The 143,302-nt window shown below is 46.5% G+C and overlaps 3 protein-coding genes and 1 pseudogene across 6 annotated transcripts in view; 2 read left to right on the top strand and 2 right to left on the bottom strand.

The window, feature by feature from the left end:
• TMOD2 (tropomodulin 2) overlaps positions 1–23,357 on the top strand; it is a gene marked incomplete at both ends in the record, with an annotated part of 36,746 nt that extends 13,389 nt beyond the window's left edge. For 2 of the 3 annotated variants that reach the window (XM_080707862.1, XM_080707861.1), the window contains 5 exons: positions 2,185–2,315; positions 4,690–4,797; positions 18,354–18,497; positions 22,603–22,747; positions 23,323–23,357. In XM_080707862.1, coding sequence (XP_080563988.1) covers positions 2,185–2,315; positions 4,690–4,797; positions 18,354–18,497; positions 22,603–22,747; positions 23,323–23,357 — 563 coding nt within the window. The remainder of the gene's footprint in view (positions 1–2,184; positions 2,316–4,689; positions 4,798–18,353; positions 18,498–22,602; positions 22,748–23,322) is intronic. The other variant, XM_080707863.1, reaches the window with a different exon arrangement.
• Positions 23,358–71,756: 48,399 nt separating this feature from the next.
• On the top strand, positions 71,757–107,384 carry TMOD3 (tropomodulin 3; the record flags this gene model as incomplete). The annotated part of the gene is made up of 9 exons (XM_080707695.1): positions 71,757–71,882; positions 76,654–76,810; positions 94,613–94,735; positions 95,314–95,403; positions 97,747–97,877; positions 100,370–100,477; positions 101,397–101,540; positions 104,078–104,222; positions 107,350–107,384. 9 exons carry the CDS (start codon positions 71,757–71,759, stop codon positions 107,382–107,384), a joined length of 1,059 nt encoding a protein of 352 aa, XP_080563821.1.
• An 11,585-nt stretch (positions 107,385–118,969) lies between these two features.
• Positions 118,970–128,365, bottom strand: LOC308270853 (RNA polymerase-associated protein LEO1-like; the record flags this gene model as incomplete). The annotated part of the gene is made up of 6 exons (XM_080707010.1): positions 118,970–118,976; positions 121,308–121,442; positions 122,971–123,065; positions 124,430–124,514; positions 127,028–127,173; positions 128,285–128,365. 6 exons carry the CDS (start codon positions 128,363–128,365, stop codon positions 118,970–118,972), a joined length of 549 nt encoding a protein of 182 aa, XP_080563136.1.
• A 3,497-nt stretch (positions 128,366–131,862) lies between these two features.
• Positions 131,863–132,751, bottom strand: LOC308271124 (large ribosomal subunit protein uL18-like; annotated as a pseudogene). The gene has a single exon. The product of its transcript is annotated as a large ribosomal subunit protein uL18-like (transcript).
• Between the last annotated feature and the right edge of the window lie 10,551 nt (positions 132,752–143,302).

The following is a 143,302-nucleotide window of genomic DNA, read 5'->3' as shown; positions in this document are numbered from 1 at the left end:
TCCTGTCCAAAGGAACTTACCTGCCCACCAGGTAATCACAGTTTAGTGTAATCTAGTGACTGCAAACTCGCTGCAGATCATAGCTTCTCTTAGATTAAATACCTTTCTTTCTTTCTTTCTTTCTTTCTTGGGATGGAACTCAGGGCCATTTGACCTCCGAGCTAGACCCCTGCCCTATTTTGTATTCTTTATTTTGAAACAGGGTCTCACTGAGTTGCAAAGGGCCTCACTAAGTAGTAGCTGCGGTTGTTTGTGAACCCGGATCCTCCTGTCTCAGCCTCCCAAATGCTGGGATTACAAGTGTGCGCCACCATGCCCGGCTCTCTTTTTCTTTCTGATGGAGACTTAGGAGATGGTTTCCAGTTTCAGTTTCAGTGGCATATTTATTTATTTAATTTATTTATTTATTTATTTATTTATTTATTTATTTATTTATTTATTGGTGGTACTGGGGTTCCTGGAAGCCCTTCTACCTCCGGGCTACACTTCCAGACCTGTTTTTACATTTTTATTTGGAAACGGTCTCCTAAGCCAGCGCGCACGGTTGGTTTCTAACCTGCGCGATCCTCCTGTCTCTGCCTCCCAAGCGCGGGGATTACAAGCGTGCGCCACCACGCCCGGCTTCAGTGGCATGTTTATTTACTATCATTTATAGTGGGTAATGGAGCCAGACAATGAACAACACCCCTTTTGTGTGTTTTTTTTTCTTTCTGGTTTCTTATGCATAAAAATAGAAAATACTCATCCTTTTGAGCTTCAGTATCAAAGGTAAACATTCTAACAACATGTTTGCTCTTAATAATCTGATGGGTAAACTTCTGGGCTTATATACATATGGATCATTAACTTTTTTATTGGTGCATTATAGTTACACATCTTACTGGGGTACAAGATGGCGGCAGCACACGTGCAACATCACTCGTTCAGCCCTTCCCCAGCTCCCGCCCCATTCCCTCCCCTCCCCCTTCTCATTGTAGCTTAGTGATTGGCTTTGACGTGTTTGTGAAGGTACATCATCACATCATTTCCCTCTTCCCCCTCCCAGCCCTCTTTATTTAGTCGCCTTATTTGCTCATCTATGGTTTCTCTTTCTTCATCTAGAGTTCTTCCCATGATCCTTTTCTCCCTAGCTTCCGCATACTAGGGAGAGCATCCAGTTTTTCACTTTTTATGACCGACTAATCTCAGCACAGTGTTTTCCAGTTCCATCCACTTCCCTGTAAATGACACAGTTTTCTGTTGCGTATATATTTGATGGCTTTGTAATCCGTTCGTCTGTTGATGGACATCTTGGCTGGTTCTGTAGTTTGGCAATGGTGAACTGTGCATCTACGAGCATAGATACGCATGCATGAGTTTGGTAATCTGGTTTCCATTCCTCTGTAGAGATACCCAGGAGTAGTTTTGCTGTGTCCATACGGTAGGTTAATTCCTATTCTTCTGAAGACCCTCCACACTGTTTTCCAAAGTGGTTGCACAAATTTAAAATCTCATCAACAGTGTATTAGAGTTCCCGCTTCTCCACACCCTCACTAGCATTTATTATTATTTGTGTTTTAATGATTGCCATTCTAATTGGAGTTAGGTGGAATCTCAGGATAGCTTTGATTTGCATCTCTCTGATTGCTAATGATGTTGAACATTTTTCATACATTTATCGGCCAATTAAATTTCTTTTGTGAGGTGTCTGATTAGTTCATTGCCCATTTGTTGATTGGGTTGTTTGTTTTCTTAGCAGTGAGTTTCTTGAGTTCTCTGTATATTCTAGACATTAGTCTTCTATCAGAGGAGTAGAGGCTCATTATGGTGTCTATTTTGCATCTTAGATCTAATGGTCAGGAAATTATTATGTGAAAGAGGTCCAGATGGAATAGCAGTAACTGGCCATGGATCTTTTGGGGACTGGAGTTTGCTATAGGCCTTTCTGACCTTTGGGCTCTACAAAGTGTAGTCTATTGAGACCTCTCACTGAGGTTAAGAAGCACCAACCTTCCAAACTGTGACTCAGAGCTATCCCACTCCTGCTCTTGCTTGACTAGAATAAGCATTCTGTCATTGATATTAGGATATCACTGGAGTCGAGTGGATGAGAGAATCGTCATTTTGGGGGCGGGTAATCCTCTCTGCCTTGGTTGAGGAGCCCTTGCATTTCCTCTCTTAAATGAAAACTTACTTGTGTTTTAGATGTGGTCAAAGGTGAAAAGGTCAAGCCAGTATTTGAGGAACCTCCCAACCCCACAAATGTGGAAGTGAGCCTGCAGCAGATGAAAACCAACGACCCCAGCCTGCAAGAAGTCAACCTCAACAACATCAAGGTCTCTCTCCATGACTGCCATCAGCTGCTCAGTTAATCATGTCAGAGAATACTGCGGGCCACGGCTGGCCGCCTTCGTACCCATGTGCAGCCCTATGTAGCCACTGATTTTGAGGCCAGACATCCTATTCAAAACAGGATTTTTAATGTAAAGGATTTAAAAGAGGAGCAATTTGTAGAATTCTTTGAAGGGAATCAGGGGACTTGAGTGAAGCCTGATGTATTGGTTAAATCTGATGCTGTATTGAACACATTACAACTCAGAGGCTTTGAACAACACACATGAATGATTCCACACAGTTTGGAGTTTCAGGAATGTGAGAAAGGTAGTTGGCTCAGGGTCTGAAAAGAAGCTCTAGTGAAAATGTTATCCAGGGTCCCAGCCTGAAGGCCTCTGGAGCATGACTTCCAAAATGGCACCCTCACACGGCTGCCGGCGAGCAGCCTCAATTCCTCACCCCATGGCCCTCTCCCAAGGGAGGGCTGCCCGAGTGTCCTCGCACCGTGGCAGCCGGCTTGCCCCCAAAGGAGGTGATCCAGGAGTCCAAAAAGGAGCAAACAGGAAGCCATGAGACCTCTGTTACCTGGTCTCTGGAGTCACAGACTGCCACTTCCACGTTATTCTATGTAACAATAAGTCATGCCGCCTTCAAAGGGAGGGGAGTAGCAGACGTGGTGGTACAAACCTGCAGTCCTGATACTTGGGAGGCTGAAACAGAAGGCTCGCAGGTTTGAGGCCAGTCTCAGCATCTTAGTGAGTCTCTCAGTAATTCAGCATAACCCTGTTTCAAAATAAGAAATAAGAAGGGCCAGGCAAGGTGTTGAGCATCCTTAATCCTCGTACGTAGGAGGCCGAGACAGGAGGACCACAGGTTCAAAGCCAGCCTCAGCTAGCAAGTCTTTCAGTAACTTAGACCTTGTTTCCAAATAAAACATAAAATAGGGCTGGGGGTGTATTTGGAGGAGGAATGTTCAATCCCCAGCACTACAGACAAATCAATAAATACAAAGGACTGGAGGTGTAGCTTGGAGGTAGAATGCCCCTGGGTGCAGCTTCCAGGACTAAAAAGAAAGGGGACTGGGAAGGAAAGGGGTGTGTGTGTGTGTGTGTGTAAATAGTGCCTGAGATATTGGTCCAGTTCCTGGTATTTTAGTAATTACGCCGTATGTTATTTGCTAACATTTGCCGTCTTTTAATCCTCAGTGAGTTAAATCGCTTCTACTACACAGTCAGCTGTTGTGCAGCCAGGACGTGCTCACCACTAGCTGCACCTCACCTTACCTCCCTCCCCAGTCTTCAGTACTGAGCTAAGTGCTTTACGAGGGAGAAAACAAAGATTCAGTCATGACTCTGAAGACCTTGTATTAGGAGAAAAACATTCAACAAATAATCACAGCACAATGCAGGGAGCCTCTAAATGTTTTGGAATTGTAGGGAGAGAAATTTTTTAATGGTTCCTAGGAAAGCCAACTAAGGATGAGATATTTTACCCGGGCCTTAAAAGATGAGTAGGAATTAATTAGATAAAAGAACAAGAGGAGTTTTTAGGCAAAGAGAAAAATATATTTAAGGATGTAGAGGGGAGAGAGACAATGGTATAATTTAAAAAAATACAAGAAAGTCAGTCTTGACAAGGCTACAGAGAGTGAAAAAGAAAAAGACCCAAGTATAGTTCATGAATACTTTCTTGATTATGGAAAACAGGAGGCCGGGATATTCCACTGAGTTAGATGCCCTTGTTGGACACTAAGTGATGCTGTTGGTTCAGGATAGCTAAGTTGCTGGAGAATGGGTGACCGACTTCTTTTCAAGCGGATATCTTATATCTAGCCATGTAAACGTATATGGTATTTAAAAGCTGCAGAGTCAGGCACGGTGACACATACCCATGATTCCAGTACTTAAGGGGCTGAGACAGGAGTATGACGGGTTCAAGGCCAGTCTCAGCAACTTAGTGAGATGCTGTTTCAAAATTTAAAAAAATAAGCCAGATGTGGTGGCTCATGCCTGTAATCCCAGTACCTGGGAGGCTGAGACAGGAAGATGGTAGGTTCGTGGCCACCCCCAGCAACCTTATGCGGCCCTCTGCAACTTAGCGAGACCCTTTTGAAAGATAAAATACAGCTGAGGGTGCAGCTCAGAGGTAGAATGCCCCTGGGTTCAATCCTCGGTACCAAAAATAATTTTTTAAGTTAACAGAGGGGCTGAGGGCATAGCTCAACAGTAGAATGTATGCTTGGCATCTATCCAAGCCGTGGGATTGACCCCCAATACCAAAAAGACAAATCAAAAAAAAAGCTGTAGGTTTTTAACTTGGGGGTGGCGTGCTGTAGGGTAGCTCATGCGGCATCTCTGTCTGTCTCCTCTGTCTTAGAACATTCCAATTCCAACCCTTAAGGACTTTGCCAAGGCTCTGGAGACCAACACTCACGTGAAGAAGTTCAGCCTGGCTGCCACCCGCAGCAACGACCCTGTGGCCATTGTGAGTAAAACCCTTGGACACGGAACACACAGAGACTGCGTTCGCTTGAGAATGTTTTCATTTGTTTTTATCCATTGATAATTTCAAAATCTGGCGAGTTTAGATGTCACATACCTAAGCAGCGAAACAACCGTTACACAAGGCAGTAGGATTTCACAGCCCAGCTCTCAAGCACTTTGGATTAGCTAGAATCGTGTCAGCATTCCTCAGAGAAAGAAAGACACAAGATATGCCTGGCGTTTAGCTAAATAAATAGGGTTTGTTCTGTGCCTAATACAAACTTTCTGAACCCTTTTCTTCTACAGTAGCATTGTAATATAGTTATTGAATGTTATGACCCCAAAATCCTACAGGAACTTGGAACATTAAAAAAATTACAATTGCCAGGCATGGTGGCGCACGCTTGTAATCCCCGCGCTTGGGAGGCAGAGACAGGAGGATCGCGCAGGTTCGAAGCCAGCCGCGCTGGTTTAAGAGACCCTGTTTCCAAATAAAAAAATAAAATAGGTCTGGGAGTGTAGCCCAGAGGTAGAAGGGCTTCCAGGAACCCCAGTATCACCAAAAAAAATTAAAATATATTAATTTATTTTAGTTTTTAGAATGAATTAACATATTTGCAAGTATTGAAACAACCAAATATTGAAGCAGTTTTTGTTTGATATTCTATTAGACAGAATATGAAAAACAACAACCAAAAACCCTATCCCTGTTACTCCTTTTAGGTAATTCAGCCAAATAAGAAATCTCCTTAACCAAGTATATTACTACTGTCATAGTCAGCATTGCTATTCTTCCTATTATCTCCTTTTTTTTTTTTTTTTGTGGTACTGGGGATGGAACCCTTCTACCTCCGGGCTACACTCTCAGACCTATTTTTTATTTTATTTGGAAACCGGTATCTTAAGCCAGCGCGGTTGGCTTCAAACCTGCGCAATCCTCCTGTCTCCGCCTCCCAAGCGGGAGGATTACAAGCGTGCCCACCACACCCGGCACTCTCTCCCTTTTTTTAATACTAAAGATTGAATCCAGAGGCATTCTACCTCTGAGCTACACCTTCAGCCCTATTTCATTTTTTTATTTTCAAACAGCTAAGTTGCTGGGCCTGGCCTCAAACCTGTGATCCTCCTATCTCAAGTACTGGGATCACCGGTGTGTTTCCTCTGAACCTGGCTTAATTCCTCCTATTAATAGCTACTTTCTGGAGGAATTAATAAAGCCCAACACTGATCTCTGTGCTTTACAGGCAGCATCTCACCTAATTGTCACTGTGATACTATGAGTTGTGTCTGATTATTGGGTACCACTCTAATAAATGAGTAAGCTGAGGCTCAGAGAGGTTAAGTAAGTTACCTGTGGTACCACAGACAGGAACCGTAGAGCCAGGATTCCTCACACTGTCTTTCTGACCCCGTAGCCAGGATGCGTAGCCGTGGGGCTGTTCTGTATATACGCACAAGCCGCACTGTCACGCATTTGATAAAGTATGTATTTCCTGGGAACCTGGGGAAATCAACCAGTGGTTCTCAGCATCTACTGCTCAGCCCTTGAGTAGCCAGGCTAGAAAAAATAGAAGTCTTGCCGGGCGTGATGGCGCACGCTTGTAATCCCTGCGCTTGGGAGGCAGAGACAGGAGGATCGCGCAGGTTCGAAGCCAGCCGCGCGGGCTGGCTTAGGAGACCCTGTTTCCAAATAAAAATGTAAAAATAGGTCTGGGAGTGTAGCCCGGAGGTAGAAGGGCTTCCAGGAACCCCAGTACCACCAAAAAAAAAAAAAAAAAGAAAGAAAGAAAGAAAGAAAGAAAGAAAGAAAAAGTCTTGATAGTCTGATCTAAAGTAACATGTTTAACCTGGCATGGCTGCACATGCCTGTAATCCTCGTACTTGGGAGGCTGAGGCAGGAGAACCAGTTGTTTTGTTTTTGTTTGTCTTTGCGGTACTAGGATGTATCGGATGGTGTTGATGTTGGTTGATTGATGAGAAGTCGCCCCTCACAAGAATGACATCAGAGTCCACATGGCAGCTGGAGAGGCCGGGGAGGAGAGAGACGTCTCCACTCCTCCTGTCCCTCCAATAGCATCTTGTTTTTATTGAGGGCTATAACCAAAACATTATAAGAAATTATTAATCACAGGAAATAACAAAGCAATTATGGGGTGAGTCAGGGAGTAACACCAAAGTGGTTACAGATGAATCAGGGAAGGGAAGGACAGACAAGGAAATTGTCAGGGCCTTTGCTTATCCCTCAGGGTCCCAGTCATTGGTTCTACTTGGTCCTTGGAAACGTGTCTACGTGCAAACAATTCCCACTTGGGTAGGCAGCTTGTGCCTCCCAAGCCAGACCTAGGTGACCTCAAAGTGGGTGACTATCAGTGCTCCCAATGCTAGGGGTTAAATCCAGGGGCATTCTACCTCCGAGCTACACCCCCCAGCCCATTTTTTTTTTTTTATTCTTTATTTTGAAACGGGTCTCACTAAATTGTGGAGGGCCTCACTAAGTAGCTGATGCTGGCTGCGAACACGCGACCCATCCTCCTGTCTCAGCCTCCCAAGTCTAGATTACAAGCGTGCGCCACCACGCCTGGCTCAGGATCACAGGTTTGAGACCAGTTTCAGCAATCTAGTGAAGACCCTGAGCAACCTCAGAAAAACCCTTGCAATACAAAAATAAAAAGGGTTGGATAATAAAAAAAAATAGGTCTGGGAGTGTAGCCCGGTGGTAGAAGGGCTTCCAGGAACCCCAGTACCACCAAAATAAACAAACAAACAAACAAACAAATGACATTAGCCGGGCATGGTGGCACACGCTTGTAATCCCCGCGCTTGGGAGGCTGAGACAGGAGGAACGCACAGGTTCGATGCCAGCCTCAGCTACTTAGTGAGGCTCTCAGCAACTTAGTGAGACCCTGTTTCCAAATAAAGTATAAAAAATGGGTCTGGGAGTATAGCCCGGAGGTAGAAAAACCCCTGGGTTCCACCCCCAGTATCACCAAAAAATTAAAAAAAAAACCAGATGACATAAAAGTAATGACAGCATATCATGATATTGGCAAAGAATGAATGTCGGAAAAGTACTGTTAAATGAATGAATAACATGATGGCCAACCTCTCAGCAACAGAGACTATTTCCATAGCGACGACAGCAAATTTGAACTAAGCACTCGTGTAAAAGAGGCCTAAACTACAAAATCAGTATTTCACCAGCAGTTATTATACACCCAAATTTGTAGTTTTACAGCAATTTTGAATTTGAAACCTATCATTAAAATAGAAAAATAGCAAAGCTACATCATTGGTTAAAATGAGCAGTTAAAGGAGTGTGTGTGTGTGTGTGTGTGTGTGTACGCGCGCTCACACGTGCATGTGTGTGTGGCACTGGGGATGGAACCCTGGGGCTTTCTACCTCCAGGTTACACTCCCAGACCTATTTTCTATTTTATTTGGAAACGGGGTCTCACTAAGTAGCTGAGCCTGGCTTCGAACCTGTGCCATCCTCCTGTCTCAGCCTCCCAAGCGCTGGGATTACAAGCGTGCGCCACCACGCCCAGCTTATATGTGGCATTTTAAATTTTCTTTTTTTTCTACTTTCCTCTTTCTCTCCCTTTTTTCTTTCTTTCTTTCTTTCTTTCTTTTTTTTTTTTTTTTGCGGTACTGGGGATTGAACAAGGGCACCCTACATATGAGCTACACCTTCAGCCCTTTTAGTTTTATTTTGAAACAGGGTGTTGCTAGGAGTCTTGCTATTGTTGCTAAGGCCGGCCTTGAACCTGAGATCCTCCTGTCTCAGCCTCCCAAGTCCTGGGATTACAGGCATGGGTCACCACACCCATCTAGGAACTAATTTTAATATTTTATTTAAACTAATATACTCAAAATATCATTACAAAATTTAATTTGAAAACCAGGTATTTGGAGGCTGAGACAGGAGGATCGTGCAGGTTCGAAGCCAGCCACGCTGGCTTAAGCGACCCTGTTTCCAAAAATAAAAAAGCATAAAATAGGTCTGGGACTATTGCCCGGATGTAGAAGAGCTTCCAGGAACCCCAGTACCACCAAAAAGAAAGAAAAGGAAAGAAAAGAAAAAAAAGAATAGGGATGGGGTGTAGCTTGGAGATAGGATGCTCCTGGGTTCCATCTCTGGTACTGAAAATAAATAAATAAATAAATAAATAAATAAATAAATAGCCGGGCGTGGAGGCGCACGCTTATAACCCCCGCGCTTGGGAGGCCGAGACAGGAGGATCACGCAGGTTCGAAGCCAGCCTCAGCTACTTAGTGAGGCTCTCAGCAACTTAGCGAGACCCTGTTTCCAAATAAAATATAAATAGGTCTGGGAGTATAGCCCGGAGGTAGAGAAGCCTCTGGGTTCCACTCCCAGTACCACAATAAATAAATAAATAAATAAATATAGATTTATTTATATATATATAATATGTGTATTATATATATTTTCTGAAAATATGGGATATTGTACATTATTTTTATTTTTCAGGCAGCATCTTTGAAATCCAGTGTGCTTTTTACATTTCCAGGATGTCTCAATGAAACAAGCCATTTTTTAGGGGCTCAATGGCTACGTTTTTCTCATGACTATGATTTGGGCAGCTCAGCAAATTGTATTTTCATATAATCCTATAAAGTGCAGAAAGCAAAGCCTTCCCTTTAAAAATGTATTTCTGCCCTAATTATTTACATAACATTTAAGAAATCTCCTTTGTTTTACTAACTTTATTATCCCCAGCACATGGAATTGATGTCCAAACATTTGCTGAACTACAGTGAAGCTGGGCCTGCAGCCCAGGGCTGGATTTGGCAGGGGCTCCCTGTTTTGTTCAGTATAAATAAAGTGTTTTCTGAAGTTTCAAAGAAATTGACCTCCAGCTTGCCAGGAGGTCCGGCAACTTTTTGTAGAAGACTAATTATTCTCACATCCTGTTATCCTAAAACGAAAAGTAAATCCTGAAGCTTGGAGCATTCATAAGGAGACGCTTTCCCTCTGGTGCTCTGGTTAAGATGTGTACACTTAGCCGGGCGTGGCGGTGCACACTTGTAATTCCAGTACTTGGGAGGCTGAGTCAGGAGGATTGCGAGGTTCGAGGACAGCCTCAGCTACTTAGTGAAGCCCTCCACAACTTAGTGAGACCCTGTTTCAAAATAAAGAATAAAAAAACAGGGCGTAACTCGGAGGTAGAATGCCCATTGGGTACACTCCCTAGTCCCGCAAAATAAATAAATAAATAAATAAATAAATAAATAAATAAATAAATAATAAATAAATAAATGTACATTTATTTTTTATTTATTTATTTATTTTTTGCGGTACTGGGGATGGAACCCAGGGGCATTCTATCTCCGAGCTACGCCCCCAGCCCTATTTTTTTATTCTTTATTTTGAAACAGGGTCTCACTGAGTTGCAGAGGCCTCACTAAGTAGCTGAGGCTGTCCTCAAACCGCGATCCTCCTGTCTCAGCCTCCCAAATGCTAGGATTACAAGCCTGTGCTACCACGCCTGGCTTAGATTTAATTTTAATTAAAGGCCAAGTGCTGAATAATTTAACCCACCTCTGAACTACACCCCTACCTCTATTTTTTATTTTTATTTTGAAACAGGGTGTCACTAAGTTACAGAGGGCCTCCCTAAGTTGCTGAGGCTGGCCGTCAACCTGCCATCCTCCTGCCTCAGCCTCCCAAGTACTGGGATTACGAGCGTGCACCACCACGCCCGGCTCTACTCGACCACTTTAATTTAGGTGGTGGACCACACGGGTGATCCAGACCCTTGAGCTTTCCCTGTAGTTCAGGCTAGTGTCTGACTCCAGTGGTATGTAACCCAGGGCGATTCTGCCCTCCAGCAGACATTTGGCCGTGCCTAGAGATGTTTGGGGTTGTCATGACTGGTTGGGAGCTAGTGGAATTCGGTGCATCTCAGACCAGAGACGCTGCTGAGCATTCTGCAAAGCTCAGGACAACCTCCCACAGCAGACGGTGCTCGGCCTCAGCGCCACTCGCGCTGGGGTTGAGGAGCCTCTGCTGCCTTCACGTGGCGTTCCTTCTCTCCTTCCTCTTGGCTGTCTGTTTCACTGGAAAGCAAAACAGTTTAGCGCTTCCTAGTCCTCCTCCCTGGAACCAGTCCGATTAGCAGTTTGTGTTTCGTTCTTCTGCTTGTTGTCTTTGTGACTTAATCACGGTGGTTGCTGATCTTGGCTGGACGTTATTCATTCAGGGAGTAGTGGCCAGGCCACAGCCTCAGACTCCGATTTAATTCGTCCAGGGTGGGGCCCAGGCACGGGTACATTGTGGGGATTTTGTTTGTTTGGTTTTTGGTTTTGCAGTACTGGGGATGGAACCCAGCGACATTCTAACTCTGAGTTACACCCCCTGCCCTATTTTTTATGCTTTAATTTGAAACCGGGTCTCACTGAGTTGCGGAGGGCCTCACTAAGTAGCTGAGGCTGTCCACGAACTGTGATCCTCCTGTCTCAGCCTCCTGAGTGCTGGGATTACAAGTGTGTGCCACCACGCCCAGCTAACCTTTGATTCTTTATTATAAAAGATGAAGGTGAGCATGGTGGCACACATCTATAATCCCAGTAGTTGGAAGGCTGAGATAGGAAGGTCACAGGTTCGAGACCAGCCTCATCAACTTAGCGAGACCCTGTTTCAAAATAAAAACTAAGAAAGAGATGGGGGTATAGCTTAAAAGTAGAATGCCCCTGGGTCCCATCCCCAGTACCACATACTCACACATACACAAACAGTAAGGGCCATTTAATATTCACTTGGTTTTTTTTTTTTTTTTTGGTGGCACTGGGGTTCCTGGAAGCCCTTCTACCGCCGGTCTACACTCCCAGACCTATTTTATACATTTTTATGTGGAAACAAGGTCTCTTAAGATAGCGCGGCTGGCTTCGAACCTGCGAAACTGTGTGATCCTCCTGTCTCCGCCTCCCAAGCGCGGGGATTACAAGCGTGCGCCACCACGCCCGGCTTTCACTTGTTTTTTTTTTTTTTTTTAATCTTTTCTTTCTCTTCTACCTCCAGATTGTAGCTCTCCCCCTTATTTTCACACATTTGAGCCTTATACATTTTATCCATATAAACCACTAGATAGATAGATAATAGAAAAATAGATGATAGATGGATAGATAATAGATATGATAGATAATTGATACATAATAGATAGATAGATAGATAGACAGACAGACAGACAGACAGACAAGTTTTGTATATGGCTTGTTTCCCAAAATTAAGAATGTGTGAGTAGCATTTCCAGTTATATGACTGTATGACTATAAATCTCTTCCCAAAGGCCTTGTGATCTAGTGACTAATGCCAGCCTGATTCAGGTTTCTTTGTAATAAGTAACTTGTTTTTCTTGTTAGAAATCTCGAGATCTTGGTCCCTTTGAGTTCTGAAATTTCGCTTGGTTGTCCACGTAGGAGTCATTTCTTACCATTCTGCTGAGCATCTTTTGATTCCTTTTCAGATAGAGACTCATGACTTTCATCACTGTGCCAGTATTGGGAACAGCCTCGGAAGATTTGAGAAAGCTCTGATCATTAATACATTCCAAAAGTTGGGTGAGGGGCAAATCTGCGAAAGGACTTGGTTTCTGCCTAGAAGCAGGCAACTATTCCAATGTAAATTAACCTAGCTAAAGGTAATTAGCAAGTCTATAGGAGAGGGGAACTAGGACTTCCCCATCCTCATTCTAAAGACAGGTTTACATAGTAATTGGATAATCTAGCTAGGATGGGAGGAGGGGTCCCCTGCCACACCTTGCTGGGGGAGGAGCCTTACAGGGACGTTTACTACGTCAGAATTATGCAAACAAGATGGAGGTCATGGGTATAAAAAGTCTGGTCCACATGTCGTATCTTTGGTGGGGCATTCATTTGAACCACCCCTCCCCTGGCATGGGGCTGTAACTATCTTCTGTATTTCTATCTTTTTAATAAACTTCTTTAAATCTTCAGTAAGAGTCCGAGCTAATGTGTATTTACCCTTAGCTCAGGACAAGAACCCGCAGTTTTTCTGGGTTTTTTTCTGTTTTTCTCGTTTTTTGTTTCTTTGGGAAGTTTTCAGGAAATTATTCCCAGGTGTCTAACAAAGATCCCTGGGGACAGTATCCCAAACCGTAACCTCAACTTTGGGAAATTTTTGCATTATTTGATCATTTCTTCTTTGCTGTTGTCTTTTAGATAATTTCTTCTTTTCTATTGTCCTTTTTTTTTTTTTTAGGTACTGGGGATGGAACCCAGGGATATTCTACCTCTGAGCTAAACCCCCAGCTTGATTTTTTATTCTTTATTTTGAAGCAGGGTCTCACTTAGTTGCGGAGGGCCTCACTAAGTAGCTGAGGCTGTCTGCGAACCGTGATCCTCCTCTCTCAGCCTCTCAAGTAGGGATTACAAGTGTGCGCCACCACACCTGGCTTTCTATTGTCATGTGTGTGTGTGTGTGCGTGTGTGTGTGTGTGTGTGTGTGTGTGTGTGTGTGTGTTACTAGGGACGGAGACCAGGGGCATTCTACCTTCAAGCTACACCAACAGTCCTATTTTTTATTCTTTATTTATTTTTATTTATTTATTTATTTATTTTTGGTGGTACTGGGGTTCCTGGAAGCCCTTCTACCTCCGGGCTACACTCCCAGACCTATTTTTCATACTTTTTTATTTGGAAACAGGGTCTCATAAGCCAGCGCGCGTGGCTGGCTTCGAACCTGCACGATCCTCCTGTCTCTGCCTCCCAAGCGCAGGGATTACAAGCGTGCGCCACCACGCCCAGCCTTTTATTCTTTATTTTGAAACAGAGTCTCCCTGACTTGCAAAGGGCTAAGTAGTAGCTGAGGCTGGCCTTGAACTGTGATCCTCCTATCTTAGCCTCCCAAATGCTGGGATTACAAGCATACACCACTATGCCCGGCTAGAATTTAAACATTGGTTTTTGGCTATAGTATGTTGTCCTGTTCAGTTAGCATGCATTTTCTCTTTTATGATGTTGGTTTTCTCTATATATTTGGGAATTACTGGTTCCCATTCATCTTTGTGAATTGACAACAAGGTTGGTTTGTATAAGTAAAGATCATTTCTTCTGCAGTTGGATAGGTCTATTATGCCAGTAGACATTTCCTTGAAAAGGGAGGACTGTTTCTTTTTTTTTCCATTTGTTACTACTTAATGAGCTATATTTAGTCTGCCTTCTTGCTCAAATAAAAGTTCCCTGAGAGTAGAGATTTTTGTCTTCTCTAGTGCACAGTAAATCCTAACAGTCTGTTCTGGATGGATGGATGGATGGATGGATGGATGGATGGATGGATGAGTGCTTTGTTCACCAGGCAGGTGGGTTGACCAGCAGTCTTCTCTGTGATGTGTGTATGAGGATCTGGTAAGGCCTAGAAGGCCCCATAGTTGCTAGTTAGAAGTGCATTCTGGGAGAGGTCTGTTTCTGGCATGGCCCCCTCCCTCTTCTTCCCACACACTCCCTGCGACACTGGGTCTGGAGGTGCCTCTGTCCCTGCGTTGCTTTTATCTCAGGACATGGCACCCTCTCTAGAAGGCCCTCCAGGGACATCTGTCACTGGCTGTCTGACGGCAGCGATGTTTTTCAGGGGACCTGCAGGGAGGTCTGTGTTCTCCTCTCTGTTCATCTCTTTTATCTGTTGTCCCTCAGGCAGTTCTTTGATGAAATGCCTGAAACAGGAGTTGCCCTGGCATCTTAGGGGGGTGTGTGTGTGTGCGTGTGTGTGTGTGTGTGTGTGTGTGTGTGTGTGTGTGCAGGGGATTGAACCCAGAGACACTATCTTTGAGTGACACTTCTAGCCCTTTTTGATTTTTATTTATTTATTTATTTTTGTGGTACTGAAGATTGAACCCAGGGGCATTCTACCTCTGAGCTACATCCAGCAGCCCTTTTTATTTTATTTTATTTTTTATTTTGAAACAGAGTCTTTCTAGGTTGCTGAGGGCCTTGCTAAGTTACTAAGGCTGGTCTCAAACTTGTGATCCTCCTGTCTGAGCCTCTCAAATATTGAGAGCACAGGTATGCACCACCATGCCCAGTGCAGGCAACATTTTTTAAAAAATTAATTTACTTCTATTAGTGCATTACAGTCTCACATCCTAATGCAAATCATGTTGATAGTGACACACATGCACACAGCCCTCGGTGGGCTTTCCCCAGTGCCACCTTCCCCAGACAGGATCCTGAGATTGACATTGCTATGCTCACATATGTACATAAAGCCAATGGTGGTGATTCCTTCATAGATCAGTGTACTAAAGAGAACAAATCTGAAACCTTTAGGTAAAATATTTAAATAAGGACAGAGTTTAGTTCTATTAGTTGTATTAGCTTTCATTGTTGTGACTAAGCTATCTGAGAAAAACAAAGGGGGAAAGATTTATTTGTTTTTAATGTTGTGCCAGTTATTTTCTTTATTATGTTTTTATTGGTGCATTAGAGTTTCACATCATAACGTAAGTCACGTGAATAAGGTCAATCACCCCCCCACCTTGCCCCTTCCCAATACAGAGTACTAGATTGACACTGGTATTTTCACATTTGCACACTTAGTCGACGGTAGTAATTCTACTAGTGAGCCTCACTCTTCCTCCTCCCCTTCCCTTAGACCTCCTCCCTGGCTCCACTGTGGCTTCCCCTCCGTTATCTGGACTCCCTCTGGTATCCCAATTACTCCCCAGTCTGCCCAGATTAGAGAAAACATAGGACCCTTCACTTTCTGTGCCTGGCTGATCTCACTTAACATAATGCTCTCCAGGTCCTTCCATTACGTAATTTTGTTCTTTATTGCTGAGTAGAATTCTATTGCGTGTATATCCCATAATTTTGCAATATATTTCATGTTGGTGGACACCTGGGTTGGTCCCATGATTTGGCTACTGTGAACTGTGCTGCTGTGAACATGGGTGTGCCTGTATCACTGTAGTTCTCTGACTTCAGCCCCTTTGGAAAGATACCCAGGACTGGGATTGGAGGATCGTATGGTGGAGCCACTCCGAGTTTTCTGAGGAACCTTCACACTGATTTCCATAGTGGCTGAACTAATTTGCAGGCAACATTTTTTTAACCACTTTCTCCATGAAGCTTCCTATATTGATTAGAAAAATTCAGTAATTTCAAAATTTACAATTTCAGAAATTTCTCAAGATAATGGCCTTTTGAATTTTTTAGCTTGATACATAATAATTTTAGACTAACACATGATAATTTTATACATTTATGGGTAAAATATGATATATTGATGCATGTATACATATGTAATGGTCAAATCAGGGTAATTAGCAATCCACCACCTCAAATATTTATCGTTTCTTTCTATTGGGAACACTTGAATTCCTCGTTTCTATCTATTTTGAAATTTACAATAAATTGTTAACTATCAATTACTGTGTCCCAGAATACTGAAACTCATTTCTTCTTTTTTTTTTTTTCTCCCCGATACTACGGATGGAACCCAGGGGCATTCTACCTTCAAGCCACACCTCAGCCCTAATTTTTATTCTTTATTTTGAAACAGGGTCTCACTGAGTTGCAAAGGGCCTCACTAGGTAGCTGAGGCTGTCCACAAACCGCGATCTACCTGTCTCAGCCTCCTGAATGCTGGGATTACAAGCGTGCACCACCACACCTGGCTTTATTTCTTCTAGCTAATACAATTTTGTATGTGTTCACCAGCCTCTCTCCATGGCTCTACCCCCTCCCAAGCCTCTGGTAACCATTATTCCACTCTCTAAGCCAATGAGATCAGCTCTTTACCTTTCAGATGTAAGAACCTTCAGGTTCATCTTTCCATGCCTGGCTTATTTCACTTAACCTAATGTCTTCCAGGTTCATCTATATTGCCACAAATGATGGGGCCTCATTATTACTTATGAATAATAAATACTATTCCATTGTGGAAATATTCCATTATGGATAATAAAGAGTAAATTAATAAATGATATTGTAAATAATAAGACAATATCTTAAATATTATAAATAATAATAAATAATTTTCTCATGTGTGACTATATCACATTTACCCACTGATGAATGTTTGGTTTGAGCCTGAGTGAATAGCGCTGCAATAAATCTGAAATTGTAGATAACGCTTCATACTGGTTTCCTTTTCTTTGGATATATACTCAGTAGTGGGATTGTTAGAAACATTTCAGGCCATTGAGCATAGAGCAAAGGTTCTTTAGATTTCAAAAGCAGAGGCAACAAGAGCCAAAATGGGCAAATGGATTATATCAAACCAAAGATCCTCTGCACAGCAAAGGAAACAGTCAACACCATAAAGAGATAACCTACAGGAGGAGAGATATTTGCAAACTAGTCACGTGACAATGGATCAATATTCAGAATATATGAGAAACTCCAACAACTCAACAGCAAACAAAAACAAAAATCCATTTCAAAAATGAGCAAAGTCAGCCAGGCGTGGTGGCGCACACTTGTAATCCCAGTACTTGGGAGGCTGAGACAGGAGGACCGCACGTTCACAGCCAGACTCAGCAACTTGTGAGGCCCTCTGCAACTTTATGAGACCCTGTTTCAAAATAAAGGACTAAAAACCAGGTCTGGGAGAGAGGAGCTCAGAGGTATAATGACTCTGGGGTCAAGCCCCAGTACCACCAAAAAAAAAAAAAAAAAAAAGGGCATGGTGGCTCACACCTGTAATCCCAGCACTTGGGAGGCTGAGACAGGAGGCTCTCAGGTCTTAGAACATCCTCAGCAATGGGGTGAGATTCTCAGCAACATAGCAAGATCCTGTTCCAAAACAAAAATAAAAAGGGCTGGGGCTGTAGCTCAGAGGTAGACTGTCCCTGGGTTCAAATCTCCAGACACACACACACACACACACACACACACACACACACACACACACACAGCCTGGCATGGAGATGCATACCTATAATTTCAGTACGTGGGAGGCTGAGACGGGATCGCAGGTTTGCTGCCAGCCTCAGCAACCCCCTGAGGCCCTCCACAACTTAGCAAGACTCTATTTCAAAATAAAAAATAGGGGTGGGGGGTGTTGCTCAGAGGTAGAAGGCTTCTGAGTTCAATCCCCATTACCACAGGGCGGAAAATGAAAAAAGCATCAGAATAGACATTTCTCAAAAAAATAAAAAATAAAAAAAAGACAGGACTGGTGGACTAAACTATTTTCATTGCAACTTTATTTTTTTTTTATTTTTTTTATTTTTTGGTGGTACTGGGGTTCCTGGAAGCCCTTCTATCTCTGGACTACACTCCCAGACCTATTTTTACATTTTTATTTGGAAACAGGGTCTCCTAAGCCAGCGCGTGCGCGGCTGGCTTCGAACCTGCGCGATCCTCCTGTCTCTGCCTCCCAAGCGCGGGGATTACAAGCGTGCGCCACCACGCCCGGCTTTGCAACTTTAAATTATCTTTTTTACTTGGAGGTGAATGTACAACTTAATGTCAGTTTTCTTTAAGTGTTATAAAAATACCCGAACTCTCTTTGGGGGTGCGGTACTCATTAAATCTGTGTTTAGAAACCCTAACAGTTCTCTGTTTTCTCATACCAAGGCTTTTGCAGATATGCTGAAAGTAAACAAGACCTTGAAGAGTCTAAACGTAGAATCCAATTTCATCACTGGGACGGGGATCCTGGCTCTGGTAGAGGCCCTGAGAGAAAATGACACGCTGACAGAGATCAAGATCGACAACCAGGTAAGGCAGGACTGCAGAGCCAGCTCGCGGGGGCTCAGCGAGGGGGACGAAGAGCCGCCATTACGGACCAGGTTCCGTGTGTGGCGGGATTTGGTGTTTAGGCAGACCTGTAAGGTTTTTTTTTCAGTACTGGGATGAAACCTGGGGGCATCCTACCTCCAAGTTACACCCCCAGCCCTATTTTTTATTCTTTATTTTTTGAAACAGGGTCTCACTGAGTTGCGGAGGGCCTCACTAAGTAGCTGAGGCTGTCCGCCAACCGCGATCCTCCCGTCTCAGCCTCCCAAATGCTGGGATGACAAGCGTGCGCCACCATGCCGGACCTGCTTGTTTTATTTTAAATTGGTGCATTGTTGCCAGGCGCGGTGGCGCACACTTGTCATCCCTGCGCTTGGGAGGCTGAGACGGGAGGATCGCACAGGTTCGAAGCCAGCCTCTGCTACTTAGTGAGACCCTTTTTCCAAATAAAATATAAAATAGGTCTGGGAGTGTAGCCCGGAGGTAGAAAGCCTCTGGGTTCCACCCCTAGTACCACAAACACAAATAAATAAGTAAATAAATAAATAAATAAATAAATAAATTGGTGCATTGTAATCATACATCATGATGACGTCAGAGTGACCTCCGTGACCTTCCCACTCCGCCCCCTCCCTCTCCCGGTACGTGACGTTGAGATTGGTGTTGATGATTTAGTGTACATACCACAGGTCCCTCGAAGCGTTCCCCTCACGGAGTCTCCCCGCCACCTGCCTCCCTCCCTTGGCCCTCCCCGTCAGTCCACTAGGGCTTCTTTTCCCGTGTCTAGAGGTCCCTCCTGTATCCCAGTTTTCCCCTCGCTCCCACATATGAGGGAAAACACCTGACCTTTCACTTTCTGTGATGGGCTAAACTCACTGAGCACGATGCCTCATAGTTCCATCTATTTCTCTCCAAAGGACGTGAGTTTGTTCCTCTTTATGCCTGAGTGAATTCCATTGTGTTAATATCCCATATTTTGTAATTTGTTCATCTGTTGATGGACATCTAGGCTATTATTCCATAACTTGGTTATTATTATTATTATTATTATTATTATTATTATTACACTACTGGGGATGGAACCCAGGGGCATTCTACCTCCAAGCTCTATACCCAGCCCTATTTTTTATCCTCCGTTTTTGAAACAGGGTCTCACTGAGTTGCAAAGGGCCTCACTAAGTAGCTGTGGCTGGCCACGAACCGCGATCCTTCTGTTTCGGCCTCCTGAATGCTGGGATGACAGGCGTGCACCACCACGCCCATCTTGTGGTGTACCTTTTAGTTTCCTTTTTTCTAAACAAATCTATACTTTTTATTCTTAGAAAATCTAATCTCTCGTCTTGTACTTCAATGTGATTGATATATGACTACAATGCACCAATTTAAAAAATTAATTAATTAATAAAAAAAAGAAAATCTAATGATTGTTATGAAAAATACTCTTGTTTAATTTTAAATTCTTATATTCACATGCTCCCATAAAAAATCTACTCTTTAAAATTAATATTACATGTCTCAAAACACAACTAAAAAAAAACCCTTTCCTACCAACTTAAACAGCTTGGGGATTTCCCTGTCGCCTAATAACCTCAGTGTTTGATATTTTTCTGATCATGCGTGAGGTTCAAACCACAATAAGGCCTCTTTAGGATCTCCCAGTGAGATTCTCTGAGAGGGGCTGGCCCTTTGGTGGCAATCGTTAATTATATTTGAATATGAAGCTCAGAATAGAAAATTCAGTGATAGGTTACTGTAAGACACTTTTAGTATTTAAAAACAGTACCTCTTGAGCCAGGCATGATGCCATACACCTGTAATCCCAGAACTTGGGAGGCCAAACAGGTGGATCGCAGGTTCGAGACCAGCCTCAGCCACTTAGACCCTGTTTCAAACTGAATAAATAAATAAGCCAGGTGTGGTGGAGCACAGTTGTAATCCCAGCACTTGGGGTGTTGAGATGGTAGCATCACAGGTTCACGACAGCCTAAGCAACTTTGTGGGGCGCTCCACAATTTAGTGAGACCGTGATTCAGAATAAAAAATAAAATAGGGCTGGGTTCAATCCCAGTGCCACACACACAAAAATAGATGATAGATAGATAGATAGATAGATAGATAGATAGATAGGGCTGTGAGTGTTGCTTGGAGGTAGAATGCCCCTGAATTCAATTCCCAGCAACACACACACACACACACACACACGCATGCACACACACACACATGTACACACATGCACACACACATACACACACAGCCTGGTGTCGTCATGCACACCTGCAATACCAGTCACTCAGGAGGCTGGGGCAGGAGAATCATAAGTTTGAGGCCAGCATGGGCAACTTAATGAGACCTTGTCTCAAAATACAATTTTAAAAGACCCGGGGAAAGCTGGGTGTGGTGGTGCATGCTTGTAATCCCAGCGCTTGGGAGGCTGAGACAGGAGGATCGCACAGGTTCGAAGCCAGCCTCAGCTACTTAGTGAGGCCCTCTGCAACTTAGTGAGACCCTGTTTCAAAATAAAGGATAAAAAATGAGCCTGGGGGAGTAGCTCAGAAGTAGAATGCCCCTAGGTTCTACCGCCAGCACCACTCAAAAAAAGTTAAAATCAATTATATAAAAAAGGAAAGGGCAGGTTACAGCTTAGTACCTAGCACTTGGAGGATCTGGGTTCATTCCCTAGTACTGTAACAATCTCACCAACAACAACAACTCCTTTAACACTGGGATAGTCTGGAAGCACCAAAGACTAGTTTTGCTTTAATGTTATCACTGGAATCACCTTTTTCTTCGTAAATGGTTTGCTTAGCTTTTTCCGTTTCGGGTCCCAACAGATTGAGCTCTCTGTCTAGATTTTGCTTCTAGACAAGGAGCAGGGCTCAGATGCCTTAAGGAACCAGAACATCTCAAAAGACTTGGCTACTTTAAAATGTGAATAGACGGTTTCTGAAAGTACAGCTCAGATATGTACAGACTGTGTATGAAGCGGACTTATTTTCAGTTTTGCAGCATAGAATACTGATGGGTATATGTAAAGAATTATCCACATCAACATTAGTTTTTTGTTTGTTTATTTGTTTTGCGATACCAGGGATGGAACCCAGGCGCATTGTACCTCCGAGCTACACCCCAGCCCTATTTTTTTATCCTTTGTTTTGAAACAGGGTCTCACTGAGTTGCAGAGGGCCTCACTAAGTAGCTGAGGCTGGCCGCGAACCGCGATCCTCCTGTCTCAGCCTCCCAAATGCTGGGGTTACAAGCGTGCGCCACCACGCCCGGCTAACGTTAGTTTTTTTTTAAAACCTACTTCAGGTGGCCCTTGGATGACATCTCTTAAATGTTGAGGGCTGGGAAAGAGAACCAGTTCTTTTTTTATCCATTGCTTAGGTTTGTTGCTGTTGTTCGAAACTGTCCCTCCAAAAAATTGTGTGACACATGTTTCTTGCATAAAATGTTAAAATGAGCCGGGCGTGTTGGCGCACGCTTGTCATCCCACATCCGGGAGGCTGAGACAGGAGGATCTCGGTTCGCAGACAGCCTCAGCTACTTAGCGAGGCCCTCTGCAACTCAGTGAGACCCGGTTTCAAAATAAAGAATAAAAAATAGGGCTGGGGGTGTAGCTTGCAGGTAGAATGCCCCTGAATTCCATCCCCAGTACTACAAAATATAATAATAATAAAAATAAAAATAACAAGAGTTGGGCGTGTAGCTGGGAGGTAGAATGACCCTGGGTTCTATCCCCAGTACCACAAAAATTAAATAAATAAATAAATAAATAAATAAATAAAAATAAATCGGGCTGGGGTTTTGTTCGGAGGTAGAATGACCCTGGGTTCCATCCCAGTAACATTTTAAAAAATGCTAAAATGAGTACACTCTTGTATTTGTATTTGTTTTCAACATTGCCAAGGTGCTATGGGAAATTAAAGTTAACAGCATTAGAAAAATAAAATTCTCGAAAGCCAAAAGAAAACATTGAGGCTTCTGCTTTGCGGCATCCTCGTCCAAGCGGCCACCATCTTTCCTGGCCAGTAACTATTTCCTCTTCCTTCCCGGCCATCCCGTGTGCGCATGTGTACACCTGCCACAGCGGCAGCAGTTGGGGACCGCGGTAGAGATGGAAATCGCACAGATGCTGGAGGAGAATTCAAGGATCCTCAAGTTTGGGTACCAGTTTACCAAGCAAGGGCCACGAACAAGGGTGGCAGCTGCCATCACAAAGAATAATGACCTGGGTAAGGCAGCCACGATGCGTTCTGGGAGCGGTAGGAGGCGTGTGCTGAACCTTTCTCCAATTCACGTCCCACATCGCACAGACACCCTTCCATGGGTTTTGGGCTGACCTCATCCTTCGTCGAAGGACTAACCTTATTACGTGGTCACAGGAGCCCTTATGGCCCTCGCAGTGTTTAAATTTCAACACGGTATTTTTCTTTTTTTGCAAAAAGAGCTGTTTGAGCCGGGCGTGGTGGCGCACACTCGTAATCCCAGTACTTGGGAGGCGGAAATAGGAGGATCGCAGGTTCACGGACAGCCTCGATGTAGTCAGTCTCTCAGCAGCTTAGTGAGACTGTTTCTCTTCTGGACTTCCTCCCAGAGAAATGAGAGAGTTCTAACACTCAAGGTCCCAACTCTTGGACTTAGCCTTACTTAAATGTAAAGTTCTCCAACTTTTCTACATATTGTCGTGGTCGATTGAATGCTAAAGTGTGTGGGATTGTTATTTTGTGGATAAACATTGCTTGTCTGGAATTTAAAGAATACCCCTTGCTTCAGTTTGTCTCTAAACCTTCCTGTCTTTCTCACCCAGTTCGTAAGAAGAGAGTTGAAGGAGACCGAAGGTAGGTTTCACCAGAAGAGGTGACTCCACCACACAGACCTGTGAATGAAGACGGACACGCACTCTTCTCTTCCCCCGGGACCATTTTATCCAAGGTGGTTCATTTCCGTTCACCACACAACTAATCATTTGTTATTTTCTAGCATTACTTATTTATCTGGGACTCTCAAATATATCAAATTGTGTTACTTCCTCATGGACACCTCTGGCAACTTGCATAAGTAGAGTAACCTTGGAGAGTAACAACCTGCCAGTTGTTTTAACCACTTTCACACTGGATGTCTTGCTTCCTTTCATGAACTCTTTTTAACCACTGAAAGGGATTTATCGTATGTGTTTGTAATTGTGATTATGATAGAGGCCTACCTCTGTTTACATGCATAGCTTTGAGTTAAGCTAAACACAGCGGAAGTGTTCTGCTCAGCACATAAAAAAAAAATTAGTATTGCCAATCTTTCACTCTTTGAGGATAGACGACCAACTTAGCACAAGTTTCCCCTGAGTTCAAGGAAAATCACTAAATGCACATACCCCGGTGACTGAAGATCATGGAACCGTCTTCAGTAAAACAAGACAGCATTATGATGCTTTAGCCCAGCGCAAGAAAATAAGCATAAACTATTTATTAAGCCACAAATCTAGCTTTAAGCCAGACTCATTGGTAGCAAAATGAATTAGCTACCTTTACTAACTATTCACCATAAGTTGAATCTTTAGGAGGACTCTAGTGTATAACTACAAAGCTGTTATAAAGTTTTCCAGACAAAATAGGAAATTTTTAAATTTTAGTAAGAGAGAATTTTACGACCGTATATTCCCAAGTAGAACAATAGTAATTGCACCGTACTCAAGGTTGGCTCTTGTACAAGACTGCGTTCATCTGGCAGTTTTTAAGAGCGTGTGTTGGTTTATCTGCGGTGTCGCAAGATCACAGGACAAAACGGGAGCACTCGGGTGACTGACAGAGTCTTGTCTCCGGGGCATGATCCGTTGTCTGGATTTTTAGCATCTGCAAACGTCAGGAAAACATGTAAATGATCACTTATCCAGATGTTTGGCATCTCAGAGACAAAGCTTGTAAGAACACAGCCGAGATGAGCTTGTGGTCATGTGAATTCATCTTTTACTGTAACAGGGCAGAGGTGAGGAGTCCGGCGGTCTCAACACCGACACGCTGCTCTCCACCTGTGTCGTGTCTTGGACAGCTGTCGGTGCGTGAGACTGTAACTGGTAATACTCGGACGCTGCTGCAGGGACCTCTCCCTCTCTCCCCTCTCCCCTCCCTTCCTTGCAACTCATTTTCATTCTCTCTCTCCTTCTCTCCCCTTGCCTCTTCTTTTCCATAATTGTGAGCCTTTAAAGGTGATGCCCTCACGTTCATGACACCTAGAACTAAAGAGATTGCTGATCCTGGCAGGAGAAAAGAAATTTCCTTTAAGTATCTTTGCTCTTGTCTCTGAATTTGCTACAGAATTCTTTACGTGCTCACCTTCTGCCATACCGAGAGGAAGCCCTTTTCTCTTCTCTCTCATTCTTCTTGCCTTTATCCCTAAGAAATCTTGGACCCAATCGAGTGATCCCTACAGCCCCACAGTGTGACTTCAGACTAACACAGTAATGCAGCTTGGCAAAAGCAAGGGGGAAAAAATCAGAGTTGGATTTTAACTATTTCTTTTGTACAAACAGTTGATAGTATTAAAGCAAATAATAGTATATTATATTATAATATAGTATAATATAGTATATTATTTTTAGCTCATAAAATAGGTCACATATAAGACAGTCAATGAGACTCAATATTTATTACCAATCAAGTTTTATTATTGTTACCTATACTTTTAAAGTAGGTTGAGCTGGGTGCGGTGGCGCACGCTTATAATCCCAGCATTTGGGAGGCTGAGACAGGAGGATCGCGGTTCGCATACAGCCTCAGCTACTTAGCGAGGCCCTTTGCAACATAGTGAGACCCCGTTTCAAAATGAAGAATAAAATATAGGGCAGGGGGTGTAGCTCTGAGGTAGAATGGCCCTGGGTTCCATCCCCAGTACCGCAAAAAAAAAAAAAAAAGTAGATTGAAAGGTGATATTTCCATGAGTATTTACATATTGAAGATAATTATTACAGCATAAACATGCATTTTGGGGAACTTCTCAAATCATTTATAGCTTACAACTTCATCTCCCATCTGCCCAAAGGAGGTAATGGAAATTCTTTCATGATAAGGGGCACAATTAATTCCTACTACCCATTGTGAAGGAGTATAATGTCTCTAAAATATTCGTATATGTGTATGTTTTGCTAGCTGCTGTGTTGTGAGACTGGCGATCCCTGGACAGCTGATTGGCGTGAGCGCACGTGTCCCCAGGTGCACCTCCCTTCCCTTGTAGATTTGTACAGGTCCACAGGTGTGTAAATCTGCTCACCTGCACTTGTGGGTTCACATTACCAGCACCTCTTACCACATATGTAGAAGATGGCGTTCAGGAGATAAACTCTGGAAGTCTAGAAATCACATTAGTAGTCTGCACCCCATCTTCCCATCCGCCCAGAGTTTACAGTCATAGAAGCCCCCCAGTGTGCGTAAGCCCCTGCTTTCCTCTTTGGAGGGCATAGTGTAGATATATGTATGTGTGTCTGTGTGTGTGTACTGTCAGATATCTAACTAGGTATTTGGCTACATCTGGACAACTGATTGAAGGGAGACGCTGTCTCCCCAGTTCCCCTTCCCCTTCCCTTTGTAGAGCTAGTGTGGGCCCAGGTCAAGTGTGAGGTTCCTCCTGGGGTTCGCCATGGATGTCCCCAACCGCGTGCCATGGCCGTGTGGAGGATGACTAGTAGGAATTAAGTATTAGAAACCTCGGAATCATTGCAGTGCCCCGGCACTGAATCTGCCCATCTGCCTGAAGTGTGTAGCATTTCACCCCATCAACGTGACTAAGCCCCTTCTATCCATCTTTCTTTAGTTTTTATTTGTTTTGTATTGGTGCACCATAGTCTCACGCCATAATGTGGACCATCTTGACAATGGCGTACATTCACACAGCACTTGGTGCCCCCTTCCTCATCTCCCTCCCTCTCGATACCGAGTGTCCAGGTCAACCGTGTTATATTCACACCACAGAGTCCCATGTAGCTTTTCCATTCATCAACCTCAGCCTTCTTCCTCGCCGACCCTTCCTTTCTTCCTGGCTTTGCTGAGGTTTCCCCTCCATTGGGATGCCGTTGGAGTCCCTCTGGTATCCCTAACACTCCTTAGCTTGAGCATATTAGAGAAAACATACGTCCCTTCTCTTTCTGTGCCTAGCTGATCTCACTTAACATAAGGTTCTCCGGGTCTTTCCATCTTCCTGAGAATGACATGATTTTGTTCTCCTTTATTGCTGAGTAGAATTCCATTGTGTGTATTTCCCATAATTTTGCAATCCATTCATCTGTTGATGGAGACCTGGGTTGGTTCCATATTTTGGCTATTATGAATTGTGCTGCTGTGAACATGGGTATGCATATGTTACTGTAGTTCTCTGGTTTCAACCCCTCTTTAAAGATACCCAGGAGAGGTAGAGCCGGATCCTATGGTGGATCCATTCCCAGTTTTCTAAGGAATCTTCACACTGATCTCCATAGTGGCTGAACTACTCTGCACTCCCTCCAACAGTGTAGAAGAGTTCCTATTCCCCACATCCTCACCAGCATTTGTTGTTGTTTGACTTCTTTATGCTTGCCACTCTGATTGGGGTTAGATGGAATCTCAGTGTATCATCCATCTTTGTAGGGCACATTGTGTTTAACTATTTTGTACATAAAGATCACCGAATACCATATTGAGGTATTTGGCTCCTTCTGGACCACTGGACCACTGGTCCTCTTGTGCCTCTCCCAGTTGCTAGGGCCCAGGTTAGACAGAGACTCCTGAGCCTAGAGGGGCGAGAGCAGCTAATCCATCTTCTAGCACACAGTTCATCTTCCAGTAAAAGCTCATCTCCGTCTAAAAACTCAGAAATCATGCCAGGGCCTCTATTCCTCGGACCAGTTTCTCTAAGAGAAGACTGGCACACCAGACAGACAGCGCTGTTGCTATTCTTGCGCAGGGAACAGGGCCCCTCGAAGTGCGCCAGCATTTCAGGGAACCCACTCTCCTCCAGATAACTACCACGAGAACATTTTGGATTCTCAAACTCAAGACCTGTGTGAAATATCAACAGACTTTCAAACGAAGACGGTCCAGCACAGCATGATGGCGCATGCCTAAAATCCCAGTACTTGGGAGGCTGAGACAGGAGGATCACAGATTCAAGGTCAGCCTCAACAACTTAGCAAGGCCTTTGGCAAACTTAATGAGACCCAGTTTCAAAACAAAAATATATATATATAATAGGGCAGTGGGTGTAGGTCAGAGGTCGAAAATCCTGGGTTCAATCCCCAGACAACACACACACACACACACACACACACACACACACACACACACATACACACACACACACTAAAATGATCCTTTGGAAGTTACAAAAGTGTGTGCAGGCATTTTTTCCCCATGTATATGATATACTCAGCCCTCTCCTAAACACTGTGAAAGAGCCAGAAGAAACATAAAAATTCTGGATTGATATAATTGTGTTTTAGGACTTGGGGAGGAGACAGAGTGCCTTTTTTATTTTATTTTATTTTTTTCTTGGTACTGGAGATGGAACCCAGGGGCATTCTACCTCTGAGCCATAACCGCAGCCCTATTTTTTTTTTAATATTCTTTATTTTGAAACAGAGTCTCACTGAGTTGCGAAGGGCCTCACTAAATAGCTGAGGCTGTCCATGAACCGCGATCCTCTGGTCTCAGTCTCCCAAATGCTGGGATTACAAGCATGAGCCACCATGCCCGGCTGACAGAGTGCCTTTTTGCAAAATAAATAGTGTCTTTAGTTCAAGTCTTGATAGCATCCACAGAAACAGATGGAGACAGGAAGTTGTGGGCTCTGGTGTCAGTGGCATTTACCTGTACCCAGGAGAACTGTTTCTGGAGGCCAGGTGTGGTGGCACATGCTTGTAATCCCAGTACTTGGGAGGCTGGGACAGGAGGATCCAGGTTCACAGCCAGCCTCAGCTGCTTAGTGAGGCCCTCTGCAACTCAGTGAGACCCTGTTTCAAAATAAAGAATAAAAAATAGGGCTGGGAGTGTAGCTCAGAGGTAGAATGCCCCTGGGTTCCATCCCCAGTACTGCAAAAGAAAAGAAGAAGAAGAAAAAAAAAAAAGAGCTGTTTCTGTGGCCAGTTCCTAAATCCTAACCCTGACACATCCTTTTCCTCTCCATTGGTGATAGATAACCACTGTGTCCACTGTAGTGAGCAGAGCGCAAAGAGGAAGAAGTGCCCGGGCTCTGCTTTCCCACTGGTCATTTCCCTTTACCTCCCCTATCCCTCCATCCTCAAAGCTACAGGACGGAGACACACCCCAAGGAAAGGGTGGGTGCGCTTCTAGGTATTAGACTGAGCCTAGTGCAAACGACCTGGTCAGCCTCCTGGAGCTAAGTGGCCAGAGAAAAGTGCCCAGAACATAAAGATGTATTCAATTGTTTTCTTGCTTCTCAATTCTAGATATGATTGTCTTTTATTTTGTGGTATGGGGCATCAGTAAAGTGGAGGAACTGGCTGAGATGGGGAAGAAAGTGGAAGTTAAGGATTCACATGTAGCCAGGCAGCCAGGTGCGATGGCACACACTTGTAATCCCAGCATTTCGGAGGCTGAGTCAGGAGGATTGCAGGTTTGAGGCCAGCATCAGCAACCTAGTGAGACCCTGTTTCAAAACAAAAAAATGATGCCAGGCCTGGTGGTGCACACTTGTAATCCCAGTACTTGAGAGACTTAGATAGGAGGATTGCAGGTTTGCAGCCAGCCTTAGCTACATAGGTGAGACCCTGTTTCAAAATAAAGAATAAAGCCAGGAGTGGTGTCACACGCTTGTAATCCCTGCGCTTGGGAGGCAGAGACAGGAGGATCGCGCAGGTTCAAAGCCAGCCTTGCTGGCTTAAGAGACCCTGTTTCCAAATAAAATATAAATAGGTCTGGGAGTGTAGCCCAGAAGTAGAAGGGTTTCCAAGAACTCCAGTACCACCAAAAATAAAAAAATAATAAAATAATAAAGAATAAAGCCAGGCATGGTGGCACACACTTGTAATTCCAGCATTCAGGAGGCTAAAACAGGAGGATTGTGGTTTGAGGACAGCCCCCCCCCACTACTTAGTGAGGCCCTTTGCAACTCAGTAAGACCCTGTTTCAAAGTAAAAAATAAAAAACATGGCTGGAGGAGTAGCTCGGAGGTAGAATGCCCCTGGTTCCATCCTTAGTACCGGAAAAAAAAAAAAAAAAAAAAAAAAACTAAAAGTAAGGCTGTAGGTGTAGCTCAGAGCTAGAATGCCCTGCTGTTCCATCTCCAGTACTGCAAAAAGAAAAGAAAAGAAAGAAAGGAAGGAAGTTTCCCTCTCATCTCATTTTGCTCAGAGGAACAGCTAGGGACATTCTGTAGACAGGTATTTGTTCCTCATCGACAGTTTGTCTTGTCTTCAGAAAGAAAGAAAGAAAGAAAGAAAGAAAGAAAGAAAGAAAGAAAGAAAGAAAGAAAGAAAGAAAGAAAGAAAGAAGAAAGAAGAAATAAAGGAAGGAGAAAGAATAAAAACTAGGGCTGGGGTGCAGCTCAGAGGTAGAATGCCCCTGGGTTCCATCTCCAGTACCACACACCCATACACACACACACACACACACACACACACACACACAGAGATTTAAATACATGTAATGGTTAACCTGATCTCTGCTTAGCTTACCTCTGTCCTACCCGCCTGGAACAGCAATAATTGAACAATCAGTAGATGCGCCGAGGAGGAATTACAAGTTTTCGATTTGCAGACAGACTCTGCATAGTGTTCTAATAACAGGCCGTGCCAGTTTGGGCTACACTGCTGACTTGGGAAAGAGTGAAGGAGAAGGAGAAAGACACAGAGAGAAAAAAGTAATTACCTAGCCAGACTTTTCTCTGACGTCTTCCATGGCAGTTATCCTGCGCACGTTGGCTCGGCTGGTTGGTCTGGTGGAAGGGCACCATACCAATGAATTTGGAGACGGAGCCCTAATCCTATAACCAACACTTAGCAGGTATATGATCATGGGCAATTCATTTAATTGCCTGCCAATTATAGACTATGTAGGGGGAAGAGCACTGGATTTGGAGTCTAGAAACCTAGAAACTTGGCTCCATTCTTCCCGAGCTGGGAATTTAAGCAAGGCCCTCGGTCTCTCAAGCCTAATGCCTCCCAGCTACAAGTGGGAATACTATCTAACTACCTCATAGAGTGATGATAGGAATATGATCAGAAAATTAGATGAAAACACTATATATACTAAAAAGTGCTATACAGAATGGGAGGTTTTTTCATCAATTCACTAATGTCCACTGCTTCCTGGATCTGTATTAGTCTGACCAACAGTGATGCCTTCCATATCTTTTAGAGCAGAGGGAATTGAAGCTTGGGTCCGACATAGGAGACTAGAGTAACTGATGGCTGATAGTGATGGATGGTTATACCAGGAATGTATATGAGAAGGGCAATTCTTGGGTCACTTTGCTACTGCCTTGGGAATGGCCATAACACTTGCAAAGAGCCTATGGCTGGGGAGCAAACAGTGACTAAGAATTGTGGGAAGTCTGGGGCACTCCTGCTTCCTGTTGCCTAAGACTTAGGTATCTGGAGGCCTAAGTAGACTGAGCCTAGGGCTCCACACGTGCTCATGCTCCCAGTCGTGTGGCAGGCCCAGCTCCGATAGCGAAGGGGAGAAGGTGCCTCCGTCACAAGCTCCGCTGTCCAGGGCGCAGCTACCTAGCACCAGCAACCGAGCCCTGGCCAGCATCATTTCTGCTAAGAACAGTATGGAATCATGGCCTCGCGGGACTTTTATAAACACTGGGAGCCGGGGCCATGTCTCCCCACCTTTGTATCTTTCGTATCATCTGGTAAGGTGCCTTGTCCTCAGTAGGACTTTAGTAAATGTGGCGATACGTATTAAGCACCACATGAGTTACACTCCCTCTGCTACCACGTGGCACTTTTGAAAAGCAATCCTGATTTGCATGCCAGCTGTGTGCGACTTTGGGCAAGACCCTCCATCTCTCTTGTCTTCATTTCATCTGTAAAACGAAGCGAATGGATTCGGTGCTCTCGAAGGTCCCTTCCAGCCCGCACACTTCCCAGCCCCGCGGCTCTGTCGTCCCTTTGCATCTGCGGCGGGTGGGCGACGCCGCCCCGCAGCTCCGTTTCTCTCTCCTCTCATTCTGCTCAGAGGAAGAGCTAGGGACGTTCTGTAGACAGGTATTTGTTCCTCGTCGACAGTTTGTCTTGTCTTCAGAATAGTTCTGGGTAAGCAGCCTTTTCAGACAGGATATTTTAAGGCTGGGGATGTAATTCAGCAGTAGAACACTTGCCTAGCACACGACCAGGTTGATCCCCAACGCTACAAAGTAAAATAAAATAAAATAAAATAAAGGCAAAAAAAAAACCCACAAAAAGGATGTTTTAAAATACACTTTTATCCTCAGAATCAGTGAGAAAGGAGAGGAGGAAATGCAGAAGAAGAAACTGAACACGGTAAACACCTTCTACTTGTAGGCTCTTATTTAAAAATTATGTTTGAGCCAGGCGTGGTGGCGCACGCTTGTAATCCCAGTATTCGGGAGGCTGGGACAAGCAGATCAGGGTTCGCGGACAGCCTCAGCTACTTAGTGAGGCCCTCCGCAACTCAGTAAGACCCTGTTTCAAAATGAAGAATAAAAAAATAGGACAGGGGGTGTAGCTCAGAGGTCGAATGCCTCTGGGTTCCATCCCCAGACCCCCCCCCAAAAAAAAACTGATAATAATAATAAAGTTTATGTTTTTATTTCTGAGCACATGTTGACTGGGTAACAGAGAAGAGCCAATCAGAAAGTATACTGTGCCTCGTGAGACGCTGGCTCAGGATTTAAAACTTGTCTGATTCATTCGTCCAAATGAGAGTAGATATAAACTGGCCTATGGCAAAATGAGATGGATAGGAAATGTAACTTTGGAGGCCATTTTATTTTAGTACCAAATGTTGCCAGGGACAATCTTTAGTTAAAAAAGAAATTATTCTGACCTAAAATTCTTATCTCCGCCTCTTTGTTTTTAAGAAGAAAACTATGTACATGGAAATAATATTTATATTTTAAGTAAGCCTTTATCTTAATTGTTTCAATTTTGCCTGGAAAATTGAATGGGCCGCATTTTTCATTCCATTTAGAAATGTAAATTACTTGCATGCCACCGGTGTGTGATGTCTTACCCCCTCAGATGCCTGTGCTGTGTGACTTTGTGTGTATTGTTTTGAAGAGAACAAAGGAAATAATACTTTTGTAAACTGCCCGAACTTAGATTGGCTACATTCATTTGGCTAAACGGTTATTGACAAATCCACGCGGTTTTATTTTTCATGTGAAACTTTCTGATCAAAGCCAGATCACTGATTATATTCACCAGGATATTAAAGCTAATCTGCCTTTTAATTGTGAAGTTGAACATTGTGTGGAAGGTAAATGTGTAATAAAGCAAAATGTATGAAATGTAAAATACTTTTACCCTGATACCAAGAACCTCAGTTGGCTCAAATAGGTGCAGTTTTTGACCATTTGGAATTACCAGCCAGACCTAATACTTAGGTAAACATCAGTGGTTTTTAATTAACTAACATCTTTTTGCTTTCAAAGATTTAATATATTAATTTGTGTCTGCAATGATATTTCTAAATGAAATGTAAAGAACATTGGGAAATAATAAACTTAACTTTAAAATGGAAAGTAAAGGCTGGTTATATCTGGCTAATTTTTAGAATGTCTTTTCAAAATAAATACTTGGCAACCGGGCATGGTGGCACACACCTGTAATCCCACTACTTAGGAGGCTGAGGCAGGAGGATTTTAAATTCAAGACAAGCCTTAGAAACTTGGGGAGACTCCCAGGAACTTAGGGAGACCCTGTTTCAAAACAAAAAAATAAAAAAAGATCTGGGGTGTAGTTAAGAGGTAGAATGCCCTGGGTTTCAAATCTCAGTGCCCTCCCCCACAATACATACATACATACATACATACATACATACATACATACATACACGCATAAAACAGTTGGCATTTTGCTCTTATATTTGATGAGCCTATTTGCTAAAGGATATAAAAAGTGCCTTAAAATGAAGAAGAGGCTGTAATCCCAACATTCGGGAGGCTGAGACAGGAGGATCGTGGTTTGTAGACAGCCTCAGCTACTTAGTGAGGCCCTCCGCAACTCAGTGAGACCCTGTTTCAAGATAAAGAATAAATAGGGCTGAGGGTGGAGCTCGGAGGTACAAGGCCCTTGGGTTCCATCCCCAGACCCGCCCAAAAAAAAAAAAAAAAAAAAAGACAACCACAAATAGCCAGAGAGGCAGCAGGAGGAATAAGAACTCGTTGTTATCAAAGCCAAAATGCATATGTTTATTTAAACAGTTAAACTTTGTTAAAGTAAATGGGAGCAGGAATACGGGTGTGTGTGTGTGTGTGTGTGTGTGTGTGTGTGTGTGTGTGTTCAGCTTCTGGGAATTCATAACGCAGAACATTAAAAATAATAAAGTTGGCCTGGAAAAACAGGAAACGCGCGCTTCCTGCTTTCTGGCTGGACTTTGTCCCAACTTCTTGAATGGCATCCCTTAAGCTGTTGGCCAGGGCTGGGAAGAAACAGAGATCCTATGTTCAGTTTCTATAATTACTGTCCCATGCCTTCTGTTGGACCAGAAAACCTATTTCTACATCATTTTGTTTAAATGATTCTCCTCGCCAGGCGTGGTGGTGCACACTTGTAACCCCAAATACTTAGGAGGCAGAGACAGGAAGATCCCAGGTTTGAGACCAGCCTCAGCAACTTAGTGAGACCCTATTTCCAAATAAATAAAACAGGTCTAGGGGTGTAGCTCAGAGGTAGAAGGCCTCTGGGTTCCATCCCCAACACACAATAAATAAATAAATAAATAAACAAACAAATAAACAAATAAATGTAAAACAATTCTAGCTGGGTGTGGTGGTGCACACTTGTAATCCCAATACTTAGGAGGCAGAGACAGGAAGATCCCAGGTTTGAGACCAGCCTCAGCAACTTAGTGAGACCCTATTTCCAAATAAGAAATAAAACAGGTCTGAGAGTATAGCTCGGAGGTAGAAGGCTTCTGGGTTCCACCTCCAGTATACATACTAAACAAACAAACAAACAAACAAACAAACAAACGATTCTAGCCAGGCGTGGTGGTGCACACTTGTAATCTCAGTACTTGGGAGGCTGAGAGGAGGATCAGGCAGATTCGAAGGCAGCCTCAGCTATTCAGTGAGGCTTTCAGCAATTTAGTGAAAGCCTATTTCCAAATAAAATATAAACTAAGTCTGAAAGTCTGGCCCAGAGGTAGAAAGCCCCTGGGTTCCATTCCCACTACCACAAGAAAAATTAAAAAATAAAAATAAATAGCCGTGCGTGGTGGCGCACGCTTGTAATCCCCGCGCTTGGGAGGCAGAGACAGGAGGATCACGCAGGTTCGAAGCCAGCCGTGCACGCTGGCTTAGAAGACCCTGTTTCCAAATAAAAATGTTAAAATAGATCTGGGAGTGTAGCCCGGAGGTAGAAGGGCTTCCAGGAACCCCAGTATCACACACACACAAAAAAAGTATAGAATAGGTCTGTGAGTGTAGCACGGAGGTAGAAGGGTTTCCAGGAACCCCCGTACCACCAAAATAATAATAATAATTAATAAATAAACGATTCTCCTTCTCAGCCTATAACATTGCCATGAATAGGAATTACAAGTCTGCGCATGCACACAGGGTCACACTTGGCTGGTTCCAGTCTCACTTCGTCTTTTGAATTTATACTAATCATCTGGCTTCGGTGTCTTCATCTATAGAACAGAAACAGCAGAAACCACTGCACAGTGGTACCACTGTGGCGGGATGAGTGTGTAAAACACAGAAAATGGTCCCTGGCATGTCAACGGTGCTTACATATGGCTCCCCTAAGTAAACGCCCACAAATACTAATGCCAACACAAGCCTCCATTTCACCCTAACAATGTCAAGAATTTAAACAGGACCAAATAAGCTGGGCGTGGTGGGCACGCTTGTAATCCTAGTACTTGGGAGGCTGAGCCAGGAGGATCGCGGTTCGCGGACAGCCTCAGCTACTTAGTGAGGCCCTCTGCAACTCAGTGAGACCTGTTTCCAAATAAAAAATAAAAAAAATAGGGCTGGGGGTGGAGTTCAGAGGTAGAATGTCCCTGAGTTCTGCAAAGAAATAAAAAATAAAAAATAAGTAGTGCAAATTAATAAATAAATAAAAATAAACAGCACCAAATGAATCTCACTCGTCTTTTAATTTCCCCTGCCTCTTCCCTTCTGTCAGACACGGCCTCCCCGTCACCCGAGAGTTAAATATAAACAAGAGAGGCCTGGGTCTCTCTGAGCTCGGCTCTGCTTGCTGCTCTCACACTGAGCTCCTGTGTGTCTGCGCCTTTCTGCGCACCCTCTTTGGTTTGGCGTCGGCCTCTGACGTGCCTCCCGTACCTGCAGGTCTGTTTTGTGTAAGACTTGACTCTCCGATGGCCTGTGTCGCTCACTTTGGTACTGCAGCCTTTTCCCTGGCTATAAGAAGTGGCGCAGCCCAAGCCGGGCTTGGTGGCAAACACTTGTGATTCCAGCATTCCGGAGGCTGAGACAGGAGGATCACGGCCAGCCTCAGCTACTTACTGAGGCCCTTTGCAACTGAGTGAGACCCTGTTTCAAAATAAAGAATAAAAAACTGGGCAGGGAGTGTAGCTCGGAGGTCAAATGCCTCTGGGTTCCAACCCCAGACCCACACACAAGAAAATAAAAAATAAAATAAAATAAAGAATGAAAAATAGGGCTGGGGGTGTAGCTCAGAGGTAGAATGCCCCTGGGTTCCATCCCCAGTACTGCAAAAAAAAAAACCAAAAGGTGCCCATGTCCTGTCCACCGTGGCTACAAACCCCCTGACCCACCTACCAGCCAGAGGACCTGATCGATCAGATGCCCACAGCCTCTACCAAGTCTCCTACGTGTCCCAAAACCTCAGTAGTGTTGCAGAATTTTCTGGAAGGATCGAGCCAACGCCAGTTAGGGTAGAAAAGAGGAAGTTTATTACACCGTCTGGCTAGGTTAGAATAGTTCCCGGAAGACCCCGGCCCCGAGCTCAATATGGGCTCCCATTTTATAGCTTTGTGACAAAGGGCAGAAGCAAGCAGGTGGGCTGACGGGTTGAAATGTGATGGAAGTTGGGTCTGGGGAGGGCAAGGAGGGGAAATTCCTAGCCAGTTACTGACGTGTGTCTTTTACAAGCAGCTGATGGATACCTGTCCTCCTGCAAGTTACTTATCTGTAGTTTCATCCCTAGCTTTAGAGTCCAGGCTTAGGAGTTTTCTGCTCCCTCCCCTAGTCCAGTGAGCTGACTGCTTAGCAGAGAAAAGAGAGTGCCTTGCAAGCCCATGGGTCGGCCCCAAACACCCTAGGCATCCAGGAGATAGCACCAGTGGGAAGAACCTTCCCGATGTAAATAGAGCATCAGCCTGGTAAGAGGGACAAGACAACTTAAACACTTTTTGGCTTTTATAACACAGGCCTGGCCAAAGGTTGGACTGTGTATGGGCCAGAGGCTGGAAAGCTGGAATTAACTGCCTGGACCATCAGCTGATTAAAGAGAAAAATCCAGAGTTTCCTTTGTCTGAAATCTGGCCATGGGGAATACTCTCCTGCAACACAAAGAAAGAGAGAAATTTCACCCTTTTGTTTGAATAACTTTTGGGGTCTACTATAGTAGGAAATTTAATTCAGTCATATATATATGATTGAATTAAATTGAGCTTGGCAATAGAAGACGTCAACGTAAGGCTCAAAGGGTGTGCGGTAAGGTGGGGCTTCTATAAATAGTAGATTTCTAAGCAAAGTTTCAAAAGTGTATTCTTTACTTCAGTGGTTTGAAAGCACATGGAAGTGGGGCAGGGACCTCTACGAGCTAGGCCCCGAGTATTTGTTCAGGATGAACAAGAGAAGCAGGCGTGGTGACACACACCTGTAATCCTGGTAGTTGGTGAAGGGTGTAAGACATATTACAGACACTGGGACAGAAGGAAGAGAAGTCTAATGTGTGTGCGGGGGATCTGACAGGCTGCCTCTGGCTAGGGAGGGAACAGCAGGCAGGCCCACTGATGGCACAGGTTTCACGGGCGCCTGGGGTGGAAACTGGCAGGAAAGTCATTTGGAAGTTAGCACTTCCAAACTTAGGTTGTTTGTTTTCCAGGGTCCCCTGCTTTCTGAGAAGTTACTGTTTCTGGTTGTGAGGTAATGAAATTGATTTGATCAGTTCCTGATGTGGCAGATGATTTAAAGTGGCTGCACTTATGCCAATAATCCCCCCCTTTTTTGTTTAATAATTGGTCTCCATTGGGGTGGGAGTAAGGATGGAGGTCATTCTTAGAGCTGCTTCCTGCGGGTCAGAGGCATAGTAGTCTCACATTCCGCTGTCTGGGCCTTATAGGGCACTGCTGGTTACATCGGAGGGCCTTGGGGTAAGTGGTGGTATTCTCCTAACACCACTGACCGTTTGGTTGGTAAAGGATTTGCCTTCTCTAGGACCGCCTCTTGGAGACATCTGAAAAAGCATGGTACTAGAAAGACAAAGGGAAGTATGGTGGTAAAAGGGCCTAGAAGTGGGAGATCCATGGAGGACAGGATTCCATAGGGAAGAAGGGAGGGAACTCTTGGGAATCTGGGTAGATGGGGATAGAGAAAAAGACACCTCTGAGATCTAGAACAGAGAAGTTAATGGTGGATGCTGGGATGGAGGAAAGAGTATAGGGGTTGGGGACTGCAGGTGTAGAGGGATAACAACAGCATTAATTAGTTGGAGGTCCTGAATAAGGCGGTAAATACCATAGGGTTTTTTTGTTTTGTTTTGTTTTGTTTTGTTTTGTTTTTGGTAGTACTGGGGTTCCTGGAAGCCCTTCTACCTCTGGGCTACACTTCCAGACCTATTTTATACTTTTTATTTGGAAACAGGGTCTCTTAAGCCAGCGCAGCTGGCTTCGAACCTGCGCGATCCTCCTGTCTCCGCCTCCCAAGCGCGGGGATTACAAGCGTGCGCCACCACGCCCGGCTACCATTGGGTTTTTAAACTGCTAGGATGAAGGTATTATAAGGACAGTCAGTTTGGCAGAGCAGACCCTTCGCTAGGAGAGCAGGAATGATGGATTAAAGTCCTCGAAGGCTGGAGAGAGGAAGGGGGTATTGGGATTGAGAGAGGAATTTAGATCTTTTTAGTCTAATTTGTATTGGGGAGCGATGAATAGCAATTGGAGTTTTGAATGTCCCCAAACTGAGGGTGTTCCAGGGATAAAGCCAGGGGAGGTTGTTGTATATCCTTTGTGTCGGCTATGGAGAAAGAGGGGAAGGAGGAGGGGGAGCGGAGGTGAGTCAGGAGAAGGCCCTTGCATTGAAGGGTGTAAAATTAATTGTGCCAAATCAGTGGAAGAGATCTCTTCCCAGGAGGGAGGTAGAGCAATGGGGAGTAACTAAAAAAGACTCTGAAGCTGGGCGTGGTGGCGCACGCTTGTAATCCCAGGACTTAGGAGGCTGAGACAGGAAGAGAGTGGTTCGTAGCCAGCCTCAGCTACTTAGTGAGGCCCTTTGCAACTTAATGAGACCCTGTTTCAAAATTAAGAATAAAAAATAGGGCTGGGTATAGCTCAAAGATAGAATTCCCCTGGGTTCTGTCCCCAGTACCGAAAAAAAAAAAAAAAGAATAAAAATTTGGGCTAGGGGTGTAGTTCAGAGGTAGAATGCCTCTGGGTTCCATCCCCAGTATCACAAAAGAATTAGAAAGTTTGAGAAGGGGGATATTTTGGGAAGAGCATAATATGGGTGGGGTCTGCTATAGGGGATGGTAAAGTTTACCTTCCACCCTGACTATTGTTATTGAGTTAACACTGAGAATATGGCTCTAGGGTCTACAGTGAGAGAGATGGGCCTACCTGCCACTATGATGGTCACCTGGGCTCCAGACATGCTCTCACCCAGTGACCCATTTGACACATTTGAAACCTGGGCCCGGGGTCCTTTTTGGCTCGGAGCCTGGGAAACCAGAAAATCAGGTTGAGAAGAATGCAGAGCCTTCGATGATTCTACCCTTTGAAAGCCACTTCCAGTATTTGTGCCTGTGGAGTTATAGGACTTCTTTCTAACCTTTTAAGTTTAGCCTTTATATCGGGAAAGCTTTGAGGGAAAAAAAGTGGTTCATGAGGAGGCTGCGGCCATTGGGGGACTCAGGGGCCAGGATGGTATATTGTAAGAGGCTTTGTGTGAGCCTCTGTAGAAAGTCAGATGGATTTTCATTTTATCTTGTATTACTTCTTGGAGTTTATCATAATTAACTGCTTTGCGAGTGGACTTGCACAAGCCAGCCAACAGGCAAGTAACAAATTGGTCCCTGCTCCTAATTCTGTTGGGGGTGTTAGAGTCCCATTCGGTCCTTGGTCAGCTACAGCCCCGGGGCCTAAGGGGTGAGCCAGACTGGTTTGGTGTATCTCATCGGCATATAGGTGGACCTAATCTCAGACTGGTCTCCACTCCTCAGGTAGAAGGGTATCTATCTCATCTGCATATAGGTAGACCTGATCCCAGACTGGTCTCCACTCCTCAGGTAGAAGGATATTAGCCAGGATAATGTAGATATCATGAAAGGTTAGGTCATATGACTGAGCGATGTACTGAAATTCCTTAATATAGGCAGTGGGGTTGGAGGTAAAAGATCTGAGACATTTTTCAATTTGAGAAAGGTCTCTGTAGGCAAAGGGAGCGTATACTGGAATGGTCGCTCTGTCTCAGCCACTTCACACAAAGGAAGGAGAGGGGCAGGCTCGCAGGTGTTAGTAGGAGACCTGGTTACTGGAGGACTGGGAAAGGGAGGATGGGGATGAGCACGGAGAGGACTCCAAAGAAACAGTGGGCGGGGAGTTAGTAGATTTTTGGGTGGATTTTTGAGACCTGTAAAGGGATGGATCATTGGCCAGGTTGGGAAAGAAAACAGAAGATTCAGTATGGCTCTGATGGCAGAGCGAGGTAACAGAGAACGGGGACCTTGGGGAGTGAGCATAAGTTGTGCCGGAGAACAGGAAGTACAAAGGGGAGGCTTAGAACAAAAATAGGAGGAAGCCTGGATGTAGGGAATCTCCTTCCATTTTCCCGAGCGCTGGCAAAAGTTATAAAGATCCCTAAAAATGGCAGGATCTCAGGTGCAGTTAAGTGGCCACGCTGAGGCACTGTCTGGGTGTAAGCTGGCCAAGCCTGGTTAATCAGGAGGAAGATGCTCTGGGCCAACCCCCTGGTGAGCCGGTAGGTCAGAGTGATTGGGAGTGGGCGTCCCCGGACCCAGATCAAATTGCAGCATAGGGTTTGGGAGACAGAAAGGGATTGTCATCATGGGCAAAGGCCCATGGGGTATTGACGCCTGCTAGCAGAGCTTTCGTAGACCCGGAAGGCGAAATGCAAAACCAGAGAGAGAAAGCGAGACTCACCGGGGAGGAGCCCCAAGCACACTTTCCAGTGTGAATTGGAGGGTCAGTGTGTGGCCGTAAGGAGCACTCAGTGGAGTAGGAGCTTCTAGAGACAGTCCTGGGCCGGAAAGCCAGGGTCCCGAGGCAGCTCAGACCTCCGAAGGGAAAGCAGGGTCAACAAGGAAAGCCTGGATCCAAGTCTCGGCACCAGTGAAAGGGCGCAGGGCTTATCGCAGACGCCAGGATGGGAGGAAGAGCAGTTTTAAAGAAGGCGAGGTCTGACAGGCTGCCTCTGGCCAGCGAGGGGACAGCAGCCAGGTCCCCCGACGGCACAGGTTTTATGGGGGCCTTGGGGCGCAAACTGAATGGCAGAAAAGTCATTAGGGGTAGAGTTGACATTTATAAAGTTAGGTTGGTTGTTGGCCATGGTCGCCTGCTTTTTGAGAAGTTACAGTTTTAGGTTGTGAGGTAATGAAATTGTTTTAATCAGCTCCCGACGTGGAGGATGATTTTAAATGGCTGCACTTAGGCCAAAACTTGGGGGGGCGGAGACAGGAAGGTCGCAGATTTGCAGCCAGCCTCAGCTGCTTAGTGAGGCCCTCGGCGACTCGGTGAGACCCTGTTTCGAAATAAAGAATAAAAAATAGGGCTGGGGTGGAGCTCAGAGGTAGAATGCCCCTGGGTTCAACCCCCAGTAATGCAAAAAAGAGAAAAAATGAATGATGGGAAATCTTGAGGAAAGATCAAAGGATATGCTGTATTTGAAGTTTAGAAACTGGTTCAAAAATACCTAGGCAGGCTAAAGTATACGCCTATATCTAATCACATAAAATGTAAAACAAGTCATAGCAATATTACTCGTATGTATATATGTGTATATACATATGTATGCATATGTGTTTGTATGTGTGTTTGAATAAGAAACAGGTTTGAATAAGAAACAGGCAGACAGACAAGTGGGTGCATGTTTGTAACCCCAGTACTTGGGAGGCTGAGACACGAGGATTGCAGTTTTAAGGTCAACCTCAGCAGCTTAGTGAGACCCAATTTCTTTTCTTTCTTTCTTTCTTTCTTTCTTTCTTTCTTTCTTTCTTTCTTTTTTTTTTTTTCAGAACTGAGGATAGAATTCAGGGGCATTCTACCTCTGAGATATACCTCCAGCCCTGTTTTTTATTTTTTATTTTGAAACAGGGTCTCACTAAGTAACTGAGGCTGGCTGTGAACCTGTGATCCTCCTGTCTCGGCCTCCCAAGTACTGGAATTACAAGCGTGAACCACCATGCCCGCCTGTGAGACCCTATTTCAGGTGGTAGTAGTAGTAGTAGTGGGATAGGAGTGAAACTTGGAGGTAGAACACCCTGGGTGCAACCCACAGTGCCAATAAATAAGTAAATAAATAAATGCAGAGTGTGGTGGTGCATGCCTGTAACCCCAGTACTTGGGAGCCTGTTTTTAAATAAAAATTTTAAAAAATATGGCTGGGGGTGTAGTTCAGAGGTAGAATGCCCCTGGGTTCAATCCCCAGAACCATCAAGAAAGAAGAAAGAAAGAAAGAAAGAAAGAAAGAAAGAAAGAAAGAAGAAATTAAGAAAGAAAGAAAGAAAGAAAGAAGAAAGAAAGGAAAGAAAGAAAATAAAGAAAGAAAGAAGAAAGAAAGACAAAGAAAAAGAAAAAGAGAAAAGAAAAGGAAAGGAAAGGAAATACAATAAATAGACATTTGAGTTATGATGAAACCTAAAGAGGGATATAACGGGCCGAGAAGGGGTGTAGAGAGGGCATTGCTTAAGTATACCAAGGAAACTGCTTCCTAAAGGAACTCTTTGATAACAAGAAAATTGCCGCTAGCATTAATTTGCTTATGATGATTCGGTGTGACACATGCTTTATGAGCTGCTCTGGCAGGAAACTTACAGATAACACTAATTAGGGCTGGTGTTTTAGTCTGCTTTTTCAGGACTGTGACCACAATACCTGATAGGACGAGAGGAACAACAGAGAGGAGGAAAAATTGGTCTTGCGGTTTCTGAGGTACAGTCCAGGGGCTGCCAACTCCAAGGCAGACAGCGTGGTGGTACAGCACTGTGGATGAAGCCGAGCTCAACTCAATGGTGGGCAGACACACAGAGGGTGACAGGAAGTGACCAGGGATAAATAGGGCCTCAGGCCACACTCCTAATGACCTAGCCCTCCAGCCATACCCCACCTGCCTAGGTTAGTACCCAAATCTGTTCAAATTATTAATTGTATATCAGGCATGGTGGTATGAGCCTGTAATCCCAGTACTTGGAATGCTGAGACAGGAGGATCGCAGGTTCAAGACCAATTTTAGCGACTTAGACTCTCAACAACCTAGCAAGACTCTGTTTCAAAACACAAAACAGAGCTGGGTGTAATGATGCACGCTTGTAATCCCAGTACCTGGGAGGCTGAGACAGGAGGATCCAGGTCCCCAGCCAGTTTCAGCTACTTAGGGAGCCCTCCGCAACTCAGCGAGACCCTAATTCAAAAATAAAAAATAAAAAAAAGGGCTGGGGGGTGTAGCTTGGAGGTAGAATGCCCTTGGATTCCATCCCCAGGACCAAAAAAAAAATTTTTAATTTAAGTAGAAAAAGCTGGAGTTGTAACTAGGAGGTAGAACACCCCGGGGTGTCTGTCTCTCTCTCTCTCTCTCTCTCTCTCTCTCTCTCTCTCTCTCTCTCTCTCTCTCTCTCTCACACACACACACACACACACAATTATGAAACCTTCAGTAACTTTATCTACTGATGAGAGCGCCGATTCAGTTGTTTCACCTCTGAACACTTTTGCACTGGGGACATGTGTCCAACACATGATCCTTTTGAGGGACATGCCAAACCCAAACCATGAGTCTGTAATGTACTAAATAGAGTTAGAGCTGGCCATAGTGAGGAGCGCTTGTAATCCCAGCATCTGGGAGGCCGAGACAGGAGGATCGCAGTTCACAGACAGCCTCAGCTACTTAGTGAGGCCCTCTGCAACTCAGTGAGACCCTGTTTCCAAATAAAGAATAAAAAATAGGGCTGGCGGTATAGCTGGGAGGTAGAACTGAAATAAATGAATAAATGAATAATAAATAAATACAGTTAGAATGCCTTTTCTTTTCTTTTTTTTTTTTTTTTTTTGCGGGTCTGGGGATGGAACCCAGGGGCACTTGACCTCCGAGCTACACCCCCTGCCCTATTTTTTATTCTTTTTTTTTGGGGGGGTGGTACTGGGGTTCCTGGAAGCCCTTCTACCTCCGGGCTACACTCCCAGACCTATTTTTTATACTTCTTTTTTATTTGAAAACAGGGTCTCCTAAGCCAGCGCGGGCGGCTGGCTTCGAACCCGCGCAATCCTCCTGTCTCTACCTCCCAAGCGCGGGGATTACAAGCGCCCACCACGCCCGGCCTTTATTCTTTATTTTGAAACCAGGTCTCACTGAGTTGCAGAGGGCCTCACTAAGTAGCTGAGGCTGTCCGCGAACCACTATCCACAGGTCTCAGCCTCCTGAATGCTGGGATTACAAGCGTGCACCACCACGCCCGGCTTTATCAATCACTTTCATTCTATCCAAATTCCAAAAAATAATGTCAGGTTTAGATCCAGAGTGCCCCCAAAGGCTCCCATGTTGAAGTCTCGGGTCTCAATGCAGCCATGTTTAGGAGAGAGACTTCGGAGATGACAGGATCGTGAGGACACTAATGTCATCAAAATGTTAATCTGTTCTCACTGGGGAGGTGGTAAAAACTGAAGTAGATGGAGCCTAGTTGAAGGAGTGGGCCCTTGAAGGCATGCCTTTGGTGACTGTAGCCCGTCTCTTTCTTCTCTCTCTCTCTCTCTGTGCCTCCCAGCTGTCATGAGCGGAGCAGCTCTCCTCTATTTCTACCATGATATTCTGCTTCACCTCAGGCCCACAGTGATAGAGCAGGCCAACTATGAGCTGAAACCTCAGAAACTGGGAGACAAAAGCTGGGCGTCGTGATACACGCCTGCCATCCCACTACTTGGGAGTCAACAGGAGGATTTGCAGGTTCAGGGCCACTCTCAACATGTAGTCTCAATGTAGCAGCAGAGAAGGATTCAACATTCATGTATTTGTCAGTATTTCTTGAATTCATACTGTGAATCAGGCCGTTTTGTAGATGCTAGGGATAGACGGGTGAACACCGCAGAGTCCTTGTTGAACTTGCAGTCAGCAAGCCAGCTGTATGTTGGGGAGTAACAGCGAAGGCCAGTAAAAGCGAGGAAAGGAGATCAGAGCGGTCGCGTCTGAGCTTCAGTAACTTGAGTGAACGAGCTGCATCCGAAAGGAAAAGTATCCTCACATGTAGTGCAAACAGTATGCCCCGGGTCGGCGGGCATGTCCTTGGCAGGACTGAGAAACCTCGAGGAGACCAGTGTGACTGGCACAGAGCAACACCCTGTTTCAAAATAATGAAGCCGGGCGTGGTGGCTCAAGCTTGTAATCCTAGCATTTGGGATTACAACCACGGCTAATTAGTGAGGCCCTTTGCAACTCAGTGAGACCCTGTTTCAAAATAAAAAATAAGCCGGGCGTGGTGGCGCACGCTTGTAATCCCCGCGTTTGGGAGGTAGAGACAGGAGGATCGCGCAGGTTCAAAGCCAGCCTCGCTACCTTTAGAGACCCTGTTTCCAAATAAAAATATTAAAAAATAGGTGTCTGGGAGTGTAGCCTGGAGGTAGAAGGGTTTCCAGGAACCCCAGTACCACCAAAAAATAAAATAAAAATTAAAAATAAATAAAATAAATAAAGCCGGGCGTGGTGGCGCACGCTTGTAATCCCAGCATTCGGGAGGCTGAGACAGGAGGATCGCGGTTCGCGGACAGCCTCAGCTATTTAGTGAGGCCTTCTGCAACTCAGTGAGACCCTGTTTCAAAATAAAGAATAAAAAATAGGGCAGGGGTGTAGCTCGGAGGTCGAATGCCCCTGGGTTCCATCCCCAGACCCGCAAAAATAAATAAATAAATAAATAAATAAAATAAATAAAAAATAAAAAATAAAAAAAATAGGGCTGGGGGTGTAGCTTGGAGGTAGAATGCCCCTGGGTTCTATCCCCAGTACCGCAAATAAATAAATAAATAAATAAATAAATAAAGAAATAAAGAAAGAAAGAAAGAAAGAAAGAATGAAAAATAGCCAGGCATGATGGTGCACACTTGGAATCCCAGCATTTAGAGGCTAAGACAGGAGGATCACAGGTTTGAGAACAGCCTCAGCAACTTAGCAAGACCCTGTTTCCAAGTTTAAAAAAAAAAATGGCTGGAAGTATAGCCTGGAGGTAGAAGGCCCCGGGGATTCACCTCTAGTACCAAAAAAAGAAAAAGAAAAGAAATTGTGTGCAGTGGCCCATGCCTGTAATACCAGTACTTGGGAGCCTGAAACGAAGGATTACAGGGTCTAGGCCTGTGCCCAGTAACTTAGCGAGACCCTGTTTCAAAAAAAAAAAAAAAAAAAAAGCCAGGAGTAGTTGTGCACGCTCGTAATCCCATCATTTGGAAGGCTGAGACAGGAGAATCCGGGTTCACAGCCAGCCTCAGCTACTTAGTGAGGCCCTCTGCAACTCAGTGAGACTGTTTCAAAATAAAGAATAAAAAATAGGGCTGGGAGTATAGCTTGGAGGTAGAATGCCCCTGGGTTCCATCACTCCCAGACCTATTTTATAATTTGTTTGGAAACAGAGTCTCACCGAGTTGCTGGGAACCTCACTAAGTAGCTGAGGCTGGTCTAGAACCTGTGTGACCCTCCTGCCTCAGCCTCCCAAGTACTGGGATTACAAGTGTGTGCCACCACGCCCGGCTCCAGTGCCAAATGAAAAAAGATTCAATGGCTACAAGATTAAAGTTGACTGTCTTCTGAGGGTACAAATTAAAACCTAAAGCCTCAAATCAGTGGTGATCTTTATTGGTGGAATTAGTGGTGCCTATTACATGAAATCCCAGGGTACTTAACCTAAGGTGCTCCCTGCTCTGAGGGCGAAGTAGATGCCAGGAGAGGTTTTACCATTAGGCAGCTCCTGGAATGCACTTCAAGCATCCAGTTCAGTTCTCTTCCTCATGTGTGTTTTTGAAAGGTGTGCCAAAGCTGAGCATTAGTCCTGGGCATGGTCTACTCCTGACAAGCAGGCTGTGCCCTGCCCTGACTCCATGATGCACCCGGCCATGCCTAACCCTCACTCCATTTTGTAAAACAATAGTTTGCCATGAATTACTCTTGGGAGTTCAGGTGCCAAGGTAGAATGATTCTCCCTTTCGTTTGTCCAAGTAAACAACCACCATCTGCACAGCGACAGCCAGAACTGCCTTCTGAACTAATGAATGGATTAATTGTGCAAATAAGAATGACCCCCTGTGAGCTTATTGAACTAAATCAGGAGAAAGAGATCTCTGGGTGTATCAACCCCATTTTATTTTATTTTATTTTATTTTTTATTTTTGGTGGTACTGGGGGTGGAACCCAGAGGCTTTTTGCCGCCGGGCTATACTCCCAGACCTATTTTATATTTTATTAGAAACAGGGTCTCACTAAGTTGCTGAGAGCCTCCCTAAGTAGCTGAGGCTGGCTTCGAACCTCTGTGATCCTCCTGTCTCAGCCTCCCAAGCACAGGGATTACAAGCGTACGCCACCATGCTCGGCCTTTATCAACCCCATTTTAGAAAACCCAGGTGCATGAGCGTATCACACACACCAGACCACTGAGCAGGGTACCCTCCCCGAGACCCATAAAAGGAGGGGCAGCATCCGCTGCCCCAGCATCCGACCATCGATGAACAAGCACGTCAGAAGGTCACTAGGCAACGAACCTCTGGATCTACATCCTCGGGCTTCAGCTCAGCTTGACCTCCCTGCTCGATGTGGCCCGCTTCAAAACTGCGCGAGTAGAGTAAGTCCTACCAGTCACCGTTTAATCATCTTACCTAACCACCTGCAGTGACTCTTGTGTTTCTGTCTGATCTTTGTCTGACCTCAGTTCAGCCTCCTGAACACCCATGGGCACCTTAACCCTTTCTTAGCTTTTCTGTAAATACACACACACACACACACACACACACACACACACACACATATATATATTTAATTTAAAATATATATTGAAATAAATACATATGTAAAGAAATATATACATTACAATATCTACAATATCTATGTATATATACGTCCCATCGCACTTCATTACATAAAATGTGATGGGACATGAGTGTTATCGATATTAAAAATTAATATAATATAATATATAATAATAAATGAGAGCCGGGTGTGGTGACACACACTTGTAATCCCAGCATTTGGGAGGCTGAGACAAGAGGATGGCGGTTTGCGTCCAGCTTCCGCTACTTAGTGAGGCCCTTTGCAACTCAGCGAGACCCTGCTCGGAGGTAGAATGCCCCTGGGTTCTATCCCCAGTACCGCAAAATAAAAAATATTAATAAAAATAAATAAATAAATAAATACAAAATAATTATTGCCCAGACTACCAAGTGACCCACAGGGACTCAGAGAATAGCAACAGTGAAAGTGATGTAGTTTGTAAATTTATTGCTCTTCAATAAATTCTGTTATTGAAGAAAGACACCAGCGTTTTGGGTCTATGATGATAGCCCTTTCACCACAGCAGGCCAGAAAAATTCCCAGTGACTAAATGAATTAATAAAGGAAAGTATATTGCTATTCCCACTCCTTGGACCCCTGCAGAAAAAAGCGAGCCAGGCATGGTGGCCCCCATTTGTAACCCCAGTACTTGGGAAACTGAGACAGGAGGATCACAGGTTCACCGCCAGCCTCAGCTACTTAGTGAGGCCCATGGTAACTTAGTGAGACCCTGTTTCAAAATAAAGAATAAAAAATCAGGCTGGGGGTGTAGCTTGGAGGTAGAATGCCCCTGGGTTCCATCTCTCCAATACCTCAAAAAAAAAAAAAAAAAGTAGCCATTATATAGGCCATAGGCAAACTTTTCTGAGGCATTCCCAGTTCAGTTTCTTCTTCTTCTCCTCCCTAATACTTATGTACCCTAGTCATGCCCTTTATTTATTTATTTACTTATTTTTGTGGTACTGGTGGTAGAACCCAGGGGCATTCTATCTCTAAGCTACACCCTCAGCCCTATTTTTTATTCTTTATTATGAAACAGGGTCTCGCTGAGTTGCAGAGGACCTCACTATGTAGCTGAGGCTGTCTGCGAACCCGTGATCCTCCTGCATCAGCCTCCCAAGTACTGGGATTACAAGCGTGCGCCACCATGCCTGGCTCCCAGTCAAGTCCTTTAAGCAGTGGCTTTATCTACTGCTGAGATGAGAGAACCGATTCAGTTGTTTCACCTCTGAACACTTTTGCACTGGGGACATGTGTCCAACACATGATCCTTTTGAGGGACATGCCAAACCCAAACCATATGAGTTTGTAACGTACTAAATAGAGTTAGAGCTGGCCATAGTGAGGCGCGCTTGTAATCCCAGCATCTGGGAGGCCGAGACAGGAGGATCGCAGTTCACAGACAGCCTCAGCTACTTAGCGAGGCCCTCTGCAACTCAGTGAGACCCTGTTTTAAAATAAAGAATAAAAAATGGGGCTGGGAATGTAGCTCGGAGGTAGAATGCCCCTGGGTTCCACCCCCCATGTACCACAAAAATACATACATACATATATACATACATACATACATACAAAAATAAGCTTGGAGGTAGAATGCCTCTGGGTTCAATCCCAATTACAAAAAAAAAAAAAAAAGTCAAAGGGAAATTTATTGCCAAAGAGCCTCTACATGAGGTTTCCAGCTTCTGAGGATAAAAAGTTGGGTTTTTTTTTTTTTCTTTCTTTCTTCTTTTTTTTCCCTCAGTACTTAGGATGAAACCCAGGGACATTCTACCTCCGAACTATACCCCCAGCCCAAATTTTTATTCTTTCTTTTGAAGCTGGGTCTCACTGAGTTGCAAAGGGCCTCACTAAGCAGCAGCTCAGGCTGTCCACGAACCTTGATCCTCCTGTCAGAGCCTCCCAAATGCTGGGATTTCAAGCGTGCGTCACTACGCCCGGCCAGGATTGAATATTTTCAAGGGTAGAAAGCCCTATGTCAGGTTGAACTACCGCGCGGCATCTAAAACGAGTCCCCCGGCCCCTGCCTATTGTCAAGAAACCCGGTCTGCGCGGGACCCCGCCCTTCCGGGGCTCGGACTACAACTCCCAGGCCGCCCCGCGGCCGGAAGTGCGCATGCGCGTCGCTCGCGAAGAGGAACCTGCGGTCCCGACAGCGCGGTCAGTCGGGCAGCCGCGGGCGGTGGGTCCGGCAGCTCCTGGGCGGGCGCGGAGGACGGAGCAGCGGCGAGCGGCAGCAGTGCCGGGGCGTGTGTAGGGAGACGGCGGCCGCCGGCAGGTAAGCGGAGCCGCTGCTCTCCAGGAGGTCCGTCTGCGGGCGCGGCTGCGAAGGGAGCCGCTCCGGCCATGGTGGCTGCAGAGGGCGAGGCTGGGCGTGGAGGCGCCGGGCGGCCGTGTCTTCCGATGGCCCCTTGGGGAGCTGGGGTCGCCGGGGCTGCCTCGCCTCGCCCCGCCCGGCCCGGCCGCCCGAGGGCCCTGGGTGTGCAGGGCGTCGCCCGAGCTGTGGATGAATCACTCGGCCTGGCCTCCCTGGGTTGGGGCGTAGGGGGCTTGGGGGCCGGGCCGGGCCGGGGGCTAGCGGTTAAAAGGGTTTCCTAGCCGGGCGTGGTGGCGCTGGCTTGCGATCCCAGCATTCGGGAGGCTGAGACAGGAGGATGAGGGTTCGCGGCCAGCCTCAGCTACTTAGTGAGGCCCTCTGCAACTCAGTGAGACCCTGTTTCAAAATAAAGAATTAAAAAAACAGGGCTGGGGGTGTAGCTCGGAGGTCAAATGCCCCTGGGTTCCATCCCCAGACCCGCAAAGTAAATAAATAAATAAATAAAAAGTTTCCTCGCCAACACTTCTGCATGTTGAAAGTTGGGCACACCCGTGTGCGCGCTTGTGTGTGTGTGCGCTCGCGCGTGTATGTGTGTGATTGCAATCTGGCTCGCCTGGCATTCTCAGTTTTGATCTGTTTGCGCTTAGAATAAATTCCTGGCTCCTGTGCACCATAGCTGAGTCCAGCTGTGGAGTTCGTGGGCCGGTTTGTTTTGAGGACGTGACTGGGTCGTTATATTTTTGCTTACAGAAGTTAGTTCGCTATCTGCGCAAGCCTGCATTCTGGTTACAAACAAATGGGAAGCAGCAGTATCTTTTTTTTCTTTACCTGTGTGTGTGTGGGGGGGGTACTGGGGATGGAACCCAGGGGCATTCTATCTCCGATCTGCACCCCCAGCCCTATTTTTTATTCTTTATTTTGAAACAGGGTCTCACTGAATTGCAGAGGGCCTCACTAAGTAGCTGAGGCTGGCTGCGAACCCCGATTCTCCTGTCTCCGCCTCCTGAATGCTGGGATTACAAATGTGTGCCACCACGACCAGCCTGAGATCATGTTTTTATTTGGGGGGCAGGGGTAATGGGGATAGAACTCAGGGGCCTTCTACCTGTGGGCTACACCTTCAGACATGTTTTATATTTATATTACAAGCTATTACAAGCTTGCGTCACCACGCCCGGCTTCTTCCCTTTTTTTTTTTTTTTTTTAATGTTAAGAATTGCATTTTCAGCTTGCACTTGGCTTCTCTAAAACCCAAAGGCATCTGGTAATGACAGTAAAACTTATCCCAGAAGGTCACATTTAAAGAAGAAATAAGTCCATGGAGATTTAAGTTATTTATGTTCACTCTCCCTTGGGTTTGTAACATTTTCATGCAGCTCATGTTTCTTTTCCTGAGAACTTGGCAGTGTGTTTTTGGCAGATTAAGTTGATTAATTAATTGGCCTATCAGAAATATACCAGGCAAGCCAGTATATACTTGGGAGGCTGAGACAGGAGGATCACAGGTGCAGGTCAGCCTCAGCAACTTAGCCAGACTTTGTTTCACAATAAAAAAATAAAAGCCTGGCATGGTGGAGCACAGTTGTAATCCCAGTACTTGGGATGCCGAGATAGTAGGATCACAGGTTTGAGACAGCCTCAGCAACTTTGTGAGGCTCTCCACAATTTAATGAGACCCTGTTTCAAAATAATAAAGAGTAGGGCTGAGGGTGTAGCTCAGAGGTGGAATGCCCCTTGGTTCAATCCCCAGTACTGGGGAGGAAAAAAAAAAATATATATATATATATATTTTTTTTTTATGGGTGTATATACATATGTGTATATATATGTGTGTGTGTATATATACATACATGCATGCATATATATATATAGATAGATAGATAGATAGATAGAAAGAGAGAGAGAATGTATACACACACAGCTTAGAAAAATAATTTTGCTTAGGCTTATTTACACTTGTTTCTTCTTCCTAACCCTAAGCACCTTTTATCATATTACTTCTTTAAGAGCTTAGAGTTATTAAAGTAATTAGAATCCCTTCCCTAACACATTCCTTCCAAAGGAACAAAAAGGGAATTAAAAAGTAAGTTCCGCCAGGCATGGTGGTGCACACGTGTAATCCCAGCATTTGGGAGGCTGAGACAGGAGGATCGCGGTTCGCGGTCAGCCTCAGCTACTTAGTGAGGCCCTCTGCAACTCAGACCCTGTTTCAAAAGAAAGAATAAAAGTAGGGCTGGGGGTGTAGCTCAGAGGTAGAATGCCCCTGGGTTCCATCCCCAGTACCTCAAAAATAAATAAATAAATAAAACGTAAGTTTCATTATATTCTAGTTCTTATAGTTTTCTTTTTTTTTGCACCCATCAGGATTTCTAGTTTGTTCATCTTTAAAGTGAGAATGATTGGCCAAGTGATCTATGATTATCCCTGCTTTTTTTATTTAAAAATTTTACTCATTTTAAGCCGGGCGTGGTGGCGCACGCTTGTAATCCCTGCACTTGGGAGGCAGAGACAGGAGGATCGCGCAGGTTCGAAGCCAGCCGCGCGTGCTGGCTTAGGAGACCCTGTTTCCAAATAAAAATGTAAAAATAGGTCTGGGAGTGTAGCCCGGAGATAGAAGGGCTTCCAGGAACCCCAGTACCACCAAAAAAAAAAAAAAAAAAAAAAATTTTTTTTTACTCATTTCAGCAACTAATGGCCACATTTATCATTTCAAGCCCTCTGCTAGGAATGAAGGAACAAAAAATATATTCTTGATTAGTGAGGCCTTTGCAACTCAGTGAGACCCTGTTTCAAAATAAAGAATAGAAGTTTAGTGGAGAAAACAAAAGAGTTCTGAGTAGCACTGTCAAAAATAAAATAGGACTGGTGGTGTAGCTCGGAGATAGAAAGCCCTTGGCTTCCATCCCCAGTACAGCAAAAAAAAAAAAAAAAGTTCTTGAGGATGCTACTAACCCGGTGCTGTTTTCTTTCATCCTTGTGGTAGAACATTAGGCTACAGTACTCTGTCATTTATTACTTCACCTGAAGTTAAATATAGATGGGCCAAATTTCATTACAATGATTGGTTTCACTATGTTTCAAAGAGTGTGGTGGGCGGTAAGGATGTAGCTCAGTGCCAGAGTACTTTCCTGGCATATATGAGGCTCTGGGTTCAATCTCCCAGTTTTCCAACTCTGAGCTCCTGGCTCACTTAAATGAAGCACCAGTTCAGTACAAGAGAAAGGACCTTGGTGTCGTATGGTGGTGCTTTTCAAACCTTGGCATGCAGAAACTACTCGGGGTCTTGTAGTTAGGAGGGAGGCCCTGCAGTTTGCATAGCTAATGGTGTAGGACCAAAGCTGGGCCACGACAGGCTTCACCCATACAGCAAACACGCGAGGCCTGAGTTTCAGTTTCCCAGGAATACAACTAACAGTTAAGTGCCAGTTTTGGCACCTGGGTCAGGATGAAAAACTCTCAACCCACCCCAGGAGGCAGGAACCAAATGGGAGGCACCAAGTATCCCGTCCATTGCTTGTGATAACAGCAGCAAAGATTCCTTTTGGTTTAAAGATAACTCCTTTGTAAATCACAGCCTGAGTGACTGAAATGTATAAAAGTGCCTTGGAACAAAGGCTCGGGGGCCTTGTCAAGACTCCGCTGCTTTGGAGGGACTTGGACCCCAGCTCGAGCTCGTTCCCCAATCAGCCCCTTCCTGCCTTTGCATTATTGTGTGTGGTCTCTGTCACCCTGGGGCCGCGGACTTTGAGTGTAACAATGGGTGATGCTGTTGGGGACCACACTGAGCACCAAGACTGGGGAGGTCATTTTAAAGATATTTTAAGGAGTTGATGCTGATGACTATAACTGATAACTGTGACTTTTCCAACTCTTATTTTAAAAATAATCCTGTTCACTCTTAAAACAGTTGCCTTCGCCGGTCGTGGTGGCGCACGCTTGTAATCCCGCACTTGGGAGGTGGAGACAGGAGGACCGCACAGGTTCGAAGCCAGCCATGCTGGCTTAAGAGACCCTGTTTCCAAATAAAAAAAGATATAAAATAGGTCTGGGAGTGTAGCCTGGAGGTAGAAGGGGCTTCCAGGAACCCCAATACCACACACACAAAAAAAAATGATAAGGAATCAAATTCAGTTAGCTATTTATGAAAAATTAGGGCTAGCCATATGTTATTACTCTATAATCTGCGAGGTGTTTTGGATTCATGAAGGAACAGAGGTGTGAATAATCCACGTGGCAAATAATAAAGTGCACGCATGTATTCTAGAATTTCATTTGAAACAAAAGCATTAACCCGCATCTTAAAGTGAAGTAGGACTCCACGTTGTTCCTGTTGTCCTTTCCTTCTCTTGCTGCGGAGGCTCAAACCCAGAGCTCTGTACTGCTGGGCAAGTGCTTTACCTTTGAGCTAAATCCCCAGCCCATACTTTGTAAGTTAAGGTCCTAGGATACAGTTAACACTCACTAAAGACATCTTCATGTACTTTAAGTATCCAGTTTCTAAGAGTTCAGATAATTTTATACACTGTAACTTCTCTCAAAACAGGGTAAACCTTAAAAATCATCCTAGAAAGTTTCACCATGCCCCTGCCCTCTCCAAAGGCAGCCACTTTATGGCTATACATTTCTGACGCCCTAGATTTATTTTGTCTGGTCCCATACTTCACATAAGTGGAAGCATTCGGCTCTTACTTTTTTTGTGTCTGTTTTCTTGTAGCAGTGTCTTTGAGATTCATCTGTGTTGTGTCCTTTTTAATTACTGAATAGTTTTCCACAGTATGAACATGTCCCAATCTGATTATCATTATTATTAGCTTAATAATAGCACCCTATTATTATTATTAATAATAGCATAAATACACCTCTTATTAATTAGCTGCCATCACCTACTTCCTCCTAGCCCTAGACAACCACTAATCTATTATATGTGAATTTGCCTGTTCAGGACATTTCATATAAATGGTCATATAAGACGTGTTTTTTTGTTTTGTTTTGTTTGCAGCACTGGGGATGGAATCCAGGGGCATTCTACCTCCGAGCTACACCCTCAGCCCTATTTTTGACTCTTTATTTTGAAACAGGGTCTCACTTAGTTGCAAAGGGCCTCCTCACTAAGTAGTTGAGGCTGTCTGCAAACTGTGATCCTCCTGTCTCAGCCTCCCAAATGCCAGGATTACAAGCGTGCACCACCATGTCTGGCTCCCCAGCCTATTTTTTATTCTTTATTTTGAGTCAGGGTCTCACTAAGCTGTGGAGGGCCTCACTAAGTAGGTGAGGCTGTCCGTGAACCCAGTCTTAGCCTCCCAAGTATTGGGATTACAAGCGTGCGCCACCACGCCCAGCCGATGTGCACCCTCTTTGACCTGTAAAAGATATACACTCCCTCGGGTACATATGCTCACGTGCCTACACCCACTCAGGAAGGAACACAAACACACAAAGACAAACTTACAAAGAAGGGTAACTGATATGCAGTGATAACGCTTTAGAAGCAGACGACTTCATATCTGGGATATCTGAGCGCTCCTGTCATTACAGGTGTATTCTGGGAACACAACATGGTTCCTAAAATATGTGGGTGAAAATATGGTGAACTGGGAGAAAATGAAGACTCGTTCAGTAAGCGTAATCAGAGTATGATGGCAATTTGAATTTTTTTTTCCAGTACTTGGGATGGAGCCTAGGGGCAGTCTATATTCAGGCTACACCCCCAGCACGATTTTTTTATTCTACAGTTTGAAACAGGGTCTCACTGAGTTGCAAAGGGCCTCACTAAGTAGCTGAGGCTGGCCACGAACCTGCGATCCTCCTGTCTCCCAAGTACTAAGATTACAGGTGTGCACTGCCACACCCGGCTGGCAAGTTGAACTTAAAGTATACGTTTCTGATGTTTAGAATAGTTTCTAGTCCAGCAACAAGCTTGGCTTGTAATGCTGTTTATTTCATCAGTCCAGTTGTGGGCTCCTCTTTAAAAACAAATTTACTTGGCAACATAGCAAGACCATGTTTCCAAATAAATAAAACAGGACTGGGATAAAAAAAAGTAGAATACTTTCCAGAGATTTTAGTGACCTTTTTTAAACCAGTAGCAATTGTCTGGTAAGTATGTATCATTCAGTGTGCATGTAGACTCCTAGGTGAGCTTCTTCTTGTAGCTCCTTACCATCTGTGTAGCAATTCTTTTGGGCAGTATGTTATTACTAATAATTACATATTGGGGAATTCTCATATGGAAGATTATAACCAACAAAGCATTTTGATTTCCTGAGCGTGGTGCTAAATTTTAATGAGGAATTGTTAAGGAATATTCTCTAGATGCTCGGCAGCGTTGGAAGAACAGGCCCTTCAAACACATATGCCACGTCGGGTTTATATTCTGGATGGCAAGGCTCGATTCAACTCCAGGGTTTATTTTCATTTGTGGTGGGCTACTATTACGTGGTGTGTGTGTGTGTGTGTGTGTGTGTGTGTGTGTGTGTGTAGAAAAGAGCAGAACCATACATCAGAATGGACCGAGAGCCGGGCGTGGTGGCGCACGCTTGTAATCCCTGCGCTTGGGAGGCGGAGACAGGAGGATCGCGCAGGTTCGAAGCCAGCCGCGCGCGCTGGCTTAGGAGACCCTGTTTCCAAATAAAAATATAAAATAGGTCTGGGAGTGTCGCCCAGAGGTAGAAGGGCTTCCAGGAACCCCAGAACCACCAAAAAAGAGAATGGACCGCGCGAGAGAGTGGCGTGATTCCACCTTCGTGAGGCCTTCCGCGCAGCCCCTTGACAAGGTCTCCCCTCTGGAGGTGTGGACAGATACGCAGGGAAGTTCCCTGGTGGAGCTTGCTGTCCTCCCCAGGATATAGCCCTGTGTTGTCCCTGGCGCCCAAGGAAATCGCCTCCTCTCCTCACCTCCTCTCCTCTCCTAGCCTTACCTCTGCCTACTCATCAGGGACATCAGGGACGTCTCTTCAGATAAATGCCATTTGAACCGATCTCTGAAGAATATGAAGATACCTGAGCATGAGGAAAGGGGACACTTTAGGCGTGGTACTGAAGAGTGATCGGGGGCGGGAGGGCCGCGTGGCGGTGTGCTGAGTTTGGGCTCCACCATCGCTCCTGTCTGCTTCCCTCCCCGGCCCCTTTCAGCCCGTGCTTTGGTCTTTTTGCTTAGTATGCGTTTCTCCTACGTCTGTTTTCTGACCACCCACAGTGATCTCAGCTTCTGTTGCACTGATTGCTAGTCCCCTTCTTTGATGGCTAATTATACATATTGCCTTGATTTTGAAAAATAGCTTTATGTGCATGTCTCATTTTCCCAAATACAGTGTGTTGGTCAGGTCTCAGGGAACACAACCCACTAAGGGAGCCCGCGCTGGTGTCGGGTTATTATTGAAAGGCCCCTGGGCCCCTGAGCTGACATCTAGCTGGAACCCGGAGCAGGCACGGGGACCCGTCCTCCCGTGGCTGTGGCATGGATTCCCTTCGGGTCCTTCTGTGCCTCCGCCCCAGCCCAGAGCATTGGTTTTGATATCTGTAAATGCAGCTTGCATTGCAGTATGATTTCTCTTGCTTACTGTTTTCTGGAGCCTCCTTTAATCCTGTGCCAGTCACCATCACCTGCCTGTGGCCTCCCTCCCAGGCCCTCCCGGCCAGGCCCATTCTTTCCCGGGCACACTGACAGTCCCTGCTTGCCTGCAGCTGCGGCTTCCCAGCGGCAGCAAAGGTGACTTTGGCTCGTTGTGGTCCTACCTCCAGGTATGACGACACCTGAGCTCTCAGCTTCGATTGTTGTCTTCCAGCTTTTCAGATCCTTGGAGAAGGATCAGGTTTGATCTCTGCTCAGGTGGTGACCTCTGTACACGGCAGCTTTGAGAGGTGGGTGTTAGGTGCTTGCTGAGGCTGTGGACTTCACAGAGACTGGGGAAAGGGTGGCCTCGGACAAGGGGGTTTAGACTTGATCAGCGCAAAGCTGGCTTTGCGTGCTCAAGGGCCTCATCTCTTGGTACTGTTTAGCTGTCCACCGTGGCTCCTGCAGTCCCTCGGAGCCCAGGATCCAGGTGGGCGGCAGGGCCATTTTCTGGGAGAAGTTGTTCCCGGTTGCCTTGCTATTCTTTTTTCTTGCAGTACTGTGGCAGAGTACTTGCCCTGGTATTGAAGCTTACATCTTTTCTTTCTCTTTTTTTTTCCTTTTCTCTCTCTCTTTTTTTAAAGGTAGTTAGTATATGTTTGTTTAGTGGTACTGGGGATTGAACCCACAGCCATTCTGTTCCTGAGCTACACCCCAACTGTTTTATTTTTTATTTTGAAACAGGGTCTCACCAAGTTGCCCAGGCTGGCCTTGAACCTGCAGTCTTCCTGTCTCAACCTCCCAAGTACTGGGATTACAGGCATGCAGCGCAGGCTGGGCTGTATTGCGGCTTTTATTTCACCTGATGAGAATTACAGAGTAACTCCAGGGTTACCAAAGCTGAGCTATGCTCTGTTCCTACCTCCTCCACGGAGCATCAAGATACCTAACGCGAACCTGTAGGCGTGAGCCTCTTCACATGCCGATTATAACGACTTCTGTTAATCCGAAAATTATTTGTGACAACGAAGCTTGACGTGTCTGTAGGCCTCTGGAATTGATTAGAGTAATACCAGTGGGATCTCTGGAAATCACAAGTGTGCTGTGCTTGAAGATGTATGTGAAATGCCTGTACCACGTAGGAGTGAGACACCGACCGTCAACAAGCAGGCATTCACCAGGCATGGTGGCACACGCCTGTAATCCCAGTGCTTGGGAGGCTGAGACAGGAGGATCACAGGTTCAAGGACAGTCTCAGCAAGTAGTGAGACTCTCATCAACCTAGTGAGAGAGAGACTCTGTTTCAAAATAAAATAAGACTGGGAGTGTACTTCAGAAGTAGAATGCCCCTGGGTTCAATTCCCAGCATCACCAAAAAAAAAAAAAAAAAGCATTCTTAGCAGCCCAGGGCTCCTTCTGAGGAGACAGGAGAGGCTGGGAGGCCCTGGAGAGAGCCGACTGAGCCCTCTCTAAATTGTGCAGCGTTCGGATAGGATGGGGAGGGGCGTTCGGGGCTGGCCGGGAGGCGGCTGAAGGAGTGCTCGCCGCTCTCTGGATCAGTGAGGAGGCCAGCCTGACTGGCTAGCGCAGGGGTTCCCAGTTCAAGTAACAGTGTGATCGAAGTCAGCCAAAAACTTAACAGGGCATTTTCCCAGGAAAGGGGTGAAGTGTTAAAAGCGGCGTTTGAGGTGACTATAAGCAAGGTGCAGGAGAGCAGGACGGCAGGCACGCAGGCCGAGCGTTCTGTTTGGAGCCTGGGAAGGAGAGCTTGCCTTTCTCTCTCTCTCTTGAGCTTCCAGCAAGTTCTCTAGGTTCTGGAACCTTCCTTGGGGAGGGGCAGGGTCCAGAGACACAGGGCTTTGAAATCCTGTTGTTTCTTCTGATATTTCCTTAGGGAAAAGGTCTTGAGGAAAAAGACAAAACAGAACAAAAAAACTGGCCTCAGTCCCAGTTTCAGAGTTTCCGTTAAATAGGGCCTTGGTCACAGGCTGAGTGCAGCGTGGAGACTGTCTCATTCTCTGTCTTTAAGTGCGGGTTTTCTGTTGTTGTGTTTTTGGGTGTGTGTATAAAGCAGCCACTCTACCACTGAGTCTTGTCTGCAGCCCTGAAGTTATTTTAGTAGGACTGTGGATGGTTCACGCTTCTTGTTCTGATCTTTCCACCAGAGCGCTTTCTGCTGCCACCTGGGTGTGGCATGCGTAGTTGAGAAATTAGAAACCATATTTGTTCCTGTTTTTCCAGGCACAGCATCAGAACGCGGCAGATGGGCACCTTCGTGGGGGCCGCCACCTCGAATCCTCCTTACTGGGAGGCTGAGACCAGGGAGCAGATTCACAGCCAGCCTCAGCAGCTTAGTGAGACCCTGTTCCCAAATAAAAAATAAAGGAGGAATGGGCCAGAGCTCAGAGGTAGAATGCCTCTGGGTTCGATTCCCAGTAACACACACACACACACACACACACACACAACAAAAAACAGCAGATGATTGCGTTTTCTTATAAGTGAAAGTTTATTAAATGAATGTGGTGCAGAATTCAGAAGACAGCCCTGAGTGTACAGCAGACCCTGAGAGAACACGCACCCTGCGTTCTACGCTGTTCTGTCCCAGAGTTATTCTCACGGCATTTATTTTTAAAAGTTGAACGTTTAAATTTGGAAGGCCTTGGAGGTCTTTGGTTAAGCATTAGAGTTTCTCATACCAGAAGAAAGAGGCCAAATTTGCGGACTGGGCATGAGTAAGTGATGGGAAGGGGGCCCTCTAGACTCCTTTAGGGTCTTACCTGAAGTCACGAGACCAGTTTCTGAAAGGCCCGTTTTCCTGACCTATTTTCCTTAAAGTCTTTTTAGAAATATCTTCAGTATATCCTTCTCTTGAGGGGCTTGGTTATAAAATTTAATTAAAATACAGGCATTAGTTAGGTACTTTTATTTATGTTTTTATTTTTGCAGTACTGAGTATTGAACCCCACAGGCATTCTTATAAATAATGAGAGGTTGTAGAGGACTCACTAAGTAACTGAGGCCCTCTGCAACTTAGCTGCAAACCTGCGATCCTCCTGTCTCAGCCTCCCAAGTAGTAGGGATTATAACCGTGCACCACCATACCCAGCTCTATTAATTAATATTTTTCATTTATTTATTTATTTTTTGGGGGTGGTATTGGGGATGAAGCCCTTCTACCTCCGGGCTACACTCCCAGACCTATTTTATATTTTATTTGGAAGCAGGGTCTCTTAAGCCAGCGCGGCTGGCTTCGAACCTGCACGATCCTCCTGTCTCTGCCTCCCAAGTGCGGGGATTACAAGTGTGCGCCACCACGCCTGGCAAGAATTCCTATTTTCATAGAAACTTTTTTTAGGGGATGATAATGGGACTGAACCCGGGCATCCTGCCTGTGAGTAGCCCCGCCAGCCTTTCTACTCTCACTTTAAAACAGTCCCACTGAGCTGCTCAGGTTCTTGCTGCTCCTGAGCCTGGCCTCAGACCTGCGATCCTCCTGTCTCAGCTCCTCAAGTGCTGGGATTTCAGGCATATGCCGCCTCACCTGACTCAAACACTTTAAATTATATTATGGGGTCAACAGGAAATAGGAAATGAGATTTGTGTGATAGCGTTTCTGGAAAGTGTTTATTAACATGGTCTACCACTTTGACTTTTTTCTGTACTGCTTAACAATTTTCTGGTTCTGGTTTTTCAAGTCTTTTTTTTTTTTTTTTTTTTTTGCGGTGCTGAGCATCAGAACCAGGGCCAGCACGTACTGATGAGCAGGTGCCCCACCACGGAGCTCTCACCCAGCCACGCCTTCTTAACTAGTCAGGAAGTCTGCAGGGTCGCGAGCGCCCGCCATGTCCATGGCCGGCCAGGCACATTGTGTGAGAAGAGTTTTCTCTCAGCAGTTTTTTCTTCATTTGAGGAAAGTTTTTCAATGTCAACACATTTTGTGCGTGTTGTGTGTGTGTGGTACTAGGGGTGGAACCCAGGGGCCTTCTACTTCCAGGCTATACCCCCAGCCCTATTTTATTTTTTCTTTAAAAACAGGGTCTCACTAAGTTGCTGAGGCTAATTTCAAACCTGTGGACCTACTGCCTCAGCCTCCTAAATACTGGGATTACAGGTATGAACCACAATGGCCGACTTAAACACATTTTAAATTGAACAATGGTGGTGTGTGTGTGTGTGTGTGTGTGTGTGTGTGTGTGTGTGTGTGTTTTACTGGGGATTGAACCTAGGGGCATTCTGCCTTCAGGCTACACCCCAGCCCTGTTTTATTTTTTATTTGGAAACAAGGTCTCCCTAAATGCTGAGAGCCTCAGTAAGTAGCCGAGGCTGCCTTTGAACCTGCGATCCTCCTGGCTCCGCCTCCCAAGCGCTGGCATTGCAGGCTTGCGCCACCAGCTTGGCCACAGTGCCGTCCTCTCAGTCTTTCTTGTGGCACAGTTACTGATCCCTAGCATTGCTGGAAGACAGTGTTGTGCATTCTGTAGCTATCCAGAGGCAGAGGAGAGGGGAGAGGCATGCTAGTCCTGGGCTCTGCTCGGTGCACCGGTCGTGCTGTGCGCCTGGGGTGGAGGGTGGCAGGAGGGGCCGGGGAGAAGCACGCTTGCTTTGGTCTTTGCCCAATTAAGATACTGCAGCAGCGTATCAAATAAAGTTGAAAAATACTAAGCTTGTACTTACATTTAACTTTATACCACAGTCTTGGTGCCCTCTCGTGCCTTCTCTTTGAGCTTTATGATCACTTAAATTGTAGTTTGAGAAACACTTATAAAGGAGGTAGGAACAACATCTGTTGTGTGCAGATTTCTCAAATTCTCTCATTCCCATGGTCCCTTTCTTCTCCCCATGACCTACCAGGTAAGCATTGCCCCTCCCTGGGATAGGATATTAAATAAACACTCAAATGTAGAAATATATATTTACACAGAGAGGGGGAAAGTTGGGAAAGATGAAAAAGGAGGATATTTCAGAATTCATCCTAAAAGGAGACAAGAAGTCTGGTGGGAAGCCCAAGAGGTTCAGAAGGGTTGAAACTGAAAAAAGACAAAAAGACAGTACCTTTTGCTCAGTAGATAAAATCCCACTTGCTCTCAGTGTTAGACCAACCTTGTTTACTTTAGGGTTTTTGTATGTAGTTTAGTGCTCACTTAGTGGATAAGAACACTTGCAAGAGGAAGAATGAGTCACAGTGATACTCCCCTTGGGGGAGTGAGAGCCCTCAGATTAATGTCATGCGTTTGGAATGGACTTGCGTTTTGATTGATAGTTGAGAGCTGATAAGCTTTCCTGCAAGCTGCCTCGGATCTGGATCTGGTTGGTTTTGTCCGCAGCACGCCCCCGGTAGAAGGCTCTTTAGGTTAACCACTGGAGATAACAGTGCTGTAACTTTATTACCCTGAGAGACTTGTTCATATGATGTCATTTCTTTTTTAAGGTTTTTTTTTTTTTTTAGTTTGCAACAACTTCTAGAAACATTTCCTGATCTACCCAGTCTATTAAACAAACAAAGCTCCCAAAAAATAAAGATAGAAAAAAACATTTGGTACTGAGAAACTGGGTATGCTCAGGGCGTGGCTGCTCTGGCATTCATCTTTGGCATTCAGGGTGGTTTCCCCTCTGACCTTGCTTCTAGCTCTGATTCTACAGTCCACTAAGAAGAGAGGTAGGATGGGAATGGGAGCTGATTTGCTGCTCTGAGCCAGAAAAGGAAGTGGTTCCTCGCAGGGGAGCAGAGTCTCTTAACGGGGTCTTACTGAGGGAGTGCTTCTGAAGTGGGCTGAGTAACCCGCTCAGATCTTCTCACAGTTGACACAGAAGTCACCTGGCTGCCTTCTACTTTAAGGTGGCCCCCCATAACATGCTTCTAGTTCAATCTCTTCTTTGTTCTGGCCCTAACAAGTCTTTCTGAGCTGCCTTTAGGCTTAATTTTCTTTTCTTGTGATTTTGGGATCTGTGGATCTCATTTTTAAGAATTCAAGATGGCATCAGAACCAAAGGCAGGAAAGACGGGGCCAGTTTAATTTCATACTTGGGGTGGTTGGTTTCCATGGACTTTTACACAGAATAATCAAATGCCATTTTCTCAGACTTCTCTGTGCAAAGCAGCTATCTTGCCTGTGCCTACATCTGGGTTTACCGTTGTATTTCAAAAACACCGCAAAAGTCATTGCTTAAAGGACTGTTTTTTTTAGGCTGTATTGTATAGAAGAGACAGTGAACTGAACAGAGGAGAGATCCAGTATATTTATGTTTTTGTTAAAGTCTTCTTTACTGTTAAAGTACTACACAGTAAGCTGGGCGTGGTGGCGCACCCTTGTAATCCCAGTACTTGGGAGGCTGAGACAAGAGGATCACAGGTTCTCGGCCAGCCTCAGTTTCTTAGTGAGGCCCTGTTTCAAAATGAAGAATAAAAAATAGGGCTTGGTGTGTAGCTTGGAGGTAGGATACCCCTGTGTTCAATCACTAATATCACACACACACAAAATAATGATGATGATGATGAGAATACATGTTATCTACAACTAAAATAAAATGGGGTTCCTGTTTAAGAAGGTACTGTGTCAGCCGGGCGTGGTGGCGCACGGTTGTGATCCCAGCATTCGGGAGGCTGAGACGGGAGGATCGCGCTTCGCAGACAGCCTCAGCTACTTAGTGAGGCTCTCTGCAACTCAGTGAGACCCTGTTTTCAAATAAAGAATAAAAAATAGGACTGGGGTGTAGCTCGGAGGTAGAATGCCCCTGGGTCCCATACCCAGTACCACACACACACACAAAAAGGAGGTGCTGTGTCCATTGCGTGGATGTGGTGGACGCTGGAGGTAGTGTGCGTGCTCGTGACCCTTCTTTCTCCCTCCATTCCGTGTATTGAAATGTGATCACTGATGGAGTGGAGCTAGGAGGCGGCCTTGGGAAGGTGATTCGGGACCAACGTTGGGATTAGTGCCCTCAGGAAAGAGGCTCCAGGCGCTGCTTCGCCTCGCGCTTGTGCACAAGGACCCCACCGGCAGGCACACCTGTGGGTCAGCAGGCGCATCCCACCGGTTCTGAAGCCGCTGGCCGCTTAGCCTCAGGCTTCCCAACCTTCAGAACTGAGGAATCGTATTGTTTATACGCGGCCCGGCTCAGGGCATCTTGCCATAGCAACCCTGCTGGCCTCAGGCAGACACAGAGTAAATGTGGGGGCTCTCATCAGTGTCGTTGAGATCACAAGCTGTAAGGAGGAAGCAGCCTTTGAGACGCCTTTGCGGTAACTCAGCTTGGTCCGGTGGCAGCAGCCTACAGTAACCGAGGCCAAACAGTGGCTGGGTCACAGCGGCTCTGGTGGAGAGCACGAGAGGCCCGGTGTCAGAGACGGGCTCCCGCAGCTGCCCAGCCCGGGCTTCCCGACTGACCGACCGTGTCTCTTTCTTTGCCCCGCCTCCTCCCTCAGCGCCAGCGGTGGCTCCCCAGTGAGCAGAGGGGAGACTCCAGCCTGACATTAAAGACCTTTAGACCTCTGAATAGTAAACTCTCCTGGCAGAGATAATTGATTTAATATTGTTTCCAATCAACTCTGAGGCCAGATCCATACAAGAAAGAAAATGGAGTACTGATTTGCATTTTTAACCAAAGTAAATGGAAGCAGATACTTGTGAAATTTTAGCTAGTGAACCATCTCCAGCTCATAAGAGCACATGGATGTTTATCTAGAGGAAATATCTCGATCCTAGCTACTGTTCCGTATGTATCAAAAATGAAGTACTTTTATTTAGAAACAACAAATGTAATTACTGAAAGTTTTTTTTAGCATGAAAGGATGTTGGGATCCCCAGTCACTGAAAGAAAAAAGCAAAGCTAATTTGTGTGTGTGTGTGTGTGTGTGTGTGTGTGCGCGCGCGCGCGCACGCGCGCGCACGCAGTACTAGGGCGCGAATCTAAGGGCATTCTGCCCCTGAGCTACGCCCTCAGCCCAATTTTGATATTTATTCAGTTATTTAGAGGGACTGGGGATTAGACCCAGGGACATTCTCCCTCTGAGCTACACTCTCAGCCCTAGTTTTTATTCTTTATTTTGAAACAGGGCCTCACTAAGTAGTGGAGGCTGGCTGCGAACCTGCGATCCTCCTGTCTCAGCCTCCCAAGAACTAGGATTACAAGCGTGTGCCACCACGCCCGGCTTGGTTTTTATTTTAAAACAGGGTGTCCTGAGCGCTCTGTGCTGCAAGACAAGGCACACATGACATGTGTCTTCCCGCAGTGTCAGCTGTATTGATCATAAAACAAGGGGTAATCACGACAGACTTCAAGTCTCTCCCTGGCAGACTGGCCAAACGGGGAGTCAAAGCATATTCTATTAATCACACACAAATTTAAGTTCACATTCACACAATTCAGTCACTCAATTCAAAGTCCATTTTGAAAGTCCAGTCTGCGAACCAGGAGGGTGCATCTGTTGCCCGTGGCCCGCTCGTCCTGTGGGGCCGCTCTGGGTGAGCAGTCGCCCTCTCTAGAGCACCTAGTCTGTGAAGCAGGCCGAAGGGGGACGGGGCCTTGGTGCCAGCCCGCCAGTGCCCACGTGGATGACCGGGCTGGGTGGGGTGAGTCGGGGGGCTGGCCGCGCTTGCATTTAGCTGGCCTTGGGCTATTTATATAGTGTTTCTAAGTAGTCATGATGGATTGTTCCTTCTGATTGGTCAGCTTTGCCGGTTGGCAAACTAAGTGAGACCCTGTTTCAAAATTTTAAAATATACAGATAAAAAGGGCTGGAGGTATAGCTCAGAGGTAGAATGCCCCTGGGTTCAAGCCCTAGTGACCTCCAACACACACACACACACACACACACACACACACACAGTCCTTCAGAACAGTCTGTCTGCACCACTTAAAGTAGCCTCCCCAACCCTCCACCCACGCATTGTTCTGGGTATTTTTGCTTATAATACATACTGCTATCTGATATTTTATGTTCCTTTGTTTATTGTTTCTTATCCACAGGACTTAGACTCTGTATTGCTTGTGCCTGTTATTTGGAATGAGTCAATTCCTGGCACAGGAAATGTTAAAATATTTATTGAATGAATGGTAAATATATTAGAAAAGAAATGTTCATTTAGGAAATCTTGAGGTTGAAAACAAATGTCTGATCGGGAGGTCAGGGAAGCGTAGTCCCCACGGGTGCCAGGAGAAGCCAGACTCGGTCGTGAACCGCGGGCGCCTGAGGAGTAGGCCTCCCCCAGCTGAAGCGGGGGCCAGGTGTCAAGAGGAAACTCAGTTCTTTACTCAAGAGAAAGTCAGATATTCACCAGGACTTATATTTTAGTGTCAGGGGTCTGATGGCTGATGATCAGGTATTTCTTTGTTTAGTTTTGTCTTAAACTGAGGAAGATGAGACAACAGAGAAATCTGGATACCACACCAAATGGGTTGGCACATGGGCAGGAGGAAGTGGGCAATGTATAGGCCGGAAAGGGCCAGCACCAGAGCTGAAAGATGAATTCTGTCCCTCCCCAGTTGTGATAAGGACAATGAAGCCAGGGAGCAAGACAGCGACTGAAGGCAGGACTGACGCACGGTGCGCGGTCAGTGTGGCCCGACGATGGCCGCCAGCTTCCGACCTGCTGGGGAGGCCTGGGGAGCAGGTGATCGGGGTTCTCTGTCCTGCGAGAGGCTTACGGTGTCTGGCAGTGGACACAGGCAAGTGGCCGGCTCTCCCACAGTGCCACTGTCATTGGAAATGAGGCCGAAAGGTCGCTCGTGGGCAGCAGCCGCCCCTGGGATAGGGTCTCGAGTGGTGATCCACGGCCTTACTTTTGCAGATGCCCAGCAACAGCCTACCAACAGGAACCTAGTCTCTTAAAGCTGGCCCATTATAACCATGCTTGTAAAGGACTGGAGGAAGCTGGGCGTGATGGTGCACGCTTATAATCCCAGTCCCGGGAAGATTACAGGTTCTCGGCCAGCCTCAGCAGCTTAGTGAGACCTTGTTTCAAAATAAACAATAAGAAAGGCTGGTGGTATAGCTTGGAAGTAGGATACCCCTATGTTCAATCTCCAGTACCACGTACACTAAAAAAGATCGCTACGTAAGCCACAACGTTTATTAAAGTGGAAAGCCACCTTCAGGCGCACGCTTGTAATCCCAGTCCTTGGGAGGCTGACAGGAGGATCACGCAGAGTCACAGCCAGCCTCGTCCATTCAGTAAAGTTCACAGCAACTTAGACCCTGTTTCCAAACAAAATATAAAATAGGTCTGGGAGTACAACCCGAAGGCAGAAGGCCCCTGGCTTCCATCCCCAGTACCACACACACACACACACGTGGAAAGCTAGCTAACAAAGTTACTCCACCTAATAAAGGTGAGTATAGCATACCCTTCCCCCGCAATTCCGTTTCTAGAGAACCTTTTTCATGTGTACCAAGAAAAAGGTAACAAGATTATTTACAGCAGAGAAACAGAGGGAGAAAGACCACTACACGTGATCATTTATACGGCGGGCGGCTTCGTGGGGGTGAAAGTGAAAGAAGTGTGCCTCTAAGCTTCAGCCTAAACAGCGTTAGCGTTAGCAAGCAAGTCAAGGCCGATGCCTGCCGCCTGGACCCACTTCCCCATATAAAAAGGCAGAGCTGAGACTGTCAAGGATACAGACAGAGGAGGGAAAGCGGGAAGGTCAGCGACACTGATGCGTTCACAGCTCCCCATCGCGGCTGCTGTGGGGAGGTCAGTGCTTCTGCACAGGTGACCGGGGCCCTCGGGCTGACAGTGTGCTTGCGGGTCTTCATTTTATCCTTAAGGTGATTCTATAAATCTCTGATCAGGTTTACTTTGGGATAAGAGGAAGCGATCTTTTGGAGTGAGCTATTTAGTTTTTCAGGAATGTCATGTTCCAGATTCATGGACCTAGATGTCCTGTAGCATCGCCTCTGCCTAACGTTCTGTCCTTGTTATTGCCCGTCAGAGCGCCTAGTTGTGGGATGACCACCCAACGTACGGCCCTTACCCAGACTGTTAGAGTAAAGGGGATGCCCACAATAATTAAAACTCAGTGTGTGGGGAAGGGGGGGTGTTTATGAACTATGAAATTGTCTTTATTATATGCTATGATTTCCAAAAATGAATTGTATTAAGCTAGGCACAGTGGCAGACCCGATAATCCCAGTACTTGGGAGGATTACAGGTTGGCGATCAGCCTCAACAACTTAGTGAGACCCTGTTTCTTTTCTTTTTTTCTTTTTCTTTTTTTTTTTTTTTTTTTTTGTGGGTCTGGGGATGGAACCCAGGGGCATTTGACTTCTGAGCTATACACCCCTGCCCTATTTTTTTTTTAATTCTTTATTTTGAAACTGGGTCTCACTGAGTTGCAAAGGGCCTCACTAAGTAGCTGAGGCTGTCTGCAAACTGTGATCCTCTAGGTCTCAGCCTCCTGAATGCTGGGATTACAAGCGTGTGCCACCACGCCCAGCTCATGAGACCCTGTTTCAAAATAAAGAGTTGCTGGGCTTGTAATCCCTGCGTTTGGGAGGCGGAGACAAGAGGATTGCGCGGGTTCAAAGCCAGCTGCGCTGGCTTAAGAGACCCTGTTTCCAAATAAAAAATATAAAATAGGTCTAGGAGTGTAGCCCGGAGGTAGAAGGGTTCCATCCCCAGTACCACCAAAAAAAAAAAAAAAAAAAAAGAAAGAAAGAAAGAAAGAAAGAAAGAAAGAAAGAAAGAAAGAGTTGTGAAATAGAATGCCCTTCGGTTCAATCCCCAATACCAAAATAAATTGGGAAAATTTAGCCGGGCGGGCATGGTGGCTCATGCTTGTAATCCCCGCTCTTGGGAGGCTGAGACAGGAGGATCACACAGGTTCGAAGCCAGCCTCAGCTACTTAGTGAGGTTCTCAGCAACTTAGTGAGACCCTGTTTCCAAATAAAGTATAAAATAGGTCTGGGAGTATAGCCCGGAGGTAGAAAAGCCTCTGGGTTCCACCCCCAGTACCACAAAAAATAAATAAATAATAAATAAATAATAAAAGAATAAATTGGGAAAACTTGAGAGAAAAAAGCAGTAAAGGACATACATTAAACTTCCAAGTGCCAGGCGTGGTGGCGCACGCTTATAATCCCCACGCTTGGGAGGCAGAGACAGGAGGATCGCGCAGGTTCAAAGCCAGCCGCGCACACTGGCTTAGGAGACCCTGTTTCCAAATAAAAATGTAAAAATAGGTCTGGGAGTGTAGCCCGGAGGTAGAAGGGCTTCCAGGAACCCCAGTACCACCAAAAACAACAACAAAATAAACTTCCAAGTACTGGGCTCTTCTGTGTTGCGTGTGTGGTACCAGGATTTGAACGCAGGGGCCTTCTACCTCTCAGCTATAGCCCAACCCCATTTTATGTTTTATTTTGAAACAGGGTCTCACTACGTTGCTGAGGCTAGCCTCAAACCTGCAGTCATACTGTCTCAGCCGCCCAAGTGCTGAGATCGTAGGCCTCTGCCACCATGCCCAGCTGGGCATTTTAAAGCCAAAGAACACTTAGGCAAATTGCTAAGTCCAAGGATTATTTCTCATTCCTGCAGGAATACTTTGTGAGATCGATTCCACATACACTGCTAGAACTTGAGTTTTTACTTCCCATTTTGTGTAGGACATGTATTTATTTATTTATTTGTTTATTTATTTATTGGTGCCAGGGATGGAACCCAGGGGCATTCTACCTCTAAGCTATGCCTCCAGCCCTACTTTTTATTCTTTATTTTGAAACAGGGCCTCGCTAAGTAGCCGAGGCTGTCCGCGAACCGCGATCCTCCTGTGTCAGCCTCCCAGGTGCTGGGGTTCCAGGTGTGCGCCGCCACGCCCGGCCGCGTAGGACATCTTGGTCTCATTTTCTCTAGGGCAGGCCTGCTCTGTGTGGAGATGGGCCGCTTGTTGCCCTGCCTCGCAGCTGTTGGGGTGACCCTTCAGTACTTTACTGAGACATTTCCAGAATGCTGTATTTTTTCTCTTAAAAGCACCTTTCAACCAGACATGGTGGCACACACTTGTAATCCTAATACTTGGGAGGCTGAGACAGAAGGATCACAGGTTCGCGGCCAGCCTCAGCAATTTGTGAGGCTCTCAGCAACTTAGTGAGACCCTGTTTCAAAATAAAGAATACATTAGGTCTGGGGGTGTAGCTCAGAAGTAGAATGCCCCTAGGTTCCATCCCCAGTACGATGAAAAAAATAATAATTTTGCTGGGTGTGGTGGCGCGCGCTTGTAATCCCAGCATTCGGGAGGCTGAGACAGGAGGATTGCAGATTCGCAGCCAGCCTCCGGTACTAAGCAAGGCCCTCTACAACTCAGTGAGACCCTGTTTCAAAATAAAAGAATACAAAATAGGGCTGGGAATGTAGCTAGGATGTAAAATGCCCCCAGGTTTCCATCCCCAGTACTGCAAAAATAAATAAATAAAATAAAAAATAAATGAATAAATTATTTGCCCCTAAAATTCAGTTATTATAAATTTTAAATCCTAAAAATCTCTATAAAAATTTGCTGTCCAGTAGTGGTTTTAATGAATTTGAATTTTATTCCCTCTTCCTGTTTTCTCCTAGTTGATTATTTTGACAACAGAAGACAAAAAAATAAAGACTTAAAATGATTCATAGGCAAGAGTAGTATTCATATATGATCAAATAATACGTGGCACATAGAAATATTTTATTTACCCTAATAATAGATGCAAGTAGGTGAGATAACATAGTATTTTAAATTTTTTTATTTCTTCTCTCTCTAGCATTAAGAAAACGTCGAACTCCCTTCTTACCATACTGCCTAGCGACTGCCCGTCCTGCTCAGGATGGCACTGCCCTTCCGGAAGGACTTGGAGAAGTACAAAGACCTGGACGAGGATGAGCTGCTCGGGAATCTGTCAGAAGTGGAGCTGAAGCAGCTAGAGACTGTCCTGGACGATCTTGACCCCGAGGTAGGGCCAGCTGCGGGAGAGGCCGTGAATACTGAGCCCTGGGCCGGGGCGCACCTGCTCCCTGCACCTCCCCGCGCCCTGCACCTCCCCATGCCCTGCACCTCCCCGCTCCCTGCACCTCCCCACCCCTGTACCTCCCCGCGCCCTGCACCTCCCTGCTCCCTGCACCTCCCCGCTCTGCACCTCCCCGCTCTGCACCTCCCCGCTCTGCACCTCCCTGCTCCCTGCACCTCCCCGCTCCCTCTCCCCGCTCCCTGCACCTCCCCGCCCTTGCACCTCCCCAAGCTCTGCACCTCCCCGCTCCTCTCCAGTCCCAGGGACTGTCAGGCATCTCCTCAGTTATCCTCTCCTCCAAGAGGTACTTTCTGTCCGTGCAGGGCTGAGTGTGTTTGGTTAAACGTAGCAGATGATTAGCTTTTGGATGCAGACTGATCTGAGTCTCCAGAGCTTCTGTGCCAGGGCGGCTCCAGTGCTTCCAGAAGGCTCTCCATGACCTTAAACTTAATTGTTAACCTTGCTGGGAGATGCTGACTAATGGTGTAAGTTCTTAGTCTGGGGTAGACTAGATCCAGTAGCCTCTGGGCAGGACAGCAGTTGTGCTGTGACTGTGGGGCAGGCCTGAACTCGGATGCCTCTTGACATGATGGCATTGCATTTCAATAAACCATCTTAAATTGAGAATACTGTGAGTCGAAATGCATTTACTACATCTGACCTGAACACCACAGCTTAGCCCCGCCTAAGGGCACTCAGCAAAGTCCTCTGGCACCGAGCCCATTTTATAATAAAGTGAATATCTGGTGTAACTTATTGAATGCTATACTGAAAGTGGAAAGCAGAGCGGTTCTGTCGGTACACTTCTGCTTCCCGTCCAAGCTGAACTCGGGTCAGTCAAGGATGTCTCTATGTACACACGTTTTAATTTGCAAGGCAAATGTTACTTGTCTTAAAAACCACCTGAGTCAAGGTAGAGACTCTTAGACCTTTAAATGTTATTATCCAGTTGTTATTCAAGGAAGGACAAGGAACAGGAGCGAATCTGTAAGAATTGGTTATTTGCTAGGATTCACCCTCTATGTCTTTGCCCACATGTTGATTTTAAGTCCCCTTACAGGTCGAGGTAGACTTGCGTTTCTGTGCTGGGTTTTTTTGGCTGCTGGGGATTGAACTCAGGGCCGAGGCATGCTGGGCACACACTGTACCGCCGAGTCGCACCTTCAGTCCCTAGAACTACTGGGTGCTTGTTCGTGCCATAGAGGGAGTCCCTTGACAGAATTATTATTGTAAGAAAAAGTCATGCCTCCACTAAAGGATTACTCAGGATAACAGTGCCGTATTTTTGTTTTTCTTTCGGTAGCAATGGTTGAACCCAGGAGTGTTCTATCTACCTCTGAGCTACATCCCGAGCCCTAGTTAACTTTTTACTTTGAAGTAGGGCCTCACTAAGTTCCTGAGGAGGCGTGCTAAGTAGTTGAGGCTAGCCTCGAAACTGCGATCCTTCTGTCTCGGCCTCCTGCATGCTGGGATTACAGGCCAGTGCTACCGGGCTGGGCAGCCGAGCTATTTTATTATGTCTTAGCAATTTTGTCTCACGGGCCATTCAGCCTGTTAAAGCTGCTCGGATCACATGGTGCTGGGCCCGGGAAGAACATGAAACTCACAGAGTTTGGTGTTCAGCCGCGGGGCTGTGGGCGTTCGGGGGCTGGGCGCTCGTTGCTGCTGCTGTGAGGGCCATCCTGTGCGTCCCAGGGAATTAGCAGCACATCCCATTTTCAGCTGCCCGGGGGATTGTTGTGGTGGTTGTTGGGGTTGGCTTTTTCTTTTAATTGATGGGGTTTGAACTCAATTACACCCAGCCCTAAATTGTATTTATTTTTATCTTTTCTTTTTTCCTTTTTTTTTTTTTTTGTGACATTCTACCTCCTAGCTATACTTCCAGCCCTATTTTATTTTTATTTTGAAACAGTACTAAGTTGATGCGAGTCTCACCATTTGTTAAGGCTGTCCTTAAACCTGCAATTCTCCTGTCTCAGCTTCCCACTTCCTGGGATTCTAAGCAGGCATTTTGTTTTGTTTTGTTTTGTTTTGAAATAGGGTCTTGGTGAGTTGCCGAGGGCCTCACCAAGTTGCTGAGGCTGGCCACAAATCTGCAATCCACCTGTCTTAGCTTCCCAAGTACTGGGGTTACAGATGTGCACCACCATGCTTGGCTCCAGGGTATTTTTTTGGGGTGAGGGGACTGATGATTGAATCCAGGGATAGTCTACTGCATAACTACAACCTCAGCCCTATTTTATTTTTTATTTGAAAGCAAGGTCTTGCTAAGTTCCTGAGGCTGGTTTCAAACCCACGATCCTCCTGTCTGGGCCTCCCAAGTCCTGGTATTATAGGCATGCACTCCTACGTGCAGCTCCAGGGTGTTGTTTTAATCATGTGTGGTAAAAATAAAAGGCACAAAAATATATCATCAGGCATGGTGGCGCACACTTGTAATCTCAGTACTTGGGAGACTGAGACAGGAGGATCGCAGGTTCAAGGCCAACCTCAGCAAGTAGTGAGACTCTGATCAACCTAGTGAGACTGTTTCAAAATAAAAAAATAAAATAGGGCTGGCGGTGCGGCTTGGAGGTAGAATCCCTCTGGGTTCAATCCCCAGTATGAAACACGCACACACACACACAAGAATTTATTACTTAATGGTTCCAAAGAGCAGGAGGCGCCCATGCAGGAACACGTGAGGAAGCACCCTGTTTAGTCAGAAATTAGAAGGAGCTGGGAGTAATTGTGCATGCCCATTGACAGACAAAGAATGTTTTTTTATAAAGTAAATGTTTTATTAATTTGCCTTAATGAGCATTTTTCTTTAAAAGTAGTCTAAAATCTTTACTCAGTAAATGTTTGTGGAGCAACCTATGGGTCCCAGGTACTGTGCTTGGCTTAGGGACTCAGGAGTAAACTAAGCCCGTTGCCTGTAGTGGCGCCTCGCTGCAATCTCAGCGTGTGGGAGGCTGCGGCGGGAGGATGGCAGGTTCACGGTGTCCTCAGCAACTTAGCAAGACCCTGGTTTTTTTTTTTTGTTTGTTTGTTTGTTTTGCAGTGCCAGAGATGGAAGCCAGGGATATTCTACCTCCAAGCTCCACCCCCAGCCCTATTTTTTATTCTTTATTTTGAAACAGGGTCTCACTAAACTGCAAAGGGCCTCACTAAGTAGCTGAAGCTGTCCGCGAACCCAGATCCTCCTGTCTCAGCCTCCCGGATGCTGGGATCACAAGCGTGCGCCACCACGCCCGGCTAGCAAGACCCTGTTTAAAATAAAAAATAAAAATAGAGCTGGGGTATAGCTCAGAAATAGAATGTCCCTGGGTTCAATCCCCAGTACCACAAAAATACATACAGCCATACATGCATAGGTGGATTTTATGAAAATGATCGTGGAATTCAGCAAAAGGCAAAAATGGAAGTGCTGTGTTTTCTAGTTATAAAGTGAACAGTTGTTCCTGTCTTCGTAAGCTCGTCCTTTGTAATGAAAAATTGTCTTCGACCACCCCCCAAGAGTCCTCATCGTGCCGACACTGAGCGATGTTACAAAACGGAGTTGGGTCTCTGGTGTTTCTCTGGCTGCCCCTCATTGGCAGAGCAAGAGAACACCAGAAATACGGTCCGAGGCTTCTGACAAGCAACAGGGCGGTGCTCACTCAATCTCGTCACCGTGTTATTCCTGGCTTTAGGAAAATCCTGAGTGGGGCTGCAGGAGACCTGTTGGCTCCTGCCCCCGGCCCCACTCTCAGTCCACGCAGAAAGGCTGTGCCGTGCTGGGCACGGAGCTGCCTGCCTGGAACCCCAGTACTCAGGAAGTTGAGCCAAGAGCGTCAACTTCGGCTACTTAGGCCCTCGGCAACTTGGTGAGACTCTGGTTCAAAATAAAAAGGGCCGGGGAGCTAGAATGTCCGTGGGTTCAATCCCCAGTGCCCCCCAAAAAAACCAGCTGTGCCAGGTGACAGCCCAGGGACGCGGCTCCTGCTGTGTCTTAGGGGTGTCCTGGAGCGCGGGCGGCAGTGACAGGAGCTGTTGCGCGTAATCCTAGTGATCGTGTAGACACATACAGAAGTGAAGGCTCTCCCGTTACATCTAAACACAGTAAGCATGGATCTCCTGAGGTCCTCTATGGCATGTCTGTCATGAGAAATTCAGTGTCACCGAGTGGAAGCCATTTGCGAGAATATCACGTATAGTCATTGAAAATTCTCTTGTGACAGAATTATTCTATGTACAAATTTACTGAGCATCTATTAAATACTAACAAAATTATTTTTTACTATAATCCCTGGACACTTAAAAACTAAAGGTGTTTCCTTCTAAAGGCCGGGAATGGTGGTGCACACTTGTAATCCCAGTTCTTGGGGGGCCGAGTCAGGAGGATCGCAGGTTCTCAGCCAGCTTCAGCAACTTGTGAGGCCCTCTGCAACTTAGACCCTGTTTCAAAATAAAGAATAAAATAGGACTGGGGGTTAGTTCAGAGTTAGAATGCCCCTGGGTTCAACCCCTAGTACTAAAAAATAGTTGTCTGTTTTTAAAATGTAAGTGAATTCTACCTAATTAACAAAAGTTTCTTTGGAACACTTTTTTATGTTACTTTCCTAAAATGCTACTTTCCTAAGTGTTTAATGTCTACATCACATCTGGTTTATAATCCTTTCTTATATGAGAAATCTATGTAAGCTATAGCACTGTGCTCTTGGTGGTCATAAGGGCTATTTATTCTCTTCGGCAGAATGCCCTCCTGCCTGCAGGGTTCCGGCAAAAGAACCAGACCTCAAAGTCTGCCACGGGGCCATTTGATAGAGAGCACCTCCTCTCTTATCTGGAGAAGGAAGCTCTGGAGCAGAAGGACAGGGAAGACTATGTGCCCTACACCGGAGAAAAAAAAGGTAAGCCAGGGATTTTGAAGTCATTATTTGATAACTTTGGGTTTTTCTTTTTATAGATGGGTGGGATATAACTATTTTTAGAGGTTTATCATTGGCTGTAATTGCAGTACATGGAAGGCTAAAACAGGAGAATTGCAGATTCAAGGCTAGCCTCAGCAACTTAGTAAGATCCTGTTTCAAAATAAAAAATAAAATAGGGTTGGGAGTAAAAAAAGGTAAGCCAGGGATTTTGAAGTCATTATTTGATAACTTTGGGTTTTTCTTTTTATAGATGGGTGGGATATAACTCTATTTTTAGAGGCTTATTATTGCCTGTAATTGCAGTACATGGAAGGCTGAGACAGGAGAATTGCAGATTCAAGGCTAGCCTCAGCAACTTAGTAAGATCCTGTTTCAAAATAAAAAGTAAAATAGGGTTGGGAGTGACGCTCAGAGATAATACACCCACTACCACACGCACATATAAAAAGATATGATATTGTTGGCTTCAAATTCTATTACAGTTTTTCTTAATGACTCATTAATGAGACTTTAGTACACAGTGATTTTTCCTGACCCTTTCTTGTTCTCCGTATCAAATCTAAAGGTATGCTGAGGTAAAATTTTAAATCCGCTAGTGTACTACAGTGTTAATGGTTTAAAGCATTGCTCTATTATATAATATCTGTCATTAAAATGAATTGCCATAAACTAATTCATGCCATATTTTCAAAGAAATTCTTCTTTAGTAATTTATGGTTGGAATTGCTAATGCTTCCTAGTCATTACTTTCAGGAAATTTTTCTGGTCCAACTCCCTCCCGTCACAGTGTGCAATCTTAGCATCCTCAGCGGAGGCTGAGGGCCCGTGCTTTCTGATAACGCTTCAGTGGGCTCGGCTTTCTTAGCTGCCACGGTCTGTTGGGCACTCGGGATGAAAGGCTTGGAAACAGGAGGCATTGCGGTATTCAAAACAAAACCAAAGCAGTCAACTGGCAGGATTTCTCTTTTCTTGGAAAAGATCAGTCTTTGTTCAAACTATCAGCTGATCAAATGAAGTCCACCCACATTATCAAGGGACCAGAAAGAGGGCCGACGACCCATGCAGAGTTTTCAGGTGTGGTCAGCCCTAAACGCAGGCAGAGGCGCCCGTCCCCTTGTGTTGTCACAGGAGACACGCCGGTCATATTTGCATCTGGACAGTCCTACCAGTGCTCACAGCTTTGATCCTGCTTTACACAGGGGAACAACTTTATGAGGATAAATATTGAAATATTGGTCTGTCACTTTTTTATGATTCTACCTAGCGGATTAGGTTGGGAGAAGAATGGAAGTAGAAAAAGGGAGAGATGTTAGAAGGAAAAAAACTCTAGAGTTTGAGGACGTGAAGAATTACTGAGAGGTGAGAGAGCTGCCTGTGTCCCGGCTCACCCAAGGAGCCCCTGACGTGTTACCTAAGAAAACGCCTCGGAGATTGGAGGAAATAGGAAAGGAAGTAAAGAACTATGGGAAATACGAAATCGCAGGGGTTAAGAAGCGCTAGAGTGACGAGTGTCGGGACAGCAGGAACAGCGCTGTCTCCTCAGTATTGAGGAGGGGCCTTTTTCCCTTTAAGATTCTTGAAATGTTTCTTTTTTAATATATTCTTTCTGGTGTGCTACAGTCGTGTACCGAGTGGTACGCACAGCACCAGCACGCAGGGCGTGAGCACGTGTTCGTGCCCGTGTGCACTGTTCCTTCGTGGGCCTCCTGCTCCTCCTGCTCCCTCCCGCCTGCTTCCACTCTTCCCCTGGCTCCTCATTTCGCCTCCTTTTTGCTCTCTAGCTTTCTACTGTACTGTTTAGGTGAGTAAGAAGTACGTGGAAGTAGCGAAATTATAAGTCAGGTAGTTTTGCGATCGTGGCGTTCTTCTTATGCGTTATTTCTATCACCTCTTTTTTTTCTTGAAGATTTAAAGAAGTTTATTAAAAGATAGGAATACAGAGGATAGGTACAGCTCCATACAGACTGGCATGGAGGGGTGACTCTTACGAATACACCCTTTATCACCTCTTTTTAACAGCATGTTGAATACTGCTTATGGGCAGCTGATACTGATGAAGACCATGACATTTACAGAATATAATGAATTTTTGTTACTTATGGAAAACACAATAAAAAAAGACACAGAACTGGCCAGAATAGGAGGGAAATCCCATTAAACTGAAAATTGCACATTTTCAGGTTTTTTTTTTCTTTTGATCAAGAATAAATATATATTTTTTAAAAATCTTGTGTGTGTGGTACTGGAGATGGAACCCAGGGGCTTCCTACCCCAGACTCCCAGACCTATTTTATACTTTGTTTGGAAACAGGGTCTCACTAAGTTGCTGAGAGCCTCACTAAGTAGCTGAGGCTGGCTTCAAACCTGTGCGATCCTCCTGTCTCAGCCTCCCAAGTGCTAAGATTGAAAGCGTGTGCCACCACGCCCAGCTCAATATTATGTATTAATGGTAAATTGTATTCCTCCATATTGCCTCAGATGTTAAAAAAAAAAAAAAAAACCTAATGGGACGAGGAGTAGAAGTCAGTGGTAGAGCACTGCCTACTGTGCTCTGCGTTCAGTCCCCAGCACTGGGACCTGATAGACTAAGAAGGGCACTTAAGAGTTATTTTATGTAGGTAAATTAATAACTTCATTGCATGGTTTGTGAACTGACTGTTTACAGTTGTACTCTATGGAATTGAAAGTAAATGTCAATATGTAGGAGGCATTTAACCCAGTTAAGTGAAGTTCAAGTCCCTGTGTCTTGGATATATCTGGGGGAACATTTCATTCCACCCTAGTAACTGTCTTACTTTTAATAGTACAGTTTTGGTCATAGCAAAAAAAGAAGGCATTAGGCAAAGGAAAGGACCTTGCTGACAGAGTTATTAAAAATTGTTGTTAAGTGCATTATTTACTAGAGGATTACAGTATTTATCTGTTACGTTCATCTAAACTTAATTAGCTCCTGGAAGGAATAGTGTCATTATATCAAGTGATCTTAGCAAAACTTAATGGAAATGTCTTTCTTATGAGTCTTAGTGGTGAGAAACTAAATATTTAAGAAAGTTACTAATTTGGTGTATGTTTCTTTCATGTGTGGATATAATTTTTAAATGTTAAAATTCTGTACAGTAACCAAGCCAAGGATGAAGGAGGGTATTCATCTAGTTTCTGAGAAGAGTGAAAGTACACAGGGTGCTAACTGTGTCACTGGTTCTTATTTCCCATCATATTATTGCAAATCGTGACTATTCTGTCTCAAAGAAAGATAAGACCATAGAGCTTTGCCGTGAGGTTGATACTTGGGGAAGTAATTTGCCACAAACTTTACTAATTTCTGCAGCCCCCCTTTTTGCTTTGTCCTGCTGGCAGTCGTCCTCCCTGTACGACAGCACACTTCATTCCCGCCTGGTGTGAGGTTTCCCCTGTGTCCTGGCTCCCGGATGGAGCAGCCGTGGCTCCATCATACTTCGCAGAGGCGTGCCGCTGGATCCTGTCGGAGCTGCTGACTCACCGGGTGGGGTGGCTGGGTGGTCTGGCAGCAGTGCAGCTTTTGCCTTCCCCACCCCGAGAGTGGAGAGTGGCGTGCCCTGGGGCTCCTTCCCACACACCCACCCTGCTTTTCTAAAGGCAGATTAACTGGGTTACCTTAAACTAAGGACTACTTCTCACATACTTTAGTTCCCCAGAAACTTACTCTAATTACTCTTACCCTAAAACTGGCCTTCCTCGTCTTGCTGAGCACGTGATTTCTTGGGAGGAAACATGATTCTTTAGTAAAGCAGAAATATTATGATTATGACCTACTGAAACAACAGGATTATAGAACCATCAGCGGGCAGTTGGCTTCTAATAAGCTCGAGATAGAGTGCTTTGATTTCTGTGGTCATACTGTGTGAGTCCTGAGGTCCCTTTATACCTCCGCAGAGCGGCCTTCCAGGACGCGAGGCTGGCTCTGCAGTGGACGTCAGGAGCCCCGCGGGTGCCGGCCGGCTTCTCCTCTTGAGGCTGGCCACCCATCTGGTTTCAGTGATCCACTTGTTGCCGTTGGTGCAGCCCCCGGGAACCAGAAGGCCTTGTCCATGGGGCCCTTCTCTGGACGACTAGACCTTTGAGTAGCTCTCCTCAGTGTTCCTGTGCGTACGTCACACCACAGAGCTACTTGGGATTGTTGCAGAATGACGCTGTGGGGTCGTGTTAGTTTTTCCCCCCATATGACTATATCACCCTGATGAATTGTCCTTTTTGTTATTATGATATAACCTTTTTCCTTGGTACTATTCTTTGATCCAAAATGTATTTTGTCTGATTTCTTTGTATGTAGGGAGGGAGTATGATTGAATTCAAGAAGTATTCTACAGCCGGGCGTAGAATACGCTTGTAATCCCTGCGCTTGGGAGGCTGAGACAGGAGGATCGCACAGGTTCGAAGCCAGCCTCGGCTACTTAGTGAGGCTCTCAGCAACTTAGTGAGACCCTGTTTCCAAGTAAAATATAAAATAGGGCTGGGAGTATAGCCCGGAGGTAGAAAGCCCCTGGATTCTATACCCAGTACCACCGGGAAAAAAAGAAAAAGAAAAAAAAAAAAGGTATTCTACCTTTGAGCTTCAGCCCTTTTTTTTATTTTGAAACGTAGTCTAACTTATTGTTGGCTGACCTCAAACCTGAGAAGTGTACCTCTGTGGCTACACCCTCATCCTTATTTTATTTTTTATTTGGAAACAAGGTCCTGCTAAGTTGCTGAGCCTGTCTTCAAACATGCATTCCTCCTGTCTCACCTCCCAAGTGCTGGGATTACAGTGCTCCCGTACCCAGCTTACTTTATCTGATATTAACAGAGCCAGTCTTGTGTGTGTGTGTGTGTGTGTGTGTGTGTGTCTGCGTGTGTGTTGCCGGGGGTTGAATCCAGGGGCATTCTACCTCTGAGCTACATCCCCAGCCCTATTTTATTTTCTATTTTGAAACAGGGTCTCACTAAATTGCGGAGGGCCTCACTAAGTAGCCGAGGCTGGCCACAAACCTGCGATCCTCCTATCTTAGCCTCCCAAGTACTCGGAATTACAAGCGTGCGCTACCACGCCCGGCTCTAATGTCTCTTAATATCTTTGCTAATGTTGTCATTTGTTATTGCTAAGTCAGTTTTGAGTGGTTTTTTTCCTCCTATGGCTTAAATTGCTTTTCTTTATTGCATACTGGTGATTTTTATTGAATACCAGACACTTGAACTTTTCGAAGCCAGGTATATTGATGTATTGATATCCTATAAATACTGCGTTGCTCAGATTGATGAAGTTACTTGGAAACAGTTGATTCTTTAGGGTCTTACTGTTAAGATGTGTTAGGTGGGCCTGGAGCAATGTTGGGCCTGGGGCTAATCATTTCCCCGCTCCTGAGGCCTTTCTGGGTTCCCTACTCAGTTATTACCCTGTAAAGGCTGAGGCCGTCCAGCCTGGGAGTGGCAAGAGGCTCCACTCCTGGCCCTGCACGACACGGGCGCGTTGCCCCTAATCTCTCGGGTCTTTTGCTCGGGTCGGGATAGTTTGGTCAGGTGCTCAGCGGAAGCGGCAAGGCCAGCCCGCGCCGCTCCGGGCGCCCCTCGCAGCTGTCTTCTGTGGTTCTCTGTCGGGCAAATGCTCGCCACCCTGGTCTTTCAGAACTTGAGCTGTGCCTTGTAAGCTCCGAGCTCCCGGGCTCTGCCTGAATTCCGGCTCCTCCCAGCCCGGAAGCCCGCTTTCGGCAGCAAGCCGAGCAGTCAGTGCCCGCCTCTCCCCTCGTCCCTCAGAGTTTGTCTGTGTTGCCTGATGGTCAGTGTCTTGAAAACCTGTTCTGTATATTTTGTTCATTTAGGGCTCACTTCAGGAATGTAGGCAGTTCCTATTCCTGTTACACCATCTTGGCTGGAATTAGAAGTTTGCAGAATAGGACTGTAGATCTCCGTGGTACATGCCTGTAATCCCAGCATTTGTGCATTTGGGAGGCTGAGACAGGAAGATCATAGGTTTGAGACCAGCCTCAGCAACGTAGCAAGGTCTCTCGGCAACCTAGTGAGACAGTGTTTAAAGAAGGGCTGAGGATGTGGTTGGAGGTCGCGTGCCCCTGGGTTCAGTCGCCAGCGTCACACACAGCTTGAGGTGTTCCAGTCTGTGATGGACTGGCCCATTGTTTTGAGCCGCTGAGCAGGCGGCTCGCTCTGGCAGGAGTGCGTGGTGGAGCAACGCTGCTTACATCCTGGGCTGGGGAGCAGAGGCTGCCGCTCTGCCCTAGGGCACGGCCTTCCAGTGACCGCGGGCCCTGCAGGCCCCGCCCCCAGCTTCTGCCACCTCCTGGCATCGCCGGCCTGGGCCCGGGTCTAACACACGGCTGTTGTGTCATTCAAGATTCAACTGTAGCATTCTCTAAAATAAAAACCCTTTTGGTTTGTTTTTCTTAGGATACCTTTCTAGTTCATTATCTAGTCCTCTACAGGCTCACTAAATATTTGTTAAGTAAATTAGCATTTACTGATGACTGTATCTTAGCATCAAGAAGGATCGTGTGTGTCTTGGGGTCAAATCGAAATCCGGCCCCTTGTTCTGTGTGTGTGTGTGTGTGTGTGTGTGTGTGTGTGTGTGTGTGAGTTTGGGGATGGAACCCAGGGGCATTTCACCTCCAGGCTCCATCCTATTCACCTATTCCTATTTCACCTCCAGGCTCCATCCTATTCACCTATTCCTATTTCACCTCCAGGCTCCATCCCCTGCCCTATTTTTTATTCTTTATTTTGAAACAGGGTCTCACTGAGTTGCAGAGGGCCTCACTAAGTAGCTGAGGCTGTCCGCGAACCGCGATCCTCCTGTCTCAGCCTCCTGAGTGCTGGGATGACAGCGAGCGCCACCACGCCCGGCTCTTGTTCTTTCATTTGGTAGGTCTGAGGTTGGTGTGCTTTATGTCAAAAGATAGGTCCTAGAGATCCTTAGAAATGACTAGAGAGTTGCCTTTAATCGTCCCTGGAACAAAGTATACTGTAAATAAGCTGTAAAATTAGCTAGAGTCTTTCAACTCTGTCGCAGTGAGATGAGTCAAGCGTCTCTGTTTCTTATTTGTTTAATGCTCAGCAAAGATGGAAGCTGGGACCGAGATAGTTCTTAACCTCTGTGGTAGCTGTAACTTGGTGTCAGAGCAGCAGGGCTGAGGACCTGCAAAGAGAGGCGGGCAGTGACATTCTTGGAATGCGGCATACTAATTTCGTGATGATGACAAGAATCTCGGCAGGATAGTCCTCTTTTTTGTTGTTTGTTTTTTTTTTTTTTTTTTCTTGGCACAAACATGGGTTTGGATAAAAACTACACATCTAAATTACTGTTATATGAGTTCTCATCTTGATCTCCCCTGTTTCCTTAGCTGCCATTCTGTAGTTGCAGAAACGGTAACTAATTTAACTTTCATAGCAACCAAGAGTCATACCCCCATTTTTGTTTTGTTTCATTTGGGGGTGGGTGGGTGATGTGTCATTTCATACTTGGCTAAGAGATTTTGTCTGATGTAATCATTGCTTATTTTTTATTTTGCTAGAGTATAAAGAATATAACTTTACAATGTTCAGTTTTGGACTTTTGCATGTTAAATAAGGAAATTAGTATTATTTAGATAGAATGCTTTTGACTGAAGGACAAAATTGAGTAGTAGCTATTTTATCAGTCAGTGTATTTTTCTTTTTCTTTTCTTTTTTCTTTTTTCTTTTTTGATACTTGGATTGAACCAAAGGGTGTTTTATCTCTGAGCTACTCCCCCAGTGCTATTTAAAAAAAAAAAAACAGGGTCTTGCTAGGTTAATGAGAGTCTCACTACTTGCTGTGACTGTCCTCGGACCCGAGATCCCCCTGTCTCAGCCTCCCAAATATGGGAATTATAAAATTATAAGCATGTAGCCGGGCGTGTTGGCGCACGCTTGTAATCCCCGCGCTTGGGAGGCAGAGACAGGAGGATCGCGCAGGTTCGAAGCCAGCCACGCGCGCTGGCTTAGGAGACCCTGTTTCCAAACAAAAATATAAAATAGGTCTGGGAGTGTAGCCCAGAGGTAGAAGGGCTTCCAGGAACCCCAGCACCACAAAAAATAAAATATATAAATAAAATAAATAAATAAAATAAAATAAAATTATAAGCATGCACCACCATGCCTAGCTGTTTGTATTAAATTTTAAAATTGGTACATGTGAGTTCTCCAACTTTGGTCTTTTTTCAAAGTTTTTTGTTACTGTGGACCCCTTGGATTTCTATATGAGTTTTTAAATCATCTTGTTACTTTCAGTAAAACAGCTGTCAGCGTTTCATCACTGTGACAAAATACCAGAGGAAAACAAAGGCAGAAAGATTTATTTTTGTCTTGCAGTGTCAGAGGTTTCAGCTGAGAGTCACTTGGCCCATTGTCTCTGGTCCACGGTGAGACGGACATCCTGGCGGGAGGGCGTGGCGGAGCAGGGTTGCTTACCCCATGGCAGCCGGGGAGCAGAGAGAGGGGCAAGGGAGGGCGCTCGAGACGCCGTACCACACCGTGGGGGCCCTGGGGGCCCATCCCTCACCAGCCCCCACCACTGCCCAGTGCCCCTCGGTCAGGGCCCCCATGGCCCCCTCACTCCCCAGAAGCCCGCCTCTGAACGCTGCTGCCTTGAGGCCCGGCCTCAGCACCTGCTCCAGGGACACTCCAGACCCAAACCGTACAACGACCAGCTGGGACTTCTGAAAGGACGTTCAAGTCTATAATCAAGTTGGAGGGAGCCCTTAGATTCTGTATTCATGACACTAAGGTCCTGCCTAGTTTGTTCTTTCTTTCAAATCTAATTTATTTACTTTTACTTTTCTATAGCTACATTTTGTGTGCATGCATTAAAAAAATGATTCCTTAGTGGAGCATGGTGTCATATTCCCGTATTCCAGGACATGGGAGCCTGAAATAGGAGGATCACACGTTTGAGGCTAGCCTCAACAATTAGGCCCTCTGCAACTTAGTGAGACCCTGTTTCAAGATAAAAGATAAAATAGGGCTGGGGCTCTTCAGAGGTAGAATGCTCTTGGGTTCAATCCCCCAACAATCATACAGATATTTACAGTATTTTAGTGTTAAACTAGCCATGAAAAATATTAAACAATTACCATTTATGTTATTCAAAACACAATATTATATAAATATCTATTTATATATATTATATATTATATTATATATAATATATATAAAATATAATTATATATAGATATATAATTTATATATATCTATAATATATAAATATCTAATTATATAAATATCTCAACAGCAAAAAAAAATTATTTACATACAGAGAAATTAACTTGAAGAGTGCTAAAAGAAGGCCAAGCTATGTCAGAGCTTTATAAAACAGAAAAACACTCACTATCACAGAATTTCCATAGGTTCTTAGGTGTTTTTATGTTTTGTGTTTGTTTTTTTGTTTTGCCTTGTTGCAAAACAAGAGATTTACTTTGTATTTTTAAGCATTCTTAAAAGTTTATGTATAGGGGCCGGGCGTGGTGGCGCACGCTTGTCATCCCCGCGCTTGGGAGGCGGAGACAGGAGGATCGCGCAGGTTCGAAGCCAGCCACGTGCGCTGGCTCAGGAGACCCTGTTTCCAAAATGAAAATGTAAAAATAGGTCTGGGAGTGTAGCCCGGAGGTAGAAGGACTTCCAGGAACCCTAGTACCACCAAAAAAAAAAAAAAAAAAAAAAGTTTATGTATAGGGGAAATTGATTTAGAAAATGTCTCTTAGCCAGGTGTGGTGGCGCACGCTTGTCATCCCCATGCTTGAGAGGCTGAGACAGGAGGATCGCGCAGGTTCGAAGCCAGCCTCAGCTACTGAGTGAGGCTCTCAGCAACTGAGTGAGACCCTGTTTCCAAATTAAAAAATAGGTCTGGGAGTGTAGCCTGGAGGTAGAAAGCCTCTGGGTTCTATCCCCAGTACCACCAAAAAAAAAAAAAAATCTAGAAAATGTCTCTTAAGAAATGGGATAAGGATTATAAAAATAAACATCTTAGATTTTTATAATGTTTTGGATTCCATCGGTCCCTCAAATGAGACATGGGACCGAGAGTTTGTGTGCTTTTTCCTTCTTTAAGTTTACAAACAAAAACAGTATATGACGTACAACAGGATGTCTTGATATATGTACATGCTGTGGGATGGCAAAATCGAGCTATTTAACAAAGGTATTACCTCAGATACTTTAGTTTTTTATGGCAAATATCTCGGGTCGTTTTGTTTATTTACTCAGTGAATACCATAATCCAGTGGTTCTCAACACTGGCCCGTGTGCACTGGAGTCCCTGGAGAGCGTGTTAAAACCCTGTCCCAGGCAGCACAGCAGAATCGGCAGGGTGGCTTGTAGAAGTTGGATGTCAGAGTCTCGTAACGCGCCCTGGTGAGTCCAGTGAGCAGCCAGCATTTGGAACCACTGCAGAGACAGTTGAAGATGCCGCTGGGACCGTGCTAGGAAATTTAGTTATTCTGAAACGGCATTAAAGGAGCGCTCCCCGAACCAAACACGCCACTTCCCCGCACTGTGGGCTGGAGGTTGGACCCAGTGGGCATCCTGTCTCTGAGCTACACCCCGGCCCTGTTTTACTCATTTACTTATTTCTTTTCAAACAGGTTCTCACTAAGTTGCTGAAAACCTTGCTAAGTTGCTGAGCCAGGCCTCAAACTGGCAATCCCCCTGTCTCAACCTCCCAGGTACTGGGATTACAAGTGTGCACCACCAAGCCTGACTGTGCCACTTTTGAAATTAATTTCTTTTCCTCTTTTTGGTGCTAGGGATCACATCCAGGCCTTACACTGAGTAGGTGCTCTCCCCCTGCCCTCGACCCCCCGTTGCTGCCTTCATATCCGCTGTACAGAGTCCTGTGGAACTAGCAGGTCGTAATGATTTGTAATTTTCCTGTATCTGTGAGCCAGTGATAAAAGGTGATCTAACCATCAGAACTCTAAAATGTGGTGCTATGTGAAGACCGCTTATGCATCATAAGGCTTGCCAGCCGCCAGTTTATTGGAAGAAGCACTGGTGTGAGAGCTTGAGGACTTCTGTCCTCGCCTTAGCTCTGCTGCGTAACTGAACCAACATATTTACATTATGTTTATAAAGTGAGGCCATGGGACTGGAAGTAATCACCAAAGTAATTGACTCAACGAGCTGCAGTGCCTGCTGGGTTATGGCAGGTGCAGGGCTGAGCAGAATGTATAGGCCGTGCGGTGTGATCCTGGGACACGTTCAAGGAGTGAGGGGAACAAAGAGGCCCTTCATTGGTTCCCGTATCGGGTAAACACTGCAGTGCCTGCTCTGGTCCGATGTTTGTTGCCGTGACCAGAGCACCTGACAAACACGATTTGGAGAAAGGAAGGTTCACTGCCACTCGGTCGGAAGTTTCAGGCTTCAGCCGTGGCTGACCGGCTCTGAGCAGAGATGACGGGCGAAGAAGCCTGCGCCCGGCTCGTGGCGGTGGAGGAGGTGCAGTGCCCTGCATCTCCCTGGCCACACACCCGGGGAGCCGCCCTCCAGCCATGTTCTGCTTCCAAACTTGGCTGCACTGTCCACACGCGAGGTTTGAGCGGACTTCTTAAATCCCAACCATAACACTGCCTACTCAGCAACCACCCTGTACAGCCACCCCTGCTGCTGAGGTGTGGACACGGGACCAGGGTTGGGCAGTGGAGACCAGAGCAGTCTGCAGGACCGTTTCCTTTGTAAAAGTTGGCATTTGAGGAAACGCCCTTCCTTCTTGGTCTTCTGTTGCTTTGTGGGGATGGATACTTGGTGCTACAGAGGCCATCTTGAAACCTGCGAAGGCCTGAGAACTCCATGCTGAGAATGGCTGAAAGAGCAATGCAGCCTGGGCCCTTCGCTCAGGCTGAGCTGCTCAGCCGGCCCCACAGCCTCCCTGTGGTCTGCTGAAGTGGTAGCCGTACGTGGTTGGGGTGACCGTCCTGGGCAGGGCAGCCCCAGAATCAGCAGGGCTGCAGGGATCCCCACCCTTTTTTCTGCTGGTCTTTATTTGTTCGGGGTGATACTCCAGGATCAGAAGCAATAGAAAGGGAGCTCAGAGCAGACCCCGGGGCATGGTCCTCCCGCTGGGGGAACTGGGGGAGGGCAGCAGGGTAGGGAGAGCCCCCCAGGCCAGCCCTTCACAGCGTGGAGCAGCCAGCCACATTGCCCAAGACCCTCCGGGGCACTAGAGGCAGGGAAACACAGCTGCCCGCGACCCAGAAAGCTGGCAGTCAGGGCTGTGCGTCCGGAAGAAATCTCAACAGCTCAGCAGACCTCCAGAGTCTTACCAGGCCCTAATCCCAGGCCCTGTCGATGGGAAGCTTTTGATCCTGTCCTAAAAGTATTTGAAACCAAGAGGAATTCAGTCAGACAGAAATTGCAGCTCAGCTGTGGCACTCTGACCTAAGGGCGCATTCCTTTCCGGGAATAAATGCCATTTCCTTCAGCGTCTATTACACTATTACAGAACGCTCAGGGAGCAGTCACATATATTAAGACAAATGTAGGCAATCCATAGTTAAGAATATAAACAATTACTGACCCAGATATTGGTGTTATCAGTGAAAGACTTTAAAATAACTACTATAAAAATACCAGAGAAGCTAATGGGAAAGGTGCCCAGTATGTGTGAAGATGGGAATTTGTGTGTGTGTGTGTGTGTGTGTTTGTGTGTGTGTGTGTGTGTGTGGTACTGGGGGTGGAACCCAGGGGCTTTCTACCTCTGGGCTACACCCCAGCCTTTTTTCATAATTTATTTGGAAACAGGGCCTCACTAAGTTGCTGAGAGCCTCACTAAGTAGCTGAGGCTGGCTTCGAACCTGTGCGATCCTCCTGTCTCAGCCTCCCAAGTGCGGGGATGACAAGCGTGCACCACCACGCCTGACCAAGACGGGAACTTTTAGCAGAGGCGTGGTGTATCATCCAACATCCTTGCAGCCATAATCTAAAGATCTGACCACAGAAATTAGAGGAAAGACGATTTATTTTCTTATGGTTTCGGGCCCGTCCCTGTGGAGCCAGAGACCATGGATCTCGGGGGAGAAGAGAACACATGGGCTGTCTCCTGTCACGGGGGCCAGGCGCACGAGAACAGGCAGGAGGAGGAACCCCCACATGTCCCCAGGGAGCCCTCCAGCACACCCCACCAGCTCCACCCAGGAAAACCTGTTAGAGTGGAGTGTCCTGGATTGCAACCCTCATGACTGAGTTACAGCAGACATTAATAAGTGAGCTCTTTGGACACGTTTTATTTCTGCTATAACGGCCCGCCCCTCGCCCAACTCAGGATGCCACTTGCACCCCGTCCTCTCAGGAGTCCCCAAGTCTTGACAGTCTTGACAGTTCCGCATTGCTGGCGAGCCCCGAGTCTCTGGACTCGAGGTGAACTTGTGTGGCCCCTATAGGAGACAGTGAAGATGAAAGTTAAAAGCAACTACATGCATCTAACAGTACAGTGGCCGGGTGCGAGCGTTCCCAGCGGAACAGGGCCACAGGGAGAAGGGGCAGCCACGCACTTGACCTTGCCTCTGCGCTTCCGGCACAGGGCGCTGGCGGTGAGGTGCCACCTCCAGGGGGCTTCGGCCTCCCTGCCCTGCGGCCTGGCTGCTAGTACTGAGTAGCTTACTGCCTCTTCCAGCCTGGCCCCATTGTCTGGACTCCCAGGCCTTCCTTTGAAACCTGAGGGGAAGCCTCCGTGGCCCTGTTTCTAGCAAAGCCAGCATTGCATGGGTTCTGAGATGGGTCGCCAACAGAAAGGGCAGGCGTGCCCTCTCCTCCTGAGTCACTGCTGCTGCCCATGAGCGCCCGGCCCCCGCCCCATCTGCCTCCTCTGTGCTCTCGCTGGCCCACTCCATCATTGCCTCCTCCTCAGTTCAGCCGTCTTCCTTCCTTACACATGCCTTTCTGACCAAACTGAAAAGCTTAAAAATCTCTGTGCTTTACTCTCCACTCCCAAAATTCTGTGTACAGTTCGCTGAATGCGGACATCAGTATCCATAATACAGTTTTGGAATTTTCCTTTTTTGATAATTCCTCTGCCAGTTTATTTAGCCCATCCTCTTTAAATTCGGCCTTACACAAAGTTTTAAAAATGGACAAAATGCATATAAGTTATTTGCTAAAGCATCACACTATTTCAGTTTTCTGTGGAGTCCTCTCTGCCATCCGTAATCTCCTGACAGTCTCTACCATCTGCCTTTCTAGCTACAGTCTGGCTTCTCTACCTTCCTTTCATATACCAGTTCCTACGAGTCACAGTCCACAGGTCAGACTTAGAAAGAGCAGCAACCCCACTTCTCTGGTACCATTTTTTGCATCTGTCAGCATTCTTGCAACCATAATCTAAAGATCTAAGGTCGGGCATGGTGATGCACGCATGTAATCCCTGCACTTAGGAGGCTGAGACAAAAGGATCGCACAGGTTCGAAGCCAGCCTCAGCTACTTAGGCTCTCAGCAACTCAGTGAGACCCTGTTTCCAAATAAAATATAAAATAGGTCTGGGAGTATAGCCCGGAGGTAGAAAAGCGTCTGAGTTCCACCCCCAGTACCACACACACACAAAAAAATAATAATAGTAATCTAAAGATCTGACCGTATAACTTAGAGGAAGAGTTATTTTCTTATGGTTTGGGACTCTCTCCATGTGGGGCCGGGGACCACTGATCTCAGGACGTGGCAGCAGGAAGCGGAGGGAGGGAGAGCACATGGGCTGCGCTCCTCGCATCATGGAGGCCTGAGCAAGAGATGGAGAGGGGAGGAGGAGCCATTTGTGTGATCCCCAGGGACCCGCCTCCAGCCACACGACCAGTCACACCCTCTTCTGGAGTGACATCCCTCAGGACTCACTACACCATCTCCAAACAGTAATAAGTAAGCTCTGTGGGGACATTCTGTATCTAACTGTAACACACGGGAGCAAGTGTTTTAAAAAGAGCCCAATGGAAATGCTAAAAGTAAAATGGCATATAATATCAACAATTAAAACCCTTTAGATGGGCTTAGCAAAACATGCTAGAGTAGTCTTGGTCAAATTTGTCAGAGGGAGTCTTGGTCAAATTTGTAGCTCAGTGGTAGAGCATATAGTACATTTGAGGCCCTGGAGTCCATCCTCCCAGTACTAAAACATAAAAGGAAAAAAAATCATATATTGTGGAAGGATCCTTATGGTTACACTGAATTTACCTTAAGTAAGAAGTCCATAACCTGCAGTGCACTGATTATCAGCTGACAAGCATTTCTCTTGCTATAGAGTACTTCTGAGATATATAAGGCCACATACTCTCACGTGCTTAATTGATTGTGTTGGGGAGGAGGACACTGGGGTCACACCCAGAGGCATTCTACCTCCAAGCCACACCCCAGCTCTATGCACACACCAGGTGTGCATGGGAGCGCACACCTGTAATCCCAGTTCTTAAGAGACTGAGACAGGAGGATTGCATGTTTGAGGACAGGCTCAGCAATTTAGTGGGACCCTGTTTCCAAATATAAAACAAGCCTGAAGGTATAACCCCAGAGGTAGAACATCCTTGGATTCAATTCCCAGTACCAAAGGGGGGGGGGGGCATCTCACCAAGTCGTTGAAGATCTCACTCAATTGCTGGGGCTGTCCTCAAACCCGCAGCCCTTTCGTCTCAGCTGCCCAAGTACTGAGATTGCAGGCTTGTGCCACCCTCGCCAGCAGTTTCTTGATTTAAAAAAAAAATACAGCCAGGCTGGGTGGCACACGCCTGTAATCCTAGGGCTCAGGAGGCTGAGACAGGAGGATTGCAGGTTCGAGGACAGCCTCAGCAAGTAGTGAGACTCTCACCAACCTGTGCGAGCCTGTTTCCAAATAAGAAATAAAATCCGGCTGGAGATAAAGCTCCAAGGTAGCATGCCTCTGGGTTCCCTCCCCAGTGCCCACACACACACACACACGGTTTCTTCTTTAAACTCATACAAAGCCCTCTTCATGGTTTAAGTTCAAATTTTTAGCTGTCTTGGAAAAGAAAGCACAGGCAGCCTTGATCACCCAGTCCCATCGTGTTAGGTGAGCCAGCGCTCGGCTATCCTGTTTCCATTGCTCTGTTCCCTTCACATTTCAGTCTTGTGTGATATATGGTAATGAGCATACTGGTTTTCACGTGATAATTGAAGGCAGCCAGTTTCCAGGGTGACAGCTACCCTTGGTAGTGTTCATTGATGCTTAGAGAAACAAGGATCAGAAGTTCCAGAATTCCACTCAGGACATAGGAAACTTTCTTTGCAAATAGGGTTTGAATTTCTGGAGTCATGATTGCTTCTGCCATCCCTCAAGTGACTACTGATTGCTTAAGAATAAGATAGTGGCCGGGCGTGGTGGCGCACGCTTGTAATCCCCGTACTTGGGAGGCGGAGACAGGAGGATCGTGGTTCCCGGCCTCAGCTCCTTAGTGAGGCCCTCTGCAACTCAGTGAGACCCTGTGTCAAAGTAAAGAATAAAGAATAGGGCAGGGGGTGGAGCTCGGAGGTAGAATGCCCCTGGGCCCCTGGGTTCCATCCCCAGTACGGGGGGGGGGGGGGGGGGGGGTGTAAGAAATTGGCCGCCATGGCATGCATGCTTGTCATTCCAGTACCGGGAAGGCTGAGACAGGAATGATCAAGGTTCGAGGCCAGCCTCAGCTACATAGGCCCTGCACAACTTAGTGAGACCCTGTTTCAAAATAAAGAACATAAAATAGGACTAGGGGTGTAGCTTAGAGGCAGAATGCCCCGGGTTTAATCCCCAGCTCCACAAAGGAGAAAAAAAAGGTAAGAGATTGAATTTAGGGTTTTATTTATTTAAAGTTTCTTAAAGCCAGGCGTGGTGGCGCACGCTTGTGATCCCCGCGCTTGGGAGGCGGAAACAGGAGGATCGCGCAGGTTCGAAGCCAGCCGCGCTGGCTTAAGAGACCCTGTTTCCACATAAAATATTAAAAAATAGGTCTGGGATTGTAGCCCGGAGGTAGAAGGGCTTCCAGGAACCCCAGCTCCACCAAAATCAATCAATCAATCAATAAAGTTTTTTAAATCTTCTGTGTATTTTTCATTTATTATTGATTCAGTATTTATAAAGCAACTCAGAATTACTCCAAAAAGAGCCTGTTTTTATTTCCATAGGTTGGAAAATTTCTTAGCTTTTCCTTTCTAACTTGTATAGCCCAAATCCTGGAAACAAGTCCATATCAAAGATAAAATCACTGGAGACATTAATTTCTACCTTTTCTTCACCTTTGATTGCATATACTTTTTCCCCCCCCATACTAGGGATGGAACCCAGGGGCATTCAACCTCCAAGCTACACCCCTGCCCTATTTTTTATTCTTTATCTTGAAACAGGGTCTCCCTGAGTTGCAGAGGGCCTCGCTAAGTAGCTGAGCCTGCCCGCAAATTGCGATCCTCCGGTCTCAGCATCCTGAATGCTGGGATTACAAGCGTGCGCCACCACGCCCGGCTCTGTACATACTTTTAATAAAACATTTGTTAGCCGGGCGTGGTGGCGCACGCTTGTAATCCCCGCCCTTGGGAGGCGGAGACAGGAGGATGGCGCAGGTTCGAAGCCAGCCGCGCGCGCTGGCTTAGGAGACCCTGTTTCCAAATAAAAATGTAAAAATAGGTTTGGGAGTGTAGCCCGGAGGTAGAAGGGCTTCCAGGAACCCCAGTACCACCAAAAAAATAAAAATAAAAATAAAACATTTGTTAGAAGAAAGGTAAAATAGTGATGAGTTAATAGCCGGAGTAGTGAAATTAACAAAGTGTTTTTTATTTTACAGGGAAAATATTTATCCCCAAACAAAAACCTGTACAGACTTTTACAGAAGAAAATGTATCTCTTGATCCAGAATTAGAAGAAGCTTTGAAAAGTGCTTCTGATACAGAATTGTGTGACCTTGCAGGTACCTCCTAAAACAAATTAATTTGTGAACGAGTAGACCTTATATAAATGTGGAGATATCTAAGTTCAGAAAAGCAGGAGCAAATAAGAGTACTGATGAGAATGGGATTGTATGTGAATTTTAATCGATTTATCTTCTTTCCTTTTTTGGTTCTAAAAATATGAATTTAGTAGCAAAATAGAGGATGCTAAAGTTAGTGGTAGGAATTTTTTTATTGTAAGCTGGCCGTGGTAGTGCGTACCTATAGTTCCAACTACTTGGGAGGCTGGTGCAGGAGGATCGCAGAAAAAAGGTTTTAAGAAGATGGAAATAAGAGCCGGGCGTGGTGGTGCACGCTTGTCATCCCCGCGCTTGGGAGGCCAAGACAGGAGGACTGCACGGGTTCGAAGCCAGCCTCAGCTACTTAGTGAGGCTCTCAGCAACTTAGTGAGACCCTGTTTCCAAATAAAATATAAAAAAGGTCTGGGAGTATAGCCCGGAGGTAGAAAGCCTATGGGTTCAACCCCCAGTACCACAAATAAATAAGTAAATAAATAAATATGGAAATAAAACCTAACTTTCTCTTTTTCCACTTGCAGCCATTCTTGGGATGCATAATTTGATAACAAATACACAGTTCTGTAATATAGTAGGAAGCAGTAACGGTGTTGACCAAGAACATTTTTCAAGTGAGTATTTAAAATGCCGTGTGAATTCCAGTTCTTACTAAAAATATTTTTTCTCCATGTATCAACTTAAGTATAAACCATATGTTATCTGTATATATGCACTTAAAATTTCACATTAATGATATTGACAGAGAAAGCCATTGAAAATATAATGTTAAGCCAGGTGTGGGGACGCACGCTTGTAATCCCAGCATTCGGGAGGCTGAAACCAGAGGATCGCGGTTCGTGGACAGCCTCAGCTACTTAGTGAGGCCCTGTTTCAAAATAAAGAAAAAAAATAGGGCAGGGGGTGTAGCTCGGAGGTCGAATGTCCCCGGGTTTCATCCCTAGACCTGCAAAAAAAAAAGGAAGAAGAAAATATAATGTTAAATATTTTCTGCTTAATTTGCCAGCAAATGTAATAAGAACCACTGTCATCTCTGTAAATAATACCAATGGTTAGGGATAAAAACTGTCAAGCTTAGTCCTTATTGGCATTTTATTATCATTGTTACAGATTTAAGGAAACCCACAGCAATTCTGACAGAGACATTGTATCAAGAGAAAGCAAAAGGCTTTTGGCCCTTTAGTGTCTATTTTAAAAGTTCATAGATAAGATCTTTTTAAATTCCCACGGTAGCCAGGCGTGGCGGCACGAGCCCGTAGTCCCAGTACTTGGGAGGCTGCAATAGGAGGCTCTCGGGGAAGCCAGGCTCAGCAAGTGAGCAGGACCCTCGACAGTTTAGTGGGACCCTGCTTTAAAGCAAAAAAAATAAAAAACAGGCTCGGGGTATAGTTCAGAGGTAGCGTGCCCCGAGTTGAATCCCCAGAACCAGACACATACACACACACGTGAAAATCCCCAGTTAATAAGTGCTTTTGTAACATGCGTCAGCGGCACATATGGTAAGAGGCGAGAGTGTCCATTCACAAGGCAGTACTTGCCCCACCACTACGCTAAGTGTTAATAATTTGGCATAGACCCTTTTAGACTTTGCTGCTTATACGCATGTGTAAATGTTATCTGTGAACCGCCTTTTGTTTTTACAAAGATGATGTGTCATAAATATTCCTGGCAACCTCATTTGTCAATAATCCTACTGTTTGTTAATTTTTTGAATGCTTGCCCTTGGCCATGTTCTCCAGTGCACTGCTCCTGAACGTGGGCTGCTCTCTGTCCTCACAGCAGTTCTGTGACATAGGTATTACTATCTTTCATTTGCATGTGAGGGAGCTCGTATCTTAGCACGAGGACTTGACTAGCCTCGGCGTCACTCAGTGTCGGTGCTAAGGGTTTTAATCCATGCTGTCTAGAGTCTCACTCAACATGAGTGTACGTTTCCTAGTTAGTACGTACAGATCTTCCTCATTCAGACGTCTGAATAGCAGTCCATTTTATAGTGACCTGTTTTTGGCCATTTCCCCTGGTTTTTAACTCTTTATTTTAGAAATGTTTAAACATACATAAAAGAAGAAGAAATAGCATATTCATCTTCTGCTTCAGCGATTGTGTGTGTGTGTGTGTGTGTGTGTGTGTGTGTGTGTGTGTGTGTGTGTGTTATTGAGGACTGAACCCAGGGCATTCTACCTCTGAGCTATACCCCAGCCCTGTTTTGTTTCTTATTTTGAAACAGGGTCTCATCAGGTTGTGGAGGGCCTCGCTGAGTTGCTGGGTCTGGTCTCAGAGGATGCATGAAACAAAGTTGGTGAAATGTTAAAGCCTCATCTGGGCAAGTGGTACTCGCCTGTGATCCCAGCACTTGGGAGGCTGAGGCAGGAGGGTTGCAGGTTCTCGGCCAGCCTCAGCAACTTAGTGAGGCCCTCCACCCCTAGGTGAGACCTTGTCTCAAGAGGATAAATTAAAATGGGGCCAGGGTGTAGCCCAGATGCAGAATGTTCCTAGGTTCAGTTCCTAGTACCACATACACACGCGCGTGAGCACAAATATATATACCGATTCTGTGGGAAAGAGTAACAAACCCTTTGTTTTTCTTAGAATTCAGAGCTCAGTTTTCCCTCAGTGAGAAGGTGCTTCCCTACTGTCCCTTTACGAGCTATCTTGAAGACGATTGCCCTGCTGGAGTTAAGAAGGAGAGCGTTCTCTCTGCTTGCTGGTCTCTTCAGTAAAATGTCATTTGCATGGTGTGTGTGTGTCTGTGTGTGAAGATAATTGTTAGGAATTATAGAGAAAGAACTCTTAAATTAGTTAAATAAATAGGTGGGGAGAGAGAGAGAGAGAGAGAGAGAGAGAGAGAGAGAGAGAGAGAGAGAGAGAGAGGTGCTTCCTAGGAAGCAAATGTGTGCGTCCGTTCTCCTGTATAAACCTGCTCAGTCCACTCCTGTTCTGTTCATTGCTTACTACAGACGTGGTAAAAGGTGAGAAGATTGTTCCAGTATTTGATGAGCCACCAAATCCAACCAATGTTGAAGAAAGTTTAAAGAGAATTAAAGAGAATGATGCACGTCTTACTGAAGTGAATCTGAATAATATAAAGGTGTGTTCAGCAAGTAAAATTGTTTTTATATTGCTTTGATAGCTCAGCAGCTTTGATATATGATATCAGTTATGATAATCTAGGCTTAAGTTTTCTATAAAGTTTTCACTTTTAAGAGTATATTAACATAAGGTCCTTCAAATTTGAAATTAAAATATCGTAAAGTAGTATTTTCTGTTTTCTGGCTTGCTTGTTTTTGTGTGTGTGTGGTACTGGGGATGGAACCCAGGGGTCTTCGACCTCTGAGCTACAGCCCTGCCCTTTTTTTTTTTTTTTAATTATTATTTTTTTTTTTTTTGGTGGTACTGGGGATCCTGGAAACCCTTCTACCTCCGGGTTACACTCCCAGACCCATTTTTATACCTTTTTATTTGGAAACAGGGTCTCCCAAGCCAGCACAGCTGGCTTCGAACCTGCGCGATCCTCTTGTCTCCGCCTCCCAAGCTCAGGAATTATAAGCGTGCGCCACCACGCCCAGCTCATTTTTTATTCTTTATTTTGAAACAGGGTCTCACTGAGTTGCTGAGGGCCTCGCTAAGTAGCTGAGGCTGGCCGCGAACCGCGTTCCTCCTATCTCAGCCTCCCAAATACTGGGATTACAAGCGTGCACCACCCGGCTTCTGACTTGCTTTTTAAAGAATTTATCATATAAACATGTAGGCCCTACAGACTATCAGTAAACCTGACTTTTATAAAGTACCGCCCAGCCGGGTGTGGTGGCGCATGCTTGTAATCCTTGCACTTGGGAGGCTGAGACAGGAGAAATTCGCAGGTTCTAAGTCAGCCTCAGCTGGCTTAAGAGACCCTGTTTCCAAATAAAATATAAAATAGTTCTGGGAGTATAGCCTGGAGGTAGAAGACCCCTGGGTTCCATCCCCAGTACCACAAAAAATAAATAAGTAAAAAATAAAGTACTGCCCACTTTTAAGAACTTTAGACTCGGAAGATTTACTTATTTTCGTGCTAGGGATAGAGTCCAGGCCCTCGCTCGGGCCAGGTCCATGCTCCGCCTCTGAGCTGCATCCCCAGTTCTGAGGGTTTGGTTTTGTTTCTGAACCAGATACCTTAAGGTATGGCTGGAATAGAGTACAAGTCTCCCATTGAGTGTACACTTCTATGAACTTTGAGAACTGCATACAGTTGTACAGCTACCACCGCAGCGGAGACGCAAACCCTGCTCAGACCCCTTGGCACCGCCCTCTGCCCGGGCTTCACCCCACAGCCCCTCGTCCACTTTGCCCTCCTTTCACCTTCTTCACATGTCGTGGAAAGGGAACCATGCAGCGTGTGACCTTTCTCGCCTAGCTTTTCACTTGGCACAGTGCACTTGATGTTCACGCGTGTCACTGCGGGTACCAGTGCTTTGTTCTTTTTTCTCGCCGAGCTTTAACCTGTCCCGTCCGAGGTTCTGCTGCAGTCTGTTTGTCCATTCGTAGGTTGGTAGACACAGGGTCGCTTCCGGTTTGAGGTGATGACAGGTAAAGCCACGCTTCGCATTCACCTAGAGGCTCTTGTGTGAACACGTGCTTTATTTCTCTTGGGGAGAGTACCTAGCAGTGGGCCCTCTGAGATCTTATTTAGTGTTAAGCAGTTCAGCTCTTCCTTGGAGTTAAGAAGAAATGAGTGAGGAGGGCACAGATGATTACTGAAGAGGAGCTCAGGCTGTCTTTGGGGTGTTACACCTTCTCTCATAGCATTAGTAGCTTCATTACAGAGTTTCTTTTAAAGTCCTGATTTCCAGCTGTGTGTGCTGGACAAGTCTGTAACCCCAGTACCTGATAGACTGAGACAGGAAGGTTACAGGTTCTCAGCTGCCCTCAGCCACTTGGTGTGGCCCTGTATCCACATGGAAAATAAAATAGGGCTGAGAGTATGCCCCTGGGCTCAATCCCCACTAGAAGAAAAGAAAAGAAAATCGCAGGAGCCTAGGGAAGAAAGCCTCCGCTGCTGTGGCTGCTCCTCCCTGTGACTGGAGCACGGCAATGCCCTAACCGACCACTAATTGTTCATCTTTTAAAATTCTGTTCTATTCATCTCTGTCTCTACTTGAAGATCCAAACATCGCCAGGCTATAGGAATTTGAGGTCTTGATTGCCCACCAGAGAAATCGGCCTTTTACGTTTTTCCTCCTTCGGTGGGACGGGTTTAATCTCTCTTAATACTGTGTAAACTCAGTAACTGAGAACAGCACATCATCTGCCTCGGGAAGCGTACGCGGTAGAGATGGAAAGTGGGTCCGTTTTGGGTAGTCAGGGGTTAGCACCATACCCTAAAAATAATTAAAATCAGGGTGATGCGAGTGGAAGGCAACGGCTGTACAAGTGCACCGAAACAAAGTAGATACAGAGACAGCTGTCTTGCTTCCATTTGTACACTGTTTATATAATTCGGGTACATTTTAAAGCAAAAAAGTAGGTATAAGTATACTTGGTAAGTGGACTGAGTTTCCTGGATATTAAACGTAATGTGTTTTTACATTACTGTCTTTCAAGAACATCCCAATTCCCACCCTAAAAGACTTTGCGAAGGCTTTGGAAACCAACACGCATGTGAAGCATTTTAGTCTCGCGGCCACCCGGAGCAATGACCCTGTTGCTGCTGTAAGTACACTGCCACTGGGGGTATTGAGGTGTGTGTGCGTGTGTGTGTGTGCGTGTGTGTGCGTGTGTGTTCAGTGGGGACAGACTGACTGCATGAATGGGATTGGCTCCCTGTTTTCAGTTGGCGTTCAGCTCACTTTTAGGCAGTACATTACTTACTGTCCTTTGATGAGTATTTTTTCCTATATTTCCTTCCAGTGACCTTTTAAAAGCATACATGGGAGGGAGGTTGGAAGGTGGAGGTGCAGCTCAGGGGTCGAGTGCTCGCCGGGTCGAAGGGCCCGGGATTCAGTGCCCAGCACTGAAAAACAGACACATGGAGTCACGCGGCTGTGCTGTTCTGTAACTTCATTTTTCACTCCAGATACATCTTTGAAATTTTTTCATATCAGTACACAGAAATTGAGAGAAAGCTTGAGAGACACAGGAAAAGGACACATAAAATAGAGTAGGAACGAACGTGAGAATGTCAGTAGGAGAGAAAAATGTCGCCGACAGGAAATTACACACGACCAGAATCTAGAGTCTAACGGAGCGCGTGACACATGGGTACACATGAGACCAGTGCAGTGTGTCGAGCTGAAACAGTCTAAAGAGAAACGTCAGGCCGCTGTGGTAACTCGTGTGTTTGTCTGTGGCAAGACAGAGGTACTATCAATTTTTTTAATTTTTATTTATTTATTTCTTTTGCGGGTCTGGGGATGGAACCCAGAGGCATTTGACCTCCGAGCTATTCCCCCTGCCCTATTTTTTATTCTTTATTTTGAAACAGGGTCTCACTGAGTTGCAGAGGGCCTCACTAAGTAGCTGAGGCTGTCCACGAACCGCGATCCTCCGGTCTCAGCCTCCCGAGTGCTGGGATTACAAGCGTGTGGGTACTATCAAAATCTAATCCCAGAAAAATTTCCTCGATTTCTAGGCTTTTGCAGAGATGCTGAAAGTGAACAAGACTTTGAAGAGCTTAAATATGGAGTCCAACTTCATTACGGGAGCGGGGGCCCTCGCACTGATCGACGCCTTGAGAGATAACGAGACCCTGGCCGAGATCAAGATTGACAATCAGGTAACGGCGGCCAAAGGAAGATGCAGACATGCTGCAGGGCTCGGCACTCAGGAGGAAGGCAGGGGATGTCGGGGAGCCTTCAGAAAGAACGTGGCGGCTGGAAGGGCCCGAGAGCACGCGTGGCATCCGTATATCAACCTAACGTGTATGAGGTGTAGACACAGCAACTCTGGTGTGTGTGCGCGTGCTCACATGCACGCAGGAATTGAACCCAGTGGTATTCTACTTCCAAGCTACACCCCACCCTTTTTAAATTTTTTTTGTTTTGAAACAGGGTCTTGTTAGGTTACTGAGTCTCACTACATTGATGAGGCTGTCCTCAACCGGTGATCCCCTGTCTCAGCTTCCTAAGTACTGGGATTATAGACATCCGCTACTATGCCCAGATATATTTAACTCTTTATTTTGAAACAGGGTCTCACTAAGTTGCAGAGGGTCTCACTAAAGTAGCTGAAGCTGGCTGCAAACCCAGATCCTACTGTCTCAGCCTCCCAAGTACGGGAATTACAAATGTGTGCCACCACACCTGGCTCTCAGATAATTCTTAAGTCATTTTAAGAGAGTTTAGGTGGCTGGCTATTTTGAACTGGAAGGACCTTACATGTGACCTAGTCATCCTCCCATTTCAGCTCTCTGGTGGCAAATCCACATTGTAGAATTTTGGATCTGTAGTTTGTCACAGTCTCAGAGACACAGATGGATAAGAAGTACATAAATAGAGTAGGTTGAATGAAGAAACCAAGACTCCAGTGCCTAGGTCACCCCCAAGGACACATTCTGACCATCCAGGTACAGTGCTGGTACTTTTGATGATGCCGGGGACACATATATCCAGACAGATGTTTAAAGAGGCGGAGAAATATACATGGAAGTGCTTCCATTCAGAGCGGCTATTACTTTTTTTTTACTTTGAAAAATTAGTTCTTTTTTTTAAGCCAGGCATGGTGGCTCACGCTTGTAATCCCCGAGCTTGAAAGGCTGAGACAGGAGGATGGCACAGGTTCGAAGCCAGCCTCAGCTACTTAGTGAGGCTCTCAGCAACTTAGTGAGACCCTGTTTCCAAATAAAATAGAAAATAGGTCTGGGAGTATAGCCTGGAGGTAGAAAAGCCCCTGGATTCCACCCCTAGTACCACCAAAAAAAAAGAAGAAAAATTAGTTCTTTTTAAAAAGTATATGGTAAATACCTCCTTCAGTCCTTCATAGTAAATAAATTTTGTAGAACCTGGAAGTAGAAAAAATTTAATCTTAAAATATAAGGATGCTTTTCATTCATGTCTCCAATTTTTAATTGATACATAATTCACATACAATAAAACTTACTTTTAAAATATACAGTTAAGCCTGGTGCGGTGGCGCACACTTGTAATCCCAGCGCTTGGGAGGCTGAGACAGGATGATCACAAGTTTGAAGCCAGCCTCAGCAACTTAGTGAGGCTCTCAGCAACTTAGCCAGACCCTGTTCCCAAATAAAATAGGTCTGGGAGTGTAGCCCGGAGGTAGAAAGCGCCCGAGTTCCACCCCCAGTGCCCTGAAAGGAAAACTCATCTCAGTGAGCATGCACGCCGTTCCTTCCAGCACCCAGCAGTGGAGAACTTACTTTCTGTCTCTCCGTATGTGCCTCTTCTGGGCAGTTCATATAATATGTGCTTGTGCCTGGCGTCCTACAGTGCTCTGGAGGTCCGTCCACGCTACAGTGCGGATCGCTGCTCCTTTCTGCTTGGTGGCTGACAGTGGAGTGTTGTTCTTGTTGGCTGTCTGTCTGTCTCTGTCTGTCTGGTACAGGGGCCTTCTACCTCCGGGCTACACTCCCAGATCTATTTTATATTTTATTTGGGAACAGGGTCTCACTAAGTTGCTGAGAGCCTCACTCAGTAGCTGAGGCTGGCTTCGAACCTGCGCGATCCTCCTGTCTCAGCCTCCCAGGTAGGTACAAGTGTGCGCCACCACGCCCGGCTTTTGGAGTATTTCTGAATAGTAATCTATTGCTTTAGGAGAGTTTCTACTTTTGACTATTAAAAATTATGCCACCCGCCGGGCGTGGTAGCGCACGCTTGTAATCCCCGCGCTTGGGAGGCAGAGACAGGAGGATCGCGCAGGTTCGAAGCCAGCCGCGCGTGCTGGCTTAGGAGACCCTGTTTCCAAATAAAAATGTAAAAATAGGTCTGGGAGTGTAGCCCGGAGGTAGAAGGGCTTCCAGGAACCCCAGTACCACCAAAAAAAAAAAAAAAAATTATGCCACTCTATGAACATTCATGTATAAGTTCTTATATTAACTTATATTTTTCATTTATTTGGGGTAAGTATACTTAGCAGTAGAATTGTTGGGTTATATGGTAACTCTGTATTTACTGTGTTGTGTGTGTGTGTGTGTGTGTGTGTGTGTGTGTGTGTAGCTCGGAGGTCAAATGCCCCTGGGTTTTATCAAAATTTAGACACCAACAGTAATAAGAATATGCTTAAATGCCATAGTCTTGATTTACTTGAAATGTATTTTTCTACCTTATTAATACAATTTTTCATTCCTAATTCTTCCAGAGACAACAGTTGGGAACAGCTGTAGAATTGGAAATGGCGAAGATGCTTGAGGAAAATACAAATGTCCTTAAATTTGGTTATCAGTTCACGCAGCAGGGACCCCGCACCAGAGCAGCTAACGCTATAACAAAAAACAACGACTTAGGTAAGACATACGAGGTTCCGAACCAACGTTTTTAAATTGTATCACTAAGCTAACGAATTGGAGAAGCATTTTTACTTGTAAAATGGATTCTGGCAGAAATTGCCTCTTGTTTATAAATCCGCCATGCACGGTGCATGTTATACTAGCTTCCTACGTACACTGCTGGGGTCACAGTGCAGACAGGTTGTAGGGTCACTGGCGCGGTGCTCAGCCAGCTCCGTGTGACAGGCTTACTTCATGTTTTAAATGAAGTTCTCTGTAACAGACATTCTGTTCTCAATTACACATCAAGATCTGTCGCAGCTGAAACTAAGATTCTAACCTTACAGGCAAGGTTCTTGCCCTTCTTATAGGACAGACTCAGAGAAATTGAGTTGTATATGATGAAATACAGAATCACTACCATTTGAGCCCAAATTGTTTGTTTGGGGATTTTTAGTTTGGGTTTTGTTTTGTTTTGTGTGCTGGTACTGGGGACTGAGCCCATGGGCGTTCTACTTCTCAGCTGCACCCTAGTCCAATTTTATTTTTATTTTGAAAAAGGGTCTCAGTAGGTTGCTAAAAGTCTCTCCACTTGCTTGCTGAGGCTGTCTTGAACCCTCGATCCTCCTGTCTCAGCCTCCCAGGTACTGGGCCTGCAGGCGTGCGCTGCCTGGCCCAGCCGAACCCAAGTCCTAAGCTCCTGATACTTAGTTTCTTACCCCTGGAAGTCTCCCCAACATGGTGCGGTTTGTTTTCCTGCCGCACACATGTAGGTCAGTGACCTCCTGTTCCTTCATGTTTCTGTTGAGCTGCTGAAGCTGTGGCTTCCGTTTGAAATGAACTTTCCGGCCACCTCGGAATTAAAGAATATGGTGCCATAAAGTGACTCTTCTTTTAGGTTACGGTATTTGTCGGTAAAGTATTTCAAAAGATGAATTTCAGGCAAAAATTAAAATCAGAAGCCGGGCGTGGTGGCGCACGCTTGTAATCCCAGCATTCGGGAGGCTGAGACCGGAGGATTGTGGTTCACGGACAGCCTCGGCTACTGAGTGAGGCCCTCTGCAACTCAGTGAGACCCGGTTTCAAAATAAAGAATAAAAAATAGGGCAGGGGGTGTAGCTCGGAGGTAGATGCCCCTGGGTTCCATCTCCAGACACCCCCCCCAAAAAAAATGTTGAACAGAGCCAGGCATGGTGGCGTACACTTGTAATCCCAGCATTCGGGAGGCTGAGACAGGAGGATCCTGGTTTGCAGATAGCCTTAGCTACTTAGTGAGGCCCTCTGCAACTCAGTGAGACCCTGTTTCAAAATAAAGAATAAAAAAAAGGGCAGGGGGTGGAGCTCGGAGGTAGATGCCCCTGGGCTCCATCCTCAGTGCTGCAAATGTGCCCCATGTGCAGTGTTCTTGTTACCGCATTTGCCCTCCTCTGAAGCTATTCTAACAAATCCCAGGATTCCACCCACAGGTTTGTGTGCCATCTCCCTCCCTTGTCCTTCCAGCAGGTAGGTGATCTCAGCAGCTCCCATCTCTGCCTGTAGTTCAGGTGTTAGAAAGCCCGAAGACGGTTTTCTGATGTGGGGTCTCAGCAGCCTGATAGGTAGTAATTCAAAAAGAGCCGTCAAAGGACAAGGCTAGAAGTTTACACCGAGTCTCTTGGGCACAGCCTTTTTGTTCAGCTTGTGGGTGGGGAGATAGCAGACCTTTGGTTTCTGGTTTTGACGACATCTTTCTGTCTCTCTTACCCTCTTAGTTCCAGCTGTTGGTTGAATAACTCTCCCTCCTTGCCACCTCTCCAGCTCAGAAGCCCACGGCTCGCGGCAGGCGGCCTGCGGTACATGCAGCACTCGCGGGACCCGAGCCCCACGCTGTCGTCTCTTCTCACTTGCTAACTGCACAGTCTCCTGCACCTCTTTGTTTGCTGTACTCTGTCCTTTCGATCTTGCTTATAACATTTTTATAACATGCATCTTAGCGACGCCTGCAATGGTCTGCCAGTAACAGCCAAACCCTGCCCTAAAGAATTATCTGCTTCGCCTCTCAGCTATTTCTCCATTTTTCAGAGATCTATATGCGTGAGCTGAGTTTGTATTTGTAGACTCAGCATCCTTTGATTTCCCCCCTTAATATTTCAGTAAAACTTACTCTTCATGACTATGGACCAAATTCAAGTCAGGGGCAAGCTCGAATGGGTGTGTGTAGAACGGCTCTTGGAAACCTGCTGCTAAACTTCCTTCTGTCTAGCACCCGGCCGTGGCTGGACACGCTCTGCGCACTGACTCGGTGGCTTAGTGAATGCTGCTGGCAGCTGAGAGCCGAGAGAAGCGGGCAGCCAGCTCCCTGCCCAGTGGGCTCAGCCGAGGGGTGTGGCTCCGCGAGCCCGCAGAGGCTGGCAGCCTCAGGACGCACCCCCCGTGCTCCGCCGGCGGGCAGTTGCCGGCCACCACGGCGGCCACGGGTTACAGAGCAGGAGAGGCTTCATCGTATCACCAGGACCTCAGGTCTTCATGACTTTTCCTTTGTTATTTCATCAAAGCCCTGGATTCCCAAATTAACCAGTTCATTTTGTCGAACACAAGAGAAAGAAAACTGGAAAAGCTGTAGGAAGTCACTTACCTTTAGGACTGATAAAAACTTTGTCATTTTTCTCATGTGCTTTCATATTAGGAAAATACATTGTAGTGTCTAACCAGGAGAGCGTGCAGTGTGTTATTTTTTAATCTGTCTAACCTGGATGCCCGAATGTCATTGCAAAATTTAACACAATAATTTATTCTTTTTATAAACCTAGGTATACACTTTTTCCCCCCCAAAAAAATAACTGCGCAATGAAATGCCGACTGCAGTGTTTTGGGGTTCTCACACTGTTCTGTGTGGGCGCAGGGCCGGCCCGGGGCTCAGGCCGCGGCGTCCTTGTTCGGCCGCCCCTTGCTTCTCGGCAGGCGGGCGGTGGAAGCAGGTGTGTGTGTGTGTGTGTGTGTGTGTGTGTGTGTGTGTGTGTGTGTGTGTGTAACTGGTGTCACGTGACGTGGAGATGCACGCCTCCTGTTTTTATAACTTTGAATTACGCACGAGTGTGTTTGTTACAAGCAGATTAACATTGTGGTAACTAAGAGGACGTTCTAACACACTTCTCTTTTTTCACAGTGCGCAAGAGACGAGTGGAAGGAGACCACCAGTAAGCATCGGGCGCCCTCCTCGGGAGGCTTCACAACCTCACCAAGGGCTCGCTTTGGTGGCATCAGATGTAAAATTTTTCTGGGTAGAAGGGAAAAGACTGGAAATCTTTTTTTTTTTTAACTGTATGTATTATTTTCCTAGTTTAAGTTGTTACTCATTTCAAATTGTAACATCAGTAGTCGGCGATACGTTCTATTTCGAGGCATTCCCGCTTTCTACTAAGATCAGCTTTAATGTAGTTTAACAGTGATTTAGATTGAGTCTTGGGCAAAGAAATATAATTAGGAAAAAAGCTTCAGAAGTCATTTAAGTAGAATATTTTGAAAACTTTTGAGGACCAATCTTTTTTAAATTAAAAAGGGAGATTGCTGACGTCAAAACTATGTTCCTTTTAGGTATAAAGCACTTGGAAACTTTCTTTATCCCATAACCTGGAGACTTCCATTTTTTAGAATACATGAATTTGGCAAGGATATTTTTTTTATCAGGAAAAACAAAATACAGAATTTTAAGAGATGGCTCCAAACTGGCGATGGACGCGCCCAGGAGGCAGAGCCGCCTCTGGGGAGAGGAGACGGTGCTCCACACGCTGCAGGTGACTGCGCTTGGCCGACGTCTCGGGAACACAAGTCATCAGCTCTGCCAATTACATACTTTGTTTAAACGTATAGTTAGGTCTAAGTTTATTGCTTTTTTCATTTTAATGTGGATAATTTTGGGGAAAGCTCATGGTAAGAAGTATTTGAATAGAAAAACTATTTTCTGGGCTGGGGTGTAGCTCAAGGTAAGGCACTTGTCCAACCTGTGTGAGGCCCTGGGTTCAATCTCGAGTATAGCAAAATAAATAAATGACATCAAAAGCCCCATAAGCCGGGCGTGGTGGCGCACGCTTGTAATCCCAGTACTTGAGAGGTGAGACAGGAGGATGGCAGGTTCGCGGCCAGCCTCAGCAACTTGTGAGGCCCTCTGCAACTTAGTGAGACCCTGTTTGAAAGTGAAGAATCAAATAGTGTTGGGTGTATAGCTCAGAGGTAGGATGCCTCTGGGTTTCATCCCCAGTGCCACACACACACACACACACACACACACACACTCCATAAAAAGGCACGCAGCCAACTTGTAGTTATTTAGGCTAAAAGAAAACTGCTGTTAAAAATGAGAAGTGAGATATAACATAATAAAGTTCAAGTCTGAGGAACTAGCAAGGCAGACATTGAAATTGGCGGTTATCGTAGGTAAGCGGGGGACTGGCACGTGTGTAAGTTACTCAGTGTTCACAGCGCGCGAGCGGTTCCCGTGTTCAGTGCACAATTGCACAAACAGTATTGGCCCCACTACAGACTTGCCAGACAAAATGGAGACGTTCTGGGCTTCAGGCATCCCAGCCTGGCGTGTGCCCCCTTCCTCACACGCTTTTTCTCATTGAGTAAAAGACTTTTTATAACATAGGTGGTCTTGAGCGCCCAGAGCATTAGGTGACCCCTTGAACAGTGTTCTGTGCTGAGAACGGCCGTGCAGGTGCACCCCCGATGCGTGCACGAGGGTTGCATTTCTGTTCCCGCCCCATCTCAGGGCAGCCCTGCAGCAAGCGGCGGCAGAAGCAATTCCCAGTAAAGGGTCGGGAGGAAAAGTCAGAAACACTGGCCTCGGCCCCGCGTGCCGCACACCCGTGACCCCAGCGGGTGGAGGGCTGAGACAGGAGGATAAGACCGGTGGAGCTCGGATCGACAGTGGTAAGCCCTGCTCATCCTGGCCGCAAAAGTTCAGGCCTAGCCGGATCCCTTACCGAAAGATAACTCAGAGTAGAGTAGGGGAAGGTCGTTTTTCATTGTAAATTTTTTTAAGCTTTTGAAATTGAATTGTGAAGTGCCTAGTACTTAAACATCAGCCAGCTGGTGTCGCGTATCAGCCTCTGGTGTCTTCCGGGACGGGCTTCCCTCCTAGGAACTGCGGGGTGTTTTTAATCAGTGTCCAGGGTTTCAAGGAGCCAGAGATTGACTTTGCACTTTTCTTTCTCAGTTAGCCAGGCTTGCTTCTGACCTTCTGCCACCTCTCTCTCGCTCCTTTCTCTCCCTCCCTCCCTCCCTGCTGTTCTCCTCCCTCCTTCTTTCTTTTTCTGTACAACTTTTGAATTGCACTTGATATTATTGGGCTGCACAACCCCAGCGAGGCTGGGGGTCAGGCGTGGAGCCTGAGCTGCCAGGAAGAATCGGCCGCTTGAGCTCTCGGCGTTTGCATTGCCCTGGACGTCAGTCCGTGTGCCCCCTCCTCCAATAAGATCTTTTTTTAATATTATTTACGTGGGACCCTATCTAGAATTTTGTATCATACTTACGGAAATATCTTTTTCATTTATTATTTGCAAAGTATGAATAAGTTGGCTTTTGTTCATACCATTCCAGTTCTGTGCTATAGTGTGTTATGTAATTGAAGAAAACAGTTCTTTACAAGTAACTTGAAATATGACTACTTATCTAATTGAATATAGAAAGTCTTTCAGAAATCATAAGGGACAACAACAGTGTTTACTTTGATCCTTAAAAAGCCGGACACTTCGCCGGGCGTGGTGGCGCACGCTTGTAATCCCTGCGCTTGGGAGGCAGAGACAGGAGGATCGCGCAGGTTCGAAGCCAGCCGCGCGCGCTGGCTTAGGAGACCCTGTTTCCAAATAAAAATGTAAAAATAGGTCTGGGAGTGTAGCCCGGAGGTAGAAGGGCTTCCAGGAACCCCAGTACCACCAAAAAAAAAAAAAAAAAGCCGGGCACTTCTTCACCACTCAAGTAATTTTTGGTATTCTCTAAAATTTTTATAATAGAATAAATAAATTAGGATTTTGGAATGGTCTTAATTTTGAAGCCAGACCTTAAGTTCTGTAGTCTAATTAATTTGAACTTATCTGATTACTCAAGAGGAAATTCTTTGCATTCTTAAAATGATGTCTTCTAAAAAACTTACCCATTTTACAAAATTATATTTTTATATTTGTTTGAAGTTCTGGTTTTTCCAGAATATCTAATGAAATTTTATGTATTAAGAATTCAATGATAGTGGCTATTAGTCGTACTATAAAAATGGATTTTGGTGCTATATACTTGTAGCTGAAGCCTAGTAAAAGTATAAAGAAAATACATTTTCTAAGGGTATCCATCATTTAAAAGACCAAATAAGATTTTGTGTTACATAAATCGATAGATCGCTTTTAAATTCAAGAAGAATTTTCTTGGTCATTAAATCGTAAGTTCTTCTCTGAATGAAGTAACCCACTTACCTGTTTTATGTAAGAGGTACGCTTCGGAAAAGTCACATGTAAATAGAACTTTGAGAATTATTTTCCAATTGGCTAATTATCTGATCTCTTTATTCCTTTAAAAGGGGGATCCCATAATATAATAAAAATTATAAAGAGGAAATCTTTTGATAACTGTTGATGCTCTTTTCTTGCACGTCATATATTACCTTTGTTGCCATCAAAATAAGGTGAGCGTTCGTAAGAGTCCACAAACTCTTCCAGCCCCCAGGGCTGCTCAGGGTTTCACTCACCATCAGGAGCCTCGCACCGCAGCAGAGCGCCGGCCTTGCTGTCGGGAGCCGGGCCTCCGCCGCTGACTGCACGCCCGCTCCTGAACAGCGGTGCTCTCGCTGTGTGGTGCTGCTCCGCTTTGGACAGTATTGGCTGAAAGCTTGGTGCCGGGAGAACCAAACGTGGGCGCACCGGACCCCGCCGCTGCTGCCCTGGCCCCGGGCCACGCCTGTGGACCAGGGATCTGTGCTTCTGTGCGCTGTCCTCTCCATCTCCGCTCGCTGATCGAAGGGGCGCTCGCTCCAAGACTTGCTACCAAAGAAGGGATGGCTGTGTGTGTGTGTGAGAGAGAGACAGACAGACAGAGAGAGACTGGGGATGGAACACAGGGGCATTCTACCTCTGAGCTACACCCCCAGCCCTATTTTATTTTATTTTCTGAAACAGGGTCTTATTAGGTTGCTGAGACCGGCCTTGAATCCTCCTGTCTCAGCCTCCCAAGTATACTGGGACTACGGGCATGCATCACAACACTCAGCCAAAGAAACTCTTTTTTTTTTTTTTTTTTTTTAACTGGCGCATTGTATTCATACATCATATTGGGGTAAAAAAACGTGTGTGGACATACATGTACACATCACCCATTTAGCCCCTGCCCAATCCCCACCCCATTCCCTCCCCATCCCTCCTTCCCATGCTTGGCTAGTAATTAACTTCAATATGTTTAAGTATATTGTGTGTTTTAGAGAATTTCCTTCTTCCTCCCCCAAAGAAACTCTTCACCAATTATTTTTAAATTGGGAAAATGCCACCCATAGGCAATGACTTTTATACTGTCATGTTTTAATTTGGTCATTCTTCATATCATACCGATTTTTCTCCACTATAATTCAGTTCCATAAATCCCTCCCTATGAAAATCAAACAATGTGGAAATATTTGTAAAACATAACATTTCATTAATGCTTAAATTCCATCTTGTAATACAGTCATTCAGAGGAGCCAACCTTAGGGATGACCTAGGAGAAAAGATACTACTAAGTATGATTGTCAGCCATCGCCATGTATTTTAGGAAACCTTCATTAATATGTAAAGAATTGGGCTAGCGCCGGGCGCGGTGGCGCACGCTTGTCATCCCCGTGCTTGGGAGGCTGAGACAGGAGGATCGCGCAGGTTCGAAGCCAGCCTCAGCTACTTAGTGAGGCTCTCAACAACTTAGTGAGACCCTGTTTCCAAATAAAATATAAAATAGGTCTGGGAGTGTAGCCTGGAGATAGAAGGGCTTCCAGGAACCCCAGTACCACAAAAAAAAAAAAAAAAAAAGAATCGGGCTAGGGATGTCGCTCCGTGGTAGAGCACCTGTCTAGCATGCAGGAGGTACTGGGTTCGATCCCCAGCACCATATATACAAAAAAAGCACGTCTACACGCTCATAGCATAAAACCTTTGTGATTTTGAATAAATCTCCATTTTGTTTTTCCCAGTCTTTTGGGTGAATTATATTTGGTTTTAGTTATGTTTAAAAGCTTGAAAATTAACTTTGTAACAGCGCGTTTTTATTTGTTAGATGAAGTCGGGTATTTAAATAAGTTTTTTTTAATGCTGATATCTCCAAAATACTTTAATGCTCTATTTTTCCATTTTACATGTATAAAAGCAATCAATTTTATAACACTGATATTCAAATAATAAAAAATATTTACCCAGTTCATAATAGCACAGTGAAGTTTCCTTTGAAGAATGTGTACTGTAGACATTTATATCTTGCCATTATATACTGGAGCAAATAGTTTTCAATAAAGTGTACCAAATAACCTGTAGACTTGGGCTTTCTGAATGAGTACATAATCCCTTTGGTGCTTATGAAGTTCATTCCAGTGCCCTTCAAGAACAAGCTTGGCAATTCCCTGTGTCAGTGGACTGAATACTTGTGCCCCCCGTGATATGTTGAAGCCCTAATTCCCAATCCCCAACGTGACAGTATTATGGGGCCCTGGAAAGTAATAAGATGAGCTCCCAAAAGTAAACCCTCCTGAAGGGAATAGTGCCCCGAGAGGGACGAGAGAACAAGACCCTCCCATCTTGGAAGGAGACTTGGGAAGGAGCTGTCCACATGCCAGGAAGGGATTCCTCCCCAGGAACTGAGCCTTAGCCTCCAGAAATACAAGTAAATTCTGTTGTTACCAGGTGTGGTGCCCCACGCTTGTAATCCCAGTACTTGGGAGGCTGAGACAGGAGGATCGTGGTTCAAGGACAGCCTCAGCTACTTAGGCCCTTTGCAGCCCTGTTTCAAAATAGAAATAAAAAGCTGGGCGTGATGGCGCACCCTTGTACTCCCAGCATTTGAGAGGCTGAGACCGGAGGATCACAGACAGCCTCAGCTACTTAGGCACTCCATAACTCAGTGAGATCCTGTTTCAAAATAAAGAATAAAAAATAAGGTAGTGGGTGTAGCTCGGAGGTCAAATGCCCCTGGGTTTCATCCCCAGACCTGCAAAAAATTTTTTAAAAAGAGGAAAAAAAAAAAATAGAGCTAGGGATGTAGCACAGAGGTAGAATGCCCCTGGGTTCCAACTCCAGTACTGCAAAAAAAAAAAAAAAAAAGTAATTTCATATGGTTCTATCTAATCAGTTCTTGGTCTTGTCTATCCATATAAGTGAATTCAAAAAATAAAAAGAAGCAGGGTCCTTTGGACCTGCCAGGTCCAAGGGACCTTCTGGACCTGCTGAGAACCAGCTCTGCTAATCCACTAGGGATTTTTTTTTTTTTCCAGGTCTAGGGATGGAACCCAGAGGCATTTGACCTCCGAGCTACACCCCCTGCCCTATTTTTTATTCTTTATTTTGAAGCCGGGTCTCACTGAGTTGCAGAGGGCCTCACTAAGTAGCTGAGGCTGTCCGCGAACCGGGATCCTCCTGTCTCAGCCTCCACTAATAAGGTGGTGTAATGGCATTTGTCCTTCATGGAGTTCTGAAGAGTGGAATCAAGTGACGTGAGATAGCAGGCCAGTGGTAAATGGGATTAAGGCCTTGCCAAGGGACCGGGGAGCAAGGAAGCGCCCCAAACCCAGCTGCCAGGGAGGGAAGGTGCCCAGAGGAGGTCACACCTGAGCTGAACTTAAACCACCCCGTCCCAGCGCCAGGAAGAAATGGTGGGGCAGGGGAGCAGGAAGCACTCGAGCCCAAAACCCACCCACAGCAAGCAAGCACCTGTCACCTTGTTTGGGAAAAATGGATTTTTCTAAAGGCACAATCATGGTTTTGCACATTTTTTATTCACAACGTGGGTTATGCAAAATCAGTTTGTTTCCATCAAAACAAGACATTTTATCTTTTTTTTTTCAGATCAACTGTTGAGTAAGCAATTTAGCAAGACCCTGTTTTCAAAATAAAAAAAATAAAATAGGGCTGGGGGTAGAACGTCTCTGGGTTCACTCCTCAGTACCACAAAAAAAGAAAGAAAAGGAAGAAATAAATAAGGTGGGGGAGGGGAGCTCAGAAGTAGGCCACCCCTGGGTTCAATCCTTGGTGCCACGCAAAAAAGCAAACAAAACAAAAAATAGGCCAGCGTGGCGGCACATGCCTATAATCCCAGTATTTAGGAAGCCTCAGGAGGATCACGGTTTGAGGCCTGCCTCAGCAAGTTAACAAGGCACTCAGCAACCTAGCAAGACTGTTTCAAAATAAAAGGGGCTGGGGGGAGTCTGAACTTGGAGGTAGAATGCCCCCGAGTTCAACCCCCCAGTACCTAAAAATAAAATAGGACTGGGGGAGCCAGATTACTTGTTGGCACGAGCCTGTATTCCCAGTACTTGGGAGGCTGAGACAAGTGGCAACTCAGAAACCTAGTGAGACCCTGTTTCAAAATAAAAAATTAAAGCCAGGCGTGGTGGCGCACGCTTGTAATCCCCGCGCTTGGGAGGCTGCGACAGGAGAATTGCACAGGTTCAAAGCCAGCCTCAGCTATTTAGTGAGGCTCTCAGCAACTTAGTGAGACCCTGTTTCCAAATAAAATATAAAATAGGTCTGGGAGTATAGCCTGGAAATAGCCTCTGGGTTCCATCCCAGTACCACCAAAAAAAAAAAAAAATTAATTTAAAAAATTAAAAAATAAGGCCAGGGTGTGGCTCAGAGGTAGAACGCTCCTGGGTTCAAGCCCCAGTACCTCAACATAAATAAACAAACCAACTGTCGAGGCTGGAGATGTGAGTGACTCGGTAGTAGAGCGCTTACGTAGTGTGGGCAAGACCTGTGTTCAATCCCTAGCACCGCAAAAATAAATAAACTAGTAAATAAATAAAATCAGCTGTTGAGGGACTGGGAATATAGCTCAGTGGTAGAGCATAAACTTAGAAAATACATAGGCTCTAAGCTCGATCTCCAGCACCACCAAAAATTACCCAAAAAAATACTCTATTGAATACACTGTATTTTAGTACACTTCTTATGTTTCAAATCATCTTCTTCCTCTTCACCCCTTGCTTTTCTCTTTCTGGAAGATTCATCTCCTGCACAGATATGAGAAGTAAGTTGTAAATTTCAAAACAAGATATTGCTGGAAATCACATCTAAAGTAGTTCTGAAGCCGGGCGTGGTGGCGCAGGCTTGTAATCCCAGCATTCGGGAGGCTGAGACAGGAGGATCGCAGTTCATGGATAGCCTCGGCTACTTAGTGAGGCCCTCTGCAACTCAGTGAGACCCTGTTTCAAAATAAGGAATAAAAAACAGGGCTGGGGGTGTAGCTCGGAGGTAGAATGCCTCTGGGTCCCATCCCCACTACCACAATAAAAAAAGAAAAGAAAAGAAGGAAGGAAGGAAGTTAGTTAGTTCTGACAGCATTGGCATCAGCTCAACACCGTAGTGACTGAACTGTGTCCACAAACACCGACTTAGGAGCTTGGGCTTCCCCGGGCAGCCCTTAGGAGGAAGAATACTCTTGATTTTGCCTTCCTTTCCTTTGCTGTCCCGGGGATTGAACCCTGGGCCTTGCACACGGGAGGCAGGCACCCTGCCATACGCATCCTCCCACGGTGAACATGCCGACAGCCACGGTGCCACAGGCTGCAGGCCTTGCCTGCTGGCCCCGCTCATCTACCTGCAATGCCCTGCCTGGCCCGTGTCTGCAAAGCTGCGCAGCCAGCATCAGGCTGGAGACCCAGCAGAGGCTGCGAAACCCACACGCAGCATTCCAAGATTCGCCCGACCCAGGCACCAGACCCTCCTCGAGCCACTCTCTTCCGATCACTGCATTTATCTCACTGAATTCCAACAAAACGCCTGGGCATCTTGCCCCCGTCCATGAGCTCCTCTCTACCCATCCCAAGAGTTGGCCGCTAGGCAGGCAAACCCCAGACCTGCGCTTACCTTATCCCTGGCAAGTTTCTTTGCTTTGAGTGATCTGGGGACCTCAAATTCCGACCCCTCGTCACTGTCTGAGGAATAGATCCTGGCCGGTTCCTCTGAAAGCAAAGATATTGCAGGCAGGGGATTGACCTCTGTGGAGTTCCCACGTGGCCACACCAAGGCCATCTTGAGTCACGACCACCATGATCACCCGAGTAGCCCTGCCTCCCCTGCATAGCTTCCCAACACACTATGAAATCATAGAGTGGCTTGATTCACAAGAACATACCTGTTACTTAATAAAGTTTCTTTATTTTGGAGATGGCTTAATTTCATTGACCTTTCCTGTGGGACAGGGGTCCTAACAAGAGCACCCAGGAAACCCAAAGGCCTTTGTAGTGCTGTCCTAAGCGCAGCAGGACAGGGCAGAAGGGCTCAGCAGAGCGAAGCAGGCTCTGCTCGCTGATGTCAGATGTGACGGTCACCCCAACTCACCGCAGAGCGCCCCTGGGCCAGGGACTCGCGAGGCGGCCAGGCAGGCGGCCTCTCTCTCCTCCTCGGCATCATCGCCGCCAAGGCCCTGGTCGGGCGCCCTCAGCCTCTGCTTCCCCTGCAGAAGGATGGGGCTCAGTGAGCAGAGTGGACACCCTCAAGCTTGCTTTCTTTTTTGTTGTTGTTTTTTTTGTTTTTTGTTTTTGCGGTACTTGGGATGGAACCAGGGACATCCTACCTCTGCACTACACGCCCAGCCCTTTTTTTTTTTTTTTTGGTGGCACTGGGGTTCCTGGAAGCCCTTCTACCTCCGGGCTACAGTCCCAGAACTATTTTATATATTTTTTAAATTTGGAAACAGGGTCCCTTAAGCCAGCAACGCTGGCTCCGAACCAGCGCGATCCTCCTGTCTCCACCTCCCAAGCGCGGGGATTACAAGCGTGCGCCACCACGCCCGGCTGCCCTTTTTTTTTTTTTTTTTTGGTGGTACTGGGGTTCCTGGAAGCCCTTCTACTTCCGGGCTACACTCCCAGACCTATTTTTACATTTTTATTTGGAAACAGGGTCTCCTAAGCCAGCGCGCGGCTGGCTTCGAACCTGCACGATCCTCCTGTCTCTGCCTCCCAAGCGCGGGGATTACAAGCGTGCGCCACCACGCCCGGCCTAGTCATCTTATTTTTGAAACAGGGTCTCACTGAGTTGCAAAGGGCCTCACTAAGTAGCTGAGGCTGGCCTCGAACCATTAGAACTGTGTGCCACCATGCCCGGCTTTCAAGCTTTCTTTTAGAAACGAAGCAAATATACCCTTCCACTTAAAAAAAAAAAAAAAAAAAAAAAAAAAAAAAAAAAAAAAGCTACATTTAGCCGGACACGGTGGCACATGCTTGTAATCCCAGCATTTGGGAGGCTGAAACAGGAGGATTGTGGTCTGCAGAAAGCCTCAACTACTTAGTGAGGCCCTCTGCAACTCAGTGAGACTGTTCCGTTTTATTGTTTGTTTGTTCGTTTGTTTGTTTGTGTCCTGGGGATGGAACCCAGGGGCATTCTACCTCCGAGCTACATCCCCAGCCCTATTTTTTATTCTTTATTTTGAAACAAGTTCTCACTGAGTTACAGAGGGTCTAGCTAAGTAGTAGCTGAAGCAGTCCACGAAAGTGAGACTGTTTCAAAATAAAGAATAAAAATTAGAGCCAGGCAAGGTGCCACACTTGTAATCCCAGTAATTGAGAGGAGGGTCACAGTTTACAAGCAGCCTCCGCTACTTAATGAGGCCCTTTGCAACTCAGTGAGACCCTGTTTCAAAATAAAGAATAAGCCGGGCACGGTGGTGCACTCTTGTAATCCCAGCATTCAGGAGGCTGAGACCTGGAGGATCACGGTTCACAGACAGCCTCAGCTACTTAGTGAGGCCCTCTGCAACTCAGTGAGACCCGGTTTCAAAATAGAGAATAAAAAATAGGGCAGGGGGTGTAGCTCAAAGGTCAAATGCCCCTGGGTTCCATCCCCAGACCCGCAAAAAAATAAAATAAAATAAAATAAAAAAATAAAAAATAGGACTGGGGGTGTAGTTCAGAGGTAGAATGTACCCAGGTTCCATACCCAGTATGCAAAATAAATAAAATAAAATAAAAATGAACACTTTGGTCATGGTGGTGCATGCCTGGAGTCCCCGCTACTTGGGGGGCTCAGGCAGGAGGATCGCTTGATCCTAGAAAGTCGAGACCAGCCTGGGCAACAAGGGGAGACCTTATCTAAAAAAATTTTAAAAAGAGGTCCTCTCATGCCTGCCTGTACCTCCCTTCACCCTCGGGAACCTGTAGGCTTCGTGCAGGCAGCACAGCCCCCAGGCCGGGTCTCTCCACCCGCCAGGTCCCACACGCACCTCGTCGTCGGCTCGACCACTGGGGCGCCCGAGGGTGAAGCGGCGCAGGGCTCCGCGCTCACTGGTGCCCGGCCTTGGGGTGCTGGCCGTGCACTCTGCGGCCACCATGACCTATGGAGCAGCGACGGCGGAAAGACGCTTCCTTCCGGGCCCAGGACGCCTGAACTGACCTCCTGGGGCAGCGGGGCCTGTCTCCGCCATCCCTGACCTGCCCAGGTTCCCCAGAATTGCCACAGTTCTCAAACATCCAACCCAGAGCTCCCCGAGCTCCCGACACCATGGCCTGGAGACCCCGCGGGGCGCATCCCCAGCCACAGCCAGAGCCTCCATCTCTACACAAGGCCTGGCTGTCACGTCCTGGGAAAGGTGGGCCGGGGTCCAGGGAGGCAGGACCTTCTCCACCTTCCTCTTTGTTTTCTTTCTTTCTTTCTTTCTTTCTTTCTTTCTTTCTTTCTTTCTTTCTTTCTTTCTTTTTCTTTTCTTTTTTTAATACTAGGGATAGAACTCAGAGGCATTCTACCTCCAAGCTACAATCCAGCCCTATTTTATTCTTTTCTTTCTTTCCTTTTTGCCATACTACGGATGGAACCCAGGGGCATTCTACCTCCAAGCTACACCCCCAGCCCTATTTTTTATTCTTTATTTTGAAACAGGGTCTCACTGAGTTGCAAAGGGCCTCACTAAGTAGCTGAGGCTGTCTGCGAATGGTGATCCTTCTGTCTCAGCCTCCCAAATGCAGGGACTACAAGTGTGAGCCACCCACCCAGCCCAAGGGTTAGATTTTAAAAATCACTAGCTTTAATGGCCAGGCATGGTGGCACAAATTTGTAATCCCGGTATATGGGAGGCTAAGACAGGAGGATCGTAGCTTGCTGACAGCCTCAGCTACTTAGTGAGGCCCTTTGCAACTCAGTGAGACTCTGTTTCAAAATAAAGAATAAAAAATAGTGTTGGGGGTATAGCTCGGAGGTAGAATGCCCCTGGGTTCCATCCCCAGTACCGCAAAAATAAGTAATAAAAAGAAATGAAACAAAACTGGCAATAATGTGTGTGTGTGTGTGTGTGTGTGTGTGTGTGTGTGTGTGTGTGTGGTACTGGGGCTGGAACCCAGAGGCATTCTACCTCCGAGCTACACCTTCACCCCTTTATTGATTCTTTATTTTGAAACAGGGTCTCACTAAGTTGCAGAGGGCCTCACTAAGAAGCTAAGGTTGGCCTCGAACCTGCGATCCGCCTGTCTCAGCCTCCCAAGGATTACAAGCATATGCCACTACACCTGAATGGAAACAGTGAACAAATACTCTGAAAAACAGCAGATCTCAATACCAGAAAACCCCAGGACACCGCGTGGCCTACCTTGAGCACTTCTGTGCGCTGGCATTCAGGATCGCAACCCACCATGGGTAAGATTCTAATCTTCTGTGACTTTGAACTTCTGTCCACGCGGGGCAGGGTCATCTTTCTGTGTGTGGCGCTGTCTGTGGAGTGAGGTCTGCCAGGCAATGAAGGAAAACAACTGTCACTAAGGCCACTGGGGGTGAGAATACGATCAGCAGAAACATCCCGGCAGCCAGGCCTCACCCTGAGGGAAGGGGAGGCCGCCCAGGCTCCCAGAGGGGTTTCTGCTCCCGCCTCGCCGTGCCGTGGGAGGGAGGAGAGGGGCGGCAAGGTCAGGGGCTTTTTTTAATATTAAATTATTAATTTTATTAAGCTGAACGTGGTGCCTGCCACACGCCTGTAATCCCAGCATTTGGGAGGCTGAGACTGGAGGATCGCGGTTCGCGGACAGCCTCAGCTACTTAGTGAGGCCCTCTGCAACTCAGTGAGTCCCTGTTTCAAAATAAAGAATAAAGAAAGGCTGGGGGCGTAGCTCGGAGGTAGAATGCCCCTGGGTTGCATCTCTAGTACCAAAAAAATTTATTTGATCGCAAGTTATTTGAATCAATATTATCTTGTATATTATTGCAGCAGATTTGATTTTGGGGGGAATGAACCCAGGGGGTCAAGGGCTTTTACACAGAATACTCCCACAGAACAGAGGAATATGACATCAGCCGGGTGTGTTGGCGTACGCTTGTCATCCCAGTACTTGGGAGGCTGAGACAGGAGGATCACGGTTACAGACAGCCTCAGCTACTTAGTGAGGCCCTCTGTAACTTAGTGAGACCCTGTTTCAAAATAAAGAATAAAGCCGGGCGTGGTGGCGCACGCTTGTAATCCCAGCATTCGGGAGGCTGAGACCTGGAGGATCACGGTTCACGGACAGCCTCAGCTACTTAGCGAGGTCCTTTGCAACTCAGTGAGACCTGGTTTCAAAATAAAAGAATAAAAACTAGGGCAGGGGGTGTAGCTCAGAGGTCAAATATCCCTGGGTTCCATCCCCAGACCTGCAAATAAATAAATAAATAAATAAATAAATAAACAAATAAATAAACAAACAAAGAAAATAAAGAATAAGTGCCAGTACCACAAGAACAAGGAAGGAAGGAAGGAAGGAAGGAAGGAAGGAAGGAAGGAAAGGAAGGAAGGGAAGGAAAAAGAATAGGGCTGGGGGTGTCGCTCAGAGTTTGATGCCCTGGGTTCCAGTCTCAGTACTGCAGAAAAAAAAAAGAAGAGCCAGTTTTGGGAGCGACATCTCTGCTGCGTCGCCCTGACTACAAGAGTCAACCTGTGGGCAGGAATGCTTACCTAAAGGTAAGTCTGGATCTAAAGATGGCTTGTCCCAGCAGACCCGTGTCTTCTCTTATAAACAGCTGGTTGTGATTATCCTGCAGCGGGGCTTTGTAGACATCAAACACTTCCTTGCCCAAATGCAGGGACATGCTGCCAAAGAGAAGCCACCCAGGCGTTAGGGCGATGTTTAGTGCGTTCTACAGCTTCCATTCTTCCCTGTTCGTTTTTTAGTTTTTTCTTCTTGTCTTTCTTTTGCTTTGTTTTGCGGTACTGGGGACGGAACCCAGGGGCATTCTACCTCCGAGGTACACACCCCTACCCTATTTTTTAATCTTTATTTTGAAACAGGGTCTCACTGAGTTGCAGAGGGCCTCACTAAGTAGCTGAGAGGCTGTCCAGGAACCGCGATCCTCCACTCTCAGCCTCCCGAGTGCTGGGATTACAAGCGTGCGCCACCACGCCCGGCTGATAGTTGGTTTTTGTTTGTCTGTGTGTGTATGGTAATGAGAATTGGACCCAGGATCATTCCACCTCTGAGCTACACCCTCAGCCCTATTTCATTCTTTTTCTTGGGAAACAGGGTCTCACTAGGTTGCACAGGGCCTCACTAAATTGCTGAGGCTGGCCTCAAAACTGTGACCTCCTGTCTCAGCCTCCCAAGGACTGGGACTATAGGTATATGACATCATTCCCCACTGTCAGGTTAGCTTTTTTTTTTTTTTTAAACTGGGTATTGAACCCAAGGTATTCTATCTCCAAGCTATACCCCTAGCCCAATATATATATATATATATATATATATATATATATATATATATATATATATATATATATAATTTTTTGAGGTACTGGGGTGGAACCCAGGGGCTTTTTTTTTCAACTCCAGGCTATACTCCCAGACCTATTTTTATACTTTATTTGGAAACAGGGTCTCATTAAGTTGCTGAGAACCTCACTCAGTAGCTGAGGCTGGCTTGAAACCTGTGCAATCCTCCTGTCTTAGCCTCTCAAGCGCTGAAATTACAAGCATGAGCCACCACGCCCGGCTCCTAGCACCATATTTTATTTTATTATTTATTTATTTTTGTGGTGCTGGGGATTAAACCTAGTGGCATTATACCTCTGAGCTACACCCCTGCTGGATTTTTTTATTTTTTTATTTTGAAACAAGGTCTCACTAAATTGCAGAATGCTCACTAAGTAGCTAAGGCCAGATTCTCTTGTCTCGGCCTCCCAAGTACTGGGATTATAAGTGTGCACCACCACGCCTGGTTTATATTTTACTTTTATTTATTTATTTTTTATTTTTATTTTTTGTGATACTGGGGTTCCTGGAAGCCCTTCTACCTCCGGGCTACACTCCCAGACCTATTTTTACATTTTTATTTGGAAACAGGGTCTCCTAAGCCAGCGCGCGTGGCTGGCTTCGAAACTGCGCGATCCTCCTGTCTCCGCCTCCCAAGCGCGGGGATTACAAGCGTGCGCCACCATGCCCGGCGCTTATTTTTTATTTTGAAACCGGGTCTCACTAAGTTACTGAGGGCCTCACTGAGTAGCTGAGGCTGGCCTCGAACCGTGATCCTCCTGTCTCAGTCTCCAAAATGCTGGGATTCCAAGTGTGCGCCATCACGCCTGGCTCTGAGGAGTATTTCAATACTCCCAGACAAGCGGTGCTCACCTTCCATCTGACCACTTGACTATCCGAGCGTTGCTTTCTTTAATTTTATTCCCTTCTTCATCTCGGCGTACCCGCCATCGTATAGTATTTTCTACCTGGTTCAAAATACAAAGGCATTAGAAAAACAATTTAACTAACTACATATTCTTTTTCCTCAAGTGATTTGTAATCATATGCCAAGAGCTGATAAGTAAAGATAGAATAAGCTTACTTAAAATAGCCAATTTGGTAATGTTGAGACCCATCAACTACAATATCTGCAGATATTGATTAAACTAATCACCAGGCGTGGAGGGGCAGTTTATTTATTTATTTATTTTATTTTTTATTTATTTATTTATTTATTTTGGTGGTACTGGGGTTCCTGGAAGCCCTTCTACCTCCGGGCTACACTCCCAGACCTATTTTATATTTTTGAAACAGGGTCTCTTACGCCAGCGCGGCTGGCCTCGAACCTGCGCGATCCTCCTGTCTCCGCCTCCCAAGTGCGGGGATTACAAGCGTGCGCCACCACGCCCGGCAAGGGGGGGCAGTTTATAATCCCAGTACTTGGGAACCTGAGACAGGAGGATTGCAGGTTCTTGGCCAGCCTCGGCTATTTAGTGAGGTTCTCTGCAACTTAGTGAGACCCTGTTTCAAAATAAAGAATAATAAATAGGGCTGGGGGTGGAGCTCAGAGGTAGAATGCCCCTGGGTTCCATCCCTAGTACTGCAAAAAAACAAACAACAACAACAAAAAAAAAAAAACAAAAATGTGTCAGCCAGGTGTAGTGGCGCACGCCTTGTAATCCCAGGACTTTTTTTTTTTTTTTTTTTGCAGTCCTGGAGATGGATCCCAGGAGCATTCTACCTCTGAGCTACACCCCAGCCCTATTTTTTATTCTTTATTTTGAAACAGGGTCTCACTGAGTTGCAAAGGGCCTCACTAAGTAGCTGAGGCTGGCCGCGAACCCGGATCCTCCAGGTCTCAATCTCCCGAATGCTGGGATTACAAGTGTGTGACACATGCCCAGCTAGAAAATTTTTCATGAGCTCAAGTCTCACATTACCATCCCTGTGTTATACTTTACAAAAGGAAAAACTTAGCCAGGCTTACTGGACTGAAGTCCCAGCTACTCAGGAGGCTCAGGAGGGAGGATCATTTGAGCCCTCGAATTTGAGGCCAGCACCATAATGAAACCCCATCACAAAAAATAAACAAGCCAGAGCCGGGCGTGGTGGCGCACACTTGTGATCCCAGCATTCGGGAGGCTGAGACAGGAGGATCACGGTTTGCGGCAGCCTCAGCTACTTAGTGAGGCCCTCTGCAACTCACTGAGACCCTGTTTCCAATAAAGACTAAAATATAGGGCTGAAGGTATCACTCAGAGGTAGAATGCCCTGGGTTCCATCCCCAGAACCACAAAAAATAAATAAAAAGAGAAAGCTTTTAAAAAAACCTCAGCACGTGGGGTAATACCTTTAATTTCAGCCTGGTCCTGTCTTCCTCATAAAGCATTTTCTCATCTTCAAATTCATCTTCATAAAGCCGAGGCTCAAAAGGTCTAAAAATGTTCACGTCATCTTAGTCATAGTTAACAGTGAATTAACCGTCTCTCTAATATGCACCAATATTGCTTTAAATCATAGAGACAAATAACTCGCATAAAACTTCAAAGAACGCCAGGCCCAGTGGCACAGGCCTGTGATGCCAGTACTTGGAGGTGGAGACAGTAAGATCACAGGTTCGAAGTCAGCCTCAGCTACTTAGGCCCTCTGTAACTTAGTGAGACCCTGTTTCAAAATAAATAAATGAAAATAAAAAAGAATCAGGCTGGGGGTGTTGCTTGGGGATAGAACACTCCTGGGTTCAATCCCCAGTACCAAAATAAACAAATAAATAAATAAATAAAGCCGGACGTGGTGGCGCACGCTTGTGATTCCAGCATTCGGGAGGCCGAGACAGGAGGATCGCGGTTCACGGTCAGCCTCAGCTACTTAGTGAGGCCCTCCGCAACTCAGTGAGGCCCTGTTTCAAAAGAGAGAATAAAAAATAGGGCTGGGGGTATAGCTCAGAGGTAGATGCCCCTGGGTTCCATCTCTAGTACCAAAAAAATAAAAAAAAAATACAAATAAATAGCTGGGCGTGGTGGCGCACGCTTGTAATCCCCGCGCTTGGGAGGCAGACAGGAGGATGGCGCAGGTTCAAAGCCAGCTGTGCTGGCTTAAGAGACCCTGTTTCCAAATAAAAATATAAAAATGGGTCTGGGAGTGTAGCCCGGAGGTAGAAGGGTTTCCAGGAACCCCAGTACCACCAAAAAAAAAAAAAAGAAGAAGAAGAAGAAATAAATAAATGAAACATAAGGCTACAGGTATAGCTCAGAGGCAGAATACCTCTGGATTCAATCCCTAGTACACCAAAATAAATAAATAAATAAATAAATAAATAAATAAATAAATAAATGAAGTATGCAATTACTGTACTTTTTTGAATTTGTTTTTAAAAAAAGGTTGCCTGAATGTGACAAATAGTTCAAAATGTTTTTTAATAACTAAGAGTTGTAAAGCGTAGGCAACACGTTGTCTGTCATTTATTTATTTATTTATTTATTTAGGTCTGGGGGATGAAACCCAGGGGGGCATTCTACCTCTTAGCTACACCCCCTGCCCTGTTTTTTAATCTTTATTTTGAAACAGGGTCTAAGTTGCCGAGGGCCTCACTAAGTAGCTGAGGCTGTCCACGAAAACCGCAGTCCTCCGGTCTCAGCCTCCCGAGTGCTGGGATGACAAGCGTGCCCACCGCGCCCGGCTCGGGTCACAGGATTTTATTGTCAAGATCATTGTCTTCTAAATTCACAATGGCCTTTGCCCTGAACGCTTGTGGTTTCTCCAGCATTTTTCTCACTTTATTTCCTAACTTTTCGGCTTTACACCAGTGAAAACACCTTTATTAGTGGTGATGTCTATTTATTACGGGAAAGTACCAAATCTTAGAAAGACTACTAAGATTAACACTTAGGTTGAGGATGGGCTCCGTGGGAAGCACTTGCCTGGCAGGAGCAAGGCGGGGTCCATGTTCTAAATGTATTTATTTATTTATTATTTACTGGTGGTACTGGTTTTGAACCAAGGGGCATTCTACCTCCAAGTATACTCTCCAGATGATATATATATATATATATATATATATATATATATATATATATTTTTTTTTTTTTTTTTTGCAGTACTGGGGATGAAATGCAGGGGCATTCTATATCCAAGCTACACTTCCATCCCTATTTTTTATTCTTTATTTTGAAACAAGGTCTCACTAAGTTGCTGGGAACCTTACTAAGTAGCTGAGGCTAGGACTGGATTATAAGCATGTGCCACCATGCCCAGCTTCTAAATATATTTTTAACTTATATAGAAATATTTTATCTTTTTTGTGTGTATGTGTGGTTCTGGAGGTGGAACCCAGAGGCATTTGACCTCCAAGCTACACCTGCCGCCTTCTTCTTCTTCTTCTTCTTCTTCTTCTCCTTTCGTGTGTGTGTGTGTGTGTGTGTGTGTGTGTGTGTGTGTGTGGTACTGGGGATGGAACCCCGGGCATTCAACCTCCGAGCTACACCCCCAGCCCAATTTTTTATTCTTTCTTTCTTTCTTTCTTTCTTTATCTTTGTGGTACTGGGGTTTCTGGAAGCCCTTCTATCTCCGGGCTACACTCCCAGACCTATTTTTACATTTTTATTTGGAAACAGGGTCTCCTAAGCCAGAGCGCGCGGCTGGCTTCGAACCTGCGCGATCCTCCTGTCTCTGCCTCCCAAGCGCGGGGATGACAAGCGTGCGCCACCACGCCCGGCTTTATTCTTTATTTTGAAGCCGGGTCTCACTGAGTTGCGAAGGGCCTCAGTAGCTGAGGCTGTCCGCGAACCGCGATCCTCTGATCTCGCCTCCCGAATGCTGGGATGACAAGCGTGCGCCACCACGCCCGGCTGAAATATTTTATCTTGATGATTAGTCAGGTCATTAGAAATAAGAAGGATGTTTATATTTTACATAGTTAATATCTTGACATTTTAATCAGTTGTCTTACTTGGGTTCTATACTGAGAAACTTTGGTAATTTAACAAAATACAATTCATTTCCCAAGTCCGCGCCGACACTGGGGATTTCTACTTGTATCCTGGTTTCAGAAATGGGTGCTTTTTCCTTCTGGTCCTGAGGCGCTCTGTGTTCATCCTAAGAGAGATTGAATAAGAACGTTAGAGTCTGAGGAGAAAGAGAAACGCTCTAGCTTATTCTGTAGAAGACAGAGCACGCTTAAGGGTAGGAAATTCCGACAGGATTAGAAAGAGGTCTGCAGCCTCCCCGGCCCCCCCTAAAACCTCGTCCTCACCACAGAAAACAGACAGAAAACCCTTGGGAAGCAAGATCTGTTCGCTTGAATTTTTAAAATCTATTTTGTTCACATATCTATTTTGCATGAGACATTCAGCAACATATGAATTTAACCCATCAGTACTAAGAAACTACTGAAATCAGAAATGAGTATCAGCCGGGCGTGGTGGCGCACGCTTGTAATCCCCGCGCTTGAGACAGGAGGTCTCAGCTACTTAGTGAGGCCCTCTGCAACTCAGTGAGACCCTGTAAAATAAAGAATAAAATAAGCTGGATGAGGTGGCGCACGCTTGTAATCCCCACGCTTGGGAGGCTGAGACAGGAGGATCGCGCAGGTTCGAAGCCAGCCTCAGCTACTTAGTGAGGCTCTCAGCAACTTAGTGAGACCCTGTTTCCAAATAAAATATAAAAAAGGTCTGGGAGTATAGCCCGGAGGTAGAAAGCCTCTGGGTTCCACCCCCAGTACCACCAAAAAAAAAAAAAAAAAAAAAAGAAAGAAAGAAAGAAATGAATATCAACAGAGCCCACTTTTTTTTTTTTTTCAGTACTGAGGATGGAACCTAGGGTCATTCTACCTTCGAGCTACACCCCCAGCCCTATATTTTATTCTTTGGTATTATTATTATTATTATTATTATTATTATTATTATTATTATTATTGGTACTGAGGATGGAACCCAGGGGCTGGCTACCTCCGGGCTACACTCCCAGACCTATTTTATATTTTTATTTGGAAACAGGGTGGGTCTCTTAAGCCAGCGAGGCTGGCTTCGAACCTCCGCGATCCTCCTGTCTCTGCCTCCCAAATGCTGGGATGACAAGCGTGCGCCGCCGCGCCCGGCATGTCCAGTTATTCTTGTCCTCTTTGAACATCAGAGACACGGAGCAGTCAGCCTCGACCTTTCTCTCAGCTTTCATAGCGGGATGGGTTGAGATTCATGGTTGTACTTACAACAGGCTGTCCCGGAAGAGGCGGCCGATTATCCTCATCGCTCTCTGAAGAAATGTCGTCTATATCTCCAAACAGATCCATGGGCCCGCTGAGTGCTCAACGTTGAAGGGAAACGCACAGTATGAGTAGGTCTGCCTAAAGCTTTTCAACATAGTCTCTCTCTCTCTCTCCCTCTCTCTCTCTTTCTCTCTTTCTTTCTTATTTTTGTTTTCTTGTTTTTGTTTTTGTTTTTTGTTTTTGTTACTGAGGATGGAACCCAGGGCATTCTACCTCCGAGCTACAACCCAGCCCTATTTTTTATTTTTTATTTCTAAACAGGGTGTCACGGAGTTGCGGAGGGCCTCAGCAGCTGAGGCTGTCCAAGAACCACGATCCTCCTGTCTCAGCCTCCCGAATGCTGGGATTGCAAGCGTGCGCCACCACGCCTGGCTATTTTGTTTTATTTTAAAGCAGGGTCTCACTAAGTTGCAGAAGGTCTTGCTGAGTTGTCCAGGCTTGTCTTGAACCTGTGATCCTCTCGTCTCAAATCCTGGATTACAGGACACAGCATGAGCTCCTGTCTCAGCATCCCAAGTACTGGGGTTACAGGCAATGCCGGGCCCCACTTTATCTTCCTTCCTTCCTTCCTTCCTTCCTTCCTTCCTTCTTTCTTTCTTTCTTTCTTTCTTTCTTTCTTTCTTTCTTTTTCTTTCTTCTTTCTTTCTTTCTGGCACTGGGGATGGAGCCCAGGGGCATTCTACCTCCAAGCTACACCCCCAGCCATATTTTTTGTTCTTTATTTGAAACAGGGTCTCACTGAGGCCCTCACTAAGTAGCTGAGGCTGTTTTTGAACCGTAATCCTCCTGTCTCAGCCTCCCAGATGCTGGGATAATAAGAGTGTACCACCACCCCCGGCTCCTATTTTATTTTATATTTATTTTGTGTGTGCGGTACTGAGGGTGGAACTCAGGGGCTTTTCTACCTTCAGGCTACACTCCCAGACCTATTTTATATTTTATTTGGAAACAGGGTCTCACTAAGTTGCTGAGAGCCTCAGTAAGTAGCTGCGGCTGGCTTCGAACCTGTGTGATCCTCGTGTCTCAGACTCCTAAGCGCGGGGATTACAAGTGTGCGCCACTATGCCTGTCTTATTCTTTCTTTCTTTATTTTTTTAATTGGAAAAGCAGCTTTATTCTTGTATTGCTCTCAAAGTGACAGCCAATCAAATGGAAATGGAACATTCTTTGATACTAAATAACCTAAAAACATTATTGTGGAAGAAAATCTCCTACACAAATGACTCTTAAGATTGTCTGGACATTGTTACCACGTAGGAGAGCCAGTACTTCTGAAGTTTTGAGCATCTAAAAGACTGACTCTAGCCGGGCGTGGTGGCGCACGCTTGTAATCCCCGCACTTGGGAGGCTGAGACAGGAGGATCGCGCAGGTTCGAAGCCAGCCGCGCGCGCTGGTTTAGGAGACCCTGTTTCCAAATAAAATTGTAAAAATAGGTCTGGGAGTGTAGTCCGGAGATAGAAGGGCTTCCAGGAACCCCAGTACCACCAATAAATAAATAAATAAATAAATAAATAAATAAATAAATAAATAAATAAATAAAATAAAAGACTGACTCTAGCCGGGCGTGGTGGCGCACGCTTGTAATCCCCGCACTTGGGAGGCTGTGACAGGAGGATCGCCCAGGTTCAAAGCCAGCCTCAGCTACTGAGTGAGGCTCTCGGAACATAGTGTGACCCTGAATAGGGCTGGAAGTATAACCTGGAGGTAGAAAGCCCCTGGGTCCACCCCCAGTACCGCCAAAAAAAATAAAAATAAAAATAAAAAATGGAAGACTGACTCTTGATTCAGAGACCCCTTTCCCTGGGGCTGAGGAGCATCACCTTCAATACACATTACTAAGAGATGCAGGCTGTATAGGATCGACATGTCCCAAAGATCTCATGCCCCTGTTAGAAGCCCTTATATTCCCCACGTACACTCACTGTATAATTATTTTGACCGACTTTAAAAAAAACAGCTGTGAAAAGCCTCATTCCATAAATATCAACAATGAGTGTTTTATAGACTTATTAGCCAAAATACCATTACCGGAAACATTGTTTGCATTGAAGCTGCTGTTTGAAAATTTACACATAAATTACTAATGTCTTAGCATGGTAAAATTTGCACATTAACAAAGGCTAAGAAGGAGGTAAATTAAAATTTCTTTATAAAACAGATGCTGGGTTAGTAGCGTGGTTTGTTGTATTATAGACATATACTTTAACCTCATGAGACAGATTTTCTAAGCTGGAATGTTCCACGGAGTGGCTCCTAACTTCATGAAGTGTGCTGGTTTTAGTGGCTGAAGCCAGATGAGCTAAAGCTTTGATAGGCCCATTTTACCACCAACCAGCTGATCTCTTTAAAAACAATTACCTTGGGCTAGGATGTAGCTCAGCCCTTGAGCCCAGGAATAAAACCCTGGAGCAAAGGCCACAGACCCAAAGGAGATCCTGAGCTTTGGGAAAAATGGAACGGTTATGAGCAAGGCTGAAGTAAATCATGGTAGGTTTTAGTGTTCTTCCACTTTCAAACAGTATTTCCTATGGGCCACAGGGCTATTTCTTAAAGATGCATGTAAATTCGTTTTTTTACCATGTGAACTTGATATGCAAGGCTTAATATTTGATCCTTGTTATTCTCGTATGTATATTCAGATCTGGCATGTACCCTTCAACATCTCCATAAAAAATGAGATGCCTCCTCTTGGAGAAAAGCCCCAGTATTTTCAGCTCACAGGTTTGACCTGGTTAATGTGAATGTGTATGTGTTAAATGTTTGACTTTCATTAGCTTTTTTCTCAAAAATTAAAGCCAGTTTTAAATTATCATCTGGTTCTATTAATAGATAGAAAACTTCCTAGTGATCATTGCTGGTGCTTATCAGGTTTTTAGGGAGAGCTGTCCATCAGAGTTTGAGGAATAACTCCTATCAGGCACTATGGTCCAAGAAATAGGTTGAGTGGGAGTTAGCACGCTGAGATGGCTTTTTCTGGGAAAAGCTGTTATTTTTTGGAAAAAAATGTATATAGGAAAAAAAACTGTCAACTCCTTTGGTTTTATGCACTCCAGGTTATTTCCTAGTCTAAAACAAGAACTGTAAGCTGGTTGTGGCGCAACGCTTGTAATCCCAACATTTGGGAGGCTGTAACAGGAGGAACTCTGTCCTAAGCCTCAGCTACTACTTAGTGTGAGGCCCTTTGCAACTCAATGAGACCCTGTTACAAAGCACAGAATAAAAAATAGGGCTGGGGGTATAGCTTGGAGGTAAAATGCCACTGGGTTTCATCCCCAATACTGCAAAAACAAAACAACAATAACTAACATGCTGGTAAAATAGTCTATGCCTATAATCTACTTGGGAGGCGGAGACAGGAAGCCCAAAGGTTCAAGGACAGCCTCAGTGAGATTCTTCTCAGCAACCCAGACCTTGTTCAACCCCCAGTATTCTCCCCCCAAAGCTTTAACACAGTCATTTGCTTGGTCAATAAGTTTATTGTCTTTATCTGAAAAATCTTCATAGAAAATTTTTGTTTGGTTTAGCTCTCCGCAGCCCGCTCCTGAGCTCTGAGGAAGCTTGCCTTCTTTTGAGCTACCCGATCTTTCTTCTGGGAAAGAGACATTTTGGGACGATTCCACCTCTTCTTTTTAACTTCTCTCTTGGGCTTCTTCTCGTAGACTGGGTTCTGTCGTATAGCAGAATGAGCTTTCTTAGACATCTCCTCCATCATGTCGGGAGTGACGTTGTTCTTTATGTACTGAGAAAACTGTTTCTTGTAAGCATCTTCATCCTCTTCCATTAGATAGTGCGTATAATCTGCAGCGTTCTGACCCGTGATGTGCTTCCGATGTACTTCAGCACTGAATTCCTTGCTTTCAGAATCAAAACCAGGGAATCGGTACTCTGAGGGATAGACAAGCCTCCATCCACAGCTCCCTTCAGGGCCCCAAAAACTTCATTGCCAGTTGTAGTTCTGGCAAGGCCTGCATCCAAATAGCAGGCGAAGGCACCGGGCTGACCGTCAGTACTTTCCACATTGTGTTCATCTCCATCCCCTCCACTTGGCCTTCATAGATCTTGTCCGTGCCAAACCTGTTGAGAAGCCTGCGGCCCAGCAGCAGGCCAGTGCAGTATGCTGCAGCATAGTTTGTTAGGCCAACTTTCACACCGTATTTTGGTAGGTCATGCGCACATGCTGCGCAGACTCTCATATCCCCTTCTATGCGGGCACATGCGATCTGACAAATGCTATCTCTGTTGGTCACACGAACTATCATCCGGTACTTGGGCGTGTTGTACTTATTTTTGTCCTGGATCACCAAGCGTTTCCGAGCATAGTAATCAGTTTTGCCCTCTCGTCTTCTTCTAAATTTCACTTGGTATCTCTTAAAGTAGGCCTTGTTCTTGACAACTTTAACAAACCCCATCCTGCGGAACAGAGACCCGTGTCCGCGGCTCGACACAGACCTGCAGGCCGAGCAGCGCTACAGGGGGGGGAAAAGGTTATTCTTTATTTTGAAACTGGGTGTTACTGAGTTGCAAAAGGCCTCACTAAGTAGCTGAGGCTGTCCACGAATCCGGATCCCCCTGTCTCAGCCTCCCGAATGCTGGATTGCAAGCGTGCGCCTCCACGCCCGGCTATATCATGTCCTTTCTTCATTACGCTGTTCTGAGTGTCTGCAGAGCTGCTTTCCCTTGCTGGACCCTTGAGTGCCACAATGTTTTTCTTTTTTTTTTTTTTTTTTGGTGGTCCTTGGGATTGAACCCAGGGGTACTCTACCACTGATACACATGCCCAGCCCTTTATATTTTTTATTTTGAGCGAGCCTCAGTCAATTGTCAAGGCCAGCCTTGAGCCTGAGATCCTCCTGTCTCCAGCCTCCCAAGTACCGAGATAATAGGTATGCACCACATGCCTGGTTTGTAATCTTTTTAGTTCCCAGCCAAGCGTGTGGTGCAACGCCTGTAATACTAGTACCTTGGGAGGCCGAGGCAGGAGGAGGAGGACCTCAGCCTCCAGGAAGCCTCAGCAAGCAGCGATACTCTCAGCATCTCAGCAACCTGAAAAGACCGTTTCAAAATGAAAATAAAATATAAAATATAGGGCTGGGACTGTTGCTCAGAGGTAGAAGGACTCTGGGTTCAATTCCCAGTACACACACACACACACACACACACACACACAAGTGCTTGCTGTTTCCGACTCTTCAGACCCTACTTGCGTACTGCCTGCGTAGTGGGCCGGGCCTGTGAGGTCCGCCGCGGTCTCTGTGGACTCCATTAGAACGCAGGCGAGTCCTTGTGAGTGAGGCAAGGTCTGAAGAGCTTATTTCTGACTGTTGGGAGCTGACGTGACTGAGTCATGAGGGCTGCAATCCCGGCAGTGGATGCTCATCGTAGCGGGTTGGTGTGGCTGGGGTGGGTCCCAGGGTGCGGCCGGCGATCTATAGACGGCTCTCCTCCCCTGCTTCCGGCCTCCATGATGTGAGGAGCGCAGCCCACGTCCTCTCCCTCTCTTCGCTTCCCACCACCACGTCCCAAGGTCCGCGGGCCCCGGCCTCACAGGGACTGAGCCCCATACTCAGAAATCTTCCAGCCGGGCGTGGGGGCGCACGCTTGGAATCCCAGCATTCGGGAGGCTGAGACAGGAGGATCGCGGTTCGCGGACAGCCTCAGCTACTTAGTGAGGCCCTTTGCGACTCAGTGAGACCCTGTTTGAAAAAAAAAAAAAAATAGGGCTAGGGGGTGTAGTTTGGAGGTAGAATGCCCCTGGGCTCCATCCCTCATGCCGCAAAAAAACCAAAACCACCCGGGCCGAACTGCGCGTAGCACGCCAGACCCCTGGAGAAACCAGGCCCAGTAAGACGCTGGGTTCTGGGTGGGGGTCGCGGGCGGGGCACGCCTAATGGGGCCCGGGTCGCGGGACTCTGGGCCCCTGCCGAACTGCGCGTAGCACGCCAGACCCCTGGAGAAACCGGACCCAGTAAGACGCTGGGTTCTGGGCGGGGGTCGCAGGCTGGGCACGCTAGATGGGGCCCGGGTCGCGGGACTCTGGGCCCCTGCCGAACTGCGCGTAGCACGCCAGACCCCTGGAGAAACCAGACCCAGTAAGACGCTGGGTTCTGGGCAGGGGTCGCGGGCTGGGCACGCCAGATGGGGCCCGGGTCGCGGGACTCTGGGCCCCAGGCAGAACTGCGCGTAGCACGCCAGACCCCTGGAGAAACCAGGCCCAGTAAGACGCTGGGTTCTGGGCAGGGGTTGCGCGCGGCGCACAAAAGCCGGGGCCTGGGTCGCGGGACCCTGGGCCCCGGGCCGAACTGCGCGTAGCACGCCAGACCCCTGGAGAAACCAGGCCCAGTAAGACGCTGGGTTCTGGGTGGGGGTCGCGGGCTGGGCACGCCAGATGGGGCCCGGGTCGCGGGACTCTGGGTCCCGGCCGAACTGCGAGTAGCACGCCAGACCCCTGGAGAAACCGGGCCCAGAACAGAAAAAGATAAAGAAAAATATCGGAGAGGTGGTAAGAAAGCCGTTATGGATGCCAGGACACTGGAGATGCAGACAAAACTTATCTAAATGCACTGGAACTTATGGAAAAATTCGCCGTGAAAGAGGACTGCTATTTCTCTATATTGTTAAGAATCTCAGACATCACATATAAGGAGAGAGTTTAGCGGAGACCAAGGAGAAATGCGGTGTTGAAAGAGTTCTTCGCGATGGTGGTGGAGACTTGTATTCAGGAGAAGCAGAAACCGGATCTTACCAACTTTATTTTTTTGGAGAAATTACACTAAATGTCGAATGCTACCATCACGCATGCTTAGGAACACTGGACAACTTTCAGAGTGGAAAAAGAGCCTGGGAAGGATTTGAAACGGTGGAGGCAGTGACAATGCCAGTGGCCAATATTCGGGGGAGGCAGAGATCTGATACATTACAACTGGAACCTTTGAAATAATAACCACAGAGACAGTGATCGGAACCTGCTGAGGGGTTAGGCGGGCGCTGGGGCCAGTGGCCGACATCTGAGCTTGCTGTGAGGCAAGGCCACTACTGAGGCCTCCGTGGCCGGGATTGGAACCTGCAGAGGGGTTAGACCGATGCTGGGGCCAGCGAGGCCGGCATTGGAGCCTGCCATGATGCAAGGCTTGTGCTAGGGCCTCCGAGGTCGGGTCCGGAACTTGCTGAGGGGTTAGGCCGGTACTGGGGTCAGCGAGGCCGGCATCGGAGCCTGCCGTGAGGCAAGGCCAGTGTTGGGGCCCCCGAGGACGGGACCGGAGCCTGCTGAGGGGTTAGGCCGGTGCTGGGGCCAGCGAGGCTGGCATCAGAGCCTGCCATGAGGCAAGGCCGGTACTTGGGCCTCCGAGGCCAGGATAAGAGCCTGCCGAGGGGTTAGGCCGGTGCTGGGGCCTCCGAGGCCAGGATAAGAGCCTGCTGAGGGATTAGGCCGGTGCTGGGGCCAGCGAGGCCGGCATTGGAGCCTGCCTTGAGGCATGACCAGTGCTGGGGCCTCCGAGGCCGGGATCGGAGCCTGCCGAGGGGTTAGGCCGCTGCTGGGGCCAGTGAGGCCGGCATCGGAGCCTGCCTTGAGGCAAGGCCGGTACTGGGGCCTCCGAGGCCAGGACAAGAGCTTGCCGAGGGGTTAGGCCGGTGCTGGGGCCAGCGAGGCCGGCATCGGAGCCTGCCGTGAGGCATGACCAGTGCTGGGGCCGCTGAGGCCGGGATCGGAGCCTGCCGAGGGGTTAGGCCGCTGCTGGGGCCAGTGAGGCTGGCATCGGAGCCTGCCGTGAGGCAAGGCCGGTACTGGGGCCTCTGAGGCCGGGATCGGAGCCTGCCAAGGGGTTAGGCCGCTGCTGGGGCCAGTGAGGCCGGCATCGGAGCCTGCCGTGAGGCAAGGCCGGTACTGGGGCCTCCGAGGCCAGGATAAGAGCCTGCTGAGGGGTTAGGCCGGTGCTGGGGCCAGCGAGGCCGGCATCGGAGCCTGCCTTGAGGCAAGGCCGGTACTGGGGCCTCCGAGGCCAGGATAAGAGCCTGCCAAGGGGTTAGGCCGGTGCTGGTGCCAGCGAGGCCGGCATCGGAGCCTGCCGTGAGGCAAGGCCGGTACTGGGGCCTCCGAGGCCAGGATAAGAGCTTGCCGAGGGGTTAGGCCGCTGCTGGGGCCAACGAGGCTGGCAGCGGAGCCTGCCGTGAGGCATGACCAGTGCTGGGGCCTCCGAGGCCGGGATCGGAGCATGCCGCGGGGTTAGGCCGGTGCTGGGGCCAGCGAGGCCGGCATCGGAGCCTGCCGTGAGGCAAGGCCGGTACTGGGGCCTCCGAGGCCAGGATAAGAGCTTGCCGAGGGGTTAGGCCGGTGCTGGGGCCAACAAGGCCGGCAGCGGAGCCTGCCGTGAGGCATGACCAGTGCTAGGGCCTCCGAGGCCGGGATCGGAGCATGCCGAGGGGTTAGGCCGGTGCTGGGGCCAGCGAGGCCGGCATCGGAGCCTGCCGTGAGGCAAGGCCGGTACTGGGGCCTCCGAGGCCAGGATAAGAGCCTGCCAAGGGGTTAGGCCGGTGCTGGGGCCAGCGAGGCCGGCATCGGAGCCTGCCTTGAGGCATGACCAGTGCTGGGGCCTCTGAGGCCGGGATCGGAGCCTGCCGAGGGGTTAGGCCGCTGCTGTGTCCAGCGAGGCCAGCATCGGAGCCTGCCGTGAGGCAAGGCCGGTACTGGGGCCTCCGAGGCCAGGATAAGAGCCTGCTGAGGGGTCAGGCCAGTGCTGGGGCCAGTGAGGCCGGCATCGGAGCCTGCCTTGAGGCAAGGCCGGTACTGGGGCCTCGAGGCCAGGATAAGAGCCTGCCGAGGGATTAGGCCGGTGCTGGGGCCAGAGAGGCCGGCATCGGAGCCTGCCATGAGGCAAGGCCGGTACTGGGGCCTCCGAGGCCAGGATAAGAGCTTGCCGAGGGGTTAGGCCGGTGCTGGGGCCAACGAGGCCGGCAGCGGAGCCTGCCGTGAGGCATGACCAGTGCTGGGGCCTCCGAGGCCGGGATCGGAGCCTGCCGAGGGGTTAGGCCGGTGCTGGGGCCAGCGAGGCCGGCATTGGAGCCTGCCGTGAGGCAAGGCCGGTACTGGGGCCTCCGAGGCCAGGATAAGAGTCTGCCAAGGGGTTAGGCCGGTGCTGGGGCCAGCGAGGCCGGCATCGGAGCCTGCCTTGAGGCATGACCAGTGCTGGGGCCTCCCAGGCCGGGATCGGAGCCGGCCGAGGGGTTAGGCCGCTGCTGGGGCCAGCAAGGCCGGCATCGGAGCCTGCCGTGAGGCAAGGCCGGTACTGGGGCCTCCGAGGCCAGGACAAGAGCCTGCCGAGGGGTTAGGCCGGTGCTGGGGCCAGCGAGGCCGGCATCGGAGCCTGCCTTGAGGCATGACCAGTGCTGGGGCCTCTGAGGCCGGGATTGGAGCCTGCCGAGGCGTTAGGCCGCTGCTGGGGCCAGCGAGGCCGGCATCGGAGCCTGCCTTGAGGCAAGGCCGGTACTGGGGCCACTGAGGCCGGGATCGGAGCCTGCCGAGGGGTTAGGCCACTGCTGGGGCCAGCGAGGCCGGCATCGGAGCCTGCCGTGAGGCAAGGCCGGTACTGGGGCCTCCGAGGCCAGGACAAGAGCCTGCCGAGGGGTTAGGCCGGTGCTGGGGCCAGCGAGGCCGGCATCGGAGCCTGCCTTGAGGCATGACCAGTGCTGGGGCCTCTGAGGCCGGGATTGGAGCCTGCCGAGGGGTTAGGCCGGTGCTGGGGCCAGCGAGGCCGGCATCGGAGCCTGCCTTGAGGCAAGGCCGGTACTGGGGCCTCTGAGGCCGGGATCGGAGCCTGCCGAGGGGTTAGGCCACTGCTGGGGCCAGTGAGGCCGGCATCGGAGCCTGCCGTGAGGCAAGGCCGGTACTGGGGCCTCCGAGGTCAGGATAAGAGCCTGCTGAGGGGTTAGGCTGGTGCTGGGGCCAGCGAGGCCGGCATCGGAGCCTGCCTTGAGGCAAGGCCGGTACTGGGGCCTCGAGGCCAGGATAAGAGCCTGCCGAGGGGTTAGGCCGGTGCTGGGGCCAGTGAGGCCGGCATCGGAGCCTGCCGTGAGGCATTACCAGTGTTGGGGCCTCCGAGGCCGGGACTGGAATCCTGCCAAGGGGTTAGACTGGTGCAGGGGCCAATGGCCAGCATCGGAGCCTGGCGTGAGGCAAGTTCACTCCTGCGGCCTCCAAGGTCGGGACAAAAGCCAGCTTAGGGGTTTGACCGGTTCAGGGGCCAGCGAGACCAGAACTGGGTCCTCCCATGAGGCAAGGCCGCTGCATGAGCCAGCGAGGTCTGGATCAGTCCACTGAGTAGCCAGGGCACTACTGGGACCATCAAGAGTGGGATTGGTACTTGCAACGCAGCATGCACAGAGAAATATCGCAGAAAATATAAATCAGACGCTTCCCTTAATCAGCAATAACTAGGAGGAAACGGGCAACAGGAAGAGGTTGAGCTATAGAAAGGGCCCTATAGTGAAGCAACTAATGTGACCAATCAGAGGGTATGTAATACTGGAGGACGGAGCCTCTTTAAAATGCAGGAGGTACATAAACAAATGTATCAAAGTAAATCACCAAAGAAGTGTGGGATGGAGGGAGGGGGAGGGAATGGGACGGGGGCTGCAGGAGGGCTAATTGGATGATGTGTGCTTGTATATCCTCTCAAGTCTTGTACTCCAATGTGATTGATATATGACTACAATGCACCAATTTAAAAAATAAATTAATTAAAAAAAAAAAAAAAAACCAAAACCAAAATCCAAAAACTGTGCATCCTGGCTCTGGTATGTATGTACGTATGTATGTATGTATGTATGTATGTATGTATGTATGTATTTTTCTGTGCTGGGATTAACACTGGGGCATTCTACCTCTGAACTGTACCCCACTCCAATTTTATTTAATTAAATTTTTTTTTTTTTTTTTTTTTTGCAGGTCTGGGGATGGAACCCAGGGGCATTTGACCTCCGAGCTACACCCCCTGCCCTATTTTTTATTCTTTATTTTGAAACCAGGTCTCACTGAGTTGCAGAGGGCCTCACTAAGTAGCTGAGGCTGTCCGCGAACCACGATCCTCCAGGTCTCAGCCTCCCAAATGCTGGGATTACAAGCATGCGCCACCACGCCTGGCTTAATTAATTTATTTACTTATTGCAGTACTGGGGATGGAACCAAGGGGCATTCTACCTCCAAGCTCCACCCCCAGCCCTATTTCTGATTTATATTTGAAACAGGGTCTCACTGAGTTGCAAAGGGCCTAAGTAGCTGAGTCTGTCCGAGAATTGCAATCCTCCTGTCTCAGCCTCCCAAATGCTGGGATTACAACTGTGTGCCACCATGGCAGGCTCAATTTTATTTTTTGAAATAGGGTCTAAGAAGTTGCTGCAGGCCTTGCCAAATTTGTCCAGGCTGGCCTCGAAAATGTGATCTTCCGGTCTCAGCCTCCCAAGTACTGGGATTAAAGGTATATGTCACAGTGCCTGGCTCTGATTATTTATTTATTTACTGTGGTACTGGGGATTGAACCCAGGGATATGCTACCTGTACCAGTATTGGGAATGGCCTAGGAAGATTTGAGAAAGCTCTGATTATTAATATATTCCAAAAGTTGGGTGAGGGGCAAATCTGCGAAAGGACTTGGTTTCTGCCTAGAAGCAGGCAACTATTCCAATGTAAATTAACCTAGCTAAAGGTAACGAGCAAGTCTATAGGAGAGGGGAACTAGGACTTCCCCACCCTCATTCTAAAGACAGGTTTACATAGTAATTGGATAATCTAGCTAGGATGGGAGGAGGGGTCCCCTGCCACACCTTGCTGGGGGAGGAGCCTTACAGGGACGTTTACTACGTCAGAATTATGCAAACAAGATGGAGGTCATGGGTATAAAAAGTCTGGTCCACATGTTGTATCTTTGGTGGGGCATTCATTTGAACCACCCCTCCCCTGGCATGGGGCTGTAACTATCTTCTGTATTTCTACCTTTTTATTAAACTTCTTTAAATCTTCAGTAAGAGTCCGAGCTAATATGTATTTACCTTGGCTCAGGACAAGAACCTGTGTTTTTTCTCTTTTTTTGTTTTTTGGGTTTTGTTGTGGTTGGAGGGAAATTGTGTCTGGGACCCTAACAGGGGTTTCCGGGGATAGTTTCCCTAAAACTGTAACATTCCCAAACCATAACACTACCTCTAAATTATACTCCCAGCCCTTTCAAAAAAAATTTTTTTTTTGAAACAGGATCTCACTAGGTTGCTGAGAGTCTAAATTGCTGAGGCTGGCCTCGAACCTGCAATCTTCCTGTCTTAGTACTGGGATTACAGTGTGTGATCCTATGCTCAGCCTTGTATAGCATTTTTGAGGACTGGTTTCTTAGATTGCCCAGACATGTTTCTAGTCAGGAATGGGAAAAACACACCAGGTGTGTATAACAGATAAAATTTAGTATGTTTTCAAAAACTGTAATTAGGAGCTGGGCTTGGTGGCACACGCCTGTAATCCCAGTACTTGGAAGGCCGAGGCAGGAGGATAGTGCATGTTTGAGGCCAGCCTCAGCTACTTAGTGAGGCCCTGTCTCCAAATAAAATATAACATAGGTCTGGAAGTGTATAGCCCGAAGGTAGAAAGCCCCTGGGTTCCATCCCCAGCACTACAAAAAAGGAAAAGAAAATCGTAATTAGGCTTTAAAGTTGTTGACTAGACTACTAAAAACAAAAAGAACTCAGGAATCACGGAGGGAGCAAATACACAGAACAATTTTCACCACACAGAGAAGAGGTGGGATTATCCAAACTCAAGTACAGCCAGGTGTGGTAGCGCACGCCTCCAATTCCATTTCTTGAGAGGCTGAGACAGAGTTGCAAGTTCGAGGCCCGCCTCAGCAAGTAGTGAGACTCTCATCAACCTAGTGAGACCCTGTTTAAAAAGAAAAATAATATAGGGCTAGGGGTGTGGCTCAGAGGTAGAAGGCCCTTGGCTTTTATCCCCAGTACCCCAAAAAATAAAAATTTAAAAATACCCTCAAATACCTCCAGAGAGGGCCCCTTGGACTTGGAATTCCTACCTGAGGAGACCAACAGCTCTCCGAGTGTTGGAAAGACTGCAAATGGACCCCAGCCGTGGCAATAGGGAGTGCCTCTGTTGGGGTGAAGTGTTGTGGGCCCCTTCCTAGAAACTCTGAGTCCACAGGAAGCTTCCAGAAAGTTCTAGGGACAAACAGGAAGGAGCAATCTTCTCTGTTTTCCAAGCTTGCAGTCTGCCTTTAGCGCCCCCTAACAGGGTAGCTGGCAGAGGAAGCCGCTGGCACAGCCTCACACAAATAGGAGAGGCTTGAGCCAGCAAGGTGGCACACCCCTGGGATTCCACGAGAAGGGAGGCTGAGATAGGAGGCTTACAGTCTGGAGACCAGCCTCAACAATGTAGCATGACCCTCAGCAACTTAATGAGACTTTCAATAAAGAAAAATAAAAGGAGTCAGGCGAGGTGTGCAAGCTTGTAATCCCAGCATTCAGGAGGCTGAGACAGGAGGATAGCAGTTGAACAGCCTCAGCTACTTAGGCCCTTTGTAACTCACTGAGACTCTGTTGCAAAATAAAGAATTAAAAAAAAGGCAGGCGTGGTGGCTCACCCTTGTAATCCCCGAGCTTGGGAGGCCTCATGAGACAGGAGGATCACAGGTTTGAAGCCAGCCTCAGCTACTTAGTGAGATCCTGTTTCCAAATAAAAATATAAAATAGGTCTGGGAATATACACCGGCGGTAGAAAGCCCCTGGGTTCCACCCCCAGTACCATACACTAAATAAATAAAGAAAGAATAAAAAAAAAAAAGCTGGGTGTGGAATCCCAGCATTCCGGACCAGAGGATCACAGTTCGCGGACAGCCTCAGCTACTTAGTGAGGCCCTCTGTTACTTAGTGAGACCCTGTTTCAAAATAAAGAAAAAAAAAAATAGGGCAGAGGGTGTAGCTCAGAGGTCAAATGACCTTGGGTTCCATCCCCAGACCCACAAAAAACAAAAAAAGACACTGTTCATTTATTTCACTTTTTTGTGTGTGTTGTGTGGTACTAGGGATGGAATCCAGGGGATTCCTACCTTCAGGCTACACTCCCAGACTTTTTTTTTTTTTTGCAGTTATGGGGATGGAGCCCAGGGGCATTTGACCTCAGAGCCACACCCCCGCCCTATTTTTATTCTTTATTAGGGCCTCACTAAGTAGCTGAGGCTGTCCACGAACCCAAATCCTCTGGTCTCAGTCTCCTGAATGCTGGGATTACAAGCATGCACCACCACACCCGGCCCAGACTTATATTTTAATATTTATTTGGAAACAGGGTCTCACTAAGTTGCTGAGAGCCTCACTAAATAGCTGAGGCTGGCTTCGAACCTGCGCGATCCTCCTTATATCAGCCTGCCAAGCGGTGGGATTACAAGCATGCACCACGCCTGTTTTTTTTTTGTCTTTAGACAGGGTTTTGGTAGGTTGCTGAGTCTCGGCACCGTGCTGAGGACGTCCTCAAACCCGTGATCCTCCAGTCTCAGCCTCCTGAGTACTGGGCTCACAAGCATGCTCCAACTTGTCTGCCCAGTGATTAAATTCTTTTTTTTTTTTTGTAGGTCTGGGGATGGAACCCAGGGGCATTCAACCCCCGAGCTACACCCCTGCCCTATTTTTTATTCTTTATTTTGAAACAGGGTTTCAGTGAGTTGCAGAGGGCCTCACTAAGTAGCCGAGGCTGTCCGTGAACCGCGATCCTCCTGTCTCAGCCTCCCGAATGCTGGGATGACAAGCGTGCCCACCACGCCTGGCAATTAAATTCTTATAAACAGGGGGAGCTCCGGAGACTGAGACCCACTACAGACACCAGACAAAGAAGGGCTGGTGGAGAGGGAGGCAGGGAGGCCCCTTCCCGGCAGGGAGCTCGGCCCGCTGGCTTTGGCTCAGCCCGCAGGCTCCAGAACTAG

The sequence above is a fragment of the Muscardinus avellanarius genome, assembly GCF_963383645.1.
Source record: "Muscardinus avellanarius genome assembly, chromosome: 12".
NCBI lineage: Eukaryota > Metazoa > Chordata > Mammalia > Rodentia > Gliridae > Muscardinus > Muscardinus avellanarius.
This window is presented reverse-complemented; position numbering and strand designations above follow the sequence as displayed.